This window comes from Esox lucius, chromosome 6 (genome assembly GCF_011004845.1).
Source record: "Esox lucius isolate fEsoLuc1 chromosome 6, fEsoLuc1.pri, whole genome shotgun sequence".
NCBI lineage: Eukaryota > Metazoa > Chordata > Actinopteri > Esociformes > Esocidae > Esox > Esox lucius.
The window spans coordinates 10,154,942-10,271,904 of record NC_047574.1 but is presented as its reverse complement, the minus strand read 5'-3'; the positions used below and the strand labels follow the sequence as shown (position 1 = coordinate 10,271,904).

General features: G+C 39.7%; 1 protein-coding gene across 4 annotated transcripts; it reads left to right on the top strand.

The window, feature by feature from the left end:
* Nucleotides 1-25,295: 25,295 nt before the first annotated feature.
* khdrbs2 (KH domain containing, RNA binding, signal transduction associated 2) lies at nucleotides 25,296-104,495 on the top strand. Of its 4 annotated transcripts, none has more exons than XR_828822.4 (13): nucleotides 25,296-25,683; nucleotides 36,865-36,992; nucleotides 60,204-60,320; nucleotides 69,785-69,931; nucleotides 74,779-74,909; nucleotides 76,999-77,197; nucleotides 87,927-88,009; nucleotides 88,638-88,696; nucleotides 91,791-91,887; nucleotides 95,398-95,441; nucleotides 99,210-99,315; nucleotides 103,460-103,520; nucleotides 103,721-104,495. XR_828822.4 is itself a non-coding variant. In XM_010888999.4 (9 exons), exons 1-9 carry the CDS (start codon nucleotides 25,593-25,595, stop codon nucleotides 91,883-91,885), a joined length of 1,050 nt encoding a protein of 349 aa, XP_010887301.1. In that variant the 5' UTR covers nucleotides 25,296-25,592; the 3' UTR covers nucleotides 91,886-92,657. The 4 variants fall into 4 exon arrangements, 1 of the variants encoding a protein (XP_010887301.1); XR_002196848.3 differs by having other exon boundaries at nucleotides 103,460-104,025; nucleotides 104,271-104,495; XR_828821.4 differs by having other exon boundaries at nucleotides 103,460-104,495.
* Nucleotides 104,496-116,963: the final 12,468 nt, after the last annotated feature.

The following is a 116,963-nucleotide window of genomic DNA, read 5'->3' as shown; positions in this document are numbered from 1 at the left end:
CATTTTGTCAATATCATGAATACATTCGTAACAAAACAACATTAGTGAACACAGTTAATTCAAAACAAAACATATATATGACTCAATACATACAAAACTAAGAGCCCATCCACAAACAAAATACATCAAACCAGCATGAATATTAATAATGAATAAATACAAATTGTTGTTAAAAACTGAATATATTGAGTGAAATGTGTTGCCTTGCCAACACCCAAAAATCCGCACGACAAATTGAGTGACTGTGGGAATGCTAATCATTTAGGTTTAACACGGCTTTCCTCAAAACAAAATAATGTGACATTATTGGATAGTGACAGGATCAATATAAACAGAGAGAATGGTGACGAATTTGAGAGATCTGACCCAGCTGATTACTTTGAGCACTGCAATCCAAATTGTCAAAAACTGGAGTGAGACAGCAATTATCATAAAATGTGAATACAAGCCTCATCTGATAAAAGAACAGTATTACATTGAATAAAATGATCTTTTGTCTCTTCCTTCCCGGCTTCCCAACTTTCGCCCTCCTCCCCATTTCCCTTTATTCTTTAACTCTCTCCTTCTCTTTCTCCTCTTTCCCTCGACTTGCACTTCTCTCCTCTCTAACAGAAGGGTTAAAATTAAGATCTTTTGGAAAGGAAAGAAAAAGGTGCAGTGGTCTCTTCATTTTTTTCCGGAGCTGTATAGTATCTGCCTATTGACTCTATTTCCTCCTTCCCTCTTCTTGCTCTTTCCCTCTCTCCCCCTTTCTCTGTCCCGCTGCTCTCTTTTGGACACACTTCATCCTCCCCCTCCTCCCTGTCATGCTTTTATTTCCCTCCCAACATTCCCTCCTCCCTCCTAGCTCTTCCCTTTCTAACTCCCTCACTCTCCCCTTATCCCCCCTCAATTTACTGTGCCTCCTCTCCCCCCTCCTTCCTTTTCCACTCTCCCACTCTCATCTCTCCCATCTCTCCCATCTCCACGGACAGGATATTGATGCATAGACATGCCTCGAGTGTATTGATGCGTTAGTCAATACATCCAAGAAAGTTGATTATTACGGATCTGTGGGAAAACTGGTGAGATTCAGACCAACAGACAAGCAAACAAACAAACCAAACAAATAGCCATGGCACAAACGCTGTATTGTGACCTTGACCCCAGGAATGCCACAAATTAGGATAGGTTCATAGCCCTATCCTATTCGTAGCCCAGTCTCCGAAGGGAGGGGATCATGCTCTGCTTCAGTATGTCACAGTACATGTTGGCATTCATGGTCCCTCAATGAACTGTAGCCCCCCAGTGCCGGCAGCACTCATGCAGCCCCAGACCATGACACTCCCACCACCATGCTTGCCTGTAGGCAAGACACACTTGTCTTTGTACTCCTCACCTGGTTGCCGCCACACACGCTTGACACCATCTGAACCAAATAAGTTGATCTTGGTCTCATCAGACCACAGGACATGGTTCCAGTAATCCATGTCCTTAGTCTGCTTGTCTTCAGCAAACTGTTTGCGGGCTTTCTTGTGCATCATCTGTAGAAGAGGTTTCCTTCTGGGACGACAGCCATGCAGACCAATTTGAAGCAGTGTGCGGCATATGGTCTGAGCACTGACAGGCTGACCCCCCACCCCTTTAACCTCTGCAGCAATGCTGGCAGCAATGCTGGCAGCACTCATATGTCTATTTCCCAAAGACAACCTCTGGATATGACGCTGAGCATGTGCACTCAACTTCTTTGGTTGACCATGACAAGGCCTGTTCTGAGTGGAACCTGTCCTGTTAAACCACTGTATGGTCTTGGCCACTGTGCTGCAGCTCAGTTTCAGGATCTTGGCAATCCTCTTATAGCCTAAGCCATCTTTATGTAGAGCAAAAAAATTTTTTTTTCTGATCTTAAGAGAGTTCTTTGCCATGAGGTGCCATTTTGAACTTCCAGTGACCAGTATGAGGGAGTGTGAGAGCGATAACACCAAATTTAACACACCTGCTCCACATTCACACCTGAGACCTTGTTACAGTAACGAGTCACATGACACCGGGGAGGGAAAATGGCTAATTGGGCCCAATTTGGACATTTCCACTTAGGGGTGTACTCACTTTTGTTGCCAGTGGTTTGGACATGTGTTGATTTATTTTCAAGGGGCAGCAAATGTACACTGTTACAAGCTATACATTCACTCCTTTCCATTGTAGCAAAGTGTCATTTCTTCAGTGAAAAGATATAATCAAATATTTGCAGATATGTGAGGGGTGTACTCACTTTTGTGTGATACTGTATATATTAACTACTACAATATGCTGGTAAAGTGTATTTGTAGCCTATATATTTTCTTTATACAGTGGGAGGCAGGGGGAAGGTTATAGAAAGGAATGTGGGAGAGAGGAGAGAAATAGGGAGAGGATTCAGCAGAAAAATAATAGAGATGTAGAGGGTGGGATTAGGAGAGAAATGTCTGCATTCTTCTGGTATTTTATTGTGAAACTAATCTTCCCTCGACTAAATGTCACATATTCACTTAAGGGTCATGTCCTTGGATTGCTCTAGCATCAGTGTTGACGCTAATCTCCTCTCCATTGAAAGCAATTAGGTTTTGACAGATTCATTTCCTATAGAAAGTTTACACCCCTTTAACTTTCACATGTTGCTGTGCCTCAGAGATTCATGCATTTAAATTAGGATTTCCCCCCCCCCCCCACTTATCTACACACCATACTTCACACATGGGGAATGACTTCCACTATTTTTAAAATAAATGATGTATTAAAAGTACAACACTTGAATACCCAAATAAATCTCCCCCACTCATGTAATTGCGATATCAAATGAGCTCAGATCTAACCAATAACCTTCAACCACACACTAAGGTAATTGGCCTCCACCTGTTAACCAGTGATTCATCAAATTTAAAAGAAATTCTTTTGCTTCCCACAGCCGGTTAGTTAAGATAACAATGCAAAAGCTCAACCATGTGGACTGAGGAGAATATAAAATAATTTAGGGTTAGACAGATCCAGGGACAGGTATAAAAAGGTTCCAAATCCAGGGAGCAAGCACAAGGTGATTATAAAGACATGAATGGTGTATGGTGCCATCAACACCATACTTAAATTAAGCAGTCCCTCCAAACTGGAAGAGCATGTAGGAGACCAGATCAGAGCTACCGGCTTTTATGGCTGAGAAGCGGGCAAGTGATAACTATACACCAAGCACTCTACAATCTTGCCTGTACAGCATGAAGGAAGCCACCATTAAATCTAATTCGACATATGACAATTAAAAATAAATATTGCAAAGCTGGTAGAGACCAGATCCAAATAGAATTACCGCTGTAATTAATGCCAAAGGTGCTTCCACCAAGTATTAAATCAGGGGGATGGAGTCTGGAGACTGATCCAATTATGATCGGGTCCTGTATAAAACACCTGGTAAGAGCAATGTGCTTGTAACCACAGGGTGGTGGGTTGAATTCCCATGGGGTGGGGATAGTGTGTATAGGTAAGTGGTAAGTGTTTATTTAATCTCTTCAATGACTGCTTACATTTTTCGGAAACAGCAACACATAAACCTTTCTTTGGTCCTTTGAGTTCTAAAAATAAGTATGCTCCATTTGTCAATAGATTGGCATGTTTCACAATTACACTGAACATAGAGGGTTATTGTGCTAGTTTCTCCTTGAACTCTTTCCTTTGGGTTCATGCCGTACCACATGACCTCCCTCTCCACTGCTGCCCAGACCACCTATTCAGTGGGGAACCTGGCTGTCCAATCCCCTGTGCGAGAAAAACTATTGCTCCTCCCAAAACCATATTGTTCTGTACAGATTTAACATTCTCATTTATTGAAATGAAACATTGCAAGCTAGCATGACACTTCTGACAAAATGTGGTTATGGCAGTTAAAAACCAAAGTGGTGAACTCTCACAAAGGGTCATTCGCCAGTGGAGGGAAATCGTTTGCGGAACCTTATCCAGAAGCAAAACATCTCCTAATTCAAAGCCTGAACCGTTGAAGGACAGTGTAGCTGTGGGCAGTGCAGCCGTTTGATGGAAAAGAAAGAAACAACACAAAGACAGGGCAGGCAGAGCAGTCCATTTCCCCGTCTCATTACCAGAGGACAGTGTGACAAACACTGGCCAAGCTAACCCTGCCACAGACCTCACCTCATTACCAGCTCACTGCGGCTCTACTCACCGTTCCATCCCTTCATTCCACCACCCACCAATTAGGAATGACTGGCATGGCTATGTCAAAACCACACAGCGTTCGCATTCATTTAACATGGTCATGCCGAAGCCTATGTTTGTGTAAATGTGCAACACCCTGTGGAATTTATTTTAATCCTGTGTACTGTTACCGTGGCTATGCACAGCAACCAGTGTTTCTGGAGGTCGCTAGACTGAAAGGTTGAGCACCGATAAAACACGAAGAATCATGGAGCAGAGGTTATGGATAGGAATTTGAGCATTAGAAAAACATTTTGAGGATAGGAAAAACAAATTAAATCACAAGCAGGAGGTAGGATCCAATCCAGATCAGACTCCGCTGTCCAGATTAAAATGCTAAGGGGATCTTAGTTCTTTAAGACTATTGTTAGTTACTTTTAATATAGATTAGGTACTGTACATTTGATCTTACAGTTGTGTCTTCGATCTCTGTCTGGTAACTAACAACCAATACAAAAAACATCTGATCCAACTGTAAAGTTTCAAAGCCTAAGACATTCTGTTCCCGCCAGACTAGCTGCTAATTAACTATTTAAATTACAAAATTGCTTTAATTAACAAAAGCTATTAAAGAGAGAATATAGCCTAGGTTCATTAACTATTCATTTAACTATTTTTTATTGTGACATGTCTGTAATTGACAGCACATTAGTTTTGAAAGCCTCTCAATATCAAATCTGACACTGAATGTTGTTTGCATTTGAGTGTTTGGTTACACAGTAATTAGATTTCCTAATGCATAGGCCTGGCACATCCATCATGTCACAGAGTCTGGCGAGAGGAACACAATCAGAGTTGCTGGCACTTAGCTAATTAAATTGCCAAAAGTAAAGTGGGCCAATTATGTGGGTGGGAAATATTTGCCTCATAATCAATCAGATGCACCTGGCCATTCATTAACCAGATCTAACAATTAAAAGGTTGATATTCCAGGCTCAGGAATATCCTGATTGCCAATCAAAACAATCATCGATGGGGCAATTTATCCAAGGCTACTTTCACTAATCAAATTGTAGATGCATTCCATTTAATAACAAGATAACTGTGACTATGATTACCATGTGGCTTTGTGAGTGATCACAAAGTGCTCCAATTAGGCCTCAATTACCATGTTCCATGTGAAAGAGGATGAGTCTGGCAAAAGTGACTTTCAGGAAGGACTCGAGAGTCAGTACAGGATCCTACACTTCTGCAGTTATCTGCATGCCTATCAGACTCTTATAAACCAGTCAACGTACTGAAACTCTTCCGATTAAGGCACTTCAAGTCTGGCGTGAAATAGTCACTGTAGGAGGTGGACAAGAGTCCTGTTTGATGTTTTCATTTGAGTATTTGTTTTTATGTTACTGTATTTTTTATATTTTTTCCTTTGTATAGCACATTGAATTGCCTCGATGTATGATTTGCCTCATGTATGTTGAAGAAGTCTATCTGAGGTATAATTCCAGATAATGAGGCATCTCCAAGTCAAATGACTCCTTATGAATGTTAATTCCAACCGGTTCATCAGGAAGGATCAGCCAAGTAAAATATATTAAAATGTCAGATGCCTTGAAATGCAGTGTCCATGCTGTGTGTTTTCTCACCGATAAGTTGTCTAATCATCTCTATGATAAAGATCAGGGGCCTCGTTAATCAAGCAAGCCCACGCACTAATCATTTCTATGCTAAGTGCGTGGGATTCAAGTGTGGGATTTATCAATACGAATGTCTGTAAATTTATGCAAAGCCATGACCATGTGTATGCACAGTGCCAAGTTGAGGAATACGGTAACGGCTTCTGAAATGTGGACTAGTTAATGTGGAAAATAATGTTACAATTTCCAGAAAATGTATTACATAATGTTTAGATTTCATTGCTTTTTTCCATTGCAACTTCCATGCAACTGTTCTTAAACAGGCTACCGTTTTTCATGCAATTCGACCACATAAAGTACAGCCATGTGTTAATATGTGGCCACATAATGAGAAACCGAAGACTGTCCATATTCTGCATTTCAGGGGGTTCATTTTCAGAGACTGATGGACCCTTTTTGCAGAATGTACAGAGTGGCTCAGCAGGTACCCTTTTGGCATTGAACTAAATGCATTTTAAAAAGATGAACAAAGATTATAAATGTCATTAGGGTGCAAATCCAAGTGCCATTACGCCTTCAGGTTAGTGCATTAGACACTGTTCAATTGGTCCTTCTTAATCTGGCATCTCACCCAGGAGTTGATAAATGCCTGCAAAACAGTTTCTTACAGTTTGCATACACCATTGCTTAAGAGGGTGCAGTGGAGAGGAGGTTGTTATTTTGACATACATGGATTCCTAAAAATGACAGGAGGAATATTTGGCTCCCAGATTGGCAAACACAGCCCCAAGTCTAGTGTGTGAACAGAACAGCCTTCGCTAACTTAATTTGCAGGTAATATATTTTGTGAAAAATATATTGCTGAATGCTGTGGCAAGGCAGCAGGGGGAAAGCATGACTTGTTCAATCTGTAGAGCCACAATGATGGCAATTGTTTACGGGCTACATGAGGGAGCTGTTGAGGATGGGAGAGCTATTGGCAATTGTTGAATACACATTTAAAAATGTCCCAATGCTAAAGACACTTGAGTTGTCTTTAATTGTCATCTCTCAAGCGAGCAACAAAGGAATAAGCCAAATGAATAATTCTGGCATGCACTCAGTGATGTTGTATATTATAGCACCTATAACTCTGTCAATCTCAGATAAATATTTTCTTAGATTTATGGGCTGCTTTGTTCTATTTCACCTGGGACTGTATTGTTTCCCACAGTGAAGCGATGACTTTGAGCATATATGGTTACATAGGGGTGTGTTGAAATGCAAATGCTCAAGGACCAGGGGTATTCGTCAAGGATGATGGTCTACTGGTGTAAAAACTTGAAATTGTTTTGAATAGTTTCCTAGCTTTACTTAGAAAATCTGGGTTAGGTTGTGTAGATAAATAAAAAAAGTTTTTCAAATCTATTTTTAGGGTGAAAAATATGGAGACTTGGCACTGAGTTTGTAGTCTACCCCTCGAGAAAGAAAATAACGAACCACTCAGAGAAAATATTGTCCACCAAAACAGACTCAGTAGGGTTGACATTATGGTCAACCTCCTCCCCACTTCAATTTTCTCAAACGTCACAATGTCCTCTCACCCAAAGATAAATAACATTGACTATTATGGACCTGTGCAAGAAGAGGGAACCCCAATACATATTTTTCTCTTGCAATTTCAGTTCTGACAAGAAAAATGCTTGCTGTGACAGAGCAAACATCTGCATAAATACAGACTTCCCAAATCGGCAGTTCAGAAAATGTCCCCCTATGTCATATCATCACCTGTCTGAATGCAACAATAAAAAGCAACACTCCAAGAGTTCCTGTGCTGTATGTTGCCTACCTCGTCAGAAATAGAATGGAAATCATCAAGGACATTTCTAGAGAATACATGTTGAAACACAATTGTTGAAATCATGAAACAACAAGGATACAATTCAGTATCCAAACAAATGTAAAAACCACACTGCTACTAAATGAACACTGCTAGTTGTCCGACTATGACTATCAAAACTTGGGAATAGAATTAAGTTAATGTCAGTAGTCGATTTGTGTTCATTTTTACACTTCAAAAATATACCAACATCTGTTTCTGGCTAAACCAATGTTGAGATGTAGATGCATTACTGAAGTGATTCTCTTTCTTTGTTCCAATAAATACTTAAAACACTGCAAAGGAAGATTTTTGACTACCAGGTGGTAGAGAATTACTTGTCAGCTTCCTGATGGCAGACATCAATCAAATGTGACAGGTGGCTGATTGCTCCATTAAATCACTACTGATAGCTGGATCTGGCTCATCAGCTCAAGTGAAAACAAAATCTCAGCAAGAGTTTGATGGTGCACTCTATTCTAAAACTCCTGTAACTGAAGAAGAGTTCTGTGGTAAATGTCTACATTTCTAAACACAATCTAATGGAGCATAGACCATGCAGACACCAGGACCCTCTGGGAAGATTGATCACTTCATGCAACAAGGGCTCTATGCTACTTTTCAAATCACCACCACCAAGCCATTCATCGGATATTATCTTAGATGTACAGTACTGTGCAAAATTCTTAGGCACACAAAAGTCAAACTAAAGTCATTTATTTGGATAATAAGTGATTATCCTGTAAAAAAAGGAATATATATTATATGCATGTGTTAGTATTTTTTCATTATAACACCTACTACCCAAACAAATGGCTTTAGTTCGACTTGCAGGTGCCTAAGACTTTCGCACAACACTGTATGAAACTGGATGTCGAGTGATCTCAGTGAATGGCGTAACTATAATGTATAAGGGCCATGTCACCAGCTTAAGAAAAGGGCCACTGACACAATTTCCCAGAAGGAAAGACGATTCAATGGGCCCAGTAAACAAGAGCTTATTCCAGTGTAGTTTAATGCAGGAGCGTTGTAATGGGCTTGTCGATGTCTGTCAGCAGCACATGCCCCCAGCCAGCATGATGTCATCTCGACAAATGTTACATGGCCAGGGTCAATAGTTTAAAGGGTCTCTGCGTAAGCACTATATATGAAGGCAGAGCATAACTTAGTTCAGAGGTCTCTGTGTTAAATCATCTACCAAGAGACAACACCTTGGACTCAAACGCTAGGCCACCACTAATAATGAAGCACATGATCAGGCAGGCAGAGAGAAAAGGCTTAGCAGCTTAGTACCCCCAGCCAGCGCACTATATTTAATACTACTGACGGGCCCCATCTCTGTTCTCTAGCTCTCCCTCTTGGTACCAAAGGTGACAACTAGGGATTCTGAAATGTTGGCAGAGTTTTGGCTCTAGTAATGACAGAGTCTCTCAGTCAATCACAGCTCTGACTGTGGTGGCCATTGTCTTGCAAGGTCACAAGCTCAGGGTAGTAACAATCAGTTAGAACCTCCCACAGCTTCAGTCGGGCTGAATAGCAGGCCTCACATGGAGGAAATTGTCAGATATATCACTGTATTAAGGAGGAACAGGCCAATAAATGTTAATGGACAATCAATAAAATCATCATGATTTTGGTATTACACCTACTGAATCAATAATGTCTGATGGTAACACAAATTGACAGGCAACACATTATTGTAAAGTGTTGCCTGTCTGTCTTCAGCATCCTCAGTGGATACATACATAACTATACTGTTGTTAATGTTATTTTATTAACAACAGGCTGTGTCCCTATCTGCGACTTCTTAACACACAATTTACCAACTGTTTCTAGTGCTCTAACCATGCCATGCTGCTCAGAAATTGCTGGGCTGCTAGAATTACTTCGGAGATAACTGCAGACCTCGAGAAATGTTGAGAAAGGGGAAACTGGTGTGAAAATGTCAAGGTAGTGAATGTCTGACCAGACAATTCTAAAATTGAACTTTCTAACTAGGCTCTTCTCGTTTACTTTGGGGAGCTAAGCCTGTGCCAGGTGATTCATGTTGCCAGGTATTTTATTTTATTATTAACAGTTCAGACACATTCACACACACATTCACCACAGAATTGTACAATCACTTCATCACATTTTCTCAGCTTTGAATTCATGAATATCTCCGTGTTCTACTAGAATTCTAGCTCCCAGCTTGTCCTCACCCCCCTCTACATCCACCCCCCTTTGTTCTGTCATCTCTCACACGCTAAAACGCTTATAATTTCTCAAAAGTCAATGGAGTTGTTTAACAACGACACCACTTTGCACTAGCATTTGCTGAGTTTCTCAGCTCTGACATGTCACTCAGCGGGAAGGAAGCCTGGGAATGGAAGACTTCTCCAGAATTACCACACCGTTACTGTCAGATCATCTATCACGGAGTCCGCTGCTGCTTTCTCTTGCATTCAGACAGCCTCACAGATCGCTTCCCCTACTGTGTCGGCTTGTCTCATTCCACGGCGGTGTGCAACGGCGGACCAGCTGTCTCCATAGGGGGAGAGTTAATTAGCTAGGCGTTCTGGGTGGCAGTTGCACGTGTCTTCAGCGCTCAGCTGCATGGCGGGAATAATGTCTCGGTGATGTTGTTTTGAGTTACCGTTATTACTTTGTCGTCTTCAAGAGGAAGACAAGGCTATTTAACATAATGTAAGTACAACATCTCGTCAAAACGGAACACCGTAATTCAGACTGGCTTCGTTTTTTTAGGTGCTAAAGAATAGCTCCAAGCCTTGGTAAAATAAATGACTGGACATTCTTGTCGCCAGTGACAGTTGAAGAGCTCCTTCACTCCAGCAGCGCTCTGCCTGGCCTTCTCCCTCTCCTTCCTCCCCCATTCTGTCACCAGGGAGTCTGCGGGGACTGTAGGTATTCCAACTCTTTCAGCAGACATGTTTGCACCTCAGCCTGTCAACATGACATGGACCGTCTGGAAGCATCACCGAGACAGGGAGCACACAAGGATGAGACAGAAAAACAGAAAATAAGGAGCCAACACATTTTAGGTTTTAAATTTGACTGTTACTGTCTTACACAGAATAGAATTGCCCATGAATATTAATAATGTGAATGGTAGTTTCTTTCAGTCTACTAAATACATCAGCAATACAAGGAACTATCTAGCAGTCGTTTAATTTGATTCTGTTGCCCAGACACATACTGTCATCCATTATGTCAAGTCAACATATCCCTCAGAGCAAATATATTAGCTCCTGGATATGTAGCATCACAGCCTGTTTAAGCAAACCAGCCAGCCTAGCAGGTAACCTTGACCTGTCTGTGGTGTGCATTAACACTATCCATAACATCTGAGTCACATCTGAGCTTAAATCCATACCTGCAGTGTGAATGCCACGAGTCTGACACATTCCCCAGATACAAGCCAACGTTGGGCTTTCCTTCAACCAAAGTGCAATTCCATCTATTTTAATCTAATATTTATCAGCCTTTCTCGGGCTGTTTCCGGCGATGCACCCAGCATGAGGTTTCTGTGGACGACACAGAGAATAATGCATCTGCTATCATGGGGATGGATGTTCATAGGATAACTTTTTTATGGGGGGGGTCGAAATTGGTTGTAATCGTGATGTCTATATAATTTTTTATCTTTAGCCAGAAATGTACAGCTATGCTTCTTCAGTGTTAAGCCATTTGCCTCAAATACCAATTTAGTATAATTTGCTAAATCAAAAAAATTAATTATCTTCATGTTGTACTCCAGCTATGAATCGTAAATTTTTCTATGGCTACCCTTGTAACCACTGAGGCTAAAGCTAGTCTTTGTGCTGTCAGCTCTATTTTTTCCTTTGTTGCTCTCCTGTGATTTTAGTTTTCTCTCGTTGCCCCGGTTTCATTTTTAATAAATGGAGATAATGCTCAACACGTATCTATCCAAACTGGGAATCGTTACTCAAACCAGATCCATTCTGGATATTCTCAGCTGTCAATGTGGCAGTGGCCGTTATGCTCTGTTTTGTCCTGTGTGTAGTGAGATGGGTGATGGGAAAGCACCATTAGTCCTACTGAGAAACTTTAAAATATTAAAATGGTTATTATTAATGTAATCGTTCGGTCGGGCCAGGTACACTTTAGATAACAGGAAGGAAAGTAGGGTCAGTGAAGCTTGATCGTTGCATTGATCATGCTCAGATACATTATTAATACCAAGCTGTTAAACAGATCTGCCAGTGAGTGCAGAGCCAATCAGAGCAGGACCAAGGTCTTTCAGGGTGGTGACACGAGGCTGACGATCATCCATTCTCCTAGACATCTGGTCACAGTGTCTTGTTTTCCTGAGTGACAAGGTGATGCTTTGTCCTGTCTTTTACGTTCCCTATTACAAGCCCTGCCAGACTTACCTTTATTCTGTAAGATAATGTCAGGGGAACCCGCACACTTTGAGAATATGAATCTATGCTGAGAAAAGGGGACAACTGGGATGGTTGGAATAAACACATGGATTGTCAAACTATGTATGAAAAGGCACTGATTTGTTGTGTAAAAATAGGAGATTAAAGGCCTGTTATTAACTTCAGGGATTCAACATTTTTTATTTTTTACAGTTACTATTCAGAGGGAATAACTCTATGAATAATGCTGTGTATTTGTTTAGAAAAGTCAAAAAAAAATTCATGAAGAGAATAGAAGGGTTTACATGCAGTAGTCACCTCTGTAGCTCTGTTGTAGCTGAGTAGACTTCACTACAGAAAATAAGAAGTACATTTACAAAGAACAATTAATCATAAAGCCTGTCAGTTATTTAGATTGAAGGTGTCAGGCAAATTAATAAATCATGGTAGATGTTATTTTAATATGATGGGCTGTCAGTCTTTTGTTTCAGGCTTTCATCTCAGTCTTGTTGACTATCCATCGTCAGATATCATCTTCAGTGAGGTATTAGTTGGCATCATTACAAGATTAGCAAGCAGCCAAGTGAGTATAAAGATGGCTCCCTCCCTGCACATTGTGCTTGTTAATTACCTCATAGCTCTTAGACCGAAACGTCCATTCATAATGTCCTGTGAAATCACAAACAGACAGTCACTAGAAAATGTAGACGCATTTTTAAATAATGAATCTATATTCTTCAGTGGCTAGGAAGGAAATCATATCATCAAAATTCTATTCTCTTCACTTGAAAGGTTCAAGATTAAAATAAATCGAAAACCATCCTCCATTGATTTTCCTTTGATTCCAGCTAAAAATATATGATAAAGCTTTCAAGGGTGGTACTAACCATGTGTGAAGAAGTAACACAGTAGCTTAGAAGTCAATACTAAGATAATTGTGAAGGTTCCCACTCAGACAAGAGCTAAAATCAAAACTGCTTTCCGTATAAATCCATGCTTTATTCCCTCCCTATAGCGATCTATTTATTGCATTATACCACATCCATTCACATCCATTACAATCAACAGGGAAGCAAAACAAATCTTTACATTCAGAACTGTATCACATACATTCTGTCCAAATTCATAGAGGTAAAGGGCTCTTCCTTTTCAATGAGCAGTTTAATCATGTGACACATTAATAATATACCTAGTCTCATTATTCTTTGTGCCTGATCATGTGCTTTGTCTTCACACCTTACAGAGGTTTTAAGAAAGCCGTTATATGGCATTCTAACTCTTCCAGGCAATGTCCTAACTTGGCTCTATGCCTGTTCAGGAGAGTAGTAACGTGTTATATTTGGTTAACGGACTGGCCCTTTACAGATGAATGGAAAAGCACCACAAAGAGTGGTTGAAGGGTGACACATAAACAAAGGCGGGACGTTTCTAAAGACGTTTAATTAACCTGGCAACAGGACAAAAAAGGAACCAAAATCCACAATTTCCCAGTGTTCTTCGAAACAAACAGAAAAGGAGGATTGACCCAAGCCCCAGCCAAATCAATACCGTACCTGGAGCTCCTACTCTTGGAGACTTAACTGGCATGAATTGTTTAGCTAAGATGAAAGAAAAGAAAGAGGAAATAAGAAATGCTTGGACAAAGAGATAGATAACTGCTGAAGAGACCAGCTCCAGCTGAAAGGGTCAATCCATCCATAATAATGACGTAAAGCTCTGCCTCTCCGTTTGCGTTGAGCACCACTCTTATCACCTGAAATGAAATAACATTCATCAGAGGTCAGGCTCTTTGAGCCCATAACCAAAGGGTACCATAGGTCAGGAGATTATCATGTTACCCCAAAATAAATAGAAAAATCCTACTTCACACAAAGTAGAAATTGATTGGAGTGTAGTTGCATGTTTAGGAAAAAAAATCTTATTAATGGTGTATTTATAAAAAGTTAATCAATGTCAGTGAAGTACAATGAGCGGTGTATTAACACCATATCGGGTATCCTGGCTACACCTAGAGGTCATTCAAACCAACAGTCTTTCCTCCCAAAGTGAGATTGCATTAGTCATCTATTGATTAGACCTTGCTCCTGAGTGCCGAGTGCTTCAGTGTATAAAATTATCCTGTGATGAAGTGCTGATTTCGCTTCAATGCCTTAAAGAGGATCTGGCATTTCACCCAATGTGGCAGTTAGCCTTCACAAATTAGATGGGTCCTGACAAGCTCACAGTGCTAATGAAGTGTCTTGTTTTGCTCCCAATGGTTCGATGTAATCCAATGATTGCTCCAAACCTTTCAATGCCATTAGCCTGATCGTTAAGTCAACTCCTTGGAAGAAGGAAAATACAGTGGAACTTCAAAGAGCAGAGGACTTGTGTTACATGGGACTTGTCAAATGGCATAATGGCCTTCTGATATAAACATTAACTTATTTGAAATACAATAGTAAACGACAAGGAAAAACCTTCTGGCTCTCTGTGAAAAATGCTTAAGATTCAGTTTAGGGCTTGTAACTGTAAAAATGTAACATTACACTATGTCATTTAATGCATAAAAAAGATTTGACTCCAGCAGTGCCGTTTCCGTTGAAAAGTTGCATACAAATAGTGAAGTGAGTAGCAATGGTATTTGGCAAGGGGAGTCATATGCTATCTGTAAAACACTAAGATGGAAAATGTTCATAGAGGTACAGCTTGATAGTTGTTTTATGTCCTAGGTTGGCCTTTAAATTAGGGGCCATGGATAAACCGTTTTTAAATGGTCTTTGTGCTGAAATAGAAGAGATGAGGATCCCAATAAAATTATTAAACAGAATCAACAGCCCAGATCAGCTGTTTAACTAAAGTGTATCTCAATAGGAAATCATACAGACAAATTACTCGTGCAAACTTTGTGTGCGAGCTACATAACCAGAATTTACTACGAAAGTCTTCCATTGAACCTGTGGACCACAACTAAGTTTAAACAAATTCAGTAATCCGCAATAATATGAAAACAGCGACCATATGCTTCAGCATCAACAGTGATGTTAAACCCCAGTCCGCATGGCCCGGTCATCGGGCCAGCAGATCAGTGACCGGACGACCTGTGTCTGACTGGGCAGTGATAGCGGAACGCTTACCTGCATTAAACGCTGGCTTATCTTCTAAAGCCGGAAAACAGCAAGATTAACAGCATCCAAGGCACTGGCTCCTCATTTCATAGCCAGGAAACCTGCATTGGCCACAGTCTCATCCACAGATGGCATTGTCAGTAGGGACTTAGTTAACTAATCACGCTCCCTCAGGCGGGTCGGGTGCCGGCAAAAGTTAACTAGAGTCATGAGTCGAGTGGGCGTGTCCTCACGACTGCTGATGTGATTGATTTCCTGCTTGCAGTGTAAAAATTAAATAGCAAAACAGTTTAGCTGATGCCTATGAGGAAGACTGACCGAGATTTTCAAAGAGACTGTTGTGGTGGTTTTGAGTGTTCTGGACCAGTTGGAGTCGGTTGATGAATTTGGTGGGGATACCGGTAAGAAGAGTGTTGCAGTTATCTAGGCGGGAAGTAACAAAGGCATGAATGAGAGCTTCAGGGCTGGAATGCGAGAGAGAGGGTCAGAGTCTTGAGATATTGGGGATGTGGAAAAAAGCTGTCCGGGGGATGGTTTTTATGTGGGATTTGACTGAGATGGTGCTGTCCAGGATGACACAGAGGCTTTTTACTTTCAAAGTCCGGGGAACCGTCGATGGTGATGCTGTGGTTTTGCTGTGTGGAGAGTGCGAATGACCTCTGTCTTGTTGCTGTTGAGTTAAAGAGGTTCGTGTTCATGAGGATGAGGATGGAGAGTAGGCTTTGGAGAAGAGGAGTTTTTTTTGTGAGTTTCTTTCAGAGTTGATGATGTCAGAGTAGAAGGATGTTATAGCAGCTGAGAGGAGTTTTATATAGTTTATAAGGTGATCTCTGTATCCTTGGGAGTGGATTTCAAGACCAGTTCTTTTTTATAAGCATTTGAGTTGCCGTCCAGTGGCTTTTTACTGACGTAGCTCGGGCGTGTACCAGGGAACAGTGTGAGGGAAGGACACTGAACAGGTTTTGAGGGGAGCGAGGGTATCAAGGTAGGGACACAGCAGGCGTTATAATGGATGGTGAGTTCAGAGGGGTACAGGGAGGCAGGACTGGGGTATGTTTCAATCAGGGTTTTGAGATCAGTATTGTTTATGTTCTTTACATTTCTAAATGTATCATCTCGAAGGTAGCCTATTCACCTCCATATTCACCGCAATACCTCAAATCTGGGCACATTTTTACCACGTGTGACAGATAGCAGTGTGCGTTTGATTTAGTTTGTCTAAATCTGGTGGATGTGGTTTAACTTCATAAAAAATATTGAACAATATTGGTCACAACCGTGGCACGAAAATACTATGGCATTGGTGCAAATTGTAGTGACCGATAGAACATGAAAATACCATGTTTTTTCCATTGTAATACATTTAGCCAACATATTTATTATTTAGCTGAAGCTATAGGAGCAATAGGTATGAAGAAACCATGAAAGTAACCGTCATATTTATTCTGCGATTGAGCAATACTCACATAAAGCATTTATTAACAACTATGTTACCTGACAGGCAGTGTAGCAACAGACAATATCAACATATTGTTTGCGTAACCCTGCCCAGGTGTTGCATTCCACATAATCGAATGTATCTGACTGATCGCCATAACATGTAGCCTACGTTATGATGTGGTTAGCTGACACTTAGCGTAAAATACAATGTCTTCTGCTCCACCATTGTTACCTATATATTTCACCTTGAGACTCCTTCATCGTTTAGGTGCCGTCTCAGTCATCAGCTCTTAATAATCTCTTAGAATTTTAATACCGACGCCAATGGCGAAATTGCTAGATGTGGCTTTAACATGTAATCGGAGGCCTCAGTTTACTGATGTAGGCTGAAAAGACATACAGTTGGGCTCAGATGTTTGCATACCCTTGGAGAATTGGTAATATATGTACCATTTGTAAAGAAAACATGAGTGAGCAGGCAAAACACATGTCTTTTATTTCTTATGGGATTCACATTCAACGGTAGGTCATAACAGAATGGCACAATCATAAAACTGACCTCTGTTCAAAAGTCTGCATACCCTTAATTCTTAATATTGTGTATTGCCCCCTTGAGCATCAATGATAGTGTGCAGTCTTTTGCAATAGTTGTCTATGAGGCCCTGAATTCTTGCAGGTGGTATAGCTGCCCATTCGTCTTGGCAAAATGCCTCCAGCTCCCCAGAGTGGCTCGGTTATATTAAGGTCAGGAGACTGTGATGGCCACTTCAGAACCTTCGCCTTTTTCTGCTGTAATCACTGGAGGGTCAACTTGGCCTTGTGCTTGGGGTCATTGTCGTGCTGGAAAGTCCAAGAGCGTCCCATGTGCAGCTTTCGTGCCGAAGAATGCAAATTGTCTACCAGTATTTTCTGATAACATGCTGCATTCATCTTGCCATGCTTCACAGAGGGGTTGGTATTCTGTTCACTGTAGGCTTTGTTGACCCCTCTACAAACATAGCGCTTATGGTTATATTTTGGTATCGTCAATCCAAATTACAGTGTGCCAGAAGCTGTGAGGCGTGTCAAGGTGTTGTCGGGCATATTGTAACCAGGCTTTTTTGTGGCATTGGTGCAGTAAAGGCTTCTTTCTGGCAACTCAATCATGCAGCTCATTTTTGTTCAAGTATCGTTGTGTTGTGTTCCTTGAAACAACCACACCGTCTTTTTCCAGAGTAGCCTGTATTGCTCCTGAGGTTACCTTTGGGTTTTTCTTTGTATCCCAAACAATTAATTCTGGCAGTTTTGGCTGAAATCTTTCTTGGTCTACCTGACCTTGACTTGGTATCAAGAGATCCACGTATTTTCCACTTTTTAATAAGTGATTGAACAGTACTGACTGGCATTTGCAAGGCTTTGGCTCTGACAGTAGCAGCCTAAGGCTCTTTTTATATCCTTTTCCATCTTTATAAATTTCCATTTGTTACACATGTCTTTTGACAGTTCTTTTCTGCTCCTCATTGCTCAGTATCTAGCCTGCTCAGTGTATCCATATGAGCGCTTTCAAACTCATTGTCTATTTATACACAGAAACGAATTGTAATTTCAAAAGCCATAGGTGTGGGAAATGTACCTTTAATTGCCATTTTCACCTGTGCGTGAGCCATGTGTGTCTGTAAAAAGGGCAAACATTCAAGGGTATGTAAACTTTAGATCAGGTCTTTTTGGGTGATTTCTGTTATCATTATGATTTAAAAAGGAGCCAAACAAAAACATGATCACTACCCTTAAATACAGACAGATTTTAAAAGATCAGTCAGATTTTTCTAAATCAATGCCAAAATGTCACTATTTCTGGCAAGTTATGTGAACTTATGAGCACAACTGTAGACATCTCCTACATGTCAAAGGACGTTGTTTAGAATGACCCCGCTGTCCAGGACTGATATGTTTTCTTTCTTTCTGATATAGTGCCACAGATCTTCAAGTTTTCAGTTGTTACAGTTTCTGTTGGACTTTGAGAGGAAGGGTTAGTAAAAGGGAAGTGTTTCAAATGATTTAAAACATCCTGGGTTAACATTCAACGTTATATCACAAATACAGGCTGTGTATTTCTCCCGGCAGAGCTTATTCATTTATGGAAAACTATTCTTATGCATGAAGGAGCCATTTGATGAGTCAAACACCTGAGCCATGAATTCTTTATTTAGTTGTGGTTCCTTATACTGATGTGTTGGGTAACCCAATCCGTGTTGTTTCTGGAGTGTGACTGTAGACTCATTTCCTACCTTCCTTCCAGTGAGTTGTAACTGTATCCAAACAAAATGTGATGTATGAACAGATACGCCTGCTGATATCTATATTGGCCACTCCGTCCAATATATTCAAATGTATTCTCAGCAGAACCTCTGGAAGCATGTGGATGCAGATTCATTTATTGAATGTTTTCGGCAAAAAAGGAAAAACTGCAATAGTACATGTGACTTTCTGATACTATTGATCTATGCTATGTTGACATTGTTGAAGTCACATTGATCAGGCTATCTATCTTTCCCTCCCCTTTTTTTTTTCCATTCTTCATCATGCATGACAAATGAGATTATAATGGCTTAGCTTCACTATGGCAATTTCATTGAAATCATTGTGTAAGAAAGTGGAAAAAGAGTCATGAATCATTGTGCCAGGATCAAGAATCCAAAGGAACTGCAAGCAAGAGATACAGTACAGTCATTATTGTAAATCTTGAACCATCAATGTACAACATCTGTGCCCAAGCTATTGTCAGACATATGAGGTAGACAGTAGAGAGTGTTCCTCTTTAGTTTATTATTGCTTTGCTTCTATGCTGTTATATAAAACACACTTTGATTAAAATGCTAATGGTTTCAAATTACACATTTTAGGAAAATATCTTCTTTACGGCAATTTGTCCAGTTTCCAACTGTGGTGTTGTTGTTCTTCATTTTAAAATTCCTGAAAATCATAATTGTTATGCCTTTTTCTGAAAATGGAAGTTTCATGTTGGTATGTTCAAACACATATTTGACTGCTATGACTGTTTACACAGCAGAACTTAATGAAGTTACAGGGAACTACAGGGTTAGATACAATAGCTTGACTGCTCAATATAGGGCTGTAATCTCTCTTGACTTTTAGTACCCTTCACAGAACAGCCATAAAACCACCTGCTATGCTGAATCTAAAAGCAGCATTAACAACATGTTATTGAGTTATGTGCTTTACATTGGTTTTAGAGTGTCACAAATCACATTCTAACAGCTCTCCTCATACGCTACATCCAAAGTAAGGCTATGTTTATTTGTGCTACCTTAGCTACAAAAATCTATTTTAATTTGACTTTTTATCTAGTTACCTCATTCAACAATAAACGGGTTAGAACACAAATCATTTTTACCTACCTCTAACTTGTCAGTTATATTAGCCAGCAAAGGGTTTGGCCTTCAAACAGAGGGCTTGTGTATCAGTTATTGGTTTATATCCACAACATTAAAAAACAAATGTTTTGAATTTCATTGCAAGGCATTACTTTTCCTTCTCTTTTTGTATTTGTGTCAAAGGAGAAACCAATTGAACACAGTAGAAGATAATATAGTCTGGCTTTGAATGAGTAAATAGAATGTTGGGCTGTTTTTGGCCTTGACATTTTTTGCCATGAATGGATGGACCCTAATCCATAATTATTACAACTGAAACGCTCTGAAGTACAAAAAAATTGATATTTCAATTACCTGTGTTAGGTGTAATATCCACATTTCTCGCTCTTACCAGAGGCAATTATTAAACTCCCTTTCACCAGCAAGCTCACACTGCAAAGGATTGTGGGTGACAAAGGGCATTATCTTGTCTGAGTCCTGCAAGGCTGCTCTTCAACTAGGTGGTGGTGTTGACAATTTTAGCCAGGGGCAATGGCAGGGATTATTAGCCCAAGCCTGTACTCTGAACCAGCCTACATTCAGAGGTAATAGCACTGGTCACTGACTCACCACAGATTGAGAGTGGTCACTGGTCACTGACTCACAGCAGATTCAGAGTGGTCACTGGTCACTGACTCACTCTGTGATTTAGAGTGGTCACTGGTCCCTGACTCAGAGTTGTATATAATGCGCAGTGGGCTGCTTTTGTCAGAACATAATCTGAGGCAGTCAGGCTCTTGACTGGTTTACTGACAAAAATATTATTTGAAAGCAGTGACTGAGTTGAGAAACATAAACCATTGGTTGTTTTTTTCTGTATTCATATTGTATAATTCTGTTGATAAATAACCTTGGTTCATCCCAGAAACCCAACAGTGATTGTATCAGTACTGTACAGCACCACATTAGCTCCTGTTTGTTGAGACTAGAGGGCATTTTTCTTGCAAAAAAAAAAGAAGAGAAACCACAAAGTTCCAAAGAAGGTTAAAGCGATTGTGGTGCTGTTGAAGAAAGTGAGAACCCTGGGAGAGCCATTCGGTCCCAAATTGACCATACCTTAATATCCCCTTTCCTTCACTAACGCGTGCTGGTTAATAATTCACACACAGGGATATTGCATTTCCACATTTCTGGTTCCTGCTAAAATAACAAATCCATCATCTCCATTCCTGTTCCATTGACACTGTGTTTCTGATACACACGGTTGCAACAGTTGCACCTGTCTAGTGAGAGCATTATAGATTTTCAATACATTAGAGGAGCTTATTGTCACCAAAGATCTTATTACTTAGTATTGTAGCTGCGCTGCTCTATGTCGTTGTGAGATGTAATTTTGCAGTGGTTGTAATACACTAAAATCGGGAATTTGCTTAGCAATCTTTCTGATTGTGTTACATCATGTTATATTTGCAGTAAATGCAATTTAATTTTAGATGTTGTATATGATGAATAAAGAAATTAATTGTTGCTTATAATTTTTCGCTAACGGTTAAATATGTGGTGTTTCTCTTCTTTGAGAGGCACCAGCTATTTGAAATAATTTAATCAGCTTGTTACATGCAATACAGTATTAGATCATGAACATTTGAATGCTCGTGAAAGAGTACAGATCATTTCTAAACAGCAGAGTTGACATGGTTCAGAGCAGGAAGTGGCTGTAATTGCAGGCCGCAAATAGTGTTAACTGACTGTCTCTGATTCCTATGGACAATATACATGCAAATCATCCATCCTTGTGGATGGTCTGTTGTGTTTGGACTCCGTGGAATATGCAGTTTACTGTTTTGGCCACTAGAGAGCTGCAATAATCCATCTGTTCCATTTTACTATGCAGATGTGGAAAACTCCAAACAAACAGAAAGGCATTTTAAACTGTCAGGGTGAGTGATTTGTCCCATAATGACTAATATTATTCTTGGAATAAAATCCTTTAAAATTGTATTTAAAAGAATAAAAAAGTATAACTTCGGTGAGGTATTTGCGTTACCCGCCTCAACCTGTAATCTGTCCTTTTTGACACAACTAGAATTCTAAGACCATTGTCAGCCTGTACCTTGTGAGAGTTAAACCCTAGCAGATACTTTCAAGTCTGGTGCTTTGAAAACAGAACATCCACAGTACTGTCTGATCAAAGCTCAAAGCCATTCTTTATACATGGATTTTTTAAACGTCCTTTTGCATTAATTGTCCGTTCCTCTAGATTATGCATTCTTAATAAGTGTGATTGTTGCTGTTTAAATTTTCATACATACATAACATAAGGATGTAACATAATGTCTAATCACTGCATATGGTATATACTGTTTGTATAACAAAGAAGACATTACACAGGGGAACCAGAGAAGAAATATGATGTAGCATTTAGATACCTTTTTCACTACATCAATGACACGTAATCTGCTTATCTTCAAAAACGTGATTTGTCACAGATTACTGCTTTGTTGTTCATGCACCTTGAAGAGGACTGCTCCAAAGTCAAGCTTCATTTTTAGAAACTTTACCATGGGAATGATTGAGCTCTATCTCAGAACTCATTTTAAAATAGCTGATTATAGTTTTTTTCTCTCTTCCTGAGAATGTTGATTGTCTCAATCTTACTTGTAGATAATTATAAGAAATCATTAAATGTGCTATTGGTGTCTCCCATTTGATTATCCTATCTGCTTAACAGAGAGTCAGTCAATATTCAAGTCTTCTGAAGCTGCAAGAGTATTTTTGTAAAAACAAGCAATTCGACATTCATATTCAGAAGTTATTATTGTTTTAGCCGAAAGTTGGGAATTTTGCATTATATTATTAACTGCCTATGTAAGAGCTTCTCTTCCTGGCATGAAATTAAATGAAAATACAGCACTGTATATAAAAATGTATATTACAATATATACCCTGATAAGCTTACATATATATTTTGGGGAGGCGGTGTAACCGCCTGAACAGAAACCAAAAGTTAGCTAGGTTTAAACCCCAAGCCAGGCAAAAGTGAAAAATCTGTGGATCTGCTCAAGAGCAAGGCAGTGATTTGCTTCCAAGTTGTTGCTGAAAATTTTATTATTTTATTTGTCATACTCACCTGGTAAAATAAGCGTGAATGTCTGTCTCTGTTCAGAGTCCCTATAACGCATCAACTGCTCCATCTGCTTTTTCAATCTTGTTTTATCACTACCTTGTGTTACCCCTGGTGGCAGAGGGCTTCATGTCATGATCCTATTTAGGGAAGTGCACCTCCCATCTTCAGTTCTGGACCTGGGGACTGTGAAGAGACCTCTAGCTGCGTGTCCTGTGTAGTGCTGATATGTGTCTGAACTCTGTACCAAAAGCCTGAACGGAAAACCTGGAACCCACGACACACCTTATACTGTACTCAACCCAAAGACCAACGGGGATTCAGACGATCGCTACTCCACTCTGAGAAGTGCTACTGTACACGTGCTGCCCCATTCAGGACCAACTGCAAATTGTCTGTGCGCTTGTTTTCCACACCTGACCAGACGTCTGGACAGTAGTCCAGGTGTGACACTACCAGACCTCTAGGACTTGTCACATTGACTGAGATGTCAAGAAAGCAGTGCATTGCCCCACCACAGGTTGTCCTGTCCCCATCTTTACAACCTCTGAGTCTGTATGTTTTGACCATTGATGGCAGTAATACCCAACACTTAACTGGATTAGGGCAATGAAATACTGCTCAATGCAGGTTGCTACAGTATTTTGTTTAGCTCACAAGGAATATATGCAACTACACAAGAACAGGTCTAGTCATGCAAATCTCAGACTCAGGGTGAATGTGGTCTGTGTGTAAAAGGCTGCTCTGTGTAGCCCTGTGTTTTGAAGTAAGCTCTTCCTAAGCTGCGCGATCACAGAGTCTTTGTGTTTTAGTGGAGATGTCTTTGTCCTTGGGTTATGGAACTTTCTCTCTTCCTCAGCCTCCCGGAGAGAGCACATCACCCCAAGAAATCTAAATCCATTATGATGAACAACATCTTACAATGGACATCGATATTAGCTGTTGTATACGTGGCCTTGAGGATACGGATAGCTTGTGAAATGTTAATCTTCCAGTATTTGCCTAACAGTGCATTCTTTGTTCCAAGAGTGTCTAGCAGAATCTAAAAGGACTCTTACCGCAAGGTATGAAAGATAGATATTTTACAATATTAATCAATATTATAGGATTATGCTCAGTCTCTTTGATCTATAATCCATTCACTCATTAATGAGGTGAGGTGAATGTATGCCGTCCCATGCTATTGTGTGTGTGCGCGCGCGCGTGCACACGCCAACGTGAAGCTCGGAACAAATCCATTGATTAGTATTCATAGTCATACTAAAATAAACTAAAACCGTGAGGCAGGCTTGAGAGAACAGACACATCCAACATATTTTTACAAAAAAAGGCTTTACCCATACAATATGTGTATAATATGGCCCAGGTACACAAATTAAATGGAAATAAAAATAATTAAAGACCTCATCTCATTCATTTGATCTTGAATTGGAAATGCATTTTGTTGTCCCCAACTAAAAGTGTTATTCCAGACTTCCCATTATGGGAATTTACAAAACAAAGTACAGCGTCATACCACAGACCTTCAGAAAGCCGTGACCCTCCTCTTGTGATTACCCAGTTGCTTCCGAAATTGTGTTTGCTTAAGAAATGTTATAAAATCGCATTGGGCAAATGGGAGGGGCTGTAGGGCACACGAGGTTGGAGAGTACACAGGTGCAGTATAGGCACAGTATAGGCACAGTACGCACCGCAGGGCAGATTCATCAAAATGCACTTAACTGTTTAACGATGTAAGGTTTTATCCGCAATAGCTGACCAGATAGAATGTGCATCGCAGCAGTGCGATCAATTGTAAAATGTCACTCGCAAAGGTCAGAGGGGTCCAAAATGCGACTAAATGGTGGCAGACTCGCGCTATAATAAATCTAATAAAGTTTATCGGTACGATTAACTTAAATCACACATTTATATTGTACAGCTCCGCAGTGACTTCAGGTCTTTGGTCAGAAGCCTACCATTTAAAATATTTGCCATTACATTTTAGCGAATTCCCGACTGGCCAGCATGTATAGTATAAGGGAAAGACAACTGACAAACATGGACATTAAGCGCACGGTAGCCTATCATTATATTAAACAGGTATATTGTGTATTGTCAGTTTGCTTCCACGTGATTTTCAGCACCGTGGACAGCAGCGGAGGGAGGACAATATTCGGTCTAGTTTACTACAACCTCTCATCATCATAACAGTGTAGAGATTTGTTGTTTGCGAATTGTCTGTCCTGTGATATGACCAATCGTGTTTTAGAGGGGCGGGGTGCACCACGCAGTCCCTCTGTCGCTAAGGTGGGTGATTCTCCAGAACGTATTCTCGATTGACTGGGATTTGGAGAGATGGGCTTATGGCTCTGAATTCGTTGCGTTTCTCAGCCAAGCATCACGTGTAGTAATTGGAGAGATTCTTTACTGCTTTTCTTGCGGTACCTATAAAGACAATTACCAAGTGGAAGAGAGACGCACATTCCGACGCTCATCACTTTTGCCATCTCACCTGCCCTAGCGGTGAATAGGAGTGGTAGGCTAGTTTACCATGGATCAGGAGAAATACTTACCGGAGCTGATGGCAGAAAAGGATACGCTGGACTCCACGTTTGTTCATGCAATGCGTCTGCTTGCGGAAGGTAATGTGTCATTATGTTGGCCGGTCTGAATCGTTACAATTATGAATGCGAAAATGGTTTCTGGGGTTTTGTCTTTGTCTCCTCGACCACTGGGTTCACAGGCATCACCTGTATTTTGGGAGAACGGCTGGATAGCCGACCCGTTCTGATTAGCTACTGCGTATTTGTTACTCAAGAGACTGAAGAGTGGATTTAACAAAAGTAACAAATAAAGCAGACTTATTTCTAAAGGTGCTTTGAAATACATCAAATAGCTGAGCAATTACTCGTTTATTCAAATATTTCTCACCGTGTGTGTTAGTTCCAGTCTAGAGGGAATAAAGAACACTAATAATACCATGTGTTAGTAGATTTGTAAGTAGCAGTGAAACTTTCCCCAAGTTAAATTCACCGTCAACCTCAATTATATCTTCTCAATAGTACGAATTTACTTAACTTCATGTCCGAGTCTTCATCTTAAGAGGAATATCTCACACTCACAAGCACGCACAAAGCTATATACTACAGTATTGAAATGCCTGACTGTTTGAATAGCAGAACATAGGCTAAGTGCTTTTACACCTTTAAAGGTGTTAGGAAGTTAATTTACAGTAAAAGTGTGAAATCAAATGACCTTGGTGATTTATTTATGGTGTGTGTGTGTGTGTGGGGGGGGGGGGGGTTGTAGAAGATATTCCCGAGACCTTAACTATTTCTGATCTACAGAAATATTCAGAATAGCTCTAAGACAGTATTACAGAATGGTTTTGACTTCAGAGGCTAAGAAAACGATTCAGTTTTTTGCTACAAAATCAGACAAAACTAGTGGATGTCATTTAGAGGCTGACAGCCACACCTCCAAGATGTGTAATTAATGGCACTAAAAAGTTCCTCCCTTATACCAGCCAGCTCATGCCCTGCTGCCAATACCACCGACATGAAACCAGCGGTATCACAGCTACAGAGGCACACTTGTTTTATGACCATGAGCTCACTGATAATATTTGCACACAAAAAATACATGCCTAGTCATTAAATTCTATGGGAGTTAAAAGATAAGATCTGCTTTTACTAATGTCTGAATGGGATGAAATTGTCCATGTGTGTTTGTAAATTGCACCTTCCCGTTAACTGGTAGAAATAATTGGCTGGTGGTAATCTACTGGGTTGATAAAGATGATATCTCTTACCACACTGCAATAATGGAAGGAATTCCACAAAGGTTCTAATCAGTCATTTGTCCGGAGGCACCTGTTAAATTAATTAAATTGGCTATGGACATTTGTCTTAGGAGCCATTTCATGCGATAAGTGTATATTCTCAATAGAACGTTTGTAGATGTTTAGACTGGTCCCTGGGATGTACTGTGGCTGTTTGGGACTATCATCCGGTTGTTGTGGAGAGCACCTACCAGGATCGGTGTTTACCGGTTCTGTTGTGCATCTTAAGTAGTGTTAGATACTAGTGTCCTGATGAGACTGGTGGTTCGAAGGCAGAACCAGCCATTGGTTACATGCCATGAGGAACTGCCAGTTGCCTGGAATGGTTCATCAATGGCTCTCCAATGTTCAACATTACAGTCATGCATTTATGTTGTAGATGGATAACAGAACAGTACGAGAGACAGTTTGCACAGTAACAGTCAAGATGCCAGTCCTTCTAGTTTGATAACATGTGTCAGAAGTGTGGTGAAAGCTGTAATGGAATTTTAGGGCATGTTTAACTGCGCTCTAAAAATAAAAGGTTCTTGGTGAATCATTAACTTTAAAACTGTGGGGGAACACTATAAGTTCTTCAAGGAAAAATGCAATAGGGAATTTAAAGAACTATTTATATTTGTTACTCAAAGACCCATATGAACATCCTACCCAGAGCAAAATCTACCTTAAAAGACTCTTCAAATGGTCTTAATGGAACCATTAAATCAGTTTCAATGTGAAGAACCCTTAAGAGACCCTCTAAGACCCTTTTCTTTTAAGATTGTCCAGTACTGCGCAAAAGTCTTAGGTACCTAAAAGTCAATCTAGTAATTTGTTTGGTTAGTAAGAGTCTATTATTATAAAAATAATGTATATTATATTCATGTATTTATATACTATATTAATTTATTTGTATAGTAAGTTTGTTTGTAAAAAATAAATAAATTATAATGTATATTATATTCACGTATTTATATATTTTACATAATATATACATTTGTTTGGATAGTAAGAGTATATTTGTAAAGAAAAATAATAACAATTTCTATTATATTAATGTATTAATTAAAACAGTTACTATCCAATTAAATGGCCTCAGTTCGACTTTTGGGTGCCTAAGATGTTTGCACAGTACTGTATAATGAGGGTTCTCCACACCACAAAATGAGTCAGGATTATTATAAAACACCTTGATCTTTTCTTTGACACATGACACCAGAATTGTTGAGGTTTGATTATAAGGTGTGGTAAAGGCAGAGAAATAGAGAACTGCACATTCAGAGAAAACCGAGAGCGACCTCAAACTGATGGATATTGTAGCTAATTTTGGACGTTCATTTATAAACCAAAGATCATTGGCGTCCTGTCAGCCGTTTGTAAGTAATCTGCATTTCTGGAAGGCTAATATATTGTTGCAGGGAAAATGAAGAAGCGTAAAATGAAGGAGTGAATACTAGGAGCCAGTAATTAAAGGACAGCATTTGCTAAAGCATTAGCTGAATAATGTGCTGTAGTGTTATCAGCAGTCATAATGCCAGAGAAAATTCGTTTAAGTGGGTAATGTTAAAGTGTACATCATCTTTGCATTAAAAAACAAAGAGGAATTATCGGTAAGGAACGTAGATTCATGCCTATGTACTTGTAGTGACTTCAGAATGCTAACGTTTGAAGCCATAGGTTCCTTCTGTGTGAGCTGAATGTACGATAAACTGACCAGTATGAGGAGTTATTTTGTACAACCCTGTTTATTTCTCTGGTCTTCGGCTTACTGCTTCAGTAAGAACATTGTAACTGGAGGAAGCTGCTGTTGATCCATTTGGTCTAATGTACATTATATATTCAATGGTCAGCTGGGTGTATGTGCAGGGAAGGTAAATCACTATGCTTCAGTGATACAATCCAGCAATATTGTAGTGTTCCATATAGATAACAATCAAAATGAAACTGTTTTGGGAAATAACTGTTCATACTACACAGTAGAATCTAGAATTTCATTGAAGAGGAAACCGGATACTGTGTGGTCCAGATCATTGTGAGATCTGTGTTGAGTGTTGTCAAAGCGGAATGATGCTAGACCTTCTCCACAGACTTTCCCTATATGAACATGTACAAGGATATGTAATCCTGTTGAACCGGAGACCTAATGCCCCCCTGGGCTCTGGGTCAGGCTCCAGTCAAACACTCCCGGGGAACTCAAGTGGCTCTGCTGTAATTGGCCCATCCTGGTGTGACTCACTCCGGCATTCTGGTGCCAGAGAAACGTCTCAGGAGTGTCATATGCTGCTAACTGTGGGCTATATGTCCTTAAGACATGGGAGTCGGAGATGAAAATGAACGTAGGGGCAGGTTGTGAAAGTGTTTTTACGTGTTATGCACATTTGCACATCCACAAATACAGTAGGGGAATCCTGACACCTTTCTCATCCAAGATATACCATGGCCTGGTGGTCCTCTTCAGCATATCACCCTGGCCTACATCGGCTGGCTGGCTTTTACAGCTGAACAGGGTCAATCTGGGTTGAAGGGGAGTCAACCCCGGTGGCCCGGCTATATTTCCAAACTGTCCCTAATCATTTCCATTCTGCTGTGTTTTACTGGTTCTCTATGAGAGAATATGTTCCTAGTCAACTTAACTGGTAGTATCTGGTCTGCTAAATTCTATTGTTTTGCCCTTGAGCAAGGCTCTTAAATCTAATTACTCTGGATATGAGGATCTGCTAAACGACTAAAATGTTAATTAAAAAATGGTTCATTTATTTTTACTTTGGGACCACGTGCCCAGCTAAGCTAATGTTTTCCCACAGTGAGATAATTTCAGTGAGATTTCAGGTGTTGGGGCAAGCGTAGTTCTACTGCTCAGCTACGTTATCTGAAAAAAAACAATTTTGGAGTAGATATTGTCCTATACAGGTAAAATATATTTTGTAAATTGCTTGGGGTTATTGAGTCTGCTGAAAGATTAATATAAACTGAAGCTTGTTGTCCACATACAGTATATGACATTTATGTCCTGTTGCTGAGCAGACATTTGTGTTGAAAGCTGAATATTGGCAGTAATGAGTGTTTGTTGTTTTCCCCTCTGTGCTCCAGGATTGTGGCTGTACTAGATATTCATCGGGCCAGTAAGAGAGCTCTTAGGATGTGTTCCTACGTTGTTGAATAAATTATGCAGTGTTAGAGTGGCACACTGAAATCACACAGGAAATATCATCAATCATTATGTCTATCCTCCAAAAAGAAAATAACATTCTGACATTGACCCACTGTGTCGCCGGTTTCAAAAGATGTACAGATTATGGGAATTTATGAAAGATAAATTAGATAAATGTTCAGAATGTTTAGACCAAAATCCCAAATCCAAGCTTGCTATGTCAACATCAGTCCTGCCAAAAACTACGCTGACTGGTGTGTCTCAGAAGGATGAATCTGAATTGAATTTCCTCTCTGATAATCTTTAAGGATGATTACAAATCCTGAGCATTGTGGTTGGTTTCAGAAACCGACAGGTTAGGACCCAGCCTATACCATTAATGAATCACACAACGGGCTTGGATACTCCCAACTTTATAGAAGCCAGTAGATACACAAATATAAACACAATTGTATATATAACGATTACCACATTTTCATAAATAGTGGTGCGTTTATCGTGATGGCCATTAAAATAGAATGTAGATGACCCATAGAGTAGATATGGACTTCCCTGTGGTTTTCACTGGATTTATACAGCTTACGGTTGAGTTGACATTTTTATAGGACATAATAATTTATGGACCAAATTGATGATATATACAACCTGGTCTCAGAAGGATGACGTAGACTATTTTACGTTCATTTTAGGCAGGGGATTTCATAATATATATTACGTGCAGTAAATTAACGTTAGCAGTAACCGTGGTTCTAACTGGCAACCTTCTGTATCCCAGGCGTGCATCCAGTGAGGTGCCTGTAACCAGTCTTGGCGAGTGGTGTTGTCACAACATAAATATGTTTGAAGTTATTTTCTTTGTAATCCTAACCCAAACCATAACCCTAACTTTAATCCCAGTGCTGTGATACCTAACCTTAACTCAAACCCTAATCTGAACCCCAGAGTTGTGAGACGTAACCCTAACCAAACCTTAACCTAACCTTTTTTTGTTTCCTAACCGTAAACCAAACCTTAACCCCGGTGCTGTGAGATCTAACCTTTACCCTAACCCCAGTGCTGTGATGCCTAATGTTAATGTAACGTTAACGATAAAATGCTTTTATAACATATTCTAGCAACCTTGCTATTGCTTTTACTCGTCCTAAATCATCATGTCTAGTGTGGGGCTGTGGGTAAGGTAACTTTCTTCTCATCCAAATGTTGCTGGTTCGAAACACAGGTCGAACATTTCGTTAAAAAAATATTATTTCATAGTGTTCGTAAATATCATACGTTTTATTTTATGTTTTAATAGCACTTATAACATTTGATATGTTGTAATAGCGTTCGTAAGATATGTTACATTTTAATAATTTTGTTATGTATCATACGTTTTGGTGACGCATTGTAATGTAACCTAACATCACATATCATATGAAATCGGGTGCCATGGTTTTTCGTGAAATAGTCTACGTAGGTTCCTGAGACCAGGTTGCTATGTAATATATAATAAACGTTTATATACTAAAATGTTTATATAATAAACGTAGCAGGTTAGAAGCATTAGGTTAACATTAGGGTTAGCAATGTGAAATAACACTTGTCTAAGTAAGCTGTATTATATTCCGTTTATTTGTTGTGACCCAATGCCATTGGTTGGTGTCCACTGGTGTCCACTGGTATATGATCTTTGTTTGTTCCTAGAAATACAAATTACTGCTGGTAGCAAGGTGGCAAAATGTAACATGTTTTCCAATGTCCAAATCTATCAGCTTGCATTCACACCGAAGGTATTACAACTAAGGTTTAAGGAAGAGTATGTGTGACTGCAAATGTCTTAAAAGTCTGATGATGGATTAACCTTGAAATTCTGAGGAATTTGCCTGTATAGATTAAATCTTTCTAACAGATAAAATGTGAAACAGAAAAATGAAAAGGATTTGAATGATGCATAAAGTTTTTTTTCAATATGGCCACCCATCTCTCCAAAACGTACACAGGTCCTAATTCATTTTGAAACCCTTGTTTGAGCATTTAACATTTGGGTGTTTTTTTAATCCCTCTTCATGCTGCTTTTGAAGGAACTCAAATAAGTACACCTACTGGTAGTTTTGTGTTTTGTTGCTCCTCTCTGTTTACACAGGCCATTACAAATCTCAGTCACTTTAGAGTGGGCATCATTTGATACACATTCTATTGCCAGCAGAACTATTTTATTTACAATGTTAGGTTTTCACAAGGCACTCAGATAAACACATTCAAATTTTGATTAAATTAATAGAACAAAAAGAACTTAAGAGTACATTCTGGTTTCTTATTCCATTCCCCTACAGCAAAACAAAGATAATGTTGTTCAGGATAATGTCATCATCACTGTAAAGTACAAATCAGGATGTCATTTGGAACGTAACAAAGATCCATTCTAAACTTTAGGTACTGCGGCATGCTATCTCTAATGTATGTAGCTAAGCCTCTTTGGCCTGTGTATATTATTCCAATGACATGTTAAATGTTACAGTGGATTTCAATACTCTACACACCCTTATTGAAAATGCCGAAAATGCCAATGTCTGAAAAGGGCAGCAGTATTCACCCAAAATATCCTAATATTTGGAGGCATTGTCATGTCTATCCTGATCAGAGTCCCTGTCCGCGCTGATGGAAAGCAGCCCCATAGCATGGCAGTAGTTACTGTGTACTTTGGGTGATGAGCTGTGTTGGCTTTGCTCCAGTATCTTTGGGAATTAAGACCAGAAAGTTATATCTTTGTCTCATCAGACCATAACACATTTTCCCTCATGGTTTTAGGAGATTGAATGTGTCTTTTCGCAAAATTTATAAATGGGCCTGTATGAATGGGCGTCTTGATTTCTAACTTCAGTATGTTCCATGTGTTATTATGTGTGAAAACATGGTTTGTATTAGAGAACAGTTTAGTTTTGGGTTAAATTGGCCCAGACTGAAGTAAATGGTGTTACACTGTGGTTAGTTTAGCTGCTGGTGGAGCTGTGAAGCCAGGGTATTTAATTGTGTCTGTGGCTGAAAGCCGTAAAGAGTGATAGAGGCCTCTAGTGGCAAAAGTGCCTTTTAGCAATGGCTTCCACCACTTTAATTTAGTCAACAGGGTGGGACTTCACAGGCTGATTCTGTCTAATAACCTTGTCGGGGTCCTATTTAACCTGGTCTACAGGAGGGATCAGCGCATCATGAAGAAAAACAACGACTACTTCCAAGTTATGTAGAATGCCTCTGTGGCTCTGCCCGTGCTCCCACGGGCACCGTGACGGGAACATCGTGGGATGCATTCTCTGTCATCCTCTATGCTGGAGCATCACTTGCAGTCACACCACCTTGGTGATGCTCGGCTGCAGGCTACTTGATGGCGCAACACACGGCTCAGTAAAACAGAACCTGCAGTAGGGCTGTCTGCAGTGTAGCTCAGCAGGCGGGGAGCTTCGGTCTCCTTCCTCTGCGTTTTACCTCCAGGGGTATGGCAGCTGTATATTCCCTCCCATCACCAACTCTCAGAAGGAAGCCTTGGGCTACGGCTCAATTAAGGAATCATATCAAGATTAGGAAAACAATGTTCTCTGGTAGGAGACAGACCACACGTTAATGCTTACAGTGGGGAGTCGTAGTGTATGATTCGTTCACATTCTCTCTTACTTTTGCGGGACCCTGTCTAAATGACTACTCCGTTGATGTGCATCAAAGTTTAATTTGTAATATGTAAAGATCTTTCTATAATGGTATTCAATCAATGTTTATAAAGCTGCATTCATGTACACATGAAAAATGCAAGTAAAATGTTCCCGGAGGCCTGTTGAATGATTACGTAAATGAAAATAAACATTACGAATGATCTGAATAGGATTAGGGATTGATCTTCAAAACTAGGTATTTTCTACAGTAGAACTCACAGGCGGTCTCTGTTCTAACTTAATTAATGTCTGTCAGTTTCTAGCTCTTCCTTAATAGCACAAGCCCCACGCTGCGCTGACATCTGTCCACCAACGTACACAACATAAGATCTCTTCTAGGACAGAGGGTGAGAGAGAGAGAGAGATTCCTCGCCCTGAGTAATGTCAATGGAAATATGCAGCATCTCATTTACGTCGTAAAAAGATATATTGCACACGTACGGTATTCATGGAAGTCACCTTAGGGTCAATGCGGCAGTACTCGTACAGTGACTCATATATGTTGACCTTGAGAAATTTATTTTTCTGTTCGAGTGTGGATTCTATTGTGAGCCTTTTTTTTTTTTTAACACAGTGTCTCGCAGCAAATTGGATGACTGCAGTTTGACTTGTTCTCTCCATGTTTGATCCACTGAGGCAGGGTGGGTATCATTCCCTAGGGGTCAATTACATTGATTCAGTAACGTGAACACAAAAACGCAGCGCCATAATAAATACAAAGAAAAAATTCAATCGTTAGAAGAGATCCATGAAAGATGAAGGAGTTTATTATTCAGCACACTGGAATAGGGCAGGGAGTACTCTCACTCTCCCTGTCGTCTCAAATAGATATTAGATTATATATTCATGATTGGGAGAAGAGACACTTACACACATACCAAATTATTTTTTTGGATGGTATAAGAGAAATCTGTCACACTATGGTTGCCTTAGTGCTTATTTAGAAAGAAAACTATACTATAGTAACAGTACTATATCTAGAATGCAGTGTTTTAGACTCATTTACTTTATTTGTATAAAATCTGTGGATGAAAATATGGTTAGGGTTTAGATATAATATTGTTTGGCAGTAGAACAATGATAACTCTCTAAACACTGTTCTGTATATACAGTAACTGTGGTGTTTTCTGGAATCCCAGCTGTACTACAACCTGACACCAGGTCCGCTGGGTCAAATGCTCTTCATCCTTCATGGCGTTTTTAAAGCTACGCACGCTGAAATTGTCTCATTTGGAGCTTGGTTTGGTTTCTGTACGTGAAACCTGGTTGAAAAGACTGTAATTGTGGAAACAAGACATAACTGGCAGTATGTGGCAATCCAGAGATTTTCCACAAGGTGTGATACAGTCAAAGGGGATTCTGTCATGTTTGAATGAACCATGCACTTCAATGTGCTGAAAACCTTCTAGAATCCACCACAGGGACCATTCTGTCTCACTGGGAAACTCATTATCTGCAATTTAGGATAAATGAATCCAACTAAAACCTAAATATTACCTACATTAAATCTAGCCCCTGGTATCTAGACATAAAGAAACATCAGTATTTTTCAGAGGACACTGATGAGTGTAAAGTATGCAAGGATCATTAAACCACAATGTTTAATATGCAGGAAAGACATTAAGAAGCTCAACTTCCTTGGGACCAGTAGCTGGAAACATAAATCGGCCCATAATTAGTTGATTTTCTATACATAATCCAGAATCTTAAAAGCAATACTATTCTTTCTTCAAACAGAGAAACTAAGTAGACAGTGGGAGCCAACATTCTAGACTTTGTCACCTTTGCTTGACTGTCTCTGTAGAAGTACAGCTCCTCCCAAAATATCTTTACATTTACTATGAGTTTGGGCCACAATCAGAGCAAATCAATCAAACTTTTTTGCAGCATTTATGCCATTTGAGAACACAATTGCCCTTGCTGGTGCATCTACTTGCTCTTTGTCCTGTGTGCACCAGTAGTTTGTGCATTACGTTTAAAGCATTTAATGCATTGACTGAAGCCCAAAGAGTCATAAAAAACACGGTTTAGTATTCATTCCTCACATCAGCATTGATGTGCCCTTGTAACACTGTGTGCTATAGCATCACTTAAAGTATGTCTTTTTTGCTCTCACTATTCATTCATATGCTGTTTTAGAAGTATCATCCTCTAATTATCATCCTTTGATTATGGATAGATTCAAGACCTATATGGAAAATAAAATAGGAAGTGTCATCTCCCAACAAATTCCGGAGGGTTGAAGAAAGTGGTTTGTCTTTCTCTCCGGGCATCGGTTCACATTTTTCCCGTATTTACTCACATCTGTTTGATACATGTATTTAAATAGATGCAGCTGAATCGCTCAGTATCAGAACGTCTGGGGAGAAGAGTAGGGCTCTCCTGATGAGAGATTACCCTAACCCCCTGCTGGCGGTCCCTTTTCCTCCCCCTTGTCTAGGTCGCTCTGGTACTGTTCTACAACAGTGGCACGGGTTCATCGTTTTTAATTCTGCTGAGCATTAATTTGCTGGTGACAGAGAGGGATCCAGAGAGGACAGGTGACAGCTTCATTTCCAGCTCCTTAAAGTCTGGTGACTGTACTGTTTTCACTCAGTTCTCCCAAGTGCTATAACATTCATCCAACGAGAGGAGTTTGTGTTCGGAGCAGTGGGTTCTCAACTCGTGAATTTCTCACTAAGTTTGACCTGACACCTCATGTGAAATACTCGTGTCTCCATTTAGATAGTCGATTTTACTGGTCATGAAGATCAACTAAAGGTTATGGTTGGAGATGGTTGGAGATTGAGATGATAATAATTCTTAAGTTGTGGAGGGATCAAAGCCGGATATGTTTTTTGAGATTAGCCACAATATTAAGTCACCAACAGTTAATACTTTGAACAAAAATAATCTGAAAATTATGAAAGAGCAAGTTGGAATACTTACATAGCAATGAACTTGATTACATTGTTACTGATCTGTTTTTACTTTTAGACCATGAGCTGCAATTGATTTTGCATGCAAGCAGAATAAAACCATATAACATGATATTAGAAAACAAATAGGTTAACATTTGTACCCGGTTCTTTTCTGTCAAAGATGAATAAACAATATTGTGGAACGCTGGTTGATCTGCCTATTGAAGTTCTTTCTCATTCATTAATTTACAATTGAACACTTTTTCTTACAGAAATCGAAAAGTATGATGGGGATGAGTTGAGAAAAGATGGTGATGTGAAGAAATACCTTGATATCATCAGTAACAAAAACGTCAAGCTCTCAGAAAGAGTACTCATCCCTGTTCAACAGTACCCAAAGGTAAGACAACCTCTCCTCATGAATGTTTTTCCATCTTATGTCATTTAGCAGACACTGTGGTCCAGAGCAACTCGCAGAAGCAATTAGACTTAACTGTCTTGCTCAGGGACAGAACTTATTTTTCAACCTTCCGGTTCGTGGATTCAGTCAAGCAACCTTTCAGAGTTATTTTAGATACTGTTTAAGTAGCTAGGTTTCCAAAAGTTGTTTACATCCCTGACTCACCTGGGACCAGTCTTACTTGAATAAAATTGTTTTTCTGCTGAGGATAAAACTGACAACATTTTAAAAAATATACCTCTGGATGTCTTATAAGCATTTAAGATGCTCTGCGTTTTAGAAAAGACATTTAACAATGATTGAAAACATTAATAGGAGGAAAAAATTGTACCAGTCTCCAACAGTGATATTACAAAAATGTACCATCTGATGGTGTACATTTTTCTCATCTGGAAGCATAGGCGCCGATACCGTGGGTGCTCCGGGGCTCGAGCACCCACGGAAAATAGCGAGCACCCACGAAAATACCGAGCACGAGCACCCACGTGTGCCAGACCGCCAGTCCTACATTCATTTAAAATTAAACTTGCCGTTGGTGATATGTAAAGCGTCTGTCACACTGTGATTGGTTATGTCGATGTTAGTGACAGCGACATAACCAGTCGCCTGCTCCGGGTGCTCCCTATCCACCAATCACAGCGTTTCTCAGATGAAAAAATGCCACTATCAAAAACTCGTAGCAGAAATTAGGGAGAAACTCCCAGAAACTATATGTGTCGTTTTTTTGTATCGATATTTAAATAATAGCGCAAAACATTAATTTCCCACGAACTGATCGCGGTTAGGCCTACGTGTCAGTTAAACTTTTCATCTCCAATCCTGTATTTGTGATAAGTGGTAAATTTTGAAAGATCTACTTTACGGCTTTATTAATAAGTAAATGAATAGGTGTGCGTAGTGCGTTTATATATGTATATACAGGTGTGTGTGTGTATATATATATATATATAAATGGCGTGCGCCTATATATGAGCACCCACGGAGGAAAACATAAATCGGCGCCTATGTCTGGAAGATAGCAGTTTCTCTTTTCTTATTTAGTACAAATCATTTAGTAGTAAAATGTACATTTACTTTAAAACCTTTTTGCAGTCTAAACTGTTCTATATAAAAGCCAGGTTTCAATATGAAAAACACATATAAAGCATTCACAATGATATAGGGGCTACATCTACTATTAATTGCATTGCAAGGTGAGCATGGACAAGCCAGCAACAACAGCAATGAATAAAAATGCCAATGTAAAGGATATCATAACATCGCCAGTGTAAAATAGACATGACTGTAAAACCCACTTTTGTTTTATTGGCCTATAGGTCTAGGAAAGAGGTAGCTTATGGGGGTTTGGTTTTGAATAATATCAACTAGAAAACAAGCAATTGTTATGGGAATATATGAGTCACTAATGTTATCTCAACTCTTGTTTCTTGTTAGACATACAGTAGGCCGATGGACACACTTATCGTACATGGAGGGGAGTTACACATGCCCAAAACAGGTCTTTGCATGCATAATGTATGCCAGTAATGTAGTGTAGATAAAAAGTGTGCTTACTGTTTTGCTCCTCTCAAAAAATATGTTAAATAAAGCTTTAGTGAATAGGATTTATTTCCAAGCGGTATCACAAGCCAAACCCTTTATCAACTGTTTTGACTAGGCTTGCCGATTGCACTGGCCTTGTTTTTTTTAATAATAAATGTTTGTAAAGGCAAAGTTTACCAGCACCAAAAGCGCATTATTCTTGTTTAAAAAACATATGTGATCTGTGGGTCACAGCAGGATGTAGGTTGTGTTGTCGCTGTCAGAATGCATGCCATAATCAAGTATTTCCACTAAAGTCCGCTTTTGGCTGACTTTATCTCACAATATCTCACAGCACTATGGATGTCCATGGTGGTCCAGCGATCTACACATGCACTGCTCCTGCATTGGTGCAAATCATTGTCCTGGTAAGAAGAAGAATCTTCTCCCAAGACCCAAGTCTCTTGTAGACTTCAGCTGGTTTCCTTTCTGCTGTTTCTTACAGCTCTTTTTTCTGTACTTTGCTCCATACATTTTGCCCTCTATCTGCACAAGCTTTCCAGGCCCTAGCACAGAAAAGCATCCCCAAAGCATGATGCTGCCAACATTATTCTTCGCGGTAGGTTGTAAGGGTGTTCTCAGGATGTTTTTCAGATGCAACTTACACCAAACATAGCACTTGAAGCCAAAAAGCTCTATTTTGGTCTTGTCAGACCATATAATCTTCAACTTGATCTCAGAGTCTCTCAAATGTCTTCTGGAAAAATCTGAGATGTGATTTACGACAATGGCTTTTTTGTGCCACTTTCAGATAAAGGTCAGTTTTTTGAAGCACCCCGGCAATTGTTGCAGAATACACAGCATCTCCCGTGGAACACTTTAGTGTAGCCACAGGCCTCTTGGCGGCCTCCCTGATCGCCCGGATACTCAGTTTCTGAGGTTGTCTGTTCTAGGCAGATTGCCATTTGTGCCACATTCTCTCCAGTTCTTCATAGTGGACTGAACAGTGCTCTGGGGATATTCAATTCCTTGGAACTGTTTTCATGTACGATGTCTGTTTGGTACTTTTGAAGAACCTTATTCCAAATTTGGTTAGATTACTTTCTTTTTCATTATGTAGTTTTGGCTAGGAATTGTACCAACTGTGGGAACTCGCGGAGACAGGTGTACTTAACCTGAAATCTTGTGAAACACCTTAAATGTGCACAGATGGACTCCATTCAACTAATGGCTTGACTTCACATATGCAGTCATTTAGTTTCTGTTTTATATCTAAACATTTTTCTTTTACATTATGAAGGTTTTTGTATTTTCCAGTGGAAAAAACTACTGATTAAATAAATGTTCACTCTGTTGTTGTAACACAGTTAAATGTGGAAATGTCCAAGTGAAGTGAATACTTTTCAGAGCCACTGTGTATTCTATGAAGTAAACAATATTGCAGCAGAAGATTTCTGTTTGAGTTGTCAGGCAACGATTGACTCTGTGTGTGGGTGTGTGTGGGTGTGTGTGTGGGTGTGTGTGTGCGTGCATGCCTCTGCGTGTGTGTGTTGATGATCACATTGCTGTCCTCTGTTAGGGGGAGTGGGACAGTGTGGAAAAAGCTCCATGGTCTGATCAGCCGTGTCTTGCCCCAGATGGTGGGTGTGTTTGGAACGGTGAGGGGAGCATGTGATTGCCGTTGACTCATATAGGATCCGGGTGGTTCCTGCCTGCATTACTCCTCTGTCTGTTGCTGGAAAACAAAGCCGACTGACAGAGAGACTTTGAGACATGCTGAGACTAGCCAGGGCTATTCAATCATTACCCATCATGTTTGTTTACAGTATGTGCTCTGTCTATCATTAGTGTGCCGTTAAAAAGGCATCTCTTCATCGATAATGAGAATCAATGTGTGAGAATTACGGTTTTAATCACTAGGGATTCAGTAATTCTGTATTAACCAGTAAATTTATTATTATTGTCAAGACCTCGATGGGAAAAGAATGTCTGTGTTGAGGTCTTTTGAAACATGCTTAGCATTTTTGGGAATTTCTTTAGCATTTTCTGTGAATGCAGTTAAGAAATAATGTAATAGTTTAAAATATATATATATATATATATATATATATATATATATATATATATATATTTGGCAAAAGATAAAGCAACCATTTCAAATTAACAACTTCTACATTTGTTCAGGTTTGAACGGCTACTTTGACATTCTGACGTGGAAAAGGCACTGTCGTGGGCAGAGTCTGTGGTCTAGTGGTAACAGTCCTGGCCAGCCACATGCATCCTCACTCCCCACTGGAGACTAGGGTTCTATCCTTCCTTCTGTCTCCTTCTCTTTTCATGTGTCTAATAAATAAATATAGATTTATAAATTGGTCTAGTTACATAGGACCACAGTGTTTATCTAAACTTTCCAATCCTGCCCTACTTTTCATCCGTAGCACAGCTTCGGTGGGATTATGTGATTATGTAATTATATTGTGTACATCTTAAAGAACTATCTGTATTTAATGGCTCTGATAATCACTCGGCAAAAAGAGGACTGAATTCTTTTTCACAGCTCCTCTCTAGGTTTCTTCCTAGATCTAAATTAGTATTATAATATTTTTCTGGCCACATCCTCCATTGCTATTTGCATTACTTGGTCTTTTAGGGCTTATAACAATAATAATACATTACATTTATATAGCGCTTTTCAAGGACCCAAAAACACTTTACAATACATACATAACAAACAACTGTTTTGTTAGCTATAGGTAGCTAACAAAACAAAAAAAACTAAGAAATAAAAAAAATTATGTGTATAAGATTTTTGTAACAACTATGGATGTAAAAAGTGCTTTATAACATAGAATATGATTGACTGAATTTGATTAGTTGCAAATCTACCAGAAATGTATGTACTGGAGTTACTGTTTTGTGAAATCTGACATTTGTGTTTTTCTGCATAATTGCAACTATACATGCAGTATCATCTAAATTAAGTAGTCTGTTATTGTTGCAGTTTTTGAGAGTGAATCTGCTCAGTTGTCCAAGGTGGTCTCTACAGTCATAAACCAGTCCAGTTAAATTGTCAATGTTTTAAACATATGATTGAAACTATTGAACCAATTTCATTTCTTGATTTATAGTTTTTTAGACTGCATGCAGTAAGCAGACATCACAACACAGCTTAGACTTGGGCGCACGTCCTGAATGCTAATTAAAAAAAGGCAGCTAGCAATTTTGCAGCTTTGTTCAGCTTGTGTACTGGGTCATTTCATAGGGATTGAGGTGCATTTACATCACCGCCATTTACAGAATAAAGGCCTTTCTAAAGCATGTATAAACTCTCCTAATAAATGTCTTTATTAGGGCTGACCAAAGTAGAAAGTTACTTCTTGAAAGACACAGGTTGCAATGGAAAATATAAGCTTGGTAGTAATAAAATAGAAGAGTTACCGTTAAACAGCTTATAGCTTTTTCAACAAATGCAGGTTTTTTCCATTTGAGAAAAACTTAATTTCCTTGTGACCAGTTTTTTTTTTATATTCAACAACGTTTCATACTTTGTGGAATTAATGGTAGATGTTGGCAATACCTCTTAAACCGCTTTAAAATGGTCACAGCTGTGAAAATCAATTCCTGCTTTGAAACATTTTGACCAAATCTTTCAAGGACACCAGACCAGACACCAGCTCGCATGAGTGAATCTTTCCTTTCATTTATTTTGTTTTGTCTGCCACCTGTGACCTTTGACTAAGGGGCTCTCATTCTACATCTTGAAACTGCTGTTGGGACGACTGAGATCTGACTGAAATGAGATTGAGGGTACATTTTTAGTTTTCATTCTGTTGCATGCCTTGAAGTAGGGTTGCACAATATTGGAAATAACTGACATTGTGATATTTTGTTTTTCTGCTATATATATTGCGATATGAAAAAATATAGGATGTCTTCAGAAAGAGCTTTGGATATCAACCTGACAGTATGTGTCCTTCATTCTTCCCCAGCCCCATCCTCTACAATGAATATGTATGAAACTCGTGGAAATTGTTATATTTCAGAACAGGTTGCTATGAAATAATATGTAACAGTAATAGTATAACAATAGCAACAGTAGTACAAACCCGATTCCAAAAAAGTTTGGACACTGTACAATTGTGAATAAAAACAGAATGCAATGATGTGGAAGTTTCAAATTTCTATATTTTATTCAGAATACAACATGGATGACATATCAAATGTTTAAACTGAGAAAAATATATCACTTTACGGGAAAAATAAGTAGATTTTAAATTTCATGGCATCAACACATCTTTAAAAAAAGTTGGGACAAGGCCATGTTTACCACTGTGTAGTATCCCCTCTTCTTTTTATGACAGACTGCAAACATCTGGGGACTGAGGAGACAAGTTGCTCAAGTTTATGAATAGGAATGTTGTCCCATTCTTGTCTAATACAGGCTTCTAGTTGCTCAACTGTCTTAGGTCTTCTTTGTCGCACCTTCCTCTTTATGATGCGCCAAATGTTTTCTATGGGTGAAAGATCTGGACTGCAGGCTGGCCATTTCAGTACCCGTATCCTTCTTCTATGCAGCCATGACATTGTAATTGATGCAGTATTTGGTCTGGCATTGTCATGTTGGAAAATGCAAGGTCTTCCCTGAAAGAGACGATGTCTGGATGGGAGCATATGTTGTTCTAGAACTTGGATATAAATGTCAGCATTGATGGTGCCTTTCCAGATGTGTAGGCTGCCCATGCCACACACACTCATGCAACCCCATACCATCAGAGATGCAGGCTTCTGAACTGAGCGCTGATAACAATTTAGGTTGTCCTTGTCCTCTTTAGTCCGGATGACATGGCGTCCCAGTTTTCCAAAATGAACTTCAAATGTTGATTCGTCTGACCACAGAACACTTTTCCACTTTGCCACAGTCCATTTTAAATGATCCTTGGCCCAGAGAAAACGCCTGTGCTTCTGGATCCTGTTTTGATACGGCTTATTTTCTTACCTATAGAGTTTTAGCCGGCAACGGCGAATGGCACGGTGGATTGTGTTCACCGACAATGTTTTCTGGAAGTATTCCTGAGCCCATGTTGAGATTTCCATTACAGTATCATTCCTGTATGTGATGCAGTGCCGTCTAAGGGCCCGAAGATCACGGGCATCCAGTATGGTTTTCCGGCCTTGACCCTTACACACAGAGATTGTTCCAGATTCCCTGAATCTTTAGATGATATCATGCACTGTAGATAATGATAACTTCAAACTCTTTGCAATTTTTCTCTGTGAAACTCCTTTCTGATATTGCTCCACTATTCTTCGCCGCAGCATTGGGGGAATTGGTGATCCTCTGCCCATCTTGACTTCTGAGAGACACTGCCACTCTGAGAGGCTCTTTTTATACCCAATCATGTTGCCAATTGACATAATAAGTTGCAAATTGGTCCTCCAGCTGTTCCTTTTATGTACATTAAACTTTTCCGGCCTCTTATTGCTACCTGTCCCAACTTTTTTGGAATGTGTAGCTCTCATGAAATCCAAAATGAGCCAATATTTGGCATGACATTACAAAATGTCTCACTTTCAACATTTGATATGTTATCTATATTCTATTGTGAATTAAATACAAGTTTATGGGATTTGTAAATTATTCCATTCCTTTTTTACTCACAATTTGTACAGTGTCCCAACTTTTTTGGAATCGGGTTTGTAAAATAGAATGTGCAATTGGGCATAACTTACCAACTGCAAGATGCAGTCTATGGCCAAAGCACTGCAATCTGGTCCATTTGTTGACTCTCATCTAGTCCCCAATCAGCTAAAGCTTCTCTCATCCCTGTTGCGATGTTCTCACGTGTATGATCCTCTGGGAAAAATGCAGTTTGCAAACAGCGACTTTTTAGGTGGAAGTCCTCATTAATAAAGTGTATGGTCAGACTTATGTAGGGGTCCGTTGTCCTGCTGGATCACAAGTCTGTTGTTGCTGTATAATATTCCACTTGTGACAGCTCTTTTTCAACTTGTGCCTTGCATATCTCATACAGCTCTGGGATGGCAACTTGAGAAAAATAGTTGCGTGACGCATTACATACAGCTTCTCAAGCGACCAGATCATGTTTTTAAAACCCTCTTTGGAAACCGTGTTGATTGGTACCATGTCTTTGGTGATGTGAAATATTATTGAATCTGTGATTTCTCTCTGCCATTTGGAACCTTTCTCGTATGGTGTAATACTGGCAAATGCATCCAAAATAGATTTTTGCTTTGGACGGCATTGAGATGCTTTGCACTCGTTGTACAAAGATTTGTGGTGCTGCCTTAAATTATCAAACAAATTGGTCGTGTTGTGGCAACAATTGAAACTCAATCTCGAGAAAAGTATCTGTTTTTGGTCAACATCATCCTGTCTGTAACCGAAATATTTCCATGTAATTGACAATGCATTTCTTTATGGAACCAAATTCACCATTGTGGTCTTTTTTGCCTGTTCCTCGCTCATCATTTCATCACGCGCAGAGCCTGCATGTCAACTAAGTGCAGCAACGAACCTTGTTTAAAATAATAATAATATTTATCCAATAAAATCAGGGTAAATTACCTTATATCAGACAGACATAATGCTGGTTTTCCATTTGAAAATCAATATATTGTAGACTGATATATGCTTACCTTACTAAATCGCACGTTCTGCCATGTGACTATTGCGGATGCGTACATCGCAATGTCGATGCTGAAACGATATATCGTGCAGCCCTACCTTGAAGGTAACATTTGAAAATGCTATAACAAATCTACAGTATATGGCATTAATTGATCACTCTGGCAAGTCTTTTGCATAAGTTTTTACGAAAACAGCATGGCAAACAAGGAGGAACAAATTACATACTGTCCTCTATCACATGGCATTTACAATATGTCTCACAACTGTATAAAAAATCTAAAATCGTAAGCTAACCCATTTTTGTCACCAAAGGTCATGGAGAAATCTGTTATGTACCTGGCCTGTTATGTTAAGTTACTGACTAACTGAAGCCAGATAATATATTGCTAAGTCATTGGCCCAGTGGAATCAAAACTACCTCACTCTGTGCCTCTCTCAGGCTTGCTAGTACTGATACAGTTGCATCTGCCATCTGGCTTTTGTATTAGACATGGTCTCCTGCTACCCTCAGCTCTATCACAGCTATACAGTCACCATGCTGTGCACGTCTCTAATGAAGGTAAACATTAAGCACTGGAAAGAATGGGAATATTATGCAGTAATGATACATTCTTTGGAGGAAACGAGGAGATGTAGCCCTGTTCTTATGATTGACAGTCAAGCACTCAATTCAATCAAACCCGCATTGCATTATTCACCCAGTAGCTCTTTTGGCCATTGAAAAATTTACTCACAGATTGGTCTTGGGTACTGTATTTAAAAACCTACAGCTACTACCAAGGCAATGTCACACACAGGTACGCTTTAGCCTTTCATTATTAGAAGTGTGTGGGAATGGGAAGAATATTCAAATAAAGACAATGTGTAAACATTGCTGAGGTGGGACAGAATGAATTCCTAACTAAATCGGATAAAATATGAACATTCGTGTGTTAGTGGTTTGAATGACTTGAAAACATCTGAGCATTGGGATTTGTTCAGTGAGTTTTATGGAGTTGGCAGCTCACACTAGCAGAGCTGGATGCTAACCTGACAGGCTGACCCCTGTAGAGAAGAGGTACGGTAACTCAGACTGGCCCAGGGCTGCCGCTGGGGTCCTGCCCTCTTCTAGCTAATTGGTGCCACGAGACAGAGGCAGGTGTAAAGGTGAGAAAGGAAAGGGCTGGACACATAGACATCCAGATGATCATCAAACACACACACATATGCAAGCACACACAAACACGCCAAGACAGCCACGCTAATGAAAACTCACACACACGCAATGAGACGAAGTTCTGCTGCGTGGCAAGTGTCGACTTCTGACACACTCAACAGCTACGTCCTGGTTAACTCCCCTCCTTCCTTTCAACCTTGTGATAGTGCTTGAGTAGTCCTTTAAATCTGTAAGGTGAGGCTCGACAGAAATTAGCCACTGTTATCACAAATAACATTGAGCCATGAGCGCTTTCTAAGTTACTTTCAAATGTATATAAGGACGTCTGCATTCATCATTTGAATGGCCTGTTACACACTGGGTTGATACCTCAGTATGAAACCTTACAGTTACATGGTCCTGACCCATATGGTGTAGTGACTCTCATCCTTGGGTTTATCATCTTCGAGAAAGTTAATTTTGCCTTGCTCAGGGACTCCTCCTGTGTATTTAAACAAGTATCTCTAAGAGTGGGAGCCCAGAGGCCCTGTCTCACAGGAAGTGTGGAATAGAGCATGCTCTGGAGCTCTAGAGTCTCTCTCTGGGTCTACAGACAGTGAGTCAGGCAGAGATCCATTTGCATGCCACCACTTCCTTTGATGTCCTCATTAAAGTAGGTTGGTTTTAATTTGGGCATTTGCATGAAGTAGTTCAGGCTGTTCTTGTTCGGTCCCAATCTGAGATGGGCCAAACTGCTTAGCCAGTCCTTAATGTACTGTATTTCTGGACAACTGTGACCACTGACACATCTTGACTAATTAAAGCTCTTTGTTGTGTCCTTTCTGTCTTATTATATTGTTTGTAGAAATATTGTTATATTAAGGCTGTCTTGGAATTTCTCAAAATTATTAGTTTTAGATTGTCTCTTTCCACTGGATGACAAGTGCTGATCACTATATCCCAGTGTCTATCCACATAATGATAGAGGAGTTGAACACTATATCCCAGTGTCTATCCACATAATGATAGAGGAGTTGAACACTATATCCTAGTGTCTATCCACATAATGACAGAGGAGTTGAACACTATATCCCAGTGTCTATCCACATAATGACAGAGGAGTTGAACACTATATCCCAGTGTCTATCCACATAATGATAGAGGAGTTGAACACTATATCCCAGTGTCTATCCACATAATGACAGAGGAGTTGAACACTATATCCCAGTGTCTATCCACATAATGACAGAGGAGTTGAACACTATATCCCAGTGTCTATCCACATATTGACAGAGGAGTTGAACACTATATCCCAGTGTCTATCCACATAATGACAGAGGAGTTGATCACTATATCCCAGTGTCTATCCACATAATGATAGAGGAGTTGAACACTATATCCCAGTGTCTATCCACATAATGACAGAGGAGTTGAACACTATATCCCAGTGTCTATCCACATAATGACAGAGGAGTTGAACACTATATCCCAGTGTCTATCCACATAATGACAGAGGAGTTGATCACTATATCCCAGTGTCTATCCACATAATGACAGAGGAGTTGAACACTATATCCCAGTGTCTATCCACATAATGACAGAGGAGTTGAACACTATATCCTAGTGTCTATCCACATAATGATAGAGGAGTTGAACACTATATCCCAGTGTCTATCCACATAATGATAGAGGAGTTGAACACTATATCCTAGTGTCTATCCACATAATGATAGAGGAGTTGAACACTATATCCTAGTGTCTATCCACATAATGACAGAGGAGTTGAACACTATATCCCAGTGTCTATCCACATAATGATAGAGGAGTTGAACACTATATCCCAGACTTTGTCCAAACTCATCCTTATGTGACTTCATCATGCCTGTCATTACACTGCAAAGGGAAATCAGTGCAGATATATACTCGAAATTAGATCATACAGAATGAATTGTCTGTCTTTTATACCCTCTTATGTCCTCTGAACAGAAGCCCAAAGGAGGAATATGATAAGCCACTCGACACTGTAGACTGTTTTGATAAAAAAATCCAGACTCGTCTTCACTGACCACAAAAGAAGATCTTTCTACTTCTTTAAACTTCCCTCTTTAGCAGAAATTGTATGACTTCCCATACATATAAAGTGACTGAACAAAAGCACAAAACATCCAAAGAATGTAACATGGGTAAGGTGTGGCGGCCCTATGGTTATTTCTCAACCTTCCCCCAACACTAGAAAGGCATGGTGCAGGCAGAGCCTGGATAGGGTGAGTTACATGCTAAATACAATCCATTAGTTACTAGTTGCCTGTTTAAAATTGTAACTTTTTTAGATTACTATTATTTTTTAACGTTTATTTTAGTGGAACTTATAAATGAAGGACTTCTTAGCCTACTCAGGTTTTCTTGTCATGGACTCCTTCAAAACATTGAATATTGGCTGCACCACATGCTGTTAATTGGCAGAGAGCTTGTTGCTAACACATTTTTCTCCTCAAATGTTGCATTTTAAACCCATTATATGGAAGGCCATGTTGTAGCTGTTATTACAAATATAGCCAGTGATCATCCAAGCAAGTCCTATTGGCTATCTCAGACTCTGGGTGTAGATATTTGCATGGCTTTTCTCAGCTATCTTTTGTTCTCTTAATTCCCAGAGCCAGTCTGCTAGCTAGGATATAGCCTGCTATTTCTCCTTGAGGAAAAATTATATTTGTATATGGAAGCAAAAAAAACACAATATAATTTCATTCTAAAGCTTTATAATTCACGTATGGGAGAAATGTGGAAAGTTGCTTGCAAGGTTACTAGCAAGGGCATATTTTTAGCCAACTTGCTCGCAAGTTGCTTGTGGAGTAGCCAAGCTAACTGGCAGACACAATTGAAGTTATTCTTTAACTTTTAGTAGACCATTTTTCAAATATGCCTTCACCAATAATAGTGTCCTTCTCTATGTATACCAATGGACCTCTATGGCAAGGCGTGTCTGATGTACGTGACGTACAAAGGATGGACAGATCAACAGTCCCATCCCTGACTTCACTGTGGGGGACAATTAGAAAAGAGCAATTAGAACACAAGCAACATATCTAACTTTCAAAATGTGGAAAATGCATTATAAAAGGATCAGTCTGACTTTGGTCTGGTGTCTGTGGTTGGCCTAAAGCTACATTTGCATTGTTTTTAGCTGTAATCTTTCTTTCCAAAAAAAAAAAACCTTTTTGGTGTGCTTACCAGACTCTTCCAGTGGAAGATACGGTCTCTGCTGAGACAAGCTCTGAAGGCCTTATAGCAGAGATATAAGTCAAGGGGAAAGCTTTCCGCATAGACTGAAACTGGGTCTGTGAAACGAATTGGGAGCCAAAACATAACTCTCTAGTAATGTCAAGAGATAGGGTTTCCATGGAGACACCTATGTTACACTTGGAGATTAGGAGAGCCCTGGTTGTGGGGGAGGATTTATCAATAACTGGGATGTTCTCCAATATCTCTATTTTAGCCAAATTGTTTTATTGAATTGTTGTTATCTCATTCCTGGACAGGAAACCTCCTTTGACCACAATCAGTTGTTAGATCTTTTCTATGTGGGAGATTATGGGAATCAAAGGCTATGAGCTAACTGCTGTATGCACTGATTGGTTGAGGGATAGCATCTGGAAAAATAGTGTGTAAAGACATTATGATAATGTAAAACGTCTCTTATGCATTTCTATTATACTGTATTACAGCAGTATTACAGTGTCTCACAAGTCCATATTGGACAGCATCAATGGAATGCATGTCAAATAATAATATAATCATCCAAATCATATTGTCTTTGGCAGTAGAGGGGGGTTCACAGATAACTGGATGCAGTCTATCACAATGTCCCATCAGCTGTCCTTTTGAATAGAGTTGATCATTATGCCTAATGTTGCTGGCCTACTGAAAGAGTTGTAAATTATTTTGCCTGTTTAACACTAATATCTGGACACAGAATGGAAGTCTTGAAAATCCCATCTGAAGTATATCAAAGCCCATTTAGAAAAGTTACGGTCCCTATGGTGCACTGCAAAGTAAGCAAGTATAGTGAAATCCAAGGGGACTGATCATTAGATAGAAGAGTTGTCTAACAACAATTACTGGACCACAGAAGAGGTGTTTAGTCAGCATATCAACACACTCACTTTCTTTACTGCAGCACTGTAAAGCTAGAATCCATAATTACTGCATACATTTTTTTCCCTCTCACAGCATTTACATTTGCTTTGTTTCAATTGCTAATTTTTGGGCTCCTATGCAGTACAACAGTTCAGCTATGCTCGTGAGGCATTTCTAAGTTCTTGAAGGGGGAAGGTAGCCTTGCAGTTACAGCATCTGACCAATAACCAAGAGGTTCTGGATCAAATCTCAAAGACGGCGAGGGGAGAGATCTGTCGTTCTGTCCCTGTTTTGTGTGCTCAGTGAACTTAGAATAAGGGTAAATACATTAGTTGAACTGTTGTACTCCTTCAAACCCAAGATAATGGCTTGTATTATTCAAATTTTTGTAATCACTATAAATGTAATCCAGGGTTAACTTCCTTGAGAACGTGAAAGAGTATGGGAGAATGTAGAGCACTTAAAATCGGACTTATTGACAGGCAGGTACTGTAGCTTCAGTTACATTGGTGTTACGCTAGCTCCTTTGGAAAATGGCATGAGGATGCATTACATTTTAAGAATGAAATAAGGCATGTTTAGTTTATATTGGCCTTTTACTGCATACTTTGCCATGATTAATTAAGAGTGACCAACAAAATAAATTATTCTCAGTAGTCTCAATGAATACCGGCAACAAAATATTTGAAATGTATGCTCTTATGCATACTTTGTTTTCCTGGCCTCCAAAGTACGCATAGCTTCCGGCAAATTTAGTATGTAATTTCAATAATGTGTTGTAAGGTTTGTAGTGGCTGTAAAAAAAGATAAAGATCACAAGATAAAGACCTCTTTTTGGTTAAAAACAACATAGATGTTGGATTTTGATTAGTGGGAACTTTTGTACTTTCTAGATAGAACACAAGTTTGCATTTTGAAACCCAGCCAAACATTGTGTAGCCTACACTGTAAATATGTTTAAAACTGTAATTGTAATATGATCAACAGTCCTTGAATTCAGAGCTCTCTCCGTGAATTTGAGAGTGAGTACATTTCTCTAGGCCCGTCCCTCAGGTTTTGACCAAAACCAGAAGTGGATAACCACTTTGTCGTTATTTGAATAGCTTGAAATATTTAATTCTTCATGTCATAGAGGGAGATCATATCTCATCACTTCTCAAATTGCTGTGAATGTTTTGAACACAATCAATATCTGTGCAAAGGGAGATTTGGCTCTTGTTATATTGATATTCTTTGCCTCACAAACAAACCAAATGTTTTCAGAAACCATCCACATGATTGACCAAGGTGTCAGTTTGACTCACCCAGAGCCAGTCACTAAAGTGGTATGTTGTTTCTTTTTGCAACCCCGCCATGTAACAGGGAGAAACCATTATGATCTTACTGTTTGACATCTTTAGAGAGACAAGAGAAAACATTTGTCAAAATAAAACCTTTTTTTTTGTCTATGAGTGAGTGACCTGAGTCTGGGTAATTGAGAGAAAAAAAGCACCTTGTTTGCTACCCCTGACTGATTCACTGAAGGCTTATCTATAAGCCCATGGACAGCGCTCCCCGAAGATGCTGAAAAAGTACACATTTTACATGCTGCGTCTGGAATAAAAGGCTTGTTTGATACCTTTGCTGATGCTGCACTTTCTACTAATAAAGCTGCTCCATCTAACTTTCTCATGACATTGTTCTCTGGTGTGTGCAGTCTTTTAACAGGTCCCCAAGAGGCTGTAAGTCCCATTTGGGAAGTACTTTTTATTTGTCGTTGCACCTTTGAATCCTCCCTGCTGGCAGTTGTCCTGTAGTTTTCCAGCCTGCCTGGATGGGAGGATTAAGTTCCGGTTTTAACCCTTTGATCCAAGAGTCACCAAAGACAGAAGCTCAGGACTATATGCATATCTATCTCCTGTCCTGTACCGTTGCTATGATAACCAACAACTCACTGGTTAAATCACATTCTGAATGCTGATTATTTATTTATGTCATTGCTTGAATTGAGTTTGTTTGTATTTCCCTCTGCTGTCTAAATGAGATTTAATTGATTCACATCGAATACCTCCAGGGTTTAGAATTGATTTTCAGGTGCTTTGCTGTCCAAGAAACACTTTCTGCAAATAAGATTTGGTCTGTGAAGAACACACACACAAACCTCATGACAAACCTAGCCTATGATTTTTTTTTTTATTTGACTCATGAATTATTTATTTATCAAATATGGATTCGAAACAATAAGACAACTGACAGGCATTCCACGTTTTGTTTTTCCTCCAGAATCCATGCAATATTTATGCATCTTTTCCATAGCAAGATTAAGATGAATCCCTGTAAATGAAAAGAACAAACTCATACATCCATTGCTAAAGACTGTGCCCTTACTAACCCTACTGATACAATCACTTATGACAATTCCATCTCCACTTAGTGGTTCTGTGTTGTCTTTTCACCTTGCGGTTGAATGCCTTTGGCCAGGTCATCATTGAAATTGAGAGGTGGTTCTCCATTGTCTTACCTCCTTAAATTAGAGTTTAAAAGATCAATGAAATGAATAGTTTGCCACTCAGTCTGCCTACTTTCTGTGTTGCTGCAAACATGGACATTGGCACACTTAATCTTGTCATTGTCATGTTACTTCTCATACTTCTCAATGAATATTTGGCTGGCTTATAGTTGGTTTACAAGAGCATATTCCTGTTTAGGAACATGCCACCACAGGGAATATAATTAATCAAAAGACCTATGCTACAAAATAAACAGACTGTGGTAGCTACTGGTGATAAAAATGTAGCACGTTTTTATCTCAAAATTACATTACCCATGTGCCCTGAGAATCAAAAAGCCAGCCTTTTGCACTTGAAGTATGTGCAGTTATGTCTTCTTTAAGATTCTTTAATGTTATTTCCAAAGCTAAAGTCTTCCTCCAGGTACACATACAATGACATTTGGTCATGGGGGCCTCAACGATTCAGGCTTATCAGTCTTCAGTCATTGTGACCTTTACATAGTGGCGTGTCCGCGCTTTGCACAGAATAATCCCATTGTTGTCTTGCCAAAGAAATCGGTTGTCCCGAAGGAGGACCTACCTTCTTGAAAGGTGTATAGCATAGATAAGCCCCTGCATAACACCTCTGTACAGTAAATTTTATGAGAAGTTAAGTGGATGTTAGACGGTATCTTTGGGTTCTGCTTTGGAAACCTGCAGAGGCGCTTCTCTGGGTTACTTTGTTTTACACATAGCTTTTTGTGAGATACAAATGTAGTGATCAAATTATTTTCTTGCTTGCTGAAAAAAAAGCTTCAGGCATAAATTGTTTTCCTCGCTGATCAAAGCAGAGGTCTTGAGGCATTTGCTTCTTTCCCCCATTTTGTGTAGCTCGGTTGACCAATCTGCCTCCAGTGGAACATTTGAACGCCCCCAAACATCCTGATCCATGAAGGAGGGATTGTATACTGTAGCACGGTGTCATCTTTTGACACTGCGTTGGATGGATCATTAGTAATAGTCAGACAGTTCCTTCTGGGAACTAACAGCATGACAGAGATACAACAATTTATAGGTACATTTTATTAACAAATTTTTTTTCTTCCTCCTTTTAAGTGTAGCTGATCTGAGACTGTTACGGTTGACTCCAAAATCGTTTTGTCCACTCAGACCGAGAGGCAGCAGTGTTCTCTGTTTGGTAGTTAAGTCTCATCTGTATGGATAATGGCTTTAGTAACCTGTCAGCTTTTCTCCTTCACAGGAAACAGTCCTAATGTCCTGTTTGTTTACACAACATCTGTGCTGCTGGTTGCCTGCGCCAAGGCTCAATGTGTATGTTAGTGCACAGATTCATCACAAGCTTTTCCTGTGGTGGCTTAGCTTTCCGTGTCTTCACATCCCTGTATTGTTGGGGAACAATGTGAGAAAATGATGCATATCTCTTGCCTGGTTACCCATCCATGCCCTTGCCTGCACCAATCCCTGGAAGGCTAGTTTCTTTTCCGTTGATTGGTCTCAGAATCCAGTGGGTTCCATCTGATGGATTCTGTCTGATTGGTTGGGAAAACACAAGGATAAAAGACCTGACTAAAGCAACATTTAGAAAATGCTCTTATTGGTTTGAGATGATTCAGTTGCCGATGGCTCTGTTTTCTACAACACCCTTCATTATTCTCACCTAAACGACTGCAATTGAAGATTTCTCAAAGTGACATACTGTATGTACCATACGATAGTGCAGCAGAAGAGTTCCGTTTGAGTCAATAGGCAAAGGCAATTATTTCTCGACTCAGCTCCCAGGCACCCGATCTGCTTCAAGGGCCCAGTCAAGTCCCAGAGTGTGATGGGGCAGGGAAGCATGCTACTACTCACCCACAAAACCCAGTGTGGGATTCAAACCCTGGTCTTAAGATACCTTATCCACCTCGTGCTGAACCTTAACTTTAAATTTACGTGAAATATAAATTTTTTGTATACAATTTCGACCTGGCTATTGAATGTCACTTTGTTGCTACAGAAGCTAGTGATAATGCGGACACACTTAGCAGAATTGAATCAGTTGCTTTGTCTTTTCCATTGTTCATATTTTCAACATTCAAAGTGAGCAACTTGTGACTTGATCATATCGTTATATCTCACGATCACGCGCACTGATCTATAGTTGGTGTATCTGTTGTCCACGTTCGGCATCACCCTTGAAGTTGGCTTTGTCTAGCTGATTGATCAGTGTATGAATGGATTCACTAAATGGATGCAGTCAGCAAACAGTTCCTATCACAATTCTTTCCAAATTAATTACAAGTATTGATTTGAAAGATCCAGTTGCAGCTATTCCTTAAAAAAAAATCTACATGCTGTGTATTTATGAGGATAACAGGAGTTTATACTGTCAAGAGTATTAAGCTCATGACAGCCAATAGCATTCGAGCCTCAGTGTAGACTGAAGCACAATAAAAAAAAAAGAGCTACCTGGATGACCTTCACTCAATTCATTATTTACCATCTATTCCAGCGATATTTACTCCTGTTTGTTTTTCTCTTTTTATATGCTTTACAATAAAGCATGTACAATGAACTAGTAATATTTATTCCACTGTTTACATAATTAGTTAATGCCTTTTTTTTGTGTATGTGGTATTAAATAAATAGGGGCATATGCAGATCAAGGGCTTTATTCAGTCTGTTCTGTTAATGTGTTGCAGATTTCAAAATTCTGAGATATGCAGCATTTACCGAAACTTTGCCTTCACATTTTAATCCCACTGTACAGCGAAATGTCTATGATGCAGTTTGAAGGGAGCCCAACTACTCATCAGACTGGCTCAAACGCCGCCACTACAATACTGTCATTTCTACAAACTATTCCATTTTAGTCGTTCTTCAAACTCAGCACGTTCTCCTGTCTGTACAAACATTTTGCCCTGGAGTTCTTCATACCTTCTTATCACAGTTCCCTTCCTTTGGGGTCATTAGTCCCATAGCCTCAGCCATCCCACCCTGCTCTCCACTTAGCAATCCCCGCTCTCTCTTTCTCTTCGCTACTGTCTAAGCTCTGTGGAACTAATGCTGCCGTCCTCTGACACAATGACGACCAGTCATCCCTCAGCTATTAAAGTTGCAGGCAGACAGGCACGGAGACAGACCTCCGCCTCAGGCTGTAATCCTCCTATCAATCCAGAATTGGGTTCAGCCAATAGCAAAGCAGCACAGCTGGCTACAGTAAACTGGCAGGGACTGCTTGACTGCCTGGGACCATCTGCAGGTCTCTTCTGGTCTCCGGGGTGAAGTGTGCTGGCTGCCTTGGCTGAAGTAAACAACCACACAACTGAAATCCAGCAAAGGCGATGTTGTTTCAGATGTTTTTACTGTGAAACATTAAGCTTTTATATACATTATACAGTGACATATACTGTGTACGTTTCTTTCCCACTTAGAAACGGTTCCTTTTCTTCAGATTTCTCTGCATTTTCTGCTTGCGGCAGTATGGCAGCCTTTCTGGTGTAATTTAATTCATGAGTAAGACAACGGCTAAGAACAGTTAAGATTATTTTTCAGTAGAACAAGTTTCCAGAGCTTTGCAGGAATGCAACATCTTCTAATGCAAGGCGTCAGAACGTCCCAGGGGGACCTCTAATGGTGTTGATGTAACACAGATGTAATACGGTGTGTGGACAGCATTACTGTTCTGGGGCAAGCGAGACCACTGGATCAGTAATGAAACGTTGTCTTCTGGCGTCCTACGTGGAATTCTGTTATTCACCTGCTTCATGTGTTTCATGACACCTACTGAAGCCTGCGTGTGTATTAGCCTGCGTCTGTCATCTTCTCCCCTGAACGGGGGGCATAATGACAGTTTTAGTCGTGTTTAAAAGAGCGTCCTCCAAGGACATTACTCTCAAATGTGTTCCTCTAACGTTGCTTTGATCTGTCAAGTGTTTCAGAGGGTCTCCATTTTCAATAGTTTTTTCCTTAAGACGAGGCCTGTTTTAAACATTTCCCTCTGGAATAGACGAGTTGGATTCTGAATGTCAACGACAGATTCTTTTCCGTAACACCACTGTCGCATTATAGTGAAGTCTGTGATGAAAAAAATACGACGTTCGCCATTCTGCTGTCTTAAGCCGGTGTAAAGATGATATATTTGTTTATCATTCCCTGGCAATATTGTTCCACGTGTTAAAATGTAATTTTGTATATTTACGGAAAGTGACATTCCTATTCTGCTGAAAACAATTGTTTGTCTATGAAAAAAACGCGTAATTCACGTTAATACAGTTGTAAACATTGGCAGTAAATGATAACGTAACACCACTATTCAGTGAGCAGCAAATGCACTAAAAGCAAAGACAGCAGTTAAATGCAAATGGAGAATAATGCATTTCAAATGGTCCAAGTGTGAAGCACTGAAGTCAGAAGACAAATGTGCTGTGAGAGAAGCTAAATAGATTACAGCCATGTACATTTTCTTTGTGAGCTGCATGACAAGACAGTCATTTGCAGACGATTCTCCTTCTGTGTGACATTCAGTGAGAGGGTCGTGGTCTTTATTGAAGACGTTTCACCTTCAGTTTTATTGAAATTTCAGGGCTCGCCTCTAAGGAGATGTGGGCTGGCTGCATGTGGTTGGCTTGGTGATATTACTGTGATTCTTTGTCCCCATATCTCAAGTGTCGGAGAGTGTGTTTAAAGGCTACATCAGAGACTTATCACAAACAACTGCTGCTGATGGGAGAGCATTCATCTCAATCCAGGATCTATTAAGAATTTAAACCTGTAACTTCATACTCTAAACATTCTGTTGTGTTAGATAGAAAAACCTTGGAGACATTTCACTAATTAAATGAACCAATTGTCAGTTGTGCATTAGCTTGTATACGATGGATTTTAAATGTTTGCAAGCATTCTGATTTCGGAAATGTCATGCATTATCATTTCTGAAATGTTCTGCATTCTGAATTGGCTAAAGGAAATCCCCAATAGATTAGGCTTCAGAGGTTGTTTTTTGAAAGTACTTTCTGTTTTCAGGTATGCCAATGCTGTAGCCCCCTAATATGATGAAATAATTGTACATAAATGGTAGTAAATTTAAAGATAATCATTGGCTCAAAAGCATCACTAATATGCTGAACGGTCAAAGTGGCTTGCAGTGTGCCGTCTGTGAAGACATTTTGAGGAATCGATCCATCTAACAAAAAAAAAAACATGTGCCCTTGAAGGATGTCTTCATCACAGAGACCGCGTGTGAAAAGTAATTTGCTCACTCATTCACAGGTCCTCAGCTTCACAGGAACATGGCTGACCTGAGCTGGAGATCCACCAGCCGCACAGGAGGTTTAAATGAGCTTATTCCAACTGCTGTTCCCTTTGGTATTTTGTCATTTATAACATTGAAATTAAACCCATGATTTTTGCAGAAGACATTAATTTACACCCTAAGGTTATACCCGCAAGTGGTGTTTTTTCTCTATTCATCAACAAACTTCACATCCTGGGTGAAAAAAGTCATAATGATACCCCAGTATGTACAAAATCTTCCCGTCAGTGTTTTCATTAAGGCATGGTGTAGTTCCACAAGTCTTAAAATGGCCTCATGCAAAATTGCTCACTTTAGCAACACACCCAGTATCTAATAACCTCAGGTTTGTCGGAGTTGAAGCTGCAGGGGGCGGCTTGCATAATTTCAAACCTCATTTAACACTGAACCATGCCCCTTGAAAAGCCCAAATTGCCCACCATGGAGCCTCATAGTGGCTCCAGACATTCATTAGTCTAATGAGACCAGGCCACTCTGCCTCTGCCCAGCAAGCTACTTCTCACTGTAGCCGTGGCGACCATCTGCTCGAGGGCTCCTAGCCAGCTGTAGGATATTCCTGTCAAAGCAGCCCCAGAGAAGGAGGAAAACACACCAGTGTCCTTAACTGAGTCCCAGCAAGGAGGGATGGAGAGATGGAGGGATGGAGAGATGAAGGGATGGAGAGATGGAGGCAGAGAGGTCCTCTGTGGGTGATGTTGGACTTGGTACTAATCGTATCCCTTTACTTTTCTGGTGGGCCTGGCATGCACTGCTCTTTCATGATGTCCGAGATAAGATAAGCTGAGCATGCAGTCATGTGCCTCTACTGTTAGTCACGCTGTGGCTGTCATTCAGACCACAGCTGGCCATTGCTCTTATTGCCTGAATTGGCCTGCCAGACACTGGGGGAGGGGATTGGGTTAGTTACCTGGGCAGGTGATGTTGAAATTGGTGGTCGACCAACGGTTCAAGTGTGAGTAATCGGCTGGTCACACCAAACGTTTGAAGGTCAAGTTAATCCAATAGGAATGTATGTTGGCTCTGTGGTCAAGAACAATGGAATAGACCTCAGCAGTTTCATACAGGTTGTGTCTTTTTACAGCATGAATAATCCTAGAATCATTTGTTTCCGTAAGCGAACAACTCAGCGAAACTCCTGCTGATTATGATGTCACTGTTGCGGTCACTGCAAGTCCAGCCGGGATAAAGACAGGCAGGCAGTTACAGTTAAAGCCCAAAGGGCTACTTTTTATGAACAACTGCCAGTCTACCGCCAGTGAGATGTGTTCTGTTTGCTAGTGCCTGAAGGCAGACGTCTGATAGTTCGTCATCTGGATAGTATTCCTTGATGATTTCCCATTGGGAAGAAATTCATTATTTCTCCCTTTCATGGCCATGACCTCTGGATCATTCCCAGGAACCATCCTGGCTGCAGCACATGTTGTATTTCCTCTGCGTACAACACTGATGACCTCAAGCATTGAGACTGACTAGGCGTCGGTGGTTCAAGAAAGGAATGGAGATGATAAGTGAAGACTGTCTGTGTTTCAATTGGCACCCTGTTACATAGTGAAATACCCCTACTGGCCCTGGTCAAAAGTAGTGTGCTACAGAGGGAAGAGTGTGCTGTGTGGGACACAGGGACTGTAATGTTCTACCTCAGATTAGACTGAGACCCATTCACCTGGGTAATGTGCAGCACACATGGCTTAACATTATTGATTTGTTGCACAGAGTTTTTCCAGGTCTTCGTTCAGTTCATCCATGGTGAATATAATGATATTAATGGAAAAGGTAGATTGTTAGCCAAATGTAATCTATATTATTCTCTAATCTTTTCCCCCTTGCCAAATATAACCTAATTTCCATTTACTTCTGAGGTACATAATTGAAAACTTTCAGGGATGCTGTTTTAGAAACATTGCTTTGCCTCTCCTCTGTTGCAGTTTAATTTTGTTGGGAAGCTGTTGGGGCCACGAGGCAATTCCATGAAAAGATTACAAGAAGAAACAGGAGCCAAGATGTCCATCCTGGGAAAAGGCTCCATGAGGGACAAAGGAAAGGTATGATGACAAAACCAAGGATCGTGGGTATTAAATGCATTATTACCTTCAATTAAATATAGTGTTCCATGTAGCAAACATACATAAATTACATTTCCAGCATTTACTCGTGGCCCAAAAAATAACATGTAGCATATATGCAATATTTTTAATTATGCACAATTACATTTATTACACATAGGGTTTTATTAAGCCATATATTAGCGTAACAGCACTTTAAAAGTCAACCTTAAATGCATTCAAATCTTAAAACAGAAGAAAACTAAAAGAGGTTTAGGGCCACTGAAAGTCCTTATGTTATCGCTACTATAGCCAAGATAAATGTAATGGCGCTTCGCGTATGGAGAGCATTTTGCTTCACAGTCAGACTATTCAATCTCACTGACTCATGCTCCCCTGAAACCAGCCTTATCTGAGCCTGTACACAGGATCAACACTAGCCCTGTGAACAAAGTGAAAAGACCGGCTGGCCAGAGTAGCTCAGGTCATTAATGGAGCTACAGCAGGTCCCAGTGTACTGCTGTATAGACTTACGTACACAGCTATTGTTAGACCCAAACACATAAATACACACATCTATACAGGATGACAAAAGACTTGCACTGCAGTACAACCTCAGTGATGAAGAGTTCTCCCACAGTTCCCACAGTAGACTGACGGTGGTTAGAATATTCAATGAGCTCAAATTCATTGGGCCATAACGTCCTCCAACCAGGTTTCAACCCCTTCAGTGTTCTTCGTTTAGTCAGGGTTGTCCCATTTTTACCAGCATTTGTTATTTACAGAATTTACAATGCATTTTATGAAAGGCTTCAAATACTAAATATGTTCCTTACCTCTTGGAACCAAATCAAATATCTCCATTTTATGGGCGCAACATTTCAAGAACCTTGCAGAGACAACACGCTGACTTTATTCGTGAGATGAGCATGAATAGAAATGTCTGAGGAAAGGAGGTGAATGGGTTTGCAGAAGGCTCACTCTGTCATGCACATATTGTGTAGTAAATGTCAAGCAATGTAATTATTTTTCACCTCAACCTTAACTCCAACAAAAATAAGATCTATTAATGCCCTGACGAGTGACTACATTAAAACACTTGATTTGCATTGTTCTGGTTCTTTGCATGTCAGGGCTCAGGAAAGCTTACCATGCTGAAACTGACCCTACAAAGGAAAAGGGCAATAGCTGGTCATAAAGTAAAAAAAAAACATTTTGTTGTCTAGCCAAATGAGCGGTAGATAAATAATTGAAAATCTGATTACATGATACATTTCTGTGACATCCTATTTATTTATATTGACTCTGATCTCTAACATGACCTTCGACAACATGCCTTCTTTATTCATCTTCTGAAATCCATTTCTATGGCAATTCTGTTTATCAAAACAAACCTTTATTCATAAATGTATTTGTATTGTGGCGTTTACAGGTTTCCCAACCATTGAGCTTTGCTGATTTCAAATAAGGCCAGGAGAGTGAATCTTATTTACTGCCGAATGGCGTTTTAGTAGAACACAAGTGGGTATTAGGGAGCTGCACAAAACACTAAACCTAGCCTTGAAACAATATACCTAGTCTTAGTATTTAGTAACAGAGGACGTCTTTTGGTGAGGCACACTTCTGAGAGCAAGAGGTCTCAATTCACCTGCTATATATCCCCCTCCCAGAAACCCTGTGAACCCCCCCCCTTCTTTCCTATTACCATAACAAACCGATAAACCTAGAACACAATAGGGCACATTCAGTCACTATGCCTTCTGCCCATCCCATACGGTTCGCTACAGTATGTGGCTCTCAGTTTCATTTATGTTCTTGTATACAATTTACAATCCATAGATTCTTCAGCCTACAGGTAGTTAAAACCCAGGTATAAGGCGGTGATTGAGGTGAGTAATAGCAACCCTTGCCCTTGGTTTCACTGGAACCTTTTGCGGCTACTGGAAACATGATCCCAGATTTTCTCCATAACACGAGATGGTGGAGCCTTCATATTTGTCCATATGATAAAAAAAATATGCTTAATTTATAACAAAAACTTGATACAGTCACAATGTTTCTGTTTTTTAGCCTTCAGTTGAATTCTGATCTATGTATTCAGAGGAGATGCTTGTGTCTTCATACTGCACAGTTTGCCGTCTCTCTTGATGGTGTGCCAAGAGTGGATTGTGAGAAATAACATCAAGGCATAAGATCTCCACCCTCCTCAGACCTGTATAAACATGATGTTTTTTTCTAGCTTCTAAGACTGGTTCAGGTCCTCAACTGAACTCCATAGACATTTGTACTTGATACCTAATTTGACTATTGAGGCGGTGCTTGCATATTTATGCATGTGTTACCCAGAACAGATCTATTATCAAGTGGTGTAATTCCAGTTCATTTAGAAAACGACGCACCTTGCAAACAACAACATTGCACTGATTCTCAAGGTGAATATTTCAACATATATTTGCATAAATAATTATCTAGGGAATTTCAGACACTCCAAGTGACCCTTGTTTGAGTCATGTAATAAAACTCAATGGATTTCAACAGAGACCACATTGTTATATTTACGAAATATTTCTTAATGTGAAAAATAACATTCAAGTGGATACAGAAAACATAACAACTTTGAGGAAAAGTACATCTAACACTCACAGAATCATGTGGGTACTTTTCTTATTACGTGTGTGGTAATCTGACATACTCTGCAGATACATATTCTACTCTTAATATTTCACCAAGAAGTAAATTATAAAATAAATAAAATAATTAATACTGTGCAGTACCTGCATTATCTCTCTGGTAATATGAAACAAATGTAAGCTTATTCTACTGGGAGGAATTTAAAAAATACCCTTTCTACTACAGCCTTAAAATCTATGGGCAGTTGCAGAAAATAGCTATTTATGCGTTGTGCCAATAGTAATGACTACAAGCCAAGGAAATCTAGGGTGTCTTGTTTGGTTTTGAGGAATATTCTGCAATGAAAGCAATTTTTCATTCCAAACAAGCTGCATAATTTATGTTTAAAGTCTTAGGGAAGCATTTTCAAACACTACTCTCGGAGGCTGACTAATTTGCTATGCATTGGGTGTGTTCCACAGATATTTAGAGGTCATTTGTCAGTACACATATGTACAGTATGTGGTAGGTCTTACTGCTTTTCTTGGTCATACTTTCCCGAAAACCAGGTTTTAAATATGTTTAATTGTCCATCCTAAAAAATACAAATAATAAAATACTAAGAGATATTCATTCATTCATAGATATAGCTTATTGTTGTCACTCACAATGAAAATGGGGCAAGAACTGTGAATCGATCTCTGTGTGTGCATACTAATGTCACATTCAACATTTCAGACACCACGGGCCTGATTTGAAAGAAACTTGGGTGAATGATGCATCTTGTGATTTTGGTTTTGGCATTTACAATTTTAGTCTGATTGGCCTGATTGTGGCACTATAACAAGTGATTGATAATGCTATCTTTGCAAGATCGCTCCTCTCATATCCTAATGCCATGAAATTTAGAACATAGAGCCCTCTCCTCATAAGAAACAAATTTGCCCTTAAGAATACATAAGGTCCATCATTTAGAATTTTGTGGAAAAACACTTAAAATGGTCCTCTGGAATTGTATGACTGATTGGCTCTAATCCTAATATTAGATTAGATTAAACTTTATGGTCATTGAACAAGTAAAAGGAAACAGTACAACGAAATGCAGTTAGTATATAACCAGAAGTGCAAATAGAAGAGGATAGAAAATGTGTAAGTATTTACAAGAATTTTATATATTTATATTGCAAGTGGAATGTATAAATGTACAATGAAGGCAAATGCAGTACAAATGGTAATACTAGATGTGCAATTAATGCCAATAGAGGAGGGCAGAACATTTACAAGTACTAAGTGGGATAATAGTTGTGCAGGTACAAATGGCAAATCTAAATGGCGTTCTGGATGTGAGGTCGAGGCAAATTCTGCCACATCTATGGAAAAAAGTAGTTCGACATAATGCTTTCAGATTATTATCTAAAACAAAATGTCTGCTTTTAACCAAAAAAACATTGATGTGGGCATTGTCTGATACATTCGTCAAGGATATATTGATTGTAATGTCAGTTGGTACAGATGTTGCAAACACGGTAAAGATTCCATGCAAGAACACCCTTAGCGATCACAATGTGGCATTGTAAGAACCATGTGTATATAACTTGATCTGTTTGACTCAGATTTCTGATAAGTGGCACAGATGCCCAGGGAAGTGAGTCTTGCTAACCCACATAATATTGAGGAACCCAGTGGCAGAATTTTGACTAAACTTCGGTTAATGTCTTTGATTGGTCGAAGGGGGCAGTGTTTCAGTTGTAGTTTATGTTTTCTGTTGCCTCTTCTATAATGCTTTTGCATTATAGTTTCTTGTTGACCAAGATAAGCTATATTTCTCCTGATTTAAATGGTTTCCAAAAACAGTGAATCCCTTGACTTCACGGGGAGTGATTCCGGAGTTTCATATCAATCCCTATATATAGTTCTGCCATGTAATAATGAGACAGATCCTAGTTCCAGCTGGGGATCCTAAAAGAAAGGGGTCCCTGGCATCGCATGTGACATTTGAGTAGTTCTCACTGAAACTGGGTCATATATGATTGTATCGAACAAAGAAAAGGGAGTACTTGCTTTGTTTTTTTTATTTTAAAGCTTTTGGTTTGCGTTTCTAAAGATGTAGTATAGTAGTGAAGTCAACATCATGTTTTTTTTTGTATTCCTCAGAAACACTTTTCTTGATAAATAAAGTCCCTTGCTTTCAAAGGGAAGCTTCCAATTGAAATATATTTTCCACAGTTCTGAGAGACTTTGACACTGTGTTTGTCTAAACGTTTGTAGTAGGTGTGCTTCTCAACAGAACTGTCATGCCAGTGCTTAGCACCAGTTTTTATTTAAATGACTCATTGGCTCATTACCGTGCCCTAATTCCAGCTTGTAACCTAGCTATCAATTGTTAATTATTTGTAACTCATTTCTGAAATTTGATTGTGGTGTGCATTTGTAATTAATATGCAGAGTCCTTAATCAGTTCTAATAATTACTTTAATTAGATAGAAGTCTAGTGTCATGAATTGCTATTAATAAGGATTAAATTTGTATTTACCTCATTCTTGGAATGTTGCATATCAGATTACCAGTCTTCCATTTCATCAAGTAATTTCAGTGCCATTGTCTATCTATGAGATCTATTCATATTGCCTTCAACTTTCTCTAACTTAAATTGCACTCCATATTCTTGCAGACAAGATGAAAAAACTTAAATAAATAAAAATGACACTATGAAGTTGAAATAGCACTTACATTTTGAAAAGGAGGATAATGACACTGTGAATATCAGCCTGTTCTGGTCGTATGTGACTTTTGGCCTACTTTGTAATGTTGTAAATTTGATTTGATTATAGTACTCAAATAACTGTTCGTCTGGTTAAAAAGGCTTGGCTCTAGACAATTGAATCAGCCAGTCAGAGATGTTTATGTAAATACAAGACCAAACAAAGTAGCTATCAGCAAAGCCAGAGGAAATTAGCTGACTAGGACAGTCAGTGCAATCATTTTAGGTTTTTAAAATTACGTAATTCCACCCATCCCATAAATCACCCATCCTACAGTATTTCAGTATTTATACTCTTTGTCACTGAAGTAATGTTTGAACCATTGACTTAAGCAGTAATGATCTCACATTTTGGGATTTTAGAATGCTGTAATTGCACCTGCACCTTGAAACCAAATTAGGTTGTATAATGTAGTCTAAGGTCATAGCCTGTCGTGTCCGACAGTCTGGGAATCAAGAAGTGTTTATTAAGAGATGGAGAAGAGCTGTGATGTGATGAGGAAGTGCACTGCATTACTGACTGATGAAGCATCTGGGAGAATTCCCCACATCAAAGCTTCTCTAGTCTTTGAATGTCTGCCAGTGCCGATGGTAATTAACATGAGAAGGTATTGCTGACTGCTGTCGACTATAATATTGTTATGACGGTCATTTTTACATAATACCATAATACTAACTGGTGTGTTTACATTGTTGCACATAATTGATTAATTGACGCGGTCATTAGCAGTGTAGTAATACAGAATCAGAGCTCTCTAGATCAGGAAACTTTCTAGTCTACAGTTATTATACAGTGGGGAGAACAAGTATTTGATACACTGCCGATTTTGCAGGTTTCCCTACTTACAAAGCATGTAGAAGTCTGTAATTTTTATCATAGGTACACTTCAACTGTGAGAGACGGAATCTAAAACAAAAATCCAGAAAATCCCATTGTATGATTTTTTATTATTAATTTGCATTTTATTGCATGACATAAGTATTTGATCACCTACCAACCAGTAAGAATTCTGGCTCTCACAGACCTGTTTGTTTTTGTTTAAGAAGCCCTCTCCACTCATTACCTGTATTAACTGCACCTGTTTGAACTCGTTAACTGTATAAAAGACACCTGTCCACACACTCAATCAAACTCTCCACAATGGCCAAGACCAGAGAGCTGTGTAAGGACATCAGGGATAAAATTGTAGACCTGCACAAGGCTGGGATGGGCTACAGGACAATAGGCAAGCAGCTTGGTGAGAAGGCAACAACTGCTGGCACAATTATTAGAAAATGGAAGAAGTTCAAGATGACGGTCAATCTCCGTAAGAAGCATCTCAAGGTCCTGGAGTGGCCTAGCCAGTCTCCAGACCTGAACCCAATAGAAAATCTTTGGAGGGACCTGAAAGTCTGTATTGCCCAGTGACAGCCCCGAAACAGGAAGGATCTGGAGAAGGTCTGTATGGAGGAGTGGGCCAAAATCCCTGCTGCAGTGTGTGCAAACCTGGTTAAGAACTACAGGAAACGTATGATCTTGGTAATTGCAAACAAAGGTTTCTCTAACAAATATTAAGTTCTGGTTTTCTGATTCATCAAATACTTATGTCATGCAATAAAATGCAAATTAATTACTTAATGATTTTCTGGATTTTTGTTTTAGATTCCGTCAATCACAGTTGAAGAGACTTCTACATGACTTCTACAGTGGGAAAATCTGCAAAATCGGCAGTGTATCAAATACTTGTTCTCCCCACTGTATTTTAGATCCCTGTGATGATAGAAACACACACACACACACTTTATGGTTGTGGCAACTCCATTTAAAATCCTATTTACCTTAACCCCTAATCCTAACCCCCGCATCGACGGCAGGACTTCTGTACCCAGGAGCTGTGAGGTAGCTTGGCAAATGCATGGCGGTGTTCTGATCTTTGAAATAAATGTAAGCACACATAGACACTGGCTGTGTTGTGATCCATGAAATACATGTAAGCACACATAGACACTGGCTGTGTTGTGATCCATGAAATACATGTAAGCACACATAGACACTGGCGGTGACCACCACAACAGGAGGGAGAATAGGAAAATGATATCAACCTTGAGCACCAGATAATGTCATTTCCATGGTGTCAGTGAGTCTCTTAGGGTGGTCTAGCAGTCAGTCAGTTCAGTGCACGTGTAATGGTGCAGTGTGGATCTATATTTCTATAAAACGAAGCATTAAAATGCCTGAATAAATATATATTTAATTTAATTGGTAATAATATCAGTATTGACAAGAAACTAAGAAATACAACTGTTTACTGCCAAATAGACCCTTGGCCCAAACCAACTTTGCTTGTACAAACATTATGAATCCAGTTCTGCAGCAGAACAAGACAGCTGATCTTTGGCTACCAAAATTCGGGCGACCATATTCAGGCACCATTAGCTAGAATCTAAGATAACCGCATAGAACAAGTGTACAGTAATGTAAAGAAGACAAAGAGAAACCATTGCCAAATATGAATCCATCACATTCTCTACGCAGCTGGTAAAATGTTTGTACCAAATTAATAAAAATATTATATTCTAGTTTAATCATTCATAGCTAAGCCTAACTACTGCAGTTAACGTTAATTGCCCAACTTGTTATAGCTAATGTTAGCTGCTGGCTAGGTTTGTATGTTCGTGAAACAAAATACAACTTAATAAATCCATACAAATATTCTCTTACCTGACAAGATCCTAGTTTCAAGTAAACTCAGGTGAACTGTCTTTAAAAGGCAGTAGCCTAAGTTGACCATTAAAACAGATCTAGCACACTTTATATACTTGTTTTTTCTCTAATAAAATGTGCTGCTAGGCACCTGTATTGCCCAATAGAACCTTGCTAGCTTCTACTTGACTCTTTTCAACATCTTTACTAGATTCTTCCCACTCAGCAATACAAGCCACCCATTGGAATCATCAGCCTCTGGGCTATAATTAAAAGTTATAAAAATAGCTAATAACATTTTACATACTTTAGTCTGAAGCTAGATTTGTCAATCAACAGGGTTTTGGCTTGAGATACATTTGACTCGGGGTACGCCAGTCTATGGTTGGCCACGTCCTCCCTCATCCATGGTGTATACAGTATGTTTGAACTTTGTTGAAAACTTTTTTTGTTGAAAAGTTTTGGCATGTTAAATCATAGACTCCTGCTAATGCCTGCCTGGGAGGCAGCCTGGTTCCAAACCAAATGCAACTAACCTTTACCCGGTGCAGAAACCAGCCTGGTTCCAAAACGAATACAACTAACCTTTACCCGGTGCAGAAACCAGCCTGGTTCCACAGCTACATTTTTCTAATCCCCTCACTGTATAGTTATTTACGTTGTGCCTTCTCAATGAGTCGTTAGAGGTTTGTTTGTCAGAACAGGATTTTGAGAGAAATATGTTGACTCAAATATTGACGTATAGTATATTGAGAACATAAAATGTCTGCTAGGGTCATTATTGAAGCACTGCCTAGCCTTTAACCCTTACCATCACCCTAAACTTAACCATAACCCAATTATAATGTGTAACCGAAAATCTAACCGGTGTGCCAAAAATACCAATTCCTTCATGGGGAGTACCGAAATTACCCCATGGATACATTTTTTATTTGTTTTACTATCGTTGCTGCAATTTTTGGTCATTACCAATATAGTGAAAACAGAAACTTTACACACACAAAACACATGCCACAAAACTCTCATGCCATACAAAACCATAAATATGATTCACACATAACAAGTATACATTTATTTTATTTGTATTATCTATAATGTAAACCAAATATCAACAATATGATTCAACCATTGCTTCATTGCTTAAAACCCTGTGGGTGGATACAGTCTGATGGGCTGGTTGGCATGCAAAAGGGTTGTCTCCTCCTAACTTTCCAATGCTAGAAGGAGGAAGTCAATGAAAACACACTGATAAGACTGAATGCAATGCGTGTACAGCCTGCAGTGGGTTACGTACAATTGAAATATACATGCTTTAATTCACCATCAGACTGACTGTACTTTGGTTATTTACACTTTCTCCTGTCAGACGCAACAATAATGCTTGACCTAATTTGTCGTTTCCCTTCTCAGGAAGAAGAGTTGAGGAAAAGCGGAGAGGCCAAGTATGCACATTTGAGTAACGACCTCCATGTTTTAATTGAAGTATTTGCTCCACCTGGTGAGGCCTATTCCCGCATGAGCCATGCCTTGGAGGAGATCAAAAAATTCCTAGTTCCAGTAAGTTCATTTAAACCATTTCATTTACTCTAATTCCTCTAGGGTTATTGTGAGTTGTACATTGAGATGGTCCTCTGAACTTCTGCTCTTGTGGATACCTCTGCCGGGGCTTATTTGCACTCCTGGACGTAATTGAAAGTTTACAGGGTTAAGCAGGTGATTAAAACAGCTCCAGACTCACTCACTGAATGTTGGACGGTCGACAATGAGGTTTTGGTATGACCCCAACTGAGACCGTAGTGAATGACAATGAAGTTAGATTTTTTTCCCGCTAACTACCAATCTCCTCTGTAGCACCTTTAAAAAAACGAGCCACCCCCCCCCCATACCCCCCCACCACCACCACCACACACACACACCCATCTTATAATGAGTGAGTTAATGTATTCCACAATTAACAAGTGCTGCGTGGAGGAACTTGCGAGGCACTGCCGACTTTAGGCCTGGAGCAGTTAGTGGTAATTAATGTGCATACTGAGGCATGCTGAGCCCGGGCTGTAAATATTAATAAAGCTTTTGTAGCGTCTGCCAATCCCTCAGGTAGATGGGCGTTATGAGATTCTTCTCATAGCGTTCCTTCTGCTTCTCCTCTACTGGCCTTAGGGTTTAAATCACAGTTTATGCTTTTCTGGAGGGCCTGAAGTAAAGGGTGATTTAGCTTGGGCAGCTGCACTGATCAGGTCATAGTAGCACAGTTCAGGCTGTTTGTACAATCTACATTTTGAACATGGTGGCCATCACACTGGAATGTCAAGTATCCCTGACATATTATAGTTTTTTTCAGGTTACAATACACCGTAAAGCTATTTATGAGTTTGTCCTGTCCTGCCCTGTTGACTTATAAGAGAACCCAGTCAAACACAAACGCGGAAATGCAATTGAGTTGAAAGAGGAGGATTTTTCTGTATTCATTCCTCTCCTAAATTATGTATGGAGGAGGACCAAAGTAGCCCATCCAACGCTTGGCATTTTCTTTGGCATGCCTAACTGCTATAGTCTGCCAAAGCATGAGATCCTGTTAGCCTCTGTATTCAGGTTAGAATCAATGGACTTCTTCCAGAACTCGCCTTGCAAGCAAACAAAATGTCATGGTAGTCAGACAATGTGTCGTCTGGGCCGGAGGGTTTTCCCCAAAGGGGGCAGCCTGTAAAAACACCGTTCATTATGTGGGTGAGGAGTTGAATCTTTTGGACCACATACTGTCACTTAGTAAAAGGATAGCAGTTATTTGCATGTGGCACAATGTGCAACATTTATTCCAAGTGTGCCTTTACTGTAACTCAATATCAATCTGGTCCACGGAGCGGTTGGTGGTCAACATCAGTATGGTCCACGGAGCGGTTGGTGGTCAACACCAGTATGGTCCACGGAGCGGTTGTTGGTCAACACCAGTATGGTCCACGGAGCGGTTGGTGGTCAACACCAGTATGGTCCACGGAGCGGTTGGTGGTCAACACCAGTATGGTCCACAGAGCGGTTGGTGGTCAACACCAGTATGGTCCACAGAGCGGTTGGTGGACAACACCAGTATGGTCCACAGAGCGGTTGGTGGACAACACCAGTATGGTCCACAGAGCGGTTGGTGGACAACACCAGTATGGTCCACGGAGCGGTTGGTGGTCAACACCAGTATGGTCCACGGAGCGGTTGTTGGTCAACACCAGTATGGTCCACGGAGCGGTTGGTGGTCAACACCAGTATGGTCCACGGAGTGGTTGGTGGTCAACACCAGTGTGGTCCACGGAGCGGTTGTTGGTCAACACCAGTATGGTCCACGGAGCGGTTGGTGGTCAACACCAGTATGGTCCACGGAGCGGTTGTTGGTCAACACCAGTATGGTCCACGGAGCGGTTGGTGGTCAACACCAGTATGGTCCATGGAGCGGTTGGTGGGCAGGGAATTGGTAGTAGAGACGCTGCAAATGCAGACTCCAATGCAGACAAAACCTCAGTGTAAAGACGCTCAAAGGATGTATTTCACCGCAGTGTCTGGTTCTCCTAGAACTGCAGGAATATTACCATCACAGATATATACCGTGGAATAACACCATGGATAATAATTGTTTCCATGGTGTTGTTTATCGGGTAATTTGATCATCGTATTAAATCGGGGCGTTCAGACACTCTTTCAGCAAGTTTAATTCTCTTCGCTGGAAAATGGCTTACAAACGGAGCTCAATCACAATATTTTTCTCCTGGTTGTTGCCTTTCGCTTTAGTTCAAAGCGTTTTGCCACTTAATTTTCATTCAGAGCCTAATTTGGCTTGACTGACCATTCACTGGCCTCAATAATGATCCCACCAGGCTAGCCATTATATGTGTTTATCTTAGAATAAATATATTTCCCCATACAATTCTTACCCATCAGGTATTGACTATGGAGAAACTCGGTGCAATCAATTGATTTTACTTGAGCAAAGCGTTTCGGAACAGACCTTATTGCATTTACCTCATCCACTACCATTTTGGTGACTAAAAAGGAAACAGAAATAAGTCATTATGACATTGGAATGTTATGTCAGGGTCCCCTGGACATCCCTGGGACATCCACTGCTTGTTGGGAATGAGTGAGTGAATTCTATTGACATTGTAACCTTGATGTTGGCGTTTTGTTTTCAACATCCGAGTTCTGTTTTCAGTGACCGTAAGAGCAGCCAGTGGGCACACGGCATGACTTCAGTATTGTTCACCATCAAGTGACATGAACAAGTCCTCTATATTCTGTACTGCTGTATCATTTATTTTGTGGGGTCCTTTCCATATGACCAGCATGAATATATACTGTCAATTATACATTACCTTAGCTTGACTTTTAAATAAGCCTATATTCCGTATAGCTGGGTAACTGAATGCCTATGGAAAAGCTGTCCTGTCCTAGTTGCTGTAGGTGGCATTCATTTAGGTCTGGCATAGTGTTTGATTTCCAGTCACGAATGCTTCATCCGCTACAGATGTGAAATATGTGTACCCCTGTCTAAAACACTACGGCTCTTTGTAGACTGAATGTTTTTTTCTCAAAATGCTGTCAACAGCCAACTTTTGCCAGCCCAATCAGATTTGTTGCGCTTCGGTAAAGCTACACATTTCCAATTAAGAGAAAGCGCTAGATGTTCCTTCACACCAAGAGGTTGCTTAAGGCCCTGTGTTTATTTATACCATACATCAACGGGGTTGCTACTTGTGTGCAATGCCTTTTTATAACCTTCCCTGGAGGTTACAGTTACTACAAACGAATGCACTTTAACAATCTCACGACAGTTGCCTTCAATAGCCTTATCTGATAAGTGTTTAAGATAGATATTTGTGGTGGAAAATACATGATACATTATATCATACGTTGAAGATGTTAAAGGTGTATTACCTACCAATGTGTTGAGTTAAACTCACTTTATGTTTAGAAAAAAATGTAACACATGATATATGGCCCGCGAAACGACATTCACAAGAATGTATAATGAGTTTTGTCAGCCACATAAATCAGCACTTTAAACCAAGTGGAGGCTGAATGCTGTCCTAAATGCCACCTCTCATATTTATTTTAGCCTAGCTGTCATCGCAAAACAGGATGAGCATAAGTGGTTGGAGGAAATGAGACCTGTTTATCTGTCTAAGCCGGTTGACAAGATAATCAAATATGTCTGATCCACTCTGTTATCTAGCCTATGATTCAGATCCTTGTCATGTTCAATGACTGGCTGAGATTACCACGGACGAATCAAAAGGCAGCTGTATTCCCACATGGCGACAACGCAATAGCCACTTTGAATATGTTCTCCCCTTGCACTTTAAACCTTGTCTCGGTGCAGTGGAACACAAATACTGTGGTTTTCCCTGGTTACTAGTCTCAAAGCGATGTTGTGCCTCGAAAATCACCCCGTTGCCATGCCTACCTTGGCGGTCTGGAGAATTCTGCGTTAGCCAAGAACCCTCCCCCACATGTGTTGGTGTTACATGTTATGTTCATCAGTGTTTTCATCCTGGTTAGGACATATTTTGCATCGAGTTGTTCCGCATGTTAGTTTGTGATATTGCATAAAATATAAGAAAACGATGAGCTGTGTTTTGCCAGAACTGTTGTCTGTACCCCAAAACAGCATGTGTCATGATATGCAGCCGTTTCACTCAGTCATCACACGAACTACACCTTCTATTCTAACCTCGTGAGCAAAGTTTATGCTTTGCCAAAGAAAGTTGTTTGACATGTTGTGAGGTGGCACCGGTTTACATGGATCCACTCTATTTTCCCATCTACAAAGGCTTTGCATTTTCAATGAGGCTACCTTGTTCCTAATTTGACCCTCTAAAAGAAGGTTAATTCATGCAGTGAATCCCAAAGAGTTATACAATGCTGAAGTGGATGGTCTAAAGGTGTACCCCCATCTAGCCCTGTTACTGTAGGTCAGTGAAGGGAGTAAGGACAGAATCTGGACCATTATTTGAACATATAGCTAACCCAGTCCATGGACTTTGTATGACTTATTGAGTGGGTTTTGCACTTTCAGGGTATTAGCTGTGTTTGGTAACTCATACAAAATGATACCAAATGTCCACTCAAGGCTTACGTATCTTTGTTTTGGAAGATAGTTTGGCGTTGTCTTTTGAGACCATTTCTCTTGACCATTTCTCTCCAAACAACTATCATTAGATGTGAGTATTGTTCCCCTAACGTACTCTGACCAGAACCTTCCCAGATAATCAAGGATTAAACTGAATCATGCATTTTTCTGTGTGTATCAAGAGATTTTATCAATTTGGGAAACTTTGCTGCAGTAGCGAGCATCTGTTGCGGTCATAAGACTAATGTCCTGTTTTATATAACGTGAAGTCTGTTGTATTTTGTTCCCATAGGACTACAATGACGAGATCAGACAGGAGCAGCTGAGAGAACTCTCCTACTTGAATGGAGGATCAGACGACGCCAGCAGAGGGAGAACAGTGCGGGGGCGGGGCTTACGGCTTGCTTCCACAACAACCACTCGGTACTTATTTAGCCAATTCACCAATTGCTAAGACAAGCCATGTTAAGATCTCCTTACTGGCCTCCATCTTCATGCAAGATGACACTGGTTTACATGGGGCCAGCCTTTTACTAGTTGGACCTTTATCCAGTCCTCACTTTCATGAGGGCTATTTTGTCTTAGGAGTTATGGTTAAAATTAAAGTTAGGTTTTGATTAAGGTTTGGGCATATTTAGAGTTATGAGTTAGGATTAAGTTGAGGCTTGGGAAATAGAAAATGTAGGTATCGGATAATGATTTTGGGGGTTAGGGATGATAGGATTTCCAATTCAAACCCATTGTTACTCCCCAAATGGTCTTCACTATGCACTACAGAGCTGTGTGTGTATGTGTGGTTTGGGTTTTTCATCTGTGTGAACTTTAACTCAATGATCATAATCAAAATTTGACATTGGCTTTATTGCTTCTAATGCTCATATCCCGTTTGATGAATGATTAATCTTTTGTTTCAAACACATAGTTACTTATTCATGATGCAGGATATTATTAATAATTGATGCAATATTTCATATCTCAGACATGACACACCTCAATAATTCATATTTCGAACCATCTACCCTGCCTTCGACATGCTAGTACCTCCAGGATGTGAGTGTGCAGTGACAGCTGGCAGTACACTACCTTAGGTGGTGGTGATGGAACTAAACACTGCCCCTATTCTTATGGGATTCTGCCCATTTAGAATCACCACCACGTCCCTCCCCGATTCGCTCCTTATGCTGCACCGATAAGCGATTACTGTAAATCTCCATGAGAAATATGTACGGGTAATGTGGCCGTAATTCTCCTTGGAGTCTTTGTATTTTTGGACGATAATGGACAGATAGCTTTCGTGAAGGATCTGCAGTGTCTGTGTATTTTCGACCTCCTCCGTCTTGCTAGCGGTATAATATCTGGAGGTTCTCCAGATATAAGACAGCTTTACGATCTTAAATCTACCATGGACTCCCCGTGGTGCTCCTTTGGCCCTTTTAGGCAGTAAATTTTCATGACTGGAAACAGTTTCCCAGCATCTGCCTCCCAAGACCCTAATTTCAGCTCAGACCTACCAGGGTCCGGGTCATTTGCCTTTGATCTGTTGGTGTGAATTGTATGCACGGTCGAATAACTGTTAGTGCACTCTGGAAGTTATAGCCTCTCCTGTTAGGGCTAAGCACAGTGAGTCAAAGGAAGCCGGAGCATTTTCTTGCCAGGCCTGCTTCTGTACCGAGGTGTGAGACATGGGAGAGCTACCTCCTCAGCTCATTGGAATAAAGTACAACGTCCACATTGAATAACTTGCCTGGTAGAAAAGTGATATGATGACTGTTCTGCTTCGAACATCATTATGACTATATTGTATGTGTCTGAGCAGAAAAGGTTATGCTAATCTTCCTCTTGACAACACTCAAGCTTGTGAGCTTGCGCCACCACCAGCAGTATCTGCTGATATCTGAAACAACCATTGAGGTCAGCAGTATTCTGATGGATGACGTTTCAGTTTCACTGTTGCAGATCGTTGATTTGAATCAAAAGGCGATTTCATTTCCACACTGGATAGCAAGCGGGGCGGGGCACAGGCTTTTCGAGGGGTACGTGCAGAAACTGAAAAAGGTCCTCCCTGGGAAGATTTATTCCACAAGAGGATCCGACGGCAAAGACGCGTGCGGAATGTCGGCGGAGTGTTGGAGTGTCGGCGGAACACAGGCAGCAGAACCAACAAAAAGGACAGGGCAACCATCAAAAAAGGGGACTATGGAATGAGGGCAAAAAGTGCACTATTGGAGTGGGGGTTAAAAAAGGCACTATGGCGTGTGGGGGGTGCAAAAATGGCACTATGGACTGGAGAGGTTAAAAAGGTCGAGCCCTACCTGTTTACGTGCCTGATCTCATATAATCTTTAATATGCCATCAACAACATAGTTGTCTTTTGGGGATTGTTGCATGCTACGATATATCATTATTTTTCATAAAATCGACTCCTCGGGAACAGTGTCAACGTTCATGCTGGCAAAGCGTCTTGATGTCGCGCTGTGATCTAGTCTCTCATCCGCGTGTCATTCTTGTTCAGGGGACGGGGAGCCACGGCCCCGCCCCCTCCACCAGGCAGGGGGGCAGCTGCAGCCCGGGGAACAGCGGGCACGCGGAGTGCGCTCCCACAAGCCACACTAGGGAGAGGAGTGACTGCTCCCAGGGCCAGGGGGACAAAAGGAAACCCTGGATACCGACCACCTCTGCTACCTGTCACACACGAATCATACGACGACTATGTAAGTCCAGCCCACTTTGGCCCCACTTCTCATTGTTGAATATGTAACTGATGAAGTAAAACCGTCCCGCTTAAAAAGAGGTTTAATAGTTGTGGTCTTGGGTAGTCCTGTAGTCTAAGCCTCGGCGGGAATAAATTTGAATGCGGCATCACAGCATTTCACCCACTTTCCTGTTAAATAAATAATAAAATAGACCAAACAAATTTATGTTTATCTTTATATATATAAGTATATAAATATGAATGTCAGGTCATTCATGGAATGAATAAAACCAAGGTGAACATCTGGAAGAGATTATCCATTGCCGTGTTATACAGTAACCCCCAGAATGATTGCCTCACTTGGTAAAGATGAGCAAAAAAGGCTGTAAAATTGTCATTGTTGTTTATCAGCTTGACCTTAGAATCAAAGTAGGACAGAAATATAACCTTTAATTGAGGTAAAATGTTCAAAGAACAAACAAATTATTCATCAAACCACACTTCCTCAGCCATTATTAATGCCGGGGACAGTCAGAGAACACGTAAATAAATTGAGAAAAAAGACTGTCAAAATCTCAGCTGTGAATCTAACATAAACATATAAATAACCAGCGGGGAGGTCGTTTTGGAGAGGTCGTCTTGGTTCCCGCGGATCCCCTGGTAGGTCGCTTTAGAACCAATAGAATAACTCAAATTGAGCAAACCCTGGTTGATTGTGGCAACATGGGGCATTTCGAAAACAAATTAGCGTATTACATTGGTGGTCAAAACCAACCATCTTGCGTAAACTGACGAACATATTTCTACGGTGCAGCTACGACAATCACATGCAATCACACAATTTCACCATTTATAAAATGGTCATATACCTATATTTTTTAAATAGACCAGCATAAAAAACTTTGAACTCAGAGTATTCGTCCAGTGGATGATTACAGAGTTCACCTCCTGTTTCAGTTTCCTCCACGGCAGGGTAAAAAAATCAGTCAGACACAAATCAATAACTTAATAAACAATAGTTGGTGAGTAGTAAGAGTCAAAACCCAATTCAGACCTGAATCAAAACGTTGGATGAAAAGAATGTGCATGTCATCTCACAGGAAAAGAAACAGGATTTTCACAGCCACATCTGAAGTGGGAAAATCTGATTTTTCCACTTCAAGGCAAAACACATCCTGTTGTGAATAAAATGAAGACCTATAAGTATGAATCATTGTACAAAATCATGTTGTCTGGCTGTCGCCTTTCAGGTGGAAAGCTGGTGTGGGGCTTTAATAGAACCAAACAATCCCAGCCTTGCTATGTGCTGGGTTTCAATGGTTTTCAGTTTATAAAACTTAAATCCCATGAAAGGAACTGCTCTTTTTGTATTTCAGCTAGACTAAATTGAAAATATTTACTTCATAAGACAAGATGATGTTAAGACCTGGATTCAAATATTAAAGGTATTTCAACTTCTTTCACTTTAGGAAATTCTATTTATTAAGTTATTGGATATTGGGATTTCTTGGGAAATATACTTATTGACAGTATTGAAAACTTGGCATGTATTTGAAAATACAAAATTATTAACAAAAAATTACACAAATATGTAAATAGTACTAAGCATTTAACCAGGCCTGTGTGGTATTTGAAATTTTTGTGGGGGATATAAGTAGTTCAAAAGTTTCAAAGACTTTCAACTGAAGTCTTTTGGGGGGGATTATATATATTTTTTAAATGTATTTTAACCCAGGTTTGAAAATAGACCCACAGATGAAGACCACTTTGCAATTTTTTATCAAAATGCAACCCTCAGACATTCAAGGTCACATCGAGAGAGTGAAACAGGGTAAACGTTGAGTTGTAACTTAATGAAAAAAGCTACATTCTCTCCAGTCAATTTCCACTGAGCTTTCCCGCTATGCAAAGCCCCTGTGTGTGCTGGCAATTGGCAGATTGGCCTGTCTGCACGGGGAAATGCACAAGCACAGTCTCATTACCAAAACCGAATTGAGTTCTGATGGAGAGTCTGTGTATTTCTTGAGAGGCAAAAAGCTGGACATTTTTCTCCCCAGTAATTGGGGGGTTGAGAGTGAAGGTGGGAGCACAGAGACAGATACCAGGGGATTAAAGAATGAAGGAGTTTGTCCTGAAAATGTCTCCCACCCCCCCACCCGTATTCTCACCTTGCTCTATCCTCTACCCTAGTACTAGATTTTCTCTCAGAGTGTACTTCCCAGAGAGTAGGCAGACCCCTTTCTCTATTAGGTCAAGTTATTTCTTCCTCACTGAAGTATACTGGAGGCTGTGATGCCTCTGTGACTGTTCCCCGTTCCCATCCGGCACATCCTGTTGCTTGGTTGGGGTGTGCAGAATATGGTCAGGATAAATCAAGTATTGGGTCGTTTTTTTTTTTGCCAGTCGCCATTCTTTTGTCTATTTGTCATCTTGAGGACGTGCTATAGATGCTGAACGTTGAATCAGAGGAACACTGTGCAAATTTGTGGCGGTGTAACGTGAATTTCTCGTGAGGAAGGTTTGATTGATGGCCTCTGTCAAGCTGTCACTCTCCCTCATAAAAGTGATACTCTGACAATGACCATAATCGCACCTGTTAGGAATAGTATTGATTCACCACTGCAATACTGCATAGAGAGGAGAGAGAGATACAGGGAGAGGAAGAAAGAGACATTTTGTAACATTATAAACAGGGCACATAAAGGCTTGAGAAGTTCACTGGAAGTGACACCAAAGATTATTTTTTTTGGTGCTTTTCTTGAATTTCAAGAAAAAAAAGGAGGTCCAAATGGGTGGACTGTTTGTAATTGATTGTTGGTACTGTAGTTGTTACTGTTTGTAATTGGTTATTTGTAGTTGTTACTGTTTGTAAATGATTATGGGTAGTTGCTACTGTTTGTAATTGATTATTCATAGTTGTTACTGTTTGTAATTGATTATGGGTAGTTGCTACTGTTTGTAATTGATTATTGGAAGTTGCTACTGTTAGTAATTGATTAATGGGTAGTTGGTATTCCAAAAGTATTTCCCAATGTGCAAATATAATGTGTATTCACACTTGGAGCATCCTTTACTTTGAAACTGGGGGGGAACCACTATAAATTTGCTTTGAAAAATGTATTGATTTGATTTTGTGGCCACAGATTAAGCATAGTCTACTGACCTTGACTTTTGAGTCCTAGACCATGCTTAATCTGTGTCTGCCCAAACTCTGTCTGCATGAGGAAAAAGATGATCTTGTCTGATGAGACCAAATTTGAACTATTAGGCCAGAATGAGTGCTAAATGCTAATTCTGGCAAAAACAACTTACTGCTCATCACCTGGCCTACAGTGTAGTATGGTGGTGGGAGCGTCATGGTGTGGCGATGCTTCTCAGTAGCAGGGACTAGAGACTGGCTAGAATGGAAGGCAGTATGAGCAGAGCAAGTTACACAGATATTCTTAAAAACCTGAGCCAGAGAGCACAAGACCTCAGATTGGGGCATTGATTAATCTTTCAGCATGACAAAGACCCAAAGCACACAGCCAAGAAGAAGCTGCAGTGGCTTTGGTACAAGTCTGAATGTCCTTTGTAATGGCCAGCCAAACCCCGGACTTGTATACTATTGAACATCTGCATGGTGACCTTCACGATGCTCCCCATCCAATTTGACAGAGCTTGAGAGGATCTACAAGGAAAAATGGGAGATACTTCCTAAATGCTGGTGTACAAAGCTAGTAGAGGTGTACTTTCAAAGACAAAGACAAAGAAAGTTGAATTTCTGTTTTTTATTATCAATAAATTGGTACGCATTCCTAAAAACATGTTTTCATCAATAATAAACTAAGTTTGTTACAAAGTGAATGGATCTAAATACTCTGAATAATTAGGCACTTTATACATTATATAAATATTGTGTGTATATATATATATATATATATATATATATATATATATATATATACAGTGGGGAGATCAAGTATTTGATACACTGCCGATTTTGCAGGTTTTCCCATTTACAAAGCATGTAGAAGTCTGTAATTTTTATCATAGGTATTCTTCAACTGTGAGTGACTGAATCTAAAACAAATAACCAGAAAATCCCATTGTATGATTTTTAGGTAATTAATTTGCATTTTATTGCATGACATAAGGTTTTGATAAATCAGAAAAGCAGAACTTAATATTTGGTACAGAAACCTTTGTTTGCAATTACAGAGATCAAACGTTTCCTGTAGTTCTTGACCAGGTTTGCACACACTGCAGCAGGGATTTTGGCCCATCTCAAGGTCCTGGAGTGGCCTAGCCAGTCTCCAGACCTGAACCCAATAGAAAATATTTGGAGGGAGCTGAAAGTCCGTATTGCCCAGTGACAGCCCTGAAACCTGAAGGATCTGGAGAAGATCTGTATGGAGGAGTGGGACAAAATCCCTGCTGCAGTGTGTGCAAACCTGGTCAAGAACTACAGGAAACGTATGATCTTGGTAATTGCAAGGTTTCTGTACCATATATTAAGTTCTGCTTTTCTGGTGTATCAAATATGTATGTCATGCAATAGAATGCATATGAATTACTTAAAAATCATACAATATGATTTTCTGGATTTTTGTTTTAGATTCAGTCACTCACAGTTGAAGAGTACCTATGATAAAAATGACAGACTTCTACATGCTTTGTAAATGGGAAAACCTGTAAAAATGTATCAAATACTTGTTCTAACCTATTGCAACTGTTTTCCTTTTGCCAAGTCTTTATAAAAATGTATGACTGACATTTTAAATAAAAATCTACATAAATAAAATGAATACATTTAAAACCACTCATCTAAGGCAATTACCCAAGACCCAAAGCAAGACGTTTGTGCTTGGTAAGTCTTAAAACTGGCTACTCTGTTTCTGAGGGCACACCACAAATAATACACATGAATAAATACAGTGAAATAATTTGTATTGGACTTAGTCTTAAATGTGAACTCTCCAACTTTAGAAGCTGCACTGAGAATGCCATAATGTGATTAAATGCAGGGCTAGGGGAGGTTTTAAAGAAAATGCATATTCATCCCCAAAAAAGAAAAGTTATAGCACAAGGTCATACTATGGATATGGAACAGAGTCTTCCCTCAAAGTAGTTGAACCAATGTGAGCAGTTTTCAAATGTGGTGCAAAGATAATAAAGCAACTATTTTATGTACACCATTTTTTATACTATACAGTACATATAGAATGGAACACACATTGTAAGAAAACACCATGCCAGAGATATCCTGTGTGCATATATATATGTATATGCTGTATAAGGATATGGAAGAACTTTGCTTTTATTGGACTATCGTTAAAGATGGCCTGCACATCTGGAGTAATTGCTTTTTAACAATAGGCTTGGTAACACTGCATAGTTCCCATTTGTGAGGTGAACTAATTATGGAAATGTAATTCTCCATGCACAACTCCCCTGTTTAATAAAACACATGTAAGACACACACCTCAAGTAGATTGTTTAATCATTCCATACTCCAACTTAGAAGACAGTGGAATACCCAAAAGTCTTTGTATCAGCTCTAATCCAAGGGATTCCTGACAGCCGTAGAGGAGTACAAAAACTATAAATGATACCTGAAACATATGAAAGTATGCAAGGAACATAATAACCTAAATTGTTAATGAGAATGTTACTCCTCAAAGTCCAGTAGACGTTTTGGTCTTTGCTATATGTATTTTGTTAGTTTATTATACTAATTTACTACCTCAATATAGTGAAGAATCCCAGACCGAAAAACAGCTTGTGAAGTACTCCGTTTTTGTGGGCTCTTTTTATGTCTGTCACATGCTGCAATAAAAGTGAAATGCGTAAAGCAGAGTGTGTTGCTTAAATATGCATAGGAGTAAAATCAAGTCTGTTCAGCCACCAAAACTGGATTGCAGCAGAAAGACAAAAGACCCCACAACTAATTTTCTGTCTTTCTAATTTTTTGGGGCTCTGCATTCAAAGACAGAGCCGTGCGCAGATCAGTCACTGTCAGGGGACGAACAGGTTGTCAATTGATAATGAAGCATAGAGCTGAGAGCCTTTAGGTCCTTCCGCTCCTCCCTGTCCTAATTACACTGAGCCAGGACTCTCCAGCCCGTGTGTTAACACTTGATTTATTTCCTCCTGGCTTGTTCAATAGCACCAGCGTTAATTGGTTTTCCAAATGAGTGTTGAAATATAAGGATCAGGCTTCATTAACTAGAGGCCCCAGCCGACCTCAGCACCCGTTATGCGTTGCACTTGTAAGACCATGTTAGGGTCAGTGAGGGGAAAATCCGGGGCTCTGTAAACAACATGTACTTATAGAGAAGTGTTATTGACAGTGGTGCTGTGGCGGAGTGGCAACCAATCAAAGCTTTTGGACAGTATCTCATCCTTGACAACCAGCGTGCTTAGTTACATTCGATCACATTTCTCATCACTCTTCACACATTTTAAATGTAAACGATAGCCGTTGAAAATGGCAGTCTGTCGCAGCGGAGGAAAATGGGAAGCAGTACTACAAGTGTTACGTGTAATGACGGAAAATAATCTGTCTCCATATCACTTTGTTTTTGAGGACTTCAGCTTGAAATGAAACTATGAAGAAAGTACAGATAACCACATTTAATTTGAATACACATGTATATGATCATCTTGATGTTGTGATAATACGTAATTGCAGAACTGTGTGACTGTCTGCGCCTGACTCTTCCATGTCCGTGGCAGGCAGTGCTGAGGCGATGTGGAGAGTACTGTCAGCCGGGAACACTAACAAAACGGTCAATTAGTGAGATAGGTAGGCCTCTGACCCTCTCATTATGTGAAAAGACTCACAGAGAGAAAAAATGACATAAAATCCCCTGAACAACTTAATCCTTGACATAATCCCTAACTTTAATTTAGTCAAATCCATGTTCATACTCTTATAAAGCCACACAAGAACCCAAAGAAGAATTTAAATCGGCTTGACTCTACAAAAGAGTAGTATCTTGGTAGCATATAGCTTCATTTGACAACGTATCCCTTTTTAATTGCACATACCCTATATAGAGAAGTTAACATGTGTTATTAAAAACAACAACAGCAAATAGATCATGTAAAAGTTATATTAAGCCAGACCCAGCCCCCCCCCCCCCCCCCCAAGTTTTAAATACCCTATCAAAAAATTGCCACAAAAAATGACTAGCCCCTTAGCCATTTTTAATAGCCCTCTCAGTCACTGCGGTCCTGTATTAAGCTAATGGGTACTCTAGTATGAAAGTCTGAGCAGAATTTGTATTTTCATAACAATGGAGTGATGGAGAGAAATTGTATTAATATCAATGGAGAAGATACTGAAGATGTTTATTGGATAGATTATTATAGCATCTTCAAACCCTGCATATTTCTGTTATTAAAATAGATAATGCTCATCATTACTTAAACTAATGGGTTCTGAGGGAATGAGAAATGAACAATCAACAGTTCCTGTCTACTGACTATGACATCAACATACATGTGTTTATAAGATTAATTTATATCCTTCTATTTATAGTAATTCTAAACAAAAAATATCCCCCAAATTTGACCATTATTGAAGCTATTAGCTAATCGCTATTGCTACTGGTATACCTATAAATTGGAATGGCAGACAATTCCAGTGTGAATACAAGGATTAGAAGACCAGGTACTGTAGATTACAGAATGATGATTGACAGAAATGAGGCACTTTATCGACAAACCAAAAAGCCTTAAAAAAGCAAGATTCAATGATTAGAAAGTGGCTTCACCTTCAGAAATATGACAGAGGAGATAACAGAGCCTAAAATAAACATGGCAGTGACAGCAGATAGGATTAAACAGCAGCAGCACATTTGGAAACTAGTAGCACACCCTGGAGCTTGGTTCTGCCACAACTGCCTTGTCATAATACGAACACTGACTGTCTGCAGTCTCAGTTCAGCCCAGCTCATTAAAGGAAAAGATACTGTATGTCTATTTTTCGGTCTTCCCCAGTGTCTGTGTAGACAATCGGTATACATGATCAAATAAGTATTCAAACAAAAAATAAAAGGACAGTCTCTCAGATAGTTCTGTAGTCTCTCAACTATGGAAACAGAAAAACTGAAACCTGTTCATAGTTGCTTTTAGCAGGTGTCTTCTGTGCTGATCTTGTACACATTCTGATTGTGCCAAAGTGTTTAGACAGGATTGAAGAGAAGAGTAAAAGTCACATTGTGATCTGATTTGTTTTCAGACCTTTCAGGTTTTAAGAGACATGATCTGGTCCAGATTATGAAAAGATCAGCACAAAGATGCTTGTTAAAAACAGGTAAAATCTTCAATAAGATTTTGCATTATGAAAAATAAAACCTGTCAATACCTCAGTTCCATAAGTCTGCACACCCCACAACTAATCTTTAATTGAAGAATCTTTTGCCTGGATTAGAGTAATAAGTCTGTTTGGATTGGTCTCTATCAACCAACTTATCTGGAATTTGCAATGTTACACCCTTTTCTTTGCAGAAGACTTCAAGCTCAGTCAAATTTGCTAGCCATTTCTTAGTTGATTTGGCTGTGTGTTTTGCATTGTTCTCTTGCTAAAAGGTGAAAAAAAGTATTTAACTGGAGCTTAATATGCAGCAAGTACACAGTTCTGGACAAAAATTCATGCAGCTTGTGTAAGATTGCCATTGGACTCTAAGTAAAACCATAATTAGCTTTCTCCTTCCCTGAAAAAAATGTTGGAGAAAGTCTGAAGTTTTAGTGGTATAATCTTGCCTCCACTCCTTAATGATGATGTTTGCAGTGTTCCACACAGCTAATATTCAACGAGAGTACATAAGCTACTTTCAATTCACCTGATAGGACAATGGAGACAGAACAGCTGTGTAGGCTTCGCTGTAGCACAGCTTCTAATTGCCAAAGGAAAAATAGCACAGCCCTTCACTCCACTGCCTGTCTGTTGTCAAGTGATGCACCTAATTTCACAGATGTGTGCACATGTAATGCCTTTTTCATTTTTATGTAATTACATTAACTCATCAAAAGGTGCATAAGAGAAAAATTTGAAAAAGTCAATAGCGCACGTTATCTCTACACACTTATGTTATCAATTTCCCAGGCTATTTTAAATGAATGAAAACCTGGTGGCCTCTGCCACGTGATTGAGACTTGACCATGGATGGACCTTTCAACAAGACAATAAGCCCCAAAATTTTACAAAGGCTATCTCAGGCTATGGACTTTAATCGAATTGAAAACCTATGTAGGGCAGTCACAAAATATTGATATAATTTTGAGACATGTTTCTCAGCAAAATATAATTTACTAATCATTGAAATGTTTTCTTTTGGGACATTTCTGTTGTTGAAGTTAAATGATACGGCTCCCCCTCAAGTTTGAGCTCAAAATATGACTAATTGTTTGTGTTGTTTATTTTTTGCATTCACTTATGTTTAATTTCATTAATTTAGATAATATCATTCTCATTCAAAATCGTATTTTCATGCCTGAATTTAACCATAACCTATAAACCTAATCCAAGTCAGGATCAATCTGCCAAAGATTTATAAGGAATGGGTGAGGTGAGGCAGGGATTACAAAGGGATAGCAGACATTTCACATTGGATTAATTTGTCTGGATGCAACTGAGATGTGTTATTTCTGTCAAATCTTAACCACATGGACACTTATGTTGCAGCAAATCCAACCAGAAATATTAGAATTACAGTACATTGCATTTTTTATTTTATTATAACATTTATATGGCAGACTTTTGTTTTTGTGTGTGTGAGAAAGAGTAATTGAAAGAGTCCAGAAGGTGTAAGAAAACAATAGAGTGGTGTGTGTGTGTGTGTGTGTGTGTGTGTGTGTGTGTGTGTGTGTGTGTGTGTGTGTGTGTGTGGTAGGTAGGAGGGCGTGTGAGACAGGGAGAGTATGTGTCAAGTTGTCTGGAAACTAACTTTTTATTTATTTATTTATTTACTGCCAAAATGACATGCAGATCAATATGGTAGTATTCCTGCCAAATCACAGGTATAGTTTTGGATATGAGCAAATAAGAATGTGTTAGCTGTAGCTTATTATGAATAGCAGTGTGAATGCCATGTGTTTTAATGAGTAGAGTATAGGGGAAGGTTTCAAGCATGGCAACAGGTGTCCAGTGGGCGGGGAGAAAAGAACACTAATTGCACTGGTAAGATGATAGTTGGTGGGATTCAATAACTAAAATGTTTTTCGTGAACCAAATACACTGAATATAAGCAAGTTGTTTTCTGTGCTTAAGCATTTTCTGTGATCCATGTATTCATTTGTTTGGAAAACATATTTTGCCTAGTACAAAATCCAAGTGGCTGGTAATTCTTTTCACCCAAAAATGTAATTGTACCGTATGCCTTGGTTATACCACAACTTTTCACACTCAGTAGGCTAAAGTACGTAAAACACAGGCTGTTCAAGGAAACAAATGTTGTTATTATACAAAGTACTGAATACAAGGTCTGAATACTTCTATGTGCATGAGATATTTCAGTTTTTTATTTTCAAAGAATTCATGGGTGAACAGAGCTTCTGATGCACTCTACAAATACTTAATCAATCATCTGTAAAACACGATTTAGTGTGTTCACCCATGTCCCCTACTCTAATGTACTATGTGTGACAGAGATGTTTTGCCCGTGGAATTAAGCATTAATTCCAAAGTTTCAAATAAGAGTTGATGGTACAATCTGCAGAGTTTTCTTATGCAGCATGCTTTGCATTTCCTTTACTTGCAGGGCTACGACGATGGATACGATGGTGAATATGATGACCAGAGTTATGACGCCTATGAGGACAACTACAGCAATCAGTCAAAGAGGTGTGTTAGCTAATAAAAATAATGGCTTTGCTTAACAAGTGTGCCCAGTTCTGCTTGGTAAACATTATTACGAGTAGGTATGAATCAGTGGCACCCAGGTACTGTACATCCTGTGTACATAAAGACCTTTCTCGTTAATTTATAACATTCCCCGTTTCCTGGGGAGATTCTATATTTCTGTGGTACATACCCCTGCCATCCCCTCGCCTCGCTCCGCCTTTCTTTCTCAAAGCCATTTGGAGGAGATTGTCAGAGGGGAGGGACCTCTGGCTTTTTTTCATCCAATGTTTTTTGAGAAGGGAACAGGGAAAGAGGGGAGCGGATGTGAGGAGAATGTTATTGCGATATTCCTCCAGCTTTTGTCTAGAGCCCCCCCCCCCCCCCAGCCCCCCAGCCCAAAATATAGATTTCTGTTTTTAACTGATCTGTATTTGCATTGTTACTTAGCTTAGCCAAAAGTTAGCCAGGGTGGTGTAGTTGTTGTGTTGCAATGATCATTCATCTCTGAGATGTTCCAATGAGAACATAGACTGTAGTCCATTAGATCGTGGCCCAGTGCCCTTTGTAAAGAGGGAAGTTATTATGCTCGAATGTCTCAACACTGTTTCTGAATCATCTTCTATTTCAGCATTTCGGAATATTACGAATATGGCCACGGTACCAGTGATGACACCTACAACAATTACGGTAAAAGAAGAATGCATGTGCTCCTCTACTTTCATTGGTGGCATTCAGCAAGATTGATCTAACAAACGTTATTTTGTCCACACCAATTGTGAACCCAAATGTAGCATTCATTTTAATGGGTGGAAGACAATACATTGGAAGATCATTTGGGATGGGTGTAGGAACATACTTAGGCTATGTCTCGTTGTCTTGAACAGATTTCGCAGTATGTTGATTTTAATCTACATAAATGGAAGTTACTAGAACATTTCCCATCCCTTAGAATGGGCTAGAACAGGGCTGCCCAACCCTGTTCCTACAGATTTACTGTCCTGTAGGTTTTCGCTTCAACCCTATTTGTGACTAACATGATTAAGCTTTTCAACCAGCTAATTACAAGAATCAGGTGTGCTAAATTAGAGATGGAGAGAAAACCTACAGGACTCCAGGAACAGGGTGTCCAGCCCAGGTCTAGAATATAGACTTATTGGTGTAGGCTACCTCTCTCAACAAGAACATCATTTAAAATTCCCATAGTTTTTTACATATTTGACTTTTGTTCCCATATTTATTTCAAAAACCATTACTATCAAAGAAAAATGTAGTTGGTTTAGCTGGTTACCTATCGTCATTCATCATAGGAGAGCGCACATCACAGCAGCTACTGTAAACAAAACATTATTTTACCGTGGATATTGTTTACATCTTCATGCTATTGATTTTTCCAAAGTAGCTAGTTTGCAATAACAACGAACAAAGTGCTTGAAGCTTGCTATCTGTCAATAAGTCGATGGCTGCACTCAACTTAGGTCTGATGATGCAGTTTTCCCATCCACACCACTACATTTCAGATGCACCAGGTTTAATGCGCTCTGTGTTCTCCTGGACTAGACACTACTCTGGTTCAGGTGCTCTTAATCTTCAACCTGGAAGAAAAGAGGAATGCTAAATGCAAGTGCACATATTGGAACACAGCGTTTCAATGGCACTGCACTACTTACTATAATCATACTGGGAGAGATAGAAAACTGCTTAGATAGAAACAACCAAAGTAAAGCAGTCCAACTGAAATCCAGGTACAGAATTTATTAAGCAGGCAATAGTGAATCCTCAGTGCAATAACAATAAATAGTGGGGAGAACGTGTCTTTCTGGTATATGAATACTTGACCAGGTCAAAATATAGCCTACTTCAAGATACAATTTTGACAATACTGTCCCGATAGTTATGGAGGGCACTGTCTTTAACGTAATGATAGCCTACATATGGGGCTTGAAACGGGAGGTGTTTGGCGAACAGAACCACAAATACTGAGTTATCCTGCCCCTTTATCGTTCCAAATGATTCAATATTCAAGAGAAAATCATTAAAACCAACCAAAACAATGTCCTAAATCCATCTCTGTTATAAAACCACTGTGGCTTATCTTTTCCTTGGCTTCACCTGCCAGGCTTTGATGCAACACATTCATGGTTCCCACCCGTCACTAGACAATACTGGCAGCCCTTCCATCACTATCCACAGAGGAGATAATGTTTCACAGTTGAAAGACAAAGACGAATGCCCCATGTTTTTGGCTTAGGCCTGGTCATTCGGGTCCAAGGAGCAGCTTCTGTGTGCATTTCCCACAGCACCTTTTGGATAGCTAGATAGCTAGCTAGTTACAAGCCAGGCTTTGATTGGAGATGCAGCACAGCACAATGTGTGCCAGTGGATGTCCAGAAACTTGATTGATGCCTATTGAAACGGTGGAGGCGGACATTTCGCCAGCATTTTGATTTTGAACACGTGTCCTTGGTGTGAATTAGACTGGACACCTGACCAGGGATTCGGCAGCTTTTGGCTCGGATCTCTCTACTCTTCTGACGCTGGTTTCCGCTGGTTTCCGCCGTCTGCCGCATTACGCTCTTTCATTTTAAGCACAATGAAAAGTGCGCTGCGCTGCTAAAGTGTGGATGCAACAAAAACCAAGGGGGCAATGATTTGATTTTCTGCTCCATAAACACTTTGTGACGTTGGACCAGGGCTCTGCTCTTTATGTAATCTGACCAAAAAAAAAGAAGAAGAGCTCCAGCTTGAATGAGCCAGAGTTTGCTTTTTGGCCGACAGAGGACCGAACACTCATGTAATTAATTTACTGAGCTGAGAGCAGTAGCCCCAGTGGTACCCACAGCAGAAAACAAGGTCCTAAAAAAGCTTCCACAGAATGAATTGCCCTTGTTTAGAAGGATTAATGCACAAGATATGAAGAGAATATTCAATGGTGTGAATAGCCTGTATTAGTGTAACACATTCACAGTTCACCCAGCAGCTACAGCCACATCTCATGTGACCACAAGTTGCATGATACTGCGTTACACACAATAGTATCATGAGACGCAATATTTCCCATAGAAACAGAATTACTACCATCAAAGTAGGCACACAACTTACTGGTTGGAAGGACACTGTGGATAAAAGCAGAATGGTTTGGCGCAGATGCATAGGACAGCAATATTAAACTAATCTGAATCATACAGGCAGTTGTTTCATTGAGACATGAGCACAGGTACAGTCGGATGTGACAAAACCGGGGATGGGATTAAAAGGTGGTCAAACGTGTCTTGGTGTGACATGGATAAATCAGAGCAAACAGGAGTGGCTTGGGGCACAATATATTTGATGTCCTGTGAGCTTAGTGTGGTTGATCACAAGCACATGCTGCATAAAGATGCTGTTGCTGTCATGAAGAAACTAATTGATAATTAAAGGCGCATGACATTGCACACACCGTTCAAGTGGAAAGAACAGTGAGGGCAATGTAAAGCAAGTCTATGTAGGAAATCACTGAAATGGTAACTGACCAATAGCAATTTCTACACTGCATTTGTGGATTCATAGCATAACTAGAGATACACATTGGTTAAATCTATGACAAATACGAAAGGCGTGCAGTAGTAAACAACAAATAAGCATTGTTCAGACAGGTTGGATCGAATGTAAGTCTTAGTTTGCCTTTGGCCAAGTATAGTTTGTCTTTTGTCTATAGCCAAATGCTACAAAAGTTCCTTACTCTTACCTTGGTCTTAGTTATTGCCTAACTACATCATTTTGACTGAACTTTACATCTTTGCAGAAGAGGAGTGGACTACAAGTCGTCCCACGCTCAAAGCCCCGGCAGTAAGGCTCTCACGGGGGGGCTACAGAGAACATCCTTATGGTAGATATTGAAGGTGCTCCACTTTTGTGACCTCCGACATAAGACAACCTTACAATTGTTTAATTTTCTCGCAGAAAGTTGTTTTTTGACCCTCTCCTCCCTCAGGATCTGTCCACCAAGGAAGCACATAGCTACAGTACATAACCTCTTAACCTTTCATACAGTGTCTCTTAGATTTTTCTTATTACTTGGACTCTTTTTTTAGAACAACAAGCAGAGAAAACAAAAGAAAGAGACTTGTGTTTCGAAAAACCATAGATTGGAATGTTGTTTTTGGTTGTCCACAACTGTCTGACCCTCAAAAAAGAAAAGCATGATGTTGTCCACAGAACTTGATGCTTCTTGATACCCCTTAGTGTACTTTGATTTAATCAGGGTGACAATTTGTATGGAGGAATATCTGTGCCAATATTAAAATAAAATGCATACATTCTAAAGACGGATTCCAAAATGTTAAAAGCTTCTATATATTTAAAACTTTGTGCATGAATCGTAACAATCAAAGAGGTTTACAGCAGGTAGGCAATTTTTTTATTAGAATACTGGTTCTGACTGTATTCACTGCATCTTCCTCATTCGGTCGCATCATTGCCATGGTTAATAACCAGAATCTGTCATTTATTTAGAAAGATTCTTACATTTTATTTATTGTCTTTGACGTCATGGAACTTTTGTGTTTCTAATTAAATAAATCCTGATTTCATGTTGTAACCACAAAATGTAGCCACTGTATTTAATAATCTTATGATATACAGTATTTCACAAAAGTGACTACACCCCTCACATTTTTGTAAATGTTTGTGCATATCTTTTCATGTAACAACACTGAAGAAATGACACTTTGCTACAATGTAAAGTAATGTGTACAGCTTGTATAACAGTGTACATTTGCTGTCCACTCAAAACCGCTGGAAACAAAAGTGAGTACACCCCTAAGTGAAAATGGGAGGGAAAATGGCTAATTGGGCCCAATTTGGACATTTTCACTTAGGGGTGTACTCACTCTTGTTGCCAGCGATTTAGACATTAATGGCTGTGTGTTGAATTATTTTGAGGGGACAGCAAATATACACTGTTATACAAGCTGTACACTCACTACTTAACATTGTAGCAAAGTGTCATTTCTTCAGTGTTGTCACCTGAAAAGATATAATCTAATATTTACAAAAATGTGAGGGGTGTACTCACTTTTGTAAGATACTGTTACATCATCAACATCATTCCAGTACCTTAACTGTGAATCGGGAGTGTAGAAAGAACTAAAGCAGTGGTACCTGACAACCTTGATGTGAGTTTCCTGCATGTACAGATGTGTCCAGATGATAAAATGTCAACACAGTTGGACGCACCTTTTGCCAGTATTAGAGATGTTAATGACAAGGGAGTGACACCGACATAGTAAGTTCTAGCGAAATGAATAAACGATTAGCTGGGGGACATCCTAACTAGCCCGCTGGCATAATTGCAGAGCTATTATCAAGACTAAAGATGAATCCTTCTCTTACTTTTGCTTCATATGAAATAATTAGCCTAATTGTTAGTTACCTGATTGTTGTTCATGATTGTTGTTCATTTTCAACGCCAAGTGAGTTGCGTCAGTATTTCAATCTTGCTCTGGGGGTTGTCTGATTTCAATTTCTTTTCCTTGGAGCATGTTGCCAGACTTGTGTTGCGAGGCCCCCCTGACAGGGAATTTAAATAAATGGTGTACTTGAAAGGTGAAGGATGGAAATGAAAAGGGCTAAACCGAACATGAAGTCGTAAAAAAAACAATTGTTATCCATTACGTGCATATTTGTTTTTATCATTAGTTTTTTTTTGTACATTTAGTTTTTTACATTACAATGACATATCTTCATTTGTATTCAATTTAGTTTCCCAATTCATGCACACAGTTGAAACACATAACATAATTTATAATTATGGCATTTTAATTTAGTGTGTAAGCATTTTATTTTCAAATTGACCCAGATAGCCCTCCATCAATTAGTTGTTACTATTGAGTTAAGTTAACCAAGTTGTTAACTTTTTTAAATATTTGTTATGATGTGAAATCTTGTAAAACAAATTTACATTTTTGGTGTTGGGGTTGAAAGCAATCAGCTATGTATGTAGCTTACTACAGATGCTCTGTTTTGTGTTTAACTTGTATTTGTAAATAAAAACAGATATTAAAAAGAACATAAAGCACCATGTGAAAGCTTCTCTAAATAGGTGGCCATAAATTGGTAAATTTGTTTTGCCATAATTTGTTAATAAAGCTGAAACTTTTTGGTAAAAACAGAAACATTTGAAGTACTTGTTTCTAGCACTAAATGCCTGCTTTGTTTCAGGTCATTGCTAAAATGTTTTTGATACAGAAAGTCCATAAAAACAAATACATTCAGAGACTTTTCTTTCGTAATTTTTGTGCAACAGTAACATGCAGTAACACGATAAAGAATCTTTTGTTAAATACTTTCAAAGTTAGAGCTAAATTGTTCCTTGAATCTTGCTTAGTCATATTAAATGTATAACATGTTAATGGAAAGCAATTGTTTAGACTAATAAATGGATTTTAACCTATTCTCTAAGTTTGACCTTATTAAACACAAATTCTGATTGACTTGTTTGCACTAGCATGTCTCTGAGAATGATATGGCGATAAAAGAGGTAAGAAAGTCCCTCTATACTACCATAATATTGTCTAAATGCCTTCGATCTTTTGGACTTTTGGACACGTATTCAGTACGCGACATACAGTATGTGAATATTGTAAATATTCACACTCTTATGCCATTGCTGAATGAATGAATGGGATGGACTTATAATCCTGTTTCTTTCATCAGCAACCCATCAGTGTTTCTGCTATCTCTCTCTTTTTTATTTTTGTTATTTAACCTTAGACAGCTGCATTTCTACTGTAATTTTCAGTGCTTTTAAATATCACCTCCGCTGATGGCGGTTTAGAGATCTGAATTCTGTTTTGTGACTGGTAGACCTGAAGGCTGACGCTTATTAAGAGAGTAGAACTCGGGACTCAAAGGATGACTTAACCTTAAGCAGGTAACCCTAATAATAACTTTAATGTTGCGTTTGCCAATTTTAAATGATTATAAAAGTTACTTACACTTAAAAAAGTAAACCAGCCCCTCCTAACCCCCAAATAAGAGCCTAGACATACTCTAAAAACGCTAATTCATGTTAACTAGAGACTTCAAAAAGGACTCATCAAAATTAAGAAAATAACACAACAATCAATAAAAGACACTAAAACTAATATTAATGTCTGGCCAGCTAAACTTTAGCTATATAACCAGAAAACTAAACAATGAAATAGTTCTTCTGAAGTGAAATTGTCATATTCCTATGGCTTTTGTCCCTCCCTGAATCGGTTTACTTTTTTGACAGTAACATAATGTAGGCTTTACATCCTGTGTACAGTCTGTACTGTTGCATTGCATGCTGTCATGAAGTAGTTAAATTAATTGATATTATTGTAAATGGACTGTCCATTCTAAATCAGATTGTTGTGCCCCTACAGGTATTTCATATTGTGTGAACTGTTCAGTAAGAGAAGTGTGACAGGTACGTTGATTCATCCATAACTTCATTTTCTGAAGTATAATTTATAATAATTTAATTTTATATTTATAATCTTGCCTCAACCAATTATAATCAATATATGTATCCTTAAATTCAGCCAAGCTCAGTTATAGGAGAAGTTGAATAATGTACATTATAATCTGGCATCCAGTAGCTGCATGAGTAACCAATTTACCATGATAAAGAGCTTTGAAGTTGTTTGGCAAGCATCCTATTTCAGTCCCCACTTCGCCCGAGGGAATGGGAAAGTTGTCTCTAGATTAAACATGTCAGTAAAACAGAAAGAGCAACCCGGAGACCTGAAACTTCTGTGTTGACGCTCTAATTTTCTAAAAGGATTAATTCTACCATGATATTGAATTTTGGGCAGTGCTACTTCGCCATTACAAAATGAGAAAGCAGTGAATATGTACATTTCAAGTGGCGCAGAATACTGAAGCTGGTTTGTTGTTCCTTGGAAGGGGACTGGTCCATCTGTTTGTTCTGTGAGGAGGAAGCAGATTGTGTCCCTCCTTGATGTTGTGGTTTTATTCACTTTTCTGGGATTTCATGTATTTGCTGAATGTTTTGTTTATGTGTGCCTTTAGCCATTTGCAAAACAGACACAGATATGAAAAAAGGTATAGTAACATAATTACTATTCCCATCCACAGTATACTATGCATGTATTATGCATAAAGTATGTTTGTTCTTGATATAGCAATGACAGCTCAATGACAATGTAAATATTTAGCTACACAATTTTAAAACATGGCACAGCATAGATATGTTATTGTGTAGTGCTCAGCAAACACACGGATTACTGGCTATTACTGTAATGTCGTAATAATGCTCAGCAAAAACTAATTAGTTGATGTTGGATTTTTCCGTTTCCATTGCTAGGTACGATAATGTTTCCCAGACTAAAACCCCTGAACGAAGACATTCTTTTCAACATATTTCCCTTTCTTTTTGTACAAAATACTATGACAGATACAAATAAATTACCTGCATATTGGAGTCTGGTAACACAATAACATTTACAATCTAATAAGCCAAACAATGTAGCAGATACATAACTTTCTGGAAGGTACTGTCTGTGCTGAAGTATGCAGTCTTGTGGGATAGAATATACAGATTAATTACACACATGAATGCCAGTCTTTTGGGAATATTGCTTCTCTAATGGAACTGTACACTTCTACTGCAATGCTTACAACAGTTGGGTAATTAATTGTTCATTTAAACATGCTGCAGCAGTCTTAGCAAGGCAACTCTAATGGTAAAGTAAAATAGGAATTTATGGAGAGAACACCGAATCAAGCATTCAGCAAGCATAAGTATCGGTGGGAGGTAATTATTTTTAGGTAATTATATTTTTTGTTGTAGCTTAACCGGTTGCTATATTCTCTACTCTAAAACACCTGGAGTATAATTATTCTGTACCCTGAAACTGAAGGTAAAGAGGTATATTTTGCCCCTTAAACACAAGGGATGGAGTTATTCTTTACCCTAAAACAGGAGGTATAGATTTATTTGCGACCCTAAAACAGAAGAGAGAGAATTATTCTCTACCCTAACAAATGGGGATCAAGTTATTCTCTAGCCTAACAAATTAGGTTTAAATTATTGTCTACCCTAACAAGTTGGGAGTTATTCTCTACTGTAAAACAGCTGCATTAATAGTGAACTGTTTTCTGTTTACCGTTAATTTGCTCATGAGTTGCATCACTATCATCAAATCTCCTTAAAACAAAGAGATTGAAACACAGAATGGTGTTTATCTACGAGAATGCATGGCAATTATTGAGATTGACATTCTGTCGTAATTAATTCCATGCTGTCAACCTCTACTTTTTTTCTTGGGATTTCATGGTATTGAGGGACAGCTGGCTTGGCTTTATTCCCTGCAGTTTACAGCATGCCAGTGGATTTATTGGCATCTGGTGGCTCACAAATTACACCCCTAACACTTCCCATACCTTTCTGGAATACGGTCCCATTATATGTCTTACCTGAGGTCATACAAGTAGCATTAAGTATAAATGTGTTAATCTAAAGTTCCCCTGGGCTGAGCTGGGTAGATATACAGTGAGGCAGCGATAGAGGCCAGTGGCCACTGGCCAGTGGCTAGCTCAGACCCTTCACGTCGTCAGTGTTCTTCTGAAGCACCGCAGGTGTAGTCAGCAGCCTTCTCTTAATAAAGACGAGCCACTAAATAGATTTTTTTTATTAACACCTGAACTAGATATTGGATAAGCCCCCTGGAAAATATCCTGTATTGATTGCAAAAGCAGTTGCAATTCATATTAAACTGGACCTCATTTGCAGAGCTGGTTACTGACATGTGACCCGACTGTTGCTATGGCTTTGACGGTGAAAAAATGATCCTTCAATGTGCACCATCTATCTGGTTTAAATGGTAATTACCACAGGTGCTCTGCATGTGTGAAGGATCATGAATAATTACTTTTGCATAGACTTTGTAAAAGTAATGTTTCAGGAACATGGAGGCATACGCTTGTTGTAGGAAGTGAGGCAGCGTAGGCAATACGCTTGTGGCTAATAGGCAATTACAAATGAAGTGGTGTGATTGCTTTAAAACGACCTACATCAGTTCTCATTATTATGGAATAAATGAAATAATGAGATATATTTCACCCTTGTGATTAGTTAACCCTTGGTGTCCATTCTTTTGTACTATTGTTGAAAGCCGTGAAAAAAATGTACAGTAACAACTGGAGAGATCATCTGTGGAATCAGAATGCTAGTTGATATTCTTGTAATTCATATTGTTAATGACAATATTCCACACTGAGTTGGGCATTCTCTATAAGATGAAGTGGGCACTCTGTAAGCTAGGGGTGTATTGAGCCTGGAGAGGGATTGGACATAATTCTTTGCACAGACAGGTTTGACAATACTGTATACAAGGCATTGGGTCTGCTAATTAAAACTGTCTGTCAGCTTTAATCAGTGTCAAACAGGTGGAAATATTGTAATCTTGCAGTCCTGCTTCTGGTTAAGCTTCATGCATTTTGCACAGAACCTGAGCATTGTTGCTTTTATTCTGGCCAAGATATCAAGGTTGAGGTCCAACATGGATAGAATACACTACCCTAAAAATAGAAAGTAGTCATGAAGAACTACTACTCATTTAGACTGTGCTATCAACGACTAACTACATGTATTAAGGCCGTACAGTAGGTATATCTAGCCTTATCTCTGGTATGATTCCAAATTAATCAAAGGACGTTGTGATCCACCTCGGATTCCAGTAAAACAGATGAAAGAGTTAAAGCTGTTGTTTATGGAGAACATCCTACCTCATTGGGTGTTAAAGGCATTCTTGTTGAACAGCATGGTCCCAGGGAAGTATCTTGCTGATCCTGTAATTGAATTCAGTAGGGTTTTAACATGGCAGGTTGACAACAGTACAATTAGCTGATGAGAAACAGCAGCAACTCTCAGGGAACAGGAAGGTGCCATTGTCTTCCGTACATCGTGCTTTTGGTTAGCCAGTTCAGGTCAAGTCTTTATACTTCATTGTATTTGGGATGAAGGCATTGAGATACAATGAAAAGAGTTAAACAAGAGTTTTGCACAATTTCCATTCACCACGAGGGGATTATGAATAGTGGTGTTCTGGAGAAGCCTTGAGCACTATATGTTTCTCACATTTCCTTAGGTCTGTCTCTTCTTCCTGTTCCATTTCCTTTTATATTTCCATACCATTTCCAAAGTATCCTACTGTTTCCTCTCCTGTTCCAGACTCTGAAGCACAGTGGAGCACAAAGTAAATTCTTCCCAGGGGACTGTGGAGTGCCTTCACCTGTACCAGGCACCGTCATAAATTAGCCTTGTGAAAATGAGCATGGTAAGTATCTAGAATCTTTCTTGCACACCTGCTGTAAAATGAATTCATTTCATCCTCATTGCCTATTAGAAAGAAACCTCTTGACACATTATGGGGGTTGGGCTGCCAAAGAATGGGCAGAGCCCTTTGTTAATGACCTCAACTAAATGAATTAGCTATTCAGGGTGCAAGCCAGTGCTTCTTTAACTGGTGGCTTTTGGCTGTCTTTACATGTGTGGGTTTTGTGGGAAGCCATAGGAAAGCAAGGTAAAGTTGACCCAGTGATGAAGATCTTTTAATTCATACTGTATAAGAGCTGCAATCCAAAATACAAAAAGATATGTGGGCTAATAAAGCCCTGAAACAAATAAAATAGTGTATTCTTCACAGCAGGTGTGTCTGTCAGCATGTAGGGTTAAATAAGTACAGTAGAAAACATAATGTAAATATAATCAAATAAATGTTCAACTTTCTGATAAAGACTACTGATTCATCAGTTGTGGGTTCTTTGTTGATTTAAAAAAGCTTTTGAAACCGTTACATGTAGCCTGGAGAGAGAGATTTAGTTTCTATTTTTCCACACTTGTAACATCAAAAGATTTGCTGAAGGACAACTGCTGAAGGACAATAGGCTTATTTTAGAAGGCTTGAATAATTCCCAGAAAAGTATTTGTTTTTCATTATGATGAAAATTGGGAGTTCTAAATCATAATAAAGCCAAACATGTTTACAATGTTTTACATTTTGGGTATGAAGAGGAAAGTTAGGAATAACTAGTTTTGGTCCATATGACCTGAGAAATGCAGAACTAAGGTTATAATATAGCAAAGTCAAATATTGGCTCTGTGACTTCAAGTGTAGGGCCAAAGCACCACTCCATCCTGTGCTTCATCCCAGGTTGTGTCACAGGCGTGGTTGGCTCAGAGGCTGTAATGGGTGGTGAGCAATTGGCCTTGCATCACCCAGGTTGAGGAAGAATATGGCTCTGTTTCAGAGGACACATGTCCCAATCTCCGACTCTCCCAAGCTCATTGGGAGTTATCCATTATACAAAGCCGAAGCTAACAATTTAATGTCCCGAAATTTGGAGAAAAGTGGCTTTAATTAGAAAAATATATTTGAAAGGCATTGGCACCATGAACAGCTGTCCTGTTTGCCCTTGACTTTGAGAGTCATCTTCTTCTCCCTGTCACTGAGCCATTCGTCTCTCAGCAGGTGCATCCAGTTAAGAGTCCTCCAGATGAGATTTGCATGGCGGCTGTTTATTCGTTGTTATGACTAGGAGTGATTTGTGTTGCCGGGCTAAGACATCTGCCTGTGCCATTCACACAGCCTGTGCCATAAGCACTCTCAGATCCATTTTCATAACAAGTGTGTCGCCAGCTTGACATGAGCCAAGGGCTCAAATCCCCAAGCCTGCTACGAATTTGGGTATACATTTCTTAAAGTGTGTGCCATTGTTAAGAACCGTCTCACAGATTACCAGTGAGTCATTAGCATAGCCGGATTCCCAAAGAGAATAGCGTTAGTTGTTATTCTGTTAGATAGATGTATGTATGCAGTCAACTGAGTGATCTTAAAGGCTTCTCAGATTGAAATGCTTTATGGTTTTAGTTTGGGAAAATTACGGCTGAGTAGAATTATTTTCTTATTAATACTCCAGTAAATTGACCCATGTTAAATAATTATAACATGGCGCTTTGCAGTTTGATTGGCAAGGTCGAATATGGCCTGTTTCTCCATGTTATGTTGTTCAAATTAATTGAAAAATAAATTACTTTCTGTGTTACACAACACTGTTATGTTCAAAAGGACAATTATCCCCCATTGGTTGGGAAAATGAGTTACGATACGTTTTTTAACAGCACACTCGAGAGCAAAGGAAATATTGTATTAATCCAAGCTGACTTGGAATCAAAACATTTGACAGTGATACAGTTACACCATCTGTTGGTAGGGGGCATTGGCACGGCCTTGTTTTCCCTCACAAACACAAACATTTCACGATGCACTTGACTTGGCATAGTCAACCTGGGGATTTGGGAAGGAGTGGAAGATGCTTGCTAGGCTTTTAAAGCTCTCAGGCCAAGATTAACGGTTGACAGTTAAAATAGTACACCCATGCTAAATGTTGGCACTATGACAAGGTGTGATGTATGGCCAGTATAGGGGTGCTCTGAAAAGCGTTCACCCCTGTTGGGACATTTAATAATGTTAAAACATGAAATCAAAGTGGAATGAATTAATTGTTGCCACCGATCAACACAAAAAAAGGCACGATGTCCAAGTGAAAAATGTAATACATATTTTCTATGTTTGTTGTAAATGTTTACATATATAAAACAAGAAATAAGTGATTCCATAGGTATTCACACCTTTTAGGTAATAATAGGTTTTATTTGTATCTATTCTAAACCTTTATTTAACCAGGAGAAATCCCTTGAGGGTGAAAAACAATTTTTGAGGGGGACCTGGCAAGAGGGTCAGCAGGAAGTAGTCATAATCATCAGGTACCTAAAATACAAGACCACAATACAAAAACACAATTAAAAACAATCACAACGGTCAACAATATTTTCATCTATCAATACATTAAATTCATTCAGAGATGCACAGTTAGTCCAGTTTTAAAATCTTTTGCAGCTCCATTCCTAGACCAAGGAGCGTTAATGCGATAATGATATTTTTCCCACTTCAGTCCTGGCCGTAAGAACTAAAAAAGATAATAGCAACTGGGAACAAAGACTGTATGCTTTTGAAGAACGTATTAACGAGGAGCATAGATAAGTAGGCAATAAACCTAAGGTAGAGGCCCTTTCAGCAGCAATTACAGCCATGAGTCAATATGGAGAATTCTGTACCAATGTCCTGGACACAGCAGTTATTGCCCATTGTTCCTTGCAGAATTGCTCAAGTTGGATGGGGAACTTTTTGGTGTTTGGCTTTCTTTTCTGAAGTACCTCCCATAAAGGTTGCTTTTGTGAAACACCCGGGCTATTGTAGTAGTATACACAGAGTCTCTTAGCTCTGCCGTAGATGACTGTATGTTGCCCCTTTAAAGTTGCCATTGGCTTCTTGGTAGCCTCCTTGATTAGTGGCCTTCTTGCCCCAGACCCTTGTTTTTGAGGACAGCCTGTTTAATACAGATTCACAGTTGTGAGTACGCTTTACTGTGCTCAGGGGGATATTCAATATCTTGGCAATGTTCTTATATTGCTTTGAATATTTCTTTGTCTTCTTGATGTTGTTTTGTTAGGAATTGTACCAACCATGGGACCGTGTAGACAGGTGTATTTAGGCTGCATGTGAAACCTCTATATTGCAGGCAGTTGGACTCCATTCAACTAATTATTTTACTTCTAAAGAGCATCGGCTGTACCCCAGCTCCTTCAGGTGTGTCATAGCAAAGGAGGTGAATACTTATGCAAAAGCCATGTTTAATGTATATAATACACTTTAGTATTTGCCATTCAAGTTTCAGTTTACACATATGCGAATACTCATATGAATGTTTTTCACCCTAGAAATAACAATGTTGTTATTCAGAGGGAGATTAGTTGAAGCAGATGTAGCGGTATTAGGAAGGAAAAGATTCACTCACACAAGATCATAAGCCAACCAGTTGATAAGTATAGATGAGCGCATTAACCACGAAACGGTTCTCTGTTCTGATCTCTCTTTATACTCCCTGATCATTTCGCGGAGGAGGAAGACGGAACTTCGGCACCGCGGTCGCACCTATTGGGACACAACAACACCCCATCCCGCCAGTTCACAAATGAGCTTGGCAGCTAGGTCGATTGCATGGCAAGGATGGTGTCTGTGTGGCTCAGCAAGCAAGAAAGACTCATGCCAACCACTGCCAAGTGACTTACTGGCTGTTTGGCTGACTGGCTGACTGGCTGAGTGGCTGAGTGGCTGAGTGGGAGGCAATAGGGACAATTGGTGTCTAGATCAGACTGAGCAGTCAGTGAGCTCATCATTTACCGCCGTCCTATTTCTACCAGGAAATTCACATGCTTACTCAGTCAGCTCCATATCAAATGGTTATTGCCTGTTCATATTGCAAACAATAGCCCCTGGCAATGTATCCTACAGCCGATCCATCAACGCAACATATCAACAGTGCACACAACAACCTTTGTCCGTTGCATGTTTTTTTCAGATGCGTGGAGCGTTCTGTCGATGTGGAGAGTACCCCACCCCGTCCAAGTCAACGTGACCAGGTGACTAAATGCATGTCATTGACAGTTGGAGCATTGAGCTCCTTTACATCATATCACTGAGGTTGCTTTTGTCCACACCCCTACACACTGTATACATTTTAGTCGCATGCTCGCCGACTGGATTTGCCTTTGACACGGGACATCAATTTCTCTCACGGCTGAATATGTTTAGCAGAAGAACTTTGTTCACAATTCACCAGGGTTTCACTACGGCGCGCGTGGGATCACCTCTTCCACCCTCTCCGGTGCCAGAGAGCAGATCGTCACCACAGACATGCCGTGTTACCTGGGGGGAAAGGCAGTCCCACGGCCCCTCACCCACAGGTCGACCGCCCCTTGATGTCAAACCCACGTTGACAGAGAGTGGCCAGGGGATGTAGACAGATGTGGTGAAAGGGACGTGCATGGAGACTGGAGGCGTACCAGCCGTGACGCTCGACGTCTTCCTTCAAGGCCAGCAACACAGAAGCCCTCCAGTGTCTTGAAGCTTACCAAGGACAAGCATGTAATTTAGAAAGTATATAGACTTAGAAGCATTTTAAACACAGGCTTTATTTGTAAGAGGGTGATTATATACAGTATTTCAGTTATGCTACTGATTTCGAAAGCATCCTGTGTATCATTGCATTTTCTCCACAAAAGCCAACCAAAATGTTGACTGGCATGTAGAACTAATAGATGTTTACTCAACTGTAGTTTGACCTCAGGTGTCTGTTAACGTTTCTTTCTTTCCATTTCTTCTCACTACAGGCAGTGAACTATAAATGCTGTTTCTGTATTGAGTCTTTCCACTGCTGTCATTCTGCTGTGTCTGAATAAAAGAACAGACGGGAAAAAAGACAAACAAGAGTTGCTTTTGCTTTCACTTAAATTCTGACATGCAGGGTTGTAAGTAATGAGAATTGTAAGTTATCTATGCCGTCAAAAGTGCTGTGCCACTGTTGATTTCAAGACATTGACTCAACAACAGGTAAACCTTTACAATACTGCAGATTTTAGTTAATATACACTGAAATGTATTTCAGTCCTACAGAATTTGCCTTTCTTTTGCCAGGGCCAGTCCCTTGTTTTACATATCAATATATTGTATATATTCCAAAATAAGCATTTGTGTACAGTGTTTCTGATTTTCTTTGCATGCAATAACTGCCTGAAGTCTGTAACCAATTTATTCCACTCGATGCTGGGTATCTTCTCTGGTGATGGTTTGCCAGGCCTTTACTGAAGCCATCCTCAGTTGTTGTTTATTTGTTTTGGGTCTTTTTGTCTTTTTGTCTCGAGACAGTGGAACGCATGTTCACCTTTCCAGTTTTTGGCCGTGAAAAACTCCCTAATTGCTATAGCATTTCGTAGGGCTCATTGTCTTGCTGTATGATGAAGCGCCATCCAGTGAGTTTGGAGGCACTTGCATTTACTCTAGCAGACAAGATATTGAACTGCTGCTGTCCGTAGTTAAGCCAATGGAGACAGTTACTTTAGCATCCATTCATGACTAAGCCATTACACATTACCTCAGACATGTTTCACAGATCACGTGGTATGTCATTTCCTGTTTTTCCCCACACATTTGTTATGCCATCACACTGGTACATGTTAATCTTTGTCTCATAAGTCCCCAAAATATTTTTCAAACCTCGGCAGGCTCTACTTTTTAGGCCGTCTTATTTTTATGGCTAACTAGTGTTTTTGCACCTTGCAGTGTAGCCTTTTTTGTTCTGCTGGGGAAGTATTTTACGTATGGAAGAGACTGACACATTCATGCCTAACTCCTGGAGAGTGTTCCTGATGTGTCAGACACTGATTTGGATTTTTTGTTCATGATGATGAGCAATCTTCGGTCATCCATGGTGAAGTTCTTCCTTGGCCTTACAATCGCCAATTTCTTATTTTTTATAATTGTTTTTCGTAAGCCTATGGTTTTGGCTATGTTTCTGATAGTTTTGAGAATTCTGAGCTCCTGTAATTTTCATTGACACTTCTTTGGTCCTCTTGTTGACAGACACCAAAATCAGACTCCAAAGGCAAGTGCAAAAGCAAGAATCCAGACTAGACATTGACAACAAGCAAATTGAAATATGGGGACTATATATAAAAATGTTTTGTAATTTGTGAAGGGTAAAACCAGCACAAAAAAATGAAATAAAATAAAATCTTTATTTTAACTTCACAGTAATTGTTTGAGTTTAAATCAAAACAGAGAGAAGGAAGAGAGAACTCTTCACTGTTCTAATTCTCATAATTCCCTGTGCATTGCATTATTATTTAAATAGTGTTTACGTGGCCCTTTAAGTGACTGATAACAACAGTGGTATTTTTCTAACAAGAGAGCAAATGTTGTACATCAGCAAAGCACATGACACGGTCCACGGTACAGTGATCTTGTATCCCAGACAGGCTGAGAGACAATGTCCTCGGAAGCCCGTTTGTCATTAACAAATAGCGAACACCCCAGCTGTGCCCCAACCAGGCCTGCTAATAAATGGTGTTGCCTGGCAGTGCCAACATGAAGCATGTTAGTTCATTACGCATGTCGTGCCCACCGCTGGCAACCAGACCAGATGTCACAGGCAGTTTACGGCAGTAGCCCGTCAGGGCGTGCTGAAAAAGAAAACGACATTGACCAGCAACGGCACATTCTTTTCGACAGATTTCTAAAATGAGGGTGTTTGTGATAATGACTGACGTTGTCGGGATGTCTGCATATTTGCATATGGTAAATCTTTGATTGACACCTGAGATTAAGAAACACAAGGTGGCAGTACAGCTGGTCCATAAGGGTTCTGCCTTGTTTTGTGATGCAAAGTACTATAATGAATATTTCCCTTGATGCAACAAGAATGGATCATTGTTTATTTCAATGTCTGCTGGTTGAAGTATTTAACCTTGCCATGGACAATATACTGTACAGTGAGGTTCAAAGTATTTGGGAAGTGATACATTCTTTATTGATTTAACTTTGTAATCTGGAACTTTGGATTTGAAATGATACATTAACTATGAGGTAAGATTTAATTTGAGGGTATTTTTCTCTTTCTCTAAATGACAGTACATTATGGTCCATGATCTGGTGGTCCATGCATCTGTGGAATCCCCATCTCAACCTTTCCCACTTTCCTTCCTTTTAATCGCCTTTACTGTTATCAAAAAAATGTATGACATTATCTTATGTGCATAAGGAACCCAAGGTTTGTGGGACAAATGAAATATTTGTTTATTAAATTACTCAAAACTTTAATATTTGGTCAGGTCCTTTGGTCCTAGCATGCCATACATTTCAAACTGTGACTACAACATTTTGGGATGCATATTCCCCTTTTTTTTTTTTTTATGTGTTTCAGATTATTTTGTGCCCAATAGACATAGAGATGATGTATTGTCACATGGACATTTTCATTTTATTGTTGGACTACTACTATTTTACGGTCAATTATAATAGAACAATATGTTTCTGAACAATTTAAAGTTAATGTGGATGCTACAATGTTACGCATAATCCTGAATGAATATCACTTACCCTACATGTGGTTTCAAGGAAAACCAGCAACGCATTACCCTGAATGAATATCACTTACCCTACACATGGTTTCAAGGAAAACCAGCAACGCATTATCCTGAATGATTATCACTTACCCTACACGTGGTTTCAAGGAAAACCAGCAACGCATTATCCTGAATGATTATCACTTACCCTACACGTGGTTTCAAGGAAAACCAGCCAAATCTCTGGGATTCCATAATGACATTTGTCATTTACACCTGTATTTCACATTGATCTATTTCCTCAATAAAGTGCAATTCGCACCAGTGACTCCCTTTTATCTGCCTTCATATCTCTTCTACTAAATATTGGATATATAAAAGAGAGAAAGTGGGTCAGGGAGCAGACAAATATCCAGAAGAAATGTTCAATGATGCAAAAAAGTATGGGGCGACAGTTCAAACACACAGCCACACTGAATCCCCCCCCCCCCCCAGCGGAAGCAGGTATCTGAACAAACCCAGCTTTGTTTAAACAGTTGCTCACACTTGATGAGCCAGAATAGGAGTGCTTATCATCACCTCAGTTGAAATGGTGCTTCCACAACAGAGAATTTACGATAAACATGCTTGCAGAGTTTGTGGAGTCCTTGACATGTTTTGATGGTTTTTCCTCTCTTCTTGAAGGCTGGCTGAGATCCATGCATGGGTGACAGAGTGTCAGGGAGTTAGAAGGAGAGCTGACAGCTCAAGGAGGTCTGTGCTACTCTGACTCCGTGTAGCAGATTTGGGTTGCCTATCTCTGACTCACGAGGTCTGTATTTCACGAAGCTGATTGGTGCTGAGCGTTGACAGGTGATGTGGGCTATATAAGGTGCAGTGGACAGCGAAGTTCAATAAGGGAGTTATTTGTATAGATACTGGAAGTCTGAGGGGAGGACTACATTTGTCTAGCACAGGGGCTAGTGAATATCGACACCCTTGCTAAGTTCAAATCGTTTTGCAGCCTTAAAATGTAATCTTAATTATTTTGCCTACAGATCCATACAACAGATCTTCACAGCTCTACATTAAAAAAAAATATATAGAACATTAATGCAAGATTTGTTTTAGATTTCTCAGAATTAGTCAAGCTCAGTAAAGTTGGTTGGGAGTTGTTGATCGACTGCCATTATTCAATACAAAAATGTTAGAATCAGGATTGAGACTAGTCCACTCTGGAAAGATCAACACCTCATTAGAAAGCTAGTCTTGTGTGTCTTTGGGAAACCAATTACACTTTATGTAATTGGTTTGCCAAAAAGAAAACAATGGTTCATTTTTAAGACTTTTCACCTAGGCTTGGCTCTTTTCAAAATCTTTTTTGATTTTTACTCAATTCCGATAATACCCGTAACATGATGTTGCCAACACAATACTGGAACATACAAAAGGTTTTACACTGTTTTGTGTTGTATTGAATATACCTGTACAAGTGTTTTTGTTTGGTTTGTTTATGCCAAAAAAATTATAAAACAAAGAGAAATTGCCAGGTAAATAGTAAATAATAGGGAAAGCTGCGTAAGTATAATGAAAACTTGACACTGCAATGGAGTTTTAATATTGCATGGAACAAAACAATTGCCAGACATACCAGAATAGCTTTTTTGAGGTGTTCACTGATCTTCAGTGGCCCAGTCTCAGCCCTGAATCTGCTTCAACAATCAAAAACAAGGTTTAAATATTGTGCTATTATTTCTCAAATGTGGAGTAGGCTTTGGAGATGAGTAGGAGAAACTTCTAGTTTAAACCGTTTCAGATTAAATTTTAAGGCAGAGAAGGATGTGAAAGGGGCATGTAGACTTTCACTAGTAACTGTACATAACATAGACTGGCATTATGTAAGGTACCCCACATCTGCAGTGCAACTTCGGGCAACAAAATATTTTTGTATAATTTTGTGCGTAATATGAACTGAGCATAATCTATCACACAAAATGTGCTTTCAAGCCCAACAACCGTACTGAGAAACAGAACCGTCAGTGCAGGTCTGATTTACTTTCTTTTACTGTGATAATTGGATGATTTCGGGGTTTCACCTCTGTAGCACCATTCCCAAACTGACAGCCCAGTTCAGCCTTGCATCATTGGCCAAGATGGCCCCTGCAGTATTTTCCCCCAGGCAGGCTCTTTTGCAGCCCACTCCACCGTCCATCTCGTAACACACCAGGTCAAAACACGCTCAGGGATGTTCACACCAGCCAGCCACTGACAGGTACGGATATAATGAATCCTAAAATACACACTCTTACTGAGATAGACTCCAGCCCAGAGCAATGTTCAGCCACAGGAAAAAAAAGTGTGCGAATCCAACTCATCTTGTTGGCAGGGATCGTGCAGCCCCCCATAACCACGTTGCTATCATTATTTATTTGGGTTACTCGTGCGTTATTCCCAGCCTATTACTATTGATTTTCTCCTGTGACTCTTATTTAATGGATCTTCAAGCATGGTTCACCACCTGGGTAGACTGTAGTAAATGTGATTAGAAACCCAACTGTATGTATTATCATGTGTATCATATCATATTACTCATGAACCAGGCCTCTCCTTCACACTCTGTCATTAATAGGATTAAATAGCTGACATCGATCGATAAACTGCAGGGCGGTCACGTCCGCTCGCCCCGCAGTGAACCTTCAACAGACGTACACACAGTGTGAATGTCAGAAGGGATTGTTTAGCACAACACCTTTAGACCCCGCGGGAAAGAGGAGTTCACATTTTCATCTCAGTTTCAAACCGGTCTACACCTTTTTCAATCTCATGTTGGATTTACTCTACTCAAATGTCGGTGTACGGTATATGTCAAATCAACACAGCCTACAGTACATGTACAATACCGGGCAAATACCTTCAAAGCTGTCAAACAGTTCCTCAGTCTAATCCAGAAAGGAATATTATCGTGTGAAAATCTCCACATGGTTCCTTCCACGAGCCGTTATACCTTGGCGCCATGTCTGAGCAGGAGGACAAGTTATTTAATGAGATTCACCGCGGCTCTCGCCAGCTGTTCATCATTATGAATTCCCTCTCATATGCACTGTTGACATCCCATGCTCTGCTGCCCACCACAGCACGTCTCCAGCACTGCTCCAGCACGCTCAGGCACCCTTAGCTTACATTCCGCATTTCTCCATAAATTAAGACGTGGTTTAGACTGAAATAATCTGCAAAACGAAACACAGACCCCAGCACAAGAGCTACAGTGAAAAGCTTTGTAAGGCTGTGATTGAGATGGCTGTCGACGGTACAAGTGCTGAAAGCAAATGCAAGAGATTTCCCCTTTAAGTGTGTACATTTTCGAAACTTGTTTTTGTACAAACTATGAGGTAAGATGTAATTTGAGGGATATTTTTCTCTTTCTCTAAATGACAGTACTTATGGTCCATGATCTGGTGGTCCAAGTATCTGTGGAATCCCCATCTTAACCAATATATTATCACATTACGTCAGATCAACGTTGCTCTCTCGCTAGCCAGGCCTTTGTTGTAGCCGATAGACTTTTTTTCCCCGCAATTTTTCTCCACTCCTGATTTTATGACAGCCTTATGGTCTTTCCTCGTCGCAGCAACTCCACAGTAGGTGTGACAATGGTCAAAGATCCAAAGGTGCTTCTTCCTAGCAAATCTCGCCAGGCAGGCCGATTCTTATAATGCTGCTTGCTCAACCTAGAAGCATTTAGCTGGTACACACATGTCCTTCAAATTGGTGGTTATAGTACGTTGTTAGGGCTCTAAGGAGAAGGTCAGAGTTTAGGGCAGGTAGGCGGTTATTTTAACAGTCTGACGACAGAAGTCTCTATTTTCTGCTCCTAATGCTTGTGAACGTCTCGGTCTGTTACATGGGAGTAGCATGTGGAGCCCCTGAAGGATCTTGGTCCCCTTTTATGCTACAAAGGAAAAAACTTCCTGGAGGGAAAGCAAATTGAGCTAACCCCACTACCGTCTGACGAGCAGTACGATCACAGGCAATCCAGTACCACACTGTGATGCGGCCTGTGTGTATACTCCTGATGGAGCGTCGGGAGAAGTTTGTGAGATGTCCTCGGGGACATTCCACATTTCTTCAGTCGCTTACGATTGGAGAGGGACTGTTCTGCTTTCGTCACCTCTTGTCTGTGTGGTTAGACCATTCCAGGTCCTCGAGATGTGCATGCAGAGGAATATAAAGCTTCGACCCTGTATATAGCGATCTCATCAATGTGTTGAGAGACGTGGTCTCTTCTTTCTGCTGAAGTCCACAATCAGCACTCTCACTTTTTTAATGTGGACAGAGAAGTTGTTTACCATGAACCACTAAGCCAGGGGATATGGTCTAAAATTAAAGTAGACAGCCCTTGAACCTCAACCCTCAGCCCTTGAAAGTACATTTTACACTGTCACATTGAACTGTACTTGTTTGTCCAAGCAAGAGGGAGTGATGATCAAAGAGGTGAAGTCTTGAAAATTGTGCCTATTTCATCAAACCTAAAGCTACTGGTGCACTTAGCCATACCTGACAAGTGATTTGTTGGATTGCTAATGTAAGTTGGCCACGTTTACCCATAAGTGGATAGCTAGCATATAGTTTGGCTAGCATATACAGTGGGGAGAACAAGTATTTGATACACTGCTGAATTTGCAGGTTTTCCCACTTACAAAGCATGTAGAAGTCTGTACTTTTTGTCATAGGTACTCTTCAACTGTGAGTGACGGAAACTAAAACAAATATCCAGAAAATCACATTGTATGATTTTTAAGTAATTAATTTGCATTTTATTGCATGACATAAGTATTTGATACATCAGAAAAGCAGAATGTAATACTTGGTACAGAAACCAAAATCGGCAGTGTATCAAATACTTGTTCTCCCCACTGTATATGTATGTATACACAGTATATCTCTGGCATTAAGTTTTCTTACAATGTGTGTTTCATTCTATATGTGCTGTATAGTATAACAAATGGTGTACATAACATAGTTGCTTTATTATCTTTGCACCACATTTGAAAAATGCTCACATTGGTTCAACTACTTTGAGAGAAGACTCTGTTTCATATCCATAGTATGACCTTGTGCTATAACTTTTCTTTTTTGGGGATGAATATGCATTTTCTTTAAAACCTCCTCTAGCCCTGCATTTAATCACATTATGGCATTCTCAGTGCAGCTTCTAAAGTTGGAGTGTTCACATTTAAGACTAAGTCCAATACAAATTCTTTCACTGTATTTATTCATGTGTATTATTTGTGGTGTGCCCTCAGAAACAGAGTAGCCAGTTTTAAGACTTACCAAGCACAAACGTCTTGCTTTGGGTCTTGGGTAATTGCCTTAGATGAGTGGTTTTAAATGTATTCATTTTATTTATGTTGATTTTTTTATGTTATTTAAAATGTAAGTCATTAATTTTTATAAAGACTTGGCAAAAGGAAAACAGTTGCAATAGGTTAGGACAACACACAACCACACACACCCACGTATATATATACAGTGGGGAGAACAAGTATTTGATACACTGCCGATTTTGCAGGTTTTCCCCACTTACAAAGCATGTAGAAGTCTGTCATTTCAGTAAAGCAGAACTTTATATTTGGTACAAAAACCTTTGTTTACAATTACAGAGATCATACGTTTCCTGTAGTTCTTAACCAGGTTTGCACACACTGCAGCAGGGATTTTGGCCCACTCCTCCATACAGACCTTCTCCAGATCCTTCCTGTTTCGGGGCTGTCGCTGGGCAATAGGGACTTTCAGCTCCCTCCAACTCCTTAGTTGCCCTGGCTGTGTGTTTCGGGCCGTTGTCATGCTGGAAGACCCAGCCACGACCCATCTTCAGTGCTCTTACTGAAGGAAGGAGGTTGTTGGCCAAGATCTTGTGATACATGTCACATGTCACCTCGTGATACATGTCACCAACCATCCTCCCCTCAATACGCTACAGTCGTCCTGTCCCCTTTGCAGAAAAGCATCCCCAAAGAATGATGTTTCCACCTCCACGCTTCACGATTGGGATGGTGTTCTTGGGGTTGTACTCATCCTTCTTCTTCCTCCAAACATGTTGAGTGGAGTTTAGACCAAAAAGCTCTATTTTTGGCTAATCAGACTACTTGGCCTTCTCCCATTCCTCCTCTGGATCATCCAGATGGTCATTGGCAAACTTCAGACGGGCCTGCACATGCGCTGCCTTGAGCAGGGGGACATTGCGTGCGCTGCAGGATTTTAATCCATGACGGCATAGTGTGTTACTAATGGTTTTCTTTGAGACTGTGGTCCCAGCTCTCTTCAGGTCATTGACCAGGTCCTGCCGTGTAGTTCTGGGCTGATCCCTCACCTTCCTCATGATCATTGATGCCCCACGAGGTGAGATCTTGCATGGAGCCCCAGACCGAGGGAGATTGACCATCATCTTGAACCTCTTCCATTTTCTAATAATTGCGCCAACAGTTGTTGCCTTCTCACCAACCTGCTTGCCTGTTGTCCTGTAGCCGATCCCAGCCTTGTGCAGGTCTACAATTTTATCCCTGATGTCCTTACACAGCTCTCTGGTCTTGGCCATTGTGGAGAGGTTGGAGTCTGTTTGATTGAGTGTGTGGACAGGTGTCTTTTATACAGGTAACAAGTTCAAACAGGTGCTGTTAATATAGGTAATGAGTGGAGAACAGGAGGGACTCTTAAAGAAAAACTAACAGGTCTGTGAGAGCCGGAATTCTTACTGGTTGGTAGGTGATCAAATACATAATCTCACCTAAAGGATTATTAGGAACACCTGTTAAATTTCTCATGAATGCAATTATCTAATCAACCAATCACATGGCAGTTGCTTCAATGCATTTAGGGGTGTGGTCCTGGTCAAGACAATCTCCTGAACTCCAAACTGAATGTCAGAATGGGAAAGAAAGGTGATTTAAGCAATTTTGGGCGTGGCATGGTTGTTGGTGCCAGACGGGCCGGTCTGAGTATTTCACAATCTGCTCAGTTACTGGGATTTTCACGCACAACCATTTCTAGGGTTTACAAAGAATGGTGTGAAAAGGGAAAAACATGCAGTATGCGGCAGTCCTGTGGGTGAAAATGCCTTGTTGATGCTAGAGGTCAGAGGAGAATGGGCCGACTAATTCAAGCTGATAGAAGAGCAACTTTGACTGAAATAACCACTCGTTACAACCGAGGTATGCAGCAAAGCATTAGTGAAGCCACAACACGCACAACCTTGAGGCGGATGGGCTACAACAGCAGAAGACCCCACTGGGTACCACTCATCAGAGGTTACAATTTGCACGAGCTCACCAAAATTGGACAGTTGAAGACTGGAAGAATGTTGCCTGGTCTGATGAGTCTCGATTTCTGTTGAGACATTCAGATGGTAGAGTCAGAATTTGGCGTGAACAGAATGAGAACATGGATCCATCATGCCTTGTTACGACTGTGCAAGCTGGTGGTGGTGGTGTAATGGTGTGGGGGATGTTTTCTTGGCACACTTTAGGCCCCTTAGTGCCAATTGGGCATTGTTTAAATGCCACGGCCTACCTGAGCATTGTTTCTGACCATGTCCATCCCTTTATGACCACCATGTACCCATCCTCTGATGGCTACTTCCAGCAGGATAATGCACCATGTCGAATCATTTCAAATTGGTTTCTTGAACATGACAATGAGTTCACTGTACTGAAATGGCCCCCACAGTCACCAGATCTCAACCCAATAGAGCATCTTTGGGATGTGGTGGAACCGGAGCTTCATGCCCTGGATGTGCATCCCACAAATCTCCATCAACTGCAAGATGCTATCCTATCAATATGGGCCAACATTTCTAAAGAATGCTTTCAGCACCTTGTTGAATCAATGCCACGTAGAATTAAGGCAGTTCTGAAGGTGAAAGGGGGTCAAACACAGTATTAGTATGGTGTTCCTAATAATCCTTTAGGTGAGTGTATGTCATGCAATAAAATGCTAATTAATTATTTAAAACTCATATAGTGTGATTTTCTGGATTTTTGTCTCTCACAGTTGAAGTGTACCTATAATAAAAATTACAGACCTCTACATGCTTTGTAAGTAGGAAAACCTGCAAAATCGGCAGTGTATCAAATACTTATATATATAGCTTGGTCTTTTGTTACAATAAATTGTTGCATTCCTGTGTTCCATTGGGTTAGTATTCAAATTGCAATGGGTCCAGGGTGGTGAATGTGATGAAGGTTATGTGGTCCTTCACAAATCTCTCAAAAATAATGACTTAAGTGAGTGCCGCTGAGCGTCCATTTAGCACTGTGATCTTGGCATGTTAGAGTACTTTAGCAATAGTGGACATTTTGAAACAGTTAGGGACCGGGCCAATAGCCACTCACTGTGTTCACAGAATGGGAGGCCCCTGTCCACATTAGCAGCAGGGGCACTCGTCAGATGCTCAGTGTTGTTTTTCTCTAAACGTGTAGAAGTTTAGCACAGGTAGTCTGGTGTCTGAGTGCCTAACACATTCTTCTCATATCTGACTCTGTTTAGTTTTCTACCTGGTAAGATCAGTTGGTGGGGATATATTTCGGAGGTTAAATATGAAGTGATCTTACTGTGATAACTCTGTAATATAAAAAGTCTTCCTCCTGAACATCCCACTAGCCGTGGGGAAATCAGTTACATCAATACTGACAACATGGACACCTTAACCTTGACTTTTGTTAATCTGTTGATGAGATTCTTAACTTGCCTAACCTTGTTGAAATATGCAGTACTGGTGTCAGGAGTTCAATTACAATTAAGATCATCAGTTTAACTCCTTTTTTCTGCATAACAATAATCTCCGCCGGGTCATTTTTACAATTGACTCACCAAGCTAAATGCAAAAGTCTAACATCACAGTTTTTTTACATACAGCTTCTAGAGTAATTTCCCTCCTTCTGCTAACAGTAAACATGTTGGAAAAGAGTCATGCACACACACTGTCCTTAGGAAATCTAAATGGCATTGAGGAGATCATTAATTTAGTGATTGACGCATTTCCAAATGGGATCATCTCCATGTGAACGGACCATCAAGCTGCCCTGTCTTTGATGTATCACTACTACATACAGTGAGAGACTGGCTGCTCTAATGCCCTAATCACTGCAGCACATGCTTAGGATTTAACCCTCAGATAACTCAATTGGTAATTCATTGCGGAACCCAAGGAGTTTAGAAACCTCCAGTAAATTGCACTCAACCATAACAACGAGTTATTTCTACATTCACGACAGGTAATCAGTGATCACAGGGCTTGAAGGCATTGGGTGAGTTGTCGGAGAGAATTGCAGCTTGTACCCCTAAAACCAATAATTATATATTTATTAATTCCAATTCTTCACAATGTTTCAATAACCCGGTGTAAAGACCACATTTTACTTTAACATTATTCCTTTTCTTTAGAAAAGTTCCTGTTTTAGCCATGGTATGGTACTGACACTCCCCAGTCCCCGTCCAGATATTAGGGGATTATTACTTCCATTGCAGTGCTTTGTTTCTGGACTAGACATGCCCACAGGGTTAGTGCTATAAGCTGTTGAAGTCGATTATGAGCTTACATTGACCTCACCTTATCAATGTGGCAACCCCTACAGCTGTATGTGCACTGCTTGGTCTCCAGTGAAAACACATCACCTCATTTTCTTTAGAAAGAACAAAAGGGAAATGTGTGGGAACTGCAAACAGAACAGAAGCACTTTGACATTTTCTAATGACTATTTTTTTCATCAGCATCTCAGTACTCGGATAGGAAGGGTTTTAAAAGGCTCTCTGCAAGAGAAGAACAGCTCTATTCAACATATAGCATTAAAAACCGTAGAATTATAATAAAGGCAATGTTTCTACATTTGCAGAGTTTATGGTCAAAGTAAATCTGTAAACTCTGCATGGGAATCGAAACCACAAACCAAAAGCCAACAAACAAACACAGATGGATTTAGTAGCTCAGCT

What these genes read in the sequence shown, in the direction of transcription:
- khdrbs2 (XM_010888999.4), top strand. Translation starts at nt 25,593, where the DNA reads ATGGATCAGGAGAAATACTTACCGGAGCTGATGGCAGAAAAGGATACG. An exon ending in AATGCGTCTGCTTGCGGAAG is followed by an intron (nt 25,684 to 36,864) that starts GTAATGTGTCAT and finishes TTTTTCTTACAG; the next exon opens with AAATCGAAAAGTATGATGGG. An exon ending in ACGAATCATACGACGACTAT is followed by an intron (nt 77,198 to 87,926) that starts GTAAGTCCAGCC and finishes CTTTACTTGCAG; the next exon opens with GGCTACGACGATGGATACGA.